Source organism: Ascaphus truei, chromosome 3, assembly GCF_040206685.1.
Source record: "Ascaphus truei isolate aAscTru1 chromosome 3, aAscTru1.hap1, whole genome shotgun sequence".
Lineage (NCBI taxonomy): Eukaryota > Metazoa > Chordata > Amphibia > Anura > Ascaphidae > Ascaphus > Ascaphus truei.
Window position 1 is genome coordinate 417384283 of NC_134485.1, and position 144179 is coordinate 417528461.

The 144179-nt window shown below is 43.4% G+C and overlaps 1 protein-coding gene across 1 annotated transcript; it reads left to right on the forward strand.

Annotated features, from left to right (window-relative positions):
- Positions 1 to 33480: 33480 nt before the first annotated feature.
- LOC142490424 (P2Y purinoceptor 2-like) lies at positions 33481 to 98463 on the forward strand. Its single transcript, XM_075592713.1, has 2 exons — positions 33481 to 33760; positions 95852 to 98463. The coding sequence occupies exon 2, from the start codon at positions 95875 to 95877 to the stop codon at positions 96922 to 96924; it is 1050 nt and encodes a 349-aa protein (XP_075448828.1). The 5' UTR covers positions 33481 to 33760; positions 95852 to 95874; the 3' UTR covers positions 96925 to 98463.
- Positions 98464 to 144179: the final 45716 nt, after the last annotated feature.

Here is a 144179-nt window from a genome sequence, read left to right on the forward strand (position 1 = left end):
GCTGTTTGTATGAATAAAGTTCAGCTTTCAGGTTTCATTCACAAAGAGTGAAATTTGCACTTAGACAGGGGAGGTGATTCGACAGAACACACCAGCCAGGCACTGACTCCTCCCCCTCCCTGCCTGCAGCCAGGCACTGACTCCTCCCCCTCCCTGCCTGCAGCCAGGCACTGACTCCTCCCCCTCCCTGCCTGCAGCCAGGCACTGACTCCTCCCCCTCCCTGCCTGCAGCCAGGCACTGACTCCTCCCCCTCCCTGTCTGCAGCCAGGCACTGGCTCCTCCCCCACCCTGTCTGCAGAGAGCTCCACACAGGAGAGTGAGGGAAAGGTTTGTGTGTCTGTTGAGTGTGTTTTGTGGGTGTAAAGGGGACAGCAAATTGTTTTATTAGTGTGTGTCTTCTGTTGGTGTGTGTTTTGTGGGTGTAGAGGGGGCAGCAGAGTCTTGTTGGTGTGTGTCTGCTGTGTGTGTTTTGTTCTTGTAGAGGGGGGCTGCAGTGTGTGTGTCTTCAGTGTATGTTTTGTGGGTGGAGGAGGGGTACAGAGTGTTTTGTTGGTGTGTGTCTGCAGTGTGTGAGTTTACAGGGGGCTGCAGTGGGTGAAGAGGGGGGGGGCTGCTGGTGTGTGTTTTGTGTATGTAGAGGTGGCAGAGTCTGTTTTGTTGATTTGTGTGTCTCTGCAGTGTGTGTTTTGTAGGTGCAGAGGTGTGGCTGCAGTGTGTGTTTTGTGGGTGGAGGAGGGGTGCAGAGTGGTGTGTGTGTGTGTGTGTGTGTGTGTGTGTGTGTGTGTGTGTGTGTGTGTGTGTGTGTGTGTGTGTGTGTGTGTGTGTCTCTGCAGTGCGACCCTTGCCCTTTTTTCCTGCCAAATAAAATTAAACATTCTGTTTTGGATGTTTTTTAATTCAGAGCCTGGGACATGGATCTTCACTGAGATCATTCTTAAAATGTATTATTTTAATGCTAATCTTATTATATATTTGTGAAAGCACTGTATGCCTGTCTGCATCTCCTGTATCCCTAGGGGAAATCTCATTGGTCCCTTGGCCCGCCCGCCCCCGCACCTCTCATTGCCCTGAGGCGGAGTGACCACACACACACACACACACACACACACACATCTCCCGCTCTCTTACCCGCCGGTCCCGGAGGCTCCGCCTCTTCCTCCCCGAACATCAGCCTCCAAGTCATCGTGACCCGCGCGCACCTCCTCCTCTCCCCGTGTCTCCCTGTTTCCCGTGCTTTCAGCCCCCCCCCCCCCGGCGCCGCTACAGTCAGCGGGGGAGCGGAGCAAGCACCCGGGACACCCCCCACGGCTCTCAAGCATGCGCCGCGCGCCCCCGCGCTCTCCCCGGGATGCCATGCGCGCACCTCCTCCTCTCCCCGTGTTTCCCGGTTTCCCGCGCTTTCACCCCCCCCGGCGCCGCTACAGTCAGCGGGGGAGCGGAGCGAGCGCCCGGGACACCCCCCACGGCTCTCAATTGTGTGCACGCGCCGCGCGCCCCCGCGCTCTCCTCCTCCCCGGGATGCCGCTGTGTCCGCTCCCCGCACTCTCCGCACTGTGACCCGCCTCCTGTACTGGCTGCACGGGTTCCCACACCTGCAGCTCTCCCTGCGGCCAGGGGGCAGCGACTTCAACCCCACGGACAGCGGCTACCGGCAGGTCAGTGTCACCCGCGGCCTGTGTGCAGGGGGTAAGTGCCACGGCCTTTGTACAGGACGTGACTGGGTCTGTCCTTAGCCTGGTAGTGGGTGCAGCTCTGTCTGTGGGACAAGGTGCAGCCTGTGGCTGTGAAGTTCCCTGTGTCAGTGGGTGCAGCCTGTGGCTGTGATGCCCCCGTGTCAGTGGGTGCCTGTGATGCCCCCCTGTCAGTGGGTGCCTGTGATACCCCCGTGTCAGTGGGTGCCTGTGATGCCCCCGTGTCAGTGGGTGCCTGTGATGCCCCCCCCTGCCCTTTGCCCCCCCGCCCCTCCCTGCCCTTTGCCCCCCTGCCCCTCCCTGCCCTTTGCCCCCCTGCCCCTCTCTGCCCTTTGCCCCCTGACCTTTGCCCTCCACGCCCCTTGCCCCTCCCCCCGCCCTTCCACGCCCCTTCCCCCCCGCACTTCCACTCCATGCCCCCTGCCCTTCCACGCCCGGACAACGCCGGGTATATCAGCTAGTCATTTATAAACATCTCTTTTTCTATGATAGTGGGGATAACCCCAAGTTTACATAACGTATGACTCATTTTGTGGGATATCCTTTATGTAAGATAGTAATTCCACTTAATTTACTGAACTCCACCTTTTCCTTAATGATTTAATTCATAAATGCCCATTGAGACAGACCACTCGTAATTATATATTTACACACTGAGGTATTACACTGTTTGCATTTTTTTGTTTCTATATGTTATTAATCCACGTGAACTGTGGACAAAGGACCTCATGTGCATAACCATCTGCAACGGTCGGGTTTGACACTATATATATATATATTATATTATATATATATATATATATATATATATATATATATATATATATATATATATATAGTCTTCGCCATAAGGTGCCAATTAAAGTCTTTTTTTGGGACATTGATGTCAACATGTGCAACAGACTGAGGAATGGAATGTGTGTCCATCAGAATAAAGGCAATTTAATAATAATAATAAACTCTTAGACAAGAGTGGGCACCAGCTGATGACTCAGTGAGAATTTACAGGAATGACTCATGGAGTCAGCTTAACTTGCAGGCTAAGTAATAAATAGAACACTGAGCCAAGTTGCAGATAACTCTTTCACACAGTGGCCGAGGTATGACGGCACTTGTTGGTGAAAGACCAATACTTTAATAAAAAACAGAATACTATTTTTTTTTTTTTATTTAATGACTTTAAGTTCCACTTTCTTTCAGTTATTTTATTCCTCCTTTCTGTTCTTATAGCTTACAAAATGAGGGGCTTTTTTTTTTTTGAGGAAACAGAATCAAATGAGGTTCATCCCAATGTTTAATACATTTCATTTATTTGAATCAGACACATGGCTACAAAAAGTGTTTTAAGCAATTTCAACTATTTCTTTCCCAAATCAGATTAAATGAAGTGCATGTATTACCAGGGTGCATTCTTGGGGCTCAGCAGCCGGTGGATATTCTAGATTTTCATAATGAGGAGTAAGCACTACATTAAGTTACCAATGCAAGAGGTTGCTGGGGGTATGTATTGTGCATGTATTCTGTATGCAAACTGGAGCAGTGTTCTGAAAATAACACCCTATTGTGTCATTTTGACTCTGGATCACAAATATATCATGGGGTGCTCCATTTGTGCCAGTGAGTGTTTATGGGGAGAGGTTATGGGAGAAGATAGGGGAGAATATACAAGGCTATAATGCAATTAATCATGTGTGTCTATTGCTGGTTCAGTTTTCCACTCTCTTTGGCCTGGATTTACTATGCTGGGTAATAGCCCTATTAGCCGAATGTGGCCAATCCGGAAGTTGCATGAATAAAGAGAGACAGCAGCACTTCAGTGGGCTTGAAAAAGATTTATAGAGAGTGATATAAACCACGGATAGCCGTTTCAGTCCTAGCATGGACATTTGTCAAGATACAGAATGCATACAAATGTGCAGTATATATACACATAAGCTTCACAACAAACAAATATAGTACATGCCTCCATTAGGGCGGAAGTGACAAAATAATTCTATTTAAGGCAGAGCAACCTGTGTGTGCAACATAGTAACATAGTAACATGCTCTGTACAGGTGAACCCGAATTATTCTAATTGCAAACACCTATGTGAGTTGTAGGTGCTGTGAGTTGTAGGTGCTGTGAGTTGTAGGTGCTGTAAGTAGTAGGTGCTGTGAGTTGTAGGTGCTGTGAGTTGTAGGTGCTGTGAGTTGTAGGTGCTGTGTGTTGTAGGTGCTGTGAGTTGTAAGTGCTGTGAGTTGTAAGTGCTGTGAGTTGTAGGTGCTGTGAGTTGTAGGTGCTGTGAGTTGTAGGTGCTGTGAGTTGTAGGTGCTGTGAGTTGTAGGTGCTGTGAGTTGTAGGTGCTGTGAGTTGTAGGTGCTGTGCTTTGCTAGTGACTGTAATGAGTACAAACAGTAGATACATGAATAAGTGAGTTCTTTATCAAAACGTCTGAGAAATTAACTAGTCAGACATGAATAGGGAAACTATGTGTAGCCTTGTGTATAAAACACTGTGTGAAGTGAAGTGCATACCAGATACAAAGGGGCCTATGCACTAAGCTCCGTGATTATCCGTCAGGCTGAAAAAAAATAACCCGCCCGATAAAAAGTGAAGCCGGAGGCGCGATTCACTAAGCCCTTCAGCCCATTTTAAAGCGGACGGGCTCAAAACAGCCATACAGCACAGACAAAGTTTATTGCAGCAAATGCCGCCGGTTCACCGGGATTTACTCCGGCTGGTGCTGAGGAAAGTCAGCACATCAGCCGCATCCAGCCGCGTCCCCTCCGTTCCCCCCCCCCTCCAATCCGCGCGCAATTTAAACATCTTCCCGACCCTCTAGCTGCGCCTGCTGTGCCCCTCTGCTTCCCCGCTCCCCCGCTTACCTCACTTCAAACCTTCAGGGGAGTCGGGGAAGCCGGGGAAGCCGGGCGCTCGCTTGACTGTGACGTCACCGACGTCACGCGAACGAGCCGCTACTCAACGCTTCTCCACGCTGCCGCCACGCATCCTGCCGAGCGGCATTTGCTCGAATAAACTTTGTCGCTACTGTACCGTGCGTGTTGTATTTTTCCCCCTGCTAGCGCACTGAAACTTCACGTAGATTTGGCATCTCAATGCAAGGCTGTTACAGGCGATCGTACACTAAATAAAATCATTTTAACAATAGTGTACATGAGCAGGGGGTCTCCGGAGCTGAGGAAAAAACAGTAACAGCAGTCACAGCTACTCCAACCAGCCAACGCATTGAAAAAATAAAAAACTTTATTGATTACAAACAGTGAACATCAGCAGCAGTTCACTCTGATGCGTTTCGTCCAATGACGAAACGCGTCAGAGTGAACTGCTGCTGATGTTCACTGTTTGTAATCAATAAAGTTTTTTTATTTTTTCAATGGGTTGGCTGGTTGGAGTAGCTGTGACCGCTGTTACTGTTTTTTCCTCTTCCTATGTCACTTCCGGCTGGAGCACACCACACCACGAGCAGCCGGGACAGAAGCTGCTCACACATCAGCGTTACAGGCAGACTGACACAGAATTCGTGAGTACTGACCCGCTGAATTGCGACATCGTTGGACACAGGGTGGAGGTGAGGTCGACGGACATCGGACACAGTGACTTACCTTGAGGCACCTCCCTGGAGGTGCCTTGTTGTACTTCTACCGGATTATACCTCCTAGCCCACCACCCTGTTTTAGTCTGGATGAGCTTATAAAGCATTTATATTATTATTCCTATTAGAGTGGTGTCTCTCTCCATGACTAACGGACTGGTATAATTCACATCCTGGGTAGTAGCCTCGGTATACCTAGGGGGTCATCCCCCATACTTTCCATGGTCTCCGGTGCTGAACCGCATTGGAGATACAGGCCCCGTTATGGGGTGCCGGGATCCTCTGCACTTTCAAGCTTCCGCGTTACGTGACCGGGATATTTACATTTTGCAAGGGATACCGGCACCCCATAACGGGGCCTGTACCTCCTGAAGTAGGGGGTCCCCGAGGCTGAAACCAATGCAGTTCAGCTCTGGAGACCCCCTACACATCTACACTACTGTCAAAACACACACAACAATAACCAATAATTCCTTACCTTAGCGGCTATCTGCTATGGTAATGAAGCTGCATTAATGTACATTTTAATAATAGTGTGCGGGAGCAGGGGGTCCCTGAGCTGACCCGCATTGATTTCTGCCTCAGAGACCCCCTGCTTCCCGAGTTACAGACCCCGGTATGGGGCATCGGAGGCCAATGTCGCCGCCATCTTTATAGCGTCCAAGACGCGACGTGGGCGCTATAAAGATGGCGGCGACACTGGCACCGATGCCCCAAACCGGGGCCTGTAACTCGGGAAGCAGGGGGTCCCTGAGGCAGAAATCAATGCGGTTCAGCTCAGGAGACCCTCTGCTCCCGCACACTATTAATAAAAATACATTAAAGCAGCTTCATTACCTTAGCGACTATCTGCTAAGGCAATGAAGGGGTTAAGGCACAATAGCATGTTTATTGGGGACAATTGCCCCCTATAAACATAGCAATATACAACACACATCCCCCGCCCCCCCCTAACACATACAATACAGTAATGGGCAAAATTACTATTATCCACATATGGACATATAGGCCTATAACGTCACATTTTCGTCAAATGGTTCCCCTGATTGGGCCGTGAAAACCATGTGATTTTGGGGGGGAGGGAAAAAAATTGATGACGTCATTTAAAGGCAATGACGCTAGCCAATCAGAATGGCTGAGCTTCAATTGCCTTTAAGAGGACGTCATCAAAAGAAAGATGGCCGCCCACAGATGGTACGGTAGCCAATCAGAGCGTGGGAACTACATCCCAACTCTGATTGGCTACCGTACCATGTGAGGGCGGCCATCTTTCTTTTCATGTCGTCATCTTAAAGGCAAATGAAGCACAGCCATTCTGATTGGCTGGCGTCATTGCCTTTAAATGACGTCATCAATTTTTTTAATTTTCGCCCAAATCACATGGTTTTCACGGCCCAATCAGGGCCGTGGGAACCATTTGACGAAAATGTGACATCATAGGCCTATAAAAGACTATGTCGTCTCATTTTGAAGCCAGACGCCGAGGAGGACAGACCTCCTAAAGAAGAAACAAGACCAGGGCGTGGCCGAAGAAGACCCCGGAAGAGAGCGGAAGAAGATAGAAGAATACAGATGAAGACCCCGTGACGAAATGGATTACAAAAAAGAAGAAAGAACACACACGTGGATTGTAAGGGTTTATTATTTTATGGTTACCTTTGGATTTTGATCGAGAGCTTCCGGTTCCCCTGGATTTCGGTGAGTGGGCCATCTAAGGGTAAGTAAACAAAAGAAAAGTATATTATTAAACTTTTACATGTTTTTTGATTTTTTTTAAAGTGTATTTTTTTTACATTTCCATTTAATGCCCCTGAATTGATCTATGTCCCTATGGGTATACATACATTCAGGGACACTGAATGGGTGTATTGTATGTGATTTGTGGATGTAAATGCATTCTTTTTTTATGCTCTTTTATTGCCCCTGTATGTTATGTATATCTAGATGGATAGACATACAGGGATAATAAATGATTGTTTTGCTAATGTTTATGTTCTTTTCATGTATTTCAAATGTATTTAGCCGCTTTATTTATACAGCTTTATTTATACATTGGTGTGTAAATGTACCAGGGCATTTCCACGGATTGTAAGCCATCTGTATGAGGAATTACCGTATATAAACTGCTTACATCCATAGTTACTAGAAGGGTCTGTTCAGGTACAGTACTAGTGTGATGTTCTTGATATTGTTGAGAAATTATCTAGTATCCTTAATGTAACTAGGAATTGTACGTACTACGGGCTGTAGCCAAAAGTCCACGTATTGAGAGAGCAGCTGGCTTAACGAGCCACTGCCCAGTATAATTGGACGCCCATGTTGTACGTCTGATTTTTATGAATTTTGGGCAATGTATATATACTGTAATAGGGCAAATCGGAGAGTGTTGCGTAAGAAACCGAGAGGTGTCAAGGTTAATACACTTTTGCGGAAACCCCAAATTAATGAAAGCGTCAACCCTAGATTTGAACATAAAAGTCGGGTCTCTCGACATAGCTTTATAAGATGTGTCATCATGCAGTTGGCCTACACTTTCCCATCTATAATCAATATAATATTGGATCGCTCCTCCCCCTTACCCTTGTCGGCGGGGCGAAAAATGATCTCTTTATTGTCTCCCAGGCTTTTAATGGCTATTCTTTCTTCAATGTTAATGTTAGGGAATTTCTTTCTATAGGAGATTTTTTAATCATTTGTAATACATCTGATGTAACTAGTCTCATACAGGTATTGATTGATGCATTGTTTGACACTGGGTCAAAAACGCTGATTTTTTTGCATTAACTATGCATTCTATCAGGTGCAGAGATAGCATTACACAAATTAGAAAACAACTCTTTAAGCTTAAGGGTTCTATGGAACCTATATAGATCAACATGGGTCTCAAATGCATCAACCCCTGGAGAGGGAACAAAGGATAACCCTTTTTCCAAAATACTAATTTCATCCAATTTCAGAGGGTAATGCGATAAATTATAGATTAGTTTGTTGGCAAGGTGGCTTTCTGTCATGATCAGTAAGGATGTGGGCGGCGGCTCAGATGGGCTATCATGTTTTAAGGAACGTCAGTCAGTCAGAACTCCTTACTCTTTGACAAAGCACCGCCCTAGGCGCGAAACGCGTCAGAGTGTTTCCACCCTTGTAACTTTTTGCAGGTGCCAATAAAGTACATTTTAGTTACTTTCTGCAGGCCAGCCTGGGATATTTTGGTGCTGTGCACAGCCATTTGTCTTCTTTTCTGCTACTACTCCATGCGGCCAGAGCACGCCCACGGACTCCCTTACTGCAGGATCGCGTGAGTACTTCAGTTTATTACAAGTGACTTTTATTGCTTAAACTGAGCTGAGAGCAAGTACAATATCTGTACAGGGGAAGAGACACTGAATACCAGAGCGGGGCTACCGTAGAGAGAGGGGCGGTGTCACCAGTCCCAATAACTGCTCTCAGCAGCATACTGTACAGTATGGTTTGTGTGTTACATGATACTCCTATCAAGACATTCAAGAAATGTACTCCCTCAATGCGATCACTGCTATTACCTGACTGATGGAAGTCCTATTCTGTACTAGGACATACTCTATATATCACAGCCACGTCAGATCATCCTGAGGGATTGACACTTTCATATGCAGTTTTTGATGCGCTGAAATTCAGTTTTTTTCCACTGTTTGCTGACATACAGAGATACAGACCTCCCTCCGTAGGTGGTGCCACTAGCCGCTTCGTAATGTGCCAATAGGAAGCTGTGACGTAATCCGGTGCGGCTTCCTATTGGCCCATATGACGTAGGATATTTAAGCTTGCAGGAGATACCGGTACCCCCTATGGAGGTCTACATTTCTGGAAACAGGGGGTCCCCAACACTGAAATTAATGGGGTTAATGAGACCTCATGCTTCATACCTATGTTAAAAATAATAATTAAAAGCGCATTAATTTGGTCCTTTAAGAGCTGCTCAGGGAGACACAGCGAGAGACTGGTGGCTGGGTTTATAGGATTAACTCTGAAGCATTCAGAAGCAGCGACCCCCGCATCGCGCTATGAAAACAGTAAGTCTGGCGACATCTGTAAAAGGTTTGGATATGCTTTTTTTGGGGTGATGTGTATCGTACACTATTTTCTCAATACATTTGGTTTTGGGTCTACGAATATTACTTGTTGACTATCTGTGTGCTGGAGAACCACCTCCATAAAATGGATTGTTCTTTCAGGGGCTTTGTGGGGATCCCTTTTTCTCCGTGCACCAATTCGTTACCATTCATTAAGGATTTTACTCCCCCCTTGGAGTGCTGTGTGACCTGTACATTTGCTCAAATGTAGTCAGTTGACAGAAAAGAGCGGAATGGGTGAGAAAGCAAAGGAAACCTCCTAAAGAGAGATTAGTAGCCGGAATAGCAGAGCCTAAAGAATGATATTCATTAGCTCTTGATTTGTAATTAAATACATTTAAAAAAATTGCATGAGTTGATCCAGTGCTGTTATAATTCTTGTACAAAAAATAAACCCATTCCAGTTTATAAGGGCTCTAAAACAAACATCTTATTAAAATGTCTCTTGTTCCTTGAACACAAAATAAAATGCACTCAAAGTCTTTGCAGACAGTGTTTGAGTTAAATGTCATAAACTGCAAACATAAGGAGAATGTGGAGTATTGTATACTTTTCATTATCCCATGAATTATACATTTACAGATGCAATGCAGTGCACTCCGGTGACACAGGTAACCCTCATAAACAAATAAAACAGCTATTTCAAACACTTGTTATTACCTATAAAAATGGAATCAGCTGTTCAACCTTTACCACTTTACCACTTCTTATCGTGAAAAAAAGAGCTACATGTCAACAGCAGCTGTATTTCGGTGCATGCGTGTCTACTGTACACCTCCACCTTCTAAATACATAAAACCACACAAAGAAATACACTGAACATGATTTTGTTACAGAGATAAACAAAACTACTGGTCAAAATAAAATATTATATGATGAAAACAAGCTACTGAACAAGGTCCTTATGTAACAGAAATGTCTGTGTGTACAAGTGGTTGCACTGTTTAGTGATAGATCTTAAAGGGTATAATTAAGCATGCAGACACACCTAGCTGAATAGCTTTAAAGCGGCAATCCAAGCTGGCAATTTTCTTTTTCTATAGGTTTGAATAGCGGGGTCTCCGAAGCTGAACCCCATTAATTTCAGCTACGGGGACCCCTTGCTTCCTGGAGATATCTTACCTCCATACGGGGCACCGGTAGCCGCTCCGCTTGGCTAGCAGGGCTCACGTGATGGTGCAGTTTCCAAGCTTCTTTCCCCCCTGCTATCGCGATTAAAGTTGTATAGCACGATAACTGATATAAATAAAGCAGCCTGTAAGAACTGCATGGAGACGCTGCGTCTCAATGCACGGCTCTTACAGGCGATCGTGCTGTACAAATATTACTTTTTAATAATAGTGTACATGTGCAGGGGGTCTCCTGAGCTGAACCGCATTGGTTTCAGCCTTGAGGACCCTCTACTACATGAGATACAGGCCTCGTTATGGGGTGCCGTTATCCCCTGCAGAATTGAAATGTCCCGGTCACATGATGCGGGAGCTTTACAAGTTCAGGGGATACCGGCACCCCATAACGGGGCCTGTATCTCATGAAGTAGGGGGTCCCCGAGGCTGAAACCAGTGCGGTTCAGTTAAGGAGACCTCCTGCTCATGTACACTAGTATGAAAACACACATATCAATAAAAAATCATTCATTACCGTAGCGGCTAGCCGCTATGGTAATGAAGATGCATTAATGTAATTTTTATTAATAGTGTGCGGGAGCAGGGGGTCTCCCGAGATGAACCGCATTGATTTTAGCCTCGGGGACCTCCTGACTCCCAAGTTACAGGCCCAGATATGGGGTGTCGTTATCTCCTCCAATATTTAAATGTCCCGCGTCATGTGACACGGACGCTTTAAAAATGGCGGCACTGGCATCCGATGCCCCATACCTGGGCCTGTAACTCGGGAAGCAGGAGGTCCCTGAGCCAGAAATCAAAGCGGTTCAGTTCAGGAGACCGCCTGCTCCCGCACACTATTAAAAAAAAATACATTAAATCAGCTTCATTACCTTAGTGGCTAGACGCTATGACCCAATAGCAGCTTTATTGGGGGCAATTGCCCCCAATAAGCCTTGCAATAGGTGCTACCCGCCCCCTGTGCCCCAACAACCCCTTTACCACCCTAACATACATTAAACATATTTTTTAAAGCATAGGAATGTTACTATAGGCCAGCGGGGATCCTCGGGTGGTCTCCGCGGGCGTCCAGGGACCCTCGGGTGGTCACCACAGGTGTCTGGGGTCCCCGCTGGCTTGCAGTACCAATCCTGTGCTTTAAAAAAATATATATAAACGGAAATAAATATACCCCCTCCCCCATAACAGATACAGTACAGTAATGGACAAAATTACTATTATCCAGATATGGATAATAGTGCATTTGCCCATTTTAAATAAAATATTAACAAGCATAAATAAAGTTCAAAAAGAACTTGCATGCACCCCTGCCAGGCTGCCACGATGAAGTCCGTCCTCATCCTCATCATGAGAGAGGACCTCCTCCAATAGGATTACAAGGGTGTGCCGGATGAAGAGGAAGAACATACAGATGAAGAAGAAGATAGAAGACCCCAAAAGAGCCAAAAATGGATTACAGTTGACAGATGAAGAAAAGGACTTTGGATTTCTTTTACCTGTAGCCCGTTGCTGTCTGGGATCGTGGATTGGTACGAGAGCTTGCAGTGACCCCTGGAATCGGAGGATGAAGATATCTAAATGTAAGGAAAAAAATTGACAAACTAATGCCACTAACCCCTTAATTCCCCTTACAGTTAGTAACCGCTATAGTGATTAAGGGGTTAACCCCTTCCCCCGCTACCCACCTGGGAGGCCTAACCATCCTCCCCGGGGGCAACTACCCCCAACCTCTACCCATTAATTGGCACAGTGGTACATCATTTCCATATAATATGCGCATGATTCAATGGGTAACCTAAAAAAATACAGCACCAAAAAGACACAACAATAAAAAAAAAACAAGCACCTAAAAAACACAACAATTAAATAAACCAAGCACCTAAACAACAAACTATACAAATAAAAACAAGCCCTACAAATACATAACAATTAGCTAAAAACAAGAAACAAAAATACAAAACATAACAATTAAAAACAAGCATTTGCCTAAAAATGCATTGCCTATCACTGCATTTATCTATAGCCCGAAATGGGCAGAGATAAACACATTGGCAGTCAATGGGCAACTTAAAAAAAAAAACAGCATAAAAAAAACACAATTAGAAAAAAACAAGCATAAAAATACAGTTTTAGAAAAAAACTATTAAAAAACCACCATTAGAATAAAACAGCATAAAAAAAAAACACAATTTGAAAAAACAACAATCCAAAAAACAGAATAAAAAAAAACAAGAATCCAAAAAATTGAATAAAAAAAAACAAGAATCAAAAAAAGCAATGAATAAAAATACTTTTCTTACTTTTTACGTCTTCACCATCAGATTCCGAGTCCAGCAGCAAAGCAGGAACACTCGATGCAATGATCCTCAACAGGCGATAAATCAATCTTCTTCTTTCTTCTCTCCTAATCTGTACCTTCATCTGTCCTTTATAATCCACTGTTATCCATAGGGTGGATGTTGTCCCGTCGGCTTCTTAAGATAAAATGAGACAGAACAGGCCTTAAGTAAGGCCTTTGACGTCACATATTAGTGTCAGATGGTACAGCTCCAATACGATAGGATGCTGTACCATGTGACAGGATTCCATTTTTATTTAAAGGATGTGACGTCATCTTCAAGGGAGGTATGTTACATCCTTAAAACAAAATGGCTACAACCAGTCCGATTGTGTGATATACCATGTGAGGCATCACATGGTACATCCCCAATCCGATTGGTTGAAGTACCAATTTTTAGTGTTTTGTGGTACAATAAAGTTTAGATGTTCAAACTGTCTTTTAGAGCTCGCTGACGTCACACGCCCGCGTCATCGGGAGGTAGCCCCGGCTTGGAGAGGATTGTTGGCGGCGCACCCGGTACAGTTAAATACACTCCGGAAGGTAAATTTTCTTTTTACCTTGATAATGCGCCTCAGCATGAAACGCACAGGTGGGGGGCTACCTTCATCTGTTTTTTATATTTCATGATCAATTAAATCATTGTTTTATACCTATGGGAATGCATCTCTATTTTATTGTGAAACCTACATACTATGTGTAGTGCTCTGCTATCTTGGATCAACCTTGTTAATTATATGTGTATTATATATATATATATATATATATATATATATATATATAATGTGTGTATATATTCCCCTTTGCACCTTGCGTTCCATTACTGATACCTGACCACTTAGGATTATCCAAGGTGAGGGGTCCGGTCATTCTGTTCTGCACCTAGAAGGCATTAGCCACAACGTTTCACATTCTAGTCCAACAAGTCCGACTAGATGACCTGTTGTAAACTGGCTGCAGGCTCATGGCCAGTTTGCAGCCAGTTCTGACTGCCTTGTTCTCCTTTCTCGTACATGACTTGTTCTGCCGTGTTTGACCATCCTCTATTGTGAAACTGATAGAGAAAGAGAAACAGCGTGCCGCCTAAAGGGCGGTAAAAAGAGAATGACAAATGTCCCCTCAGAGCAGGTGGATTTCCTTGTTTTTATCATCATTAACAACGGTTAGAAACTATCTGTAACTACTTCAATAAGAAATAAAAAGGGTAAAAAAAAAAAAAACACAGTACATAGTAGACCAGGGGTGCGTAAACTCGGGGGTGTGAGATTTTTCTGGGGGGGGGGCGCGGTGGTTACAGAGGCCACACGCTCTTCCCCAAGGCATTTAAATAAAATGCTGGGGGACCGCGCGATCAGCCGGCTTCAGGACGCGTGGCCATGGCAACGTGGCGTCAAATGACACCGCCGAACACTGCGGGAGAGCAGGCAGGGGGGCGCAGCAACAAAAGTTTGCGCACCCCTGTAGTAGTCAATAAACCCTTACAACAATAACACCCCCTTCCCCTGATGCACTGTACAGACTTATCTACTTATCTGTTGTAATGAGTATATTGTATGTAACGGTATTTGTGAACCGGCCTGACCCACCCAATCTCACATTGGCCCCTGTGGTCTAACTGGTCCCCATTACAGTGTGGTAGTGTCTGGTGGTGCACCTGTTGGCAACAGGACTCCTGAGTCTCCCGCATGATGGTGTGTGGGGAGGACCCGTCCAGACAGGCAGCTGAGGTAGTGTGCTGAGTCCTACCTAGTTCCAGTGCAGCGCCTCCACCTCATCAGGGTCCCTTCGGTCACTTGGGGATGGTCCTGATGAGGAACTCCTCGGTGGTGCAGCCCCCTGTGCAATCACTTGACTCTTACACACGAGGGTTTCTGTGATCAGCTTCATTTTTATTGATACGGTGGGCTAGCTGCCCTCCACAATGGGGTATCTCTAGGCCGTCATTGCGCCCGTGCTTCCCTTTAAAAAGGTATGTCACCTTGATCAGGGATTCCCTATCCCAGCCGGGATACCTTTCTTCTGCGCCAGGTCCCTGGACACAGACTCCTACTGCAGGTTGCAGACCGTTGAGCTGTCCGGGTACTTTGTGATTTCAATGGATACCCGTGAAAGAGCTGATCCCTGTGCCAGGCAGCAGTGACAGCGAGACAGGAGATAATCTTCCTGGATACAAGACAACTACGGACCTCCCAGAGACCTTCCACCTTGTAAGGATTACTATACATTCTGCTGATTGAGAAGCAAGCTGCTAATTAGAGAGTCACTACATTGTGGGTGTAATGCTTCTTTACAAGAATACCTTGTGATTGTGTTCCCACCGAACCTGTAATTATAAAGCATATATAAGAACATATCACTATATATATATATATATATATATATATATATCCTCTTTTTTTTTGGCTTCCCATGTTCAACTTGCCCCTCAGGGATTTTATCCTACTATTTGAAGAAGATTTCCAGGAGCCGAGAGCCTTAGGGCAGCAGATTAGCATAGGGTTACGTAAGGTGTTGGTTAATTCAGATTGATGTATTTATTCGTGTGATTAGAATTTTTAGCTTTTACTATATTTATTCACTGTACTGGTATTGGCGTATAAACATTTTTGAGACTTCAGTCTATTAATTTATTCTACATTATATTTGATTTCACAATACTTCAAATGTTATATTTGTTTGACTGATTCTAGGCTATTTTCTTTTAATATGCTGTTCAGGGCCGCCGACAGGGAGGGACAGCCGGGATTGCTGTCCCGGGGCCGCCCAGTCAAGGGGCCCGGCATCCCTGTCGGCAACACTACAGTTTTCATTCTGTGCAGGCAAGCCAGGCCCTCCCCTTTCCTGGCTGCTGCCCCCTCCCTTCTCTCCTGCATGGCTGCCGTGCCTTCCCCTTTCCTGGCTGCCATCCCCTCCCTTCTCTCCTGCAGGCAAACCGGGCCCTTACCTTTCCTAGCTGCCACCCCCTTCCTTCTCTCCTGCAGGACTGCCGGGCCTCCTCCTTTCCTGGCTGCCCTCCACCCCTCCCCCCCTCCCCCCTTCCCTCCCTCCCTCCCTCCCCCCTTCCCTCCCTCCCCCCTTCCCTCCCTCCCTTTTCTCCTGCAGGGCTGCCAGGCCCTCCCCTTTCCTGGCTGCCATCCCCTCCCTTCTCTCCTGCAGGCAAACCGGGCCCTTCCCTTTCCTAGCTGCCACCCCCTTCCTTCTCTCCTGCAGGACTGCCGGGCCACCTCCTTTCCTGGCTGCCCTCCCCCCCTCCCTTTTCTCCTGCAGGACTGACAGTCCATCCCCTTTCCTGGCTGCCGTCCTCCCCTTCCTTCTCGTGTGTGTGTGTGTCTGTGGCTGTGTGTCACTGTGTCACTGTGTCTGGGTTACTGTGTGTGTGTCACTGTCTGTGGCTGTGTGTCACTGTGTCACCTTGTGTGCGTATATTGGGGAGGGAGGTTATTGAGGGAGAGGCATGGGGTGTAAGAAAGAGAGAGGGGGGAAGGAAAGGGTGACGGGGAGTGTAAGAGGGGGGTGAGAGGGAGGAAGTGTGTGAGAAGGGGGGGTGTAAGAGAAAACGGGGTTGGGGGTGTTTAAGAGAAAACATGGGGCGGGTTCTCGCAAAGCCGCCGACACCTGGGTGGGGGCCCCAGTGGAAACATTAATCCCAGGCCCGGAAAAAATGTCTGCGACCCTGATGCTGCTTGTACCTACTTTATTGGGTGTTTCATTTTTGCAAGTGTTTTGTGAACTTGAGGGTATTAAGACAATCATGAATACAATCTGGTGTTTACAGAGAAACAATTCCACCGATGCCATGATATTACTGCTAGTCCTCTTCTCTTGTTGTTGTAGACAATAAACAACCTCCCTCTGTGACCTCCCATTTACATATGAATGGTAGGGGATACATGTGCAATACATCCTAGGACTTAATTGGACCAGAGGCCATCACACCTTGAAAAGGGCAAGTCCTCTTAGGACCAAAGTGTCGTAATGGTAGTGACATGTTGAAGGTGATTTGATGCACCTGTGAGTATTTTTAATTATGCTTCAAGTTTGTTTGTAAAAAGGGTGAGCTGAGACTTGGGAGGGGTTTGATTTCCTCTGCCTACTTTCTTTTGTATATCTGAGTCTTCTGCTCCCCCTCTCTCAGATTGCTTGGTTCTCATAAGGAAGGTCTGGTCGAAAGTTAAAGAAAACAATTGATTGACAAACATGTTCCCATTCACAGGCACTTAAGAAATGTAAAGTAAAATGTAAGTTGCCAAAGTTTTTTTATTTCTTTCTATTATCAAGGTTAGATTTGTTTAGGAAAGCCAATGAGACTGTTAAATTATTTACAAAAAGATTGTTTTCTGTCTGCTACTTGGGATTGAACTTTTAAGGGCTTAAGTCTGTGAGATAGATTGATTTTTTTTTGTACAACTCAAACACCTATAAATATTTAATTGTTTAAGTTATTGTGAAAATGTGTTGAACTGAGACATTTGGAGTGAGGGACGATGACCTGTAGCCATTCATTTGTGTCTGATTGTGACGGTAAAGGGTTAACCAGGCTCTCAATAAAGGTCAAGCCCATGAATGGTTAACCCTGCTGTATATTTGTATCTATGGGTTCAAGAGGGTTAGCTCTTGAGCCCAGCAACACTGTATCTTTGCAATGCATTAAATGTAATAAAGATATTTTTTGTGTTTTTATCTTTCCCCACATGTCAGCGGGCAGGGATTGCTAGGGCATGAGTTTCAAGGGGGATTTTGCGGAGGAGTTGTAGTCAGAATGCGCCTAGGTAGTCGGAGTTCAGAGTTGCTGGTACCCCAAAAATATACCCGGGAATCATGCCAGATTCAACCTCACCCACTCCAGCGTACATCTGCGTTGCCCCAAAGGCGCACAGCCTGATGGCCCCCTCCCCACCCCCAAGAACTGCTCCCCTCTGCACAGAACCAGCGTGCTAAGGGTTAACATGTGCTTGTTCTTTGTTGAATCGGCAACCCCACCCACTGGAATGGTAATGAGCCATGGAGACACAAAGAAAAGATCTTTTTGTTCACAGATGCATCAGATTCAACCTCATCCACTCCAGTGTACATCTGCGTTGCCCCAAAGGCGCACAGCCTTTGGCGCGGCCGAAGGGCTGCCAAAGGGCGTGAGCCGTTTGCTGCCCTTCGCTGATGTTAGTTGATGTTAAAGCTGCTCTATTTCTATCTGAAACTCACAAGCCCTTTATCCCCTGTACCCAATTTTCCTACTTTATCTGTCCATGAAATGTCTGTGAAGTGACTGTATAACCCTGTTCTTTTATTGTAACCATGCATTTTTTATAACTCTGTGCCCAGGACATACGTGAAAACGAGAGGTATCTGTCAATGTATTACTTCCTGGTAAAACATTTTTATAAAAAAAAAAAAAAAAATTCTCGGATACATGTAGACACATTGCCCCAGCAATATCTTCCCTTGAAAACGCTTGCACGACTCAGCACTAGGATTCCCTGCTTCAATTGCAGAAAAAATACAATTCAGCCTTTTTATAAAGAATTGTTGAGAAAAGAAAAGTCCGCCTTTTAATATAGAATTGCTAAGGAATGACCAGTCGGTTTTTGTAATCTGCTTGGTAACGCAACATGTGATGTACAGCAAAACTGTATCAAAACTGAAGAAAGAGAGAGTGCCTTCCTTCAGAATCAGCCTGAAGTCTTGCATGACAAATGGATTCTCCCTGCACGTGTTTGTATTGTATCAATAAACTTACTCTTTCTTTCAAAGAACCTGGACTCTAGTTATGGTAATCAGCCTGAATCTGAGGGTCTATAACAGTACTTTCCCCACAGCATTGTCATCTTATATTTCCCTCGCAGCTTGCATTTTCCCCTGATAAAGGTCCCCAGGAGCTTGCGGCCCCTGGGCTATCTCAACCCCTCTACCCCTTGATAGGGTAAGGTAGAACAGGGGGGCGCAAACTTTTTTCCCTGCGCCCCCCTGCCGGCTGTCCCCTCACTCCCGCGCCCCCCCCAACCCCAACTTACCCTCGCACCGGCGTAATGACGTCACGTTGCCATAACAACGTGACGTCACATGACCTCGCAGCGTAATTTTGACGCCGCGTTGCCATGGCGACGCCGGGAGGAAGCCGCCGGAGCCACGGGTAAGTATGGTTTACAGAGGCCCTGCAGCTCCCCCGGCACTTAATTTAAGTGCCTTCGGGAAGCGCGCGGGGCCTCTGTAAACCCCGCGCCCCCCGTCGGTAGTCTCGCGCCCCCCCTGGGGGTCGCGCCCCACAGATTGCGCACCGCTGAGGTAGAACATTACCCACTCCCTATGGAGCAGGCTAAACTGGAACACCTCCATTTGATAGGGAGCCAGGGGATACCAGGGGAGAGTCCCACTCCTAAGCTCCGGGAACTGGGTAACACTCCTCCAGTGAGCCCACGTGTCCGTCCCCCCCCCCCCCTTGGCGTTTCCAGCCTGCTCCTGGAAACCGCAATAAATTAACTCCTTACTGAGGGAACTCACATGTGAGAGGGACTTAACTCTAACACTGCCTGGTCCTTACCAGGACTTACAGTGCTAGGGCCAGGAAACACATAGCCAGGGGGCACTGGGCTACACAAATAAAAGTTGAGTTTTAACTTAATTTTAACTTTAGATCTATTTAGTAGATCTATTTAGTACTTGGTGGCGTTGGAGTGCAGCAAACGATTTTTTATTGTAGGCATAACTCTCTAAAACCATGTTAGCAACATCATCAAAAGCTTGAGTTACCACAAGCTATTGTCCCCCGTCAGCAGTATATCCAAAAATGTGGAGGTGGTCTAAACTTAAAAGGGATATTGTGATATACTGTATTTTGACAATGGTCATTTATATTCTTCCTTTCCTTATATTTAATTTTGTGAAAGGAAGGTGTGGCAGCAGTACAGAAACAGGAGCTATTAGATACAGTAGTGTAGTGAGATGGTATCTAGTTACAATGGATAGAGAGGATGTGTGATGTGATAGGGGAATGCTGGCAGGAGAGTGTGAAAATTAACAGAAGAGGCATAAGCGTTTGCTATCTATTGCTATGCAATCGTGACCTACATAAACAGAAGGCACAGGAGTAATAGCATGAGTAGCAGACAATATATTTTGGTATATATACACAAATCAATATATGGGAAGGAGGGGAAGGAGAAAGGAAACTCTTGCTTCAGCCCAGATAATGAAACTAATAGTAATGATAATGTGCACTGAAGGAACGATAGATACTTAGAAACAAAGGGAGAGGGTGAGACAGAGACCCTTCTTTGACCACTCAAATCAATAGCGGTGTGGAGAAAGTGACCAAATAAAACTTAACTTTTACTTAGTGTAACATAGAACAGCAAAGTAATATTCACAAATTAAATACATATAGAGATGCTGATATGCACAGGAGAAAGTACTCATATAGAGTGCTTAATACTTGTAGCAAGCGTAGGAAGACAAACACCTAATTAGGTATCCCCACGTAACTATATAAACCCCTTAAATGCAGACTTAGGCTATGGCCCCAGTCTTACCTGCAGCACGCGCGCGCGCCTGGCAGCGCATGCACAGTTGAAAGCCGCGTTGTGCGGTCTGTAGGGGAACGATGGGATACGCTGGGGCGGTGCCATGACGGGGGGGGGGGGAGGCAGCCATTACGGGGCATATCTGCCCTTCCATTGGCTTCCCGCCGTACACATGATCGCGACGCAGCACGGGAAGACAACATTCTTGTCTTCCCTGCCAGCGTACGCGTCACAGCGCTTTGCGCGCCCACACACACATGGCCACTGGGGCCTGCCCCGTAGAAGGCTGTGCGGTGGTGTGTGGCGCACACGCCGCAGCCTACACTGGGGATTCCGCCGAAGTGGAGACCAGAACAGTGTAGTGTCTCAAGATAATGTAGTTGAAAGCAATTCATGTTGATAGCGACATATAACTTGGGTTAGAGACAGGAGTAGTTACATTAAGGTTAAAACACAAAGATTCCAATGTGTCCAATTATCCCGGCAGACACTCAGAAAGTAGATATTCTGACTGCCCTTGAATAAGCAACCTTATTATTACACTGTATGTACGTTAGATGTTGTCAGAATATAGCGTTGCTTAGACTCTTATCAGTTTTACAAAGAGAAATATTAATGACAGCTGCTTTTAATAAACTGTTTTTGTGAAAGTTAAAAGATTCATAGATCCATGAAGACATTCATTCTTATGGCTATTTGTATATACTGGTGCAATAAGTCTTATCTCTATTATTTAGCACACTTACTGTTTGGCAAAAAATAAATAAAAGGGAGGCCCCTTTTTATGAACATAGTGTATATACAGTGCATACACAAACACAATTGTATACAGTATGCATCCGCATGAGTAATTAGAGATGACTGTGGAGAAGCCTTTTACATATAGAACCGCTGAACCTCTGTTTTATGATGGACAAATACATTTTTCTTTTTCATCTCTGGAGTCCCCCTTTTCGTTCTAGCCATGTGCTATTGCTTACTCTCTCTCTCTAATTTTTATAAAACCTCCAATGGTTCAGTTATGATCATTGCAGGTTTAGAATACTGTAACATTGCTTTTCTTTAGTTATGAGCCTGTATTAAAAATATTTTAAGCCCTGGCCACAGGTGGCGCTGTAAGTGATGGCATTTTCTTTCTTTTGGTTGGTTGGGTACAAGGGGGTGCCATTGTCACCTTCTTTGCTGTTTGGCGCTGCACTCTAACATGCAACATTCCAAAACCATTGACCCTTTTAATTAAAGAGCCAGCGATTTTCTTTTGCAAAGTTTTTTATTTTTATTTATGTTGTATTGAAGCAGAGGGTCTCTGGAGCTGAACCCCGCTAATTTCAGCTCCTGGGACCCCCTACTTCCGGAGATACTTACCTCTGTAGTAGGTGCCGGTAGCTGCTCTGCTCAACCAGCAGGGATCACGTAATGGCCTCGTTTAAAATCTCCCGCACACTGCGGGCCAATAGGAAGCTTTGACATCATCGGTGCGGCTTCCTATTGGCCCATGTGATGCGGGAGCTTTAAAGAGCAGAGGGATACCGGTACCCTCTTCAGAGTTAAGTTTTCTTAGGAATCAGGGGGTCCACTGAGCTGAAATGAATGGGGTCGGGCGCCAGAGAGCCCCTTTGTCAATCCTCTGGAAAAAAAACAAAACAAAATCAATGGCTCATTCCAACACTGGACAAAGTAAAATGTGCTGAAGACTTCATCATACAAAATGCACAACACTCATTGTCAATGTTTTGTCACCTCAGCTGCATAAACAACTGTTAGCAGACATTGGGAACAATTTATTTTCCCCTATCGATGACAGTACACTGACATTTCACTTGTTCAGACTCTTTACATAGCTAGTCAGCAGATGTCAACATTTTTCTTACGTACTCCAGCCACTGAAACGGATGCAATGTCTTGAACAGCTGTATTGTCGCAAGCAATTCAGTATACGCAATCCTGCAAAGAAAAGTTATTCTTGCAAAATGCATTTGTTATTCTTTGAGCCGAATTGGTAACAAAGCCACTGAGATCTTACCAAGACATTTAGATTTCTTAGATGGGGAGTTTTATTATTGGTTCTCAAATAGACAACTTATTTACTATAGTCAGTTGCTGGTTAACGCACGCAATGCAGTGTTAACTGCCATTCAAGTCAATGCCGGGGGTTTATTTATTTTTTATTTATAATATGTTTTACCAGGAAGTAATACATTGGGAACAGAGGTACAGTATAATGACAATACATAGTTACATTGAGTGAACAGGGGTATACATCTACACTATAATTCTAAGTTTTCCGTTTGTTTGTATTGTATTGTATGTCTTTATTTATATAGCGCCATAAATGTACATAGCGCTTCACAGTAGTAATACACGTGGTAATCATATAATAACAAATAATATAAATAACAGGTCATGGGAATAAGAGCTTCAGACATAAAAGTAACAGAAGCATCGAAATCTCACAAACGGCACCAAGAAACTTTCACTGTACATTCTGATGCGGATTTGTAGTTCAATGCAACTATTTTGAGCTTCCAATGTCACTCACCTCCCAAATTATGGACATTCTAATGTCCAGCAAATCTCTTAGTGCAGGAACAGAGGGGCGGGGGCGGGGCTACTAAGGGAGGGGGCGTGTCCTTGCCTGCTTTCGTGCTGTGTGTCTGATGTGAGATGTGCGGGGGATATGTGCTGGGGGGGGGGGAGAAAATGGAGTGAGTGGGGGGAGAGAGAAAACGGAGTGAGGAGGGGGGAAGAAAATTGAGTGAGTGAGGGAGGGAGGAAAACGGAGTGAGTGGGGGGAGAAAATGGAGTGGGGGGGAGAAAACGGAGTGAGTCGGGAGGGGAGAAAATGGAGGGAGTGGGGAGGGGAGAAAACGGAGTGAGTGGGGGGAGAAAACGGAATGAGTGGGGGGGAGAAAACGGAGTGAGTGGGGGGAGAAAACAGAGTGAGTGGGGGGGGAGAAAATTGAGTGAGTGGAGGGGGAGAAAACAGAGTGAGTGGGGGGGAGAAAATGGAGTGGGGGGAGAAAATGGAGTGGGAAGGAGAAAATGGATTGAGTGAGGGGGGAAATGGAGTGGGGGGGAGAAAACAGAGTGAGTGGGGAGGGGAGAAAATGGAGTGAGTGGGGAGGGAAAAAACGGAGTGAGTGGGGAAGGGAGAAAACAGAGTGAGGGTGAAATGGAGTGAGTGGTGGGGAGGAAATGGAGTGAGTGAGGGGGGAGAAAACAGAATGGTTGAGAGGGGAGAAAATTGAGTGAGTGGGGGGCAGAAAACTGAGTGAGGGGAGAAAACTGAGTGAGTGGGGGGGAGAAAACAGAGTGTGTGGGGGGCAGAAATGGAGTGGGGGCAGAAAATGGATTTGGGGCAGAAAACGGAGTGGGGGCAGAAAACGGAGTGAGGGGGGGGAGAAAATTGAGTGAGTGAGGGGGAGAAAACAGTGAGGGGGAGAGAAAATGGAATGAGTGAGGGGACAAAATGGAGTGAGTGGGGTGGGAGAAAACTGAGTGGGGGAGAAAACTGACTGAGTGGGGGGAAATGGAGGGAAGGGGGAGAAAATGGAGTGAGTGGGGGATAAAACGGAGTGGGGTGGAGAAAACAGAGTGGGGGAAGAAAACTGAGTGGGGACAAAACTGAGTGGGGGGACAAAACTGAGTGGGGGAGAAAATGGAGTGAGTGGGGGAGAAAATGGAGTGAGTGAGGGGGAGAAAATGGAGTGAGTGAGGGGGAGAAAATGGAGTGAGTGGTGGGGGAAGAAAATGGAGTGAGGGGGGAGAAAACAGAGTGAGTTGGGGGCAGAAAACGGAGAGGAGGAGAACACAGAGTGAGGGGGGAAAAACTGAGTGAGTGGGGGGGAGAAAACGGAGTGAGGGAAGGGGGGAGAAAACGGAGTGAGTAGGGGGGGAGAAAACGGAGTGAGGGGGAGAGAAAATGGGGTGAGTGAGGGAGGTGGGGAAAACAGAGTGAGTGAGGGGGAGAAAACAGAGTGAGGGAGGGGGAGAAAACAAAGTGAGTGAGGGAGGGGAGAAAACGAAGTGAGTGAGGGAGGGGGGAGAAAACGGAGTCAGGTAGGGGTGAAAATTGAGTGAGTGAGGGGGGAGAAAACGGAGTGAGGGGGGGAGAAAACAGTGATTGGGGCAAAACTGAGGTGGGGGACAAAACTGAGTGGGGGAGAAAATGGAGTGAGTGAGGGGGAGAAAATGGAGTGAGTGAGGGGGAGAAAATGGAGTGAGTGGGGGGGAGAAAATCGAGTGAGGGGGGAGAAAACAGAGTGAGTGGGGGCAGAAAACGGAGAGGAGAACACAGAGTGAGGGGGAGAAAACTGAGTGAGTGGGGGGGGAGAAAACGGAGTAAGGGGAGAGAAAATGGAGTGAGGGAAGGGGGGAGAAAACATAGTGAGTGGGGGGGGAGAAAACGGAGTGAGGGGGAGAGAAAACAGAGTGAGTGAGGGAGGGGGAGAAAACAGAGTGAGGTAGGGGTGAAAATGGAGTGAGTGAGGGGGGAGAAAACAGAGTGATGGGGAAACGGAGTGAGGGGGGAACTGAGTGAGTGGGGGGGAGAAAACAGAGTGGGGGGACACGGAGTGGGAGGGGGGACACGGAGTGGAAGGGGGACACAGAGTGGGAGGGGGGACATGGAGTGGGAGGGGGGAGAAAGGAGAGAAGGGGAAGGGAGAGAGGGGGAAGGGGGGGGCCAGGAGAAAGGGGGGCGCGGAGAGAGCAATGGGGCGGAGAGAGAGAGAAAGCAACACCGAGACAGACACAGACAGACACAGACAGACACAGACAGACACAGACAGACACAGACAGACACAGACAGACACAGAGACAGCCCTTATCCTGCCAATGACGCCCTCACCCCCCCTGCTCCTGCTCTAAAAATAATTGCAGCACAGCCGATCGCTCATGCTTGGAGAGCTGGTGATGTCACCGCTCTCAAGCATGAGCAAGCTCAGCGGTAGCGTGGCCGCAGCCTAAGGCCTTGCCCCCGCTATCTACTACAGCGTCCGCTGTGGCGGACGCTGTGCGCACGAGAGCCCTCCCCGCAATGGAGCCGGTTCCGCTGCGAGGGGGGGCCGCAGCGCTCGCGCGAGAGCTACTCCTGCTCTCAATAGAATTGAGAGCAGGACTCGCGTCGAGCGGCTAGGCACGCCCCCCGGCGGTTCAGCCAATGAGGGCGAACCTGCCGGGTGACGTCATGGCCACGCCCCCGTCACTCCTCCGCCACGCCCCCCCCTCCCGGTCTCTGCTCCTGCAGTGAGCTGCAGACCGGGGAATCGGCTGAACGCGCCGCCAAAAGCGCGGGCGCGCGTTACAGCGGAGATACCGGGGCCTTAGCCTAAAGTAGCGCGGGGAGATGTTCCAGCAGTGGGGGGGGGGGGAGGTGGGCAGGGGGGCAAGGAGATGTGCTGGCAGCAGGGGGGGCGGGGAGATGTACTGGCAGCAGGGGGATGGGGGGGCAGGGAGATGTGCCAGCAGCGGGGGAAGATGTACCAGCGGGTGGGGTGTGGGGGGTGGCGGGGAAATACATTCCCCGGGTGAAGCCGAGTACAAAAGCTAGTTACTGTATATATAAAGACATTGCATGAACAGTAAAAGATCATATGTTATGTAACAGTTACAGACTAGATTAAAATGTGAGACGGGTAATGTCTTGAAAGAACTTAGACTGGTGGCAGCTTTGAGAGTCTCAGGTAGGTTGTTCCAGTTGTAGGGTGCAAACAAAACCACAGTGGGCTCTGAACCATGAGAAACTATTCAACCAGTGACAACTAGATGGTTTAGTCATGGAGAATGCATTTATACTATTTTGCACCAGTGGGGATACTCTAAAGTTACACTTTCAATTATAAGACTAATAAAAATGTTATGAGTAACTAAAGCTTGTTTGGCTACATCTATTGGATCATGTACAACAGATATTTTGTGTTTTGAAATGTATGTTGGTGTGTATTGTGCATCAAGGATCATGACACACATCCAGCCAGCACCGAGCATTATTAGAAATAGGAAAAAGCAGATACATATTCTTGAAACTGACTTTTTGTAACTACAAGTTATTCCAAGACTTAAAGCAGAAATGTCAGCTGCTTGTTTTTATTATAGATTAAAAAAAGTAATAATAAGATTCGAACAGGGGGGCCCCAAGAACCCGAACTAACTATTTTCCGCTCTGAGAACCCCAGGGTTCCCTCCAGGGGAAACTAAATGGCCGCCAAGTTTTAAAAGTTATGTGGGCCAAGAGGATATCGCATCATCATTTTATGCAGATTTCTATTGGATGGCCATTTAAATTGCCTACTTACACACCAGTAAACTCACTGCTATGTATCTTTGGAGCCAGGGGGCCCCCAGACCCGACAATAACGTGTATAGGCTCCAGGGAGCCCCTCTTTCAATCCTGTATTATTTTTTTTTTTAAATCAATGTAACTTTTGGGTTGGATTGCTACTTCCATTTTGTATTTTAAGTCAGTGCTAAAGCTTATAATCAACTTAAGTCAGCCGGAAAAAAAAAATCCACCACAGTGAATAAGTCACATTTAATGATATTATGCCCACTTTCGTCGTGTCTGGGGTATGAATTTACATGATTTGCTGAAACACTAAAGGACAAAGCTGCTGTTGAAGTAGTGAATGAAAAGTGCGCAAAGAGTATGTTGTTACAGATGGCTGCAGATCCGGCTACCGGAAAACATTGCAATACTTGAGAAAATAGACAAGTTACATCCAAAAGTTGCCATGTCCCATATCCAACAGCCAATCCCCAGTGTTGCATATGAGTTTTAGGTCATTGAACATAAGGACATTCATCATGTTGCCCCGCCTGCCCTACTGTACTGTAGCTATGTTGTCACTTCCTATTTCAAATGCATCAGTTAACGAGAACGTTTATCACTTTCACTAGCCTAAAAGCCAATGGGGCTACATGTCACAGTAGAAGAATGAATGTTTGAATGCACTGCTCCATAGTTTGTGGCATACTGTACTTGAGAACAGTTTTTTTACATCTGATGCAGATTGTTAGACTTAAGCCAGTTCAGATACAGCAATTGTGGGGGGCAAATAGAAGGGGAAAAGAATGTCGCACAGAGATGCAGAACATGATACAGGTACATGTCCTCTCATATGCACCATGAAACTAGGGATGGGCAAACCTGCCAAAATCTGACCCTCACACTGAAATCTGAAGGCGGATTGGGCACTGAAAAATCAAGCCAGAATCATAAGAATTTGCCATCGGATCCATTCCAAATGAATTTCGTGGAATCTGCCATCAGATTTAATCTTAAATCCAATTCTGGGTTCTTACCATTCAGAATCCCTGAGACAGAGAGCTCTTTTTGAGCCCAAGTTTCTCTCCATATATTATTGGAATAAAGGTTTGAGGGGGATATGTATAGAACTTGAGACTGTAATAAAATAGGTCTCTCTCTCTACCTTCCCCCCCACCCCCCCACACCCACTCTCACACCACTCCACCCATAACCATACTTCAGGGATCCAGAATCAGCCGATTTATACGAATCTGGAATCTGGTGGGTGGATTTTCAGTGATAGAAAAAAAAAACGAATCGAAATCTTCAGACTGATCCGCGGCTAAAAGGAACTCGCCAACCCGTGGCAGATTTTAATTTTGGCAAAAATGTCACCCATGTCAACGTATCGTCTCCCCAACTCCTCCTTCTGACACTTCCCAAATCACAAGCTATGGGCAGACGAGGCACAATTGTAGCAACATACTTTGATTCATAGGTGCAGGTTGAAAACCCTATTGCTTTCAGAGGGGATTTAATTAATGTCTGGTTTTTGTATACCATTTACCTACTGTAGATGGGTTAAAATTGTATTGGCCTACTTACTTAATAATAACTTTATTAAAGCGCTTCAAGATAACAGTATAGTGCCCAGCAAAGCAGCATTGTACATAGAATTGTTGCAGACACAGTTTCTGCTCCGTGGAGCTTACAATCTATGTTTTTGATGCCTGTGGCACAGGGAGATAAAGTGACTTGCCCAAGGTCACAGGAGGCGACACCGGGAATTGTACCAGCTTCTCCTGATTCAAACTCAGTGTCCTTGTTTTTAGTCTTGAAAGAGCAAGTCTCCGACACGATTTCCCCCCCGCAAGAATGCCAACATTCAAAATAATTGACAGTATTTTTTTTTACAAGGATCACAAGCAGTGTTCAAAGACATGTACATGTATGTACATCTTCATTTGTATGGCGCCATCCGTGTGCATAGTGCATTGGTGTCTGTCAAGCATGGTCACTCTCCGTGTGGTAAAGACATGGTTTCAAACAAGAAAAGCAAAAAAATAACAAAATAAGAGATGAGATCATTTTTGCAATTACATTAGTAAGCAGCCTAAGGTTATCAACAGGATTAACATTACATTGAAGCACTTTAATTTCAATGTGTGTTATCAGGGAAACATGTCTGTCATAACTAAATATTTTGGAGTGAGCCTCACTCCAAACGGCAGAGTAAACCAAAACACATCTCTCCTCTCTCCTCTCTCTCTCCATCCTCGCTCTCTCCGTCCTCGCTCTCTCCGTCCTCGCTCTCTCCGTCCTCGCTCTCTCTCTCCATCCTCTCTCTCCTCCGAAATGGCCAATTGGGAGTTTTAGAAGAATGGCATCTACTGCTGCTTTGGACAATATAAAATATATCCCTGGATGATTAAGAATGATGTTTAAGGATATCCCAGCTTCAGCACAGGTGGCTCAGTCAAAGACTGAGGACTCCTCGGTTAAGGTGTTTTATATACTTTTGTCTCTCCACCCCAGACTCATAAAAATAACTGGGTACAACAACAACAGTCTCTCTCTTTCCCATAATGAATTGCCGTGTGTGTGTGTGTGTGTGTGTGTGTGTGTGTGTGTGTGTGTGTGTGTGGTGGTGGGCGGGGAGGTATGTTTGAAAGTCATGGAAACTGTATGTTCGCTAACCATACAGCAACATTTCTTTCCATTGTGTAACCAGTCTCCTCTTTCGTACGACTATGTGGATTCTCTGGTATTTTCTCAAATAGGTCCCTGAAGACGACTCTTGGGCTGGCAAAGTGAGAGTTAACAGGCTCCCGCTAAGAAAAACTCCGGGTTTACAAAAATAGAAAACAACAAGTATACTAAGCAACCCCACTACCTATTTCAATAAAGTAATACCATAATTATTCAACCACAGTAATGAGACATTTCCCAATTTATTAATTTATAAAAATGTTTTTACCAGGAAGTAATACATTGAGAGTTACCTCTCGTTTTCAAGTATGTCCTGGGCACAGAGTTACGATGACAGATAATACATGGTTACAAATACATAGTTGCATAAGTGAACAGGGTATACATTATATACAAGGCATTGCATGCACAGTTAGAGATAATATATATTACAGGCGTACTTAACAGTAACAGACCAGATTAAAATGTGAGACAGCTTTGGTTTTGAAAGAACGTAGACTGGTGGCGGATGTGAGAGTCCCCGGTAGATTGTTCTAGTTTTGGGGTGCACTGTAAGAGACGGAGGAGCGGCACAACCCTATCCCCAAATCACCTCTACTGGTATCCGAATAAAATATGAGTCACAAATGAATACAGCTACTCTCTTAACACTTCACTAGTGCAGAGACTTACATGCATAGGGACATCACTATATATGTGTCTCAGAAGTCAACACAGAGTACATTTATGCATCAGTTTTCCTGTGTGCGCTTCCTTTCCTGTTTTTTTTAATATTATGTTTACCCCGGTTTGGAACACTGGGGTATCGCTGGGTTAGAACATCAGGAAGAGAGTCCATAGGATACCCGTATAGTTCTGGTACTGGCGCTACTTTGCAGGTTGTATGGATGTATATCTTTATTTGTATACTGCCATCTATATAGACAGCACTTCACAGCAGGAATACACGCGACCAAATCATTGGAGATACTATAAAGGGAATAAATGCTACAGACATAAAAGGAAAAGGAGTCCCTTTGGTCCTTGAAGGGATTGCCGCTTTAAACCCTGAAAATGTAGATGTGAGCTGTCTTGGTAATTTGGGGTCTGCACTGGCCGATACTCATATCTAGTGTCATCAGAGGACACAAGGTTTATTTTTTCATATTTATGACATATCTTGGTCACATAATATGTAATCCACCCTGGACACGAGACCAGTAAAAAGCTGAACTTGTGCTAATATCGTTGTAGAGGTAAAACTCATTAAGAGCATTTGTGGCAAAAACTTACTAAATGCACTCACTGACTTGGAATGTCAGGATATTTCTATTGAAAAACTCATTAAATACACCAAAACTTCAGAACTTGTCATATCAAAATACTGTACCATACTTTTTAAATACAGAATTTTTCCTGTCAAAAAGAACAGTACTCAAAAAATGTAGTTAATGACTTTTACCTCTACAACGATGATTTTTTTTATAGGTACATATATATTTGCTCACAGGAATCATACTTAACCAAATCTGTTTGGCCTACACCAGACAAAAAACACTTGGCACTGAAGGGGTTAAATCTTTGCTGACGGTCCAAGATGTAAAAAAGGTCTATCCTGTTATTAGCCCCCCCCCCCCCCCCTGCCAGATGGGCAAGGCCGCCAACAGAAATCATGGGCCCGGGACAAATGAAACTTATTTTTATATTTTCAACAAAAGACATGTGACTGCCCTTGAGTGGGTGGGTGGGTGAGTGGGTGGGTGAGTGGGTGGGTGAGTGGGTGGATGACTGGGTGGGTGAATGACGGTGACTGGGTGGGTGAATGACAGTAGATTGACAGTTGCGTGAATGACAGTGGGTGGGTGAATGACAGTGGGTGAGTGAATGACAGTGGGTGGATGGGTGAATGACAGTTGAATGACGGTGGGTGGGTGAATGACAGTGGGTGGGTGAATGACAGTGGGTGGGTGAATGACAGTGGGTGGGTGGGTGAATGACAGTGGGTGGGTGAATGACGGTTTGTGGGTGGGTGAATGACGGTTTGTGGGTGGGTGAATGACAGTGGGTGGATGGGTGAATGACGGTTGGGAGAGAGTGACTGGGTGACTGTGACTGGGTGGGAGACAGTGACTGGGTGTCTGGGTGACAGTGACTGGGTGTCTGGGTAACAGTGACTGGATGGAAAACAGTGACTGGGTGGGAGAGAGTGACTGGGTGACAGTGACTGGGTGGGAGACAGTGACTGGGTGAATGACGGTGGGTAGGTGGGAGAGAGTGACTGGGTGACAGTGACTGGGTGGATGGGTGACAGTGACTGGATGGGAGACAGTGACTGGGTGGTAGAGAGAGTGACTGGGTGGGTGGGAGACAGTGACTGGGTGTCTGGGTGACAGTGACTGGATGGGAGACAGTGACTGGGTGGGTGGGTGACAGTGACTGGGTGGGTGGGTGACAGTGACTGGGTGGGAGACAGTGACTGGGTGGGAGACAGTGACTGGGTGAGTGACTGGGTGGAAGACAGTGACGGGTGGAAGAGAGTGACTGGGTGTCTGGGTGACAGTGACTGGGTGTCTGGGTGAAAGTGACTGGTGGGTGACAGTGACTGGGTGACAGTGACTGGATGGGAGAGAGTGACTGGGTGGGAGAGAGTGATTGGGTGACAGTGACTAGGTGGGTGACACTCAGTGACTGGGTGGGTGACACTCAGTGACTGGGTGGGTGATACTCAGTGACTGGGTGGGTGACAGTGACAGTGGGTGACAGTGGGTGACAGTGAGAGTGGGTGACAGTAGGTGACAATGGGTGGCAGTGACAGTGGGTGGGGTGACTTACCTTGACCGGGTGGGTGCAGCTTGGTGCCGGACGCTTCCCCCTGCTGCCCCCGATATCCCCGCGGCACCTGCCCGGGATGGGAGGTGGGCTTGGGGGAGGGATGCGGGAGGTGGGCTCGGGTGGGGGGGGGGCCCGGGAGGTGGGCTCGGGGTTGGGGATGGGAGGTGGGCCCGGGGGGGAGGCATGGTAGGTGGGCTCGGGGGGCACGCGGGAGGTTGACTCGGGGGGCACGCGGGAAGCTGGCCACAGGGGGGGGAGGAAGCAGGCCGAAGGAGGAGCAGGTATTTCCCCCTCCCTGAGCAGGGGGGGGGGGGGGCGAGCGGCCCTGCTTGCCCTGTGCATGTGCGCTGGGACCGCGGGGGAATCGCCGCCATTTTTTAAAACTTTTTAAAAAATGTATTTAAATAACTGGCGCCCGGCCGCGCAGGGGGCCCGAGCGGCCGGCCCCCCTTACCCACGGGGCCCGGGATACCAGTGCCCCTTGTCCCCCCGTTGGCGGCCCTGCAGATGGGACAGGCGTCCCTGTCTTTTCCCTGCCATAAAGTCGCATCAACCCTCTCTGTCAGGGGAAGGCGGTCAAAAAAAAAATGACTCATTTGTGTCCAGAAACCTGAAATCCAAATCCTAGATGTAACGTACACAGTGTCCCTGGGGGGGAAATGCACAGAAATTTATATTCAGAAAAACACTTTGGGAGGGAGGGGGGAGGAAAGTAAAACATATTACAAAGTGAAAATATAAAAATAATATATACACATACATGAAGGATGGATCCCCTCTCTCCAAATCAATAGCAATGTTAAGTTTTCTTTCTTGAATATGTATTTGGTCGTTACTTCTTTTAAAGTATATTTTGCATTTAACATATTTTTGCCTCTTCTACTAAATTGGAGTCCCCCTCGTGTCTTACTATTGATTTGCATGGGGAGTGCTCGCCCTTTTTATTTATACGTCACCAGACACCTCCAATCCTCATAGTTTGGGTCTTGGCAATGGGTGGGCAACTCCACTCCTCGAGTGCCACCAACAGGTCAGGTTTTCAGGATATCCCTGCTTCAGCACAGGTGGCTCAATCAGTGCCTGTGCTGAAGCAGGGATATACCTGAAAACCTGACTTGTCCCTTCAGGCCCTTCAGGTCTGCAGTTGCCCACCCCTGCTCTTGTCTCCTGTCCCTTGTACAGCTGGGCAGCAGTGAATGCCTTGTGGGGCAGCGCTGGATTGTAGAAGAGTCTCAGATAATGGGCTTGGCCTCTCCCATGTGCTAGCAACAATGTGAGCTGTTTGCTACCCTCTCTTCCTGGTGATGTGAGATCACACAGCCCTCCTTGCCTCACTAACATTGCTCATTGGACTGCAAACTTTGCTACTTCCCACCCCTCCTAACGCCTCTCTGTAGCCTTCAGGTTATTCAGCTCTGTCAGGAGCTGACATGAGTGGTGAGAGGACGAGCCCGGGCTAGCAGTGTGAGCCGCACAGATTCAACTGCAGACTTTGTATCCAGCTCATCATCATCACAGGCAAGATCTGGCTCAGTAATAACTGGGGACATGCCGTCCACATGACGCTGAGAGACAGCCAGAGGGGGAGAGACCTTACCCCTGGGGGTTTCACTTCTCCCGCGCAGTAAGTGCTCTTTATTCTGTGTGTCATTTTATTTATAGAGTGCCAACAGTGTGCGCAGCGCTTTAGGAAACTACAACACATGGGCAATACGTTTATTTATTTATAAAATGTGTTACCAGGGAAGTAATACATTGAGAGTTACCTCTCGTTTTAAAGTATGTCCTGGGCATAGAGTAAAGATGACAAATAATACATGGTTACAAATACAGTCACATAAGTGAGCAGGGTATACATTATATACAAGACATTGCATGCACAGTTAGAGATAATATATATTATAGACAGTGGTTGACAAATCACCAAAAAATCTACTCGCCACACAAAAAAATCTACTCGCCACCTAGTACCAAACGTGTGCTGCTTGGGCCAATATTTACTCGCCCGGGGGTTAAATCCACTCGCCCGGGGCGAGCAAATGTATAGGTTTGTCGAACACTGATTATAGACATAAATGACAAACGGTGGAGATAAGTGCAACAGGTATTCTATATATTGGGGGCTACCATGTCAAATCTGGGGCAAAGGAAACTGTTGCTGCTGTTGTGTGTATCAAAAAGACAATTTACTAAATGCAATGGGATTTGTTTCTTATATACATAGGGGCAGATTTTATTGCCCCATTGCTGCACCCCTTCCTCCCCCCCTCCCCCCAATGCAGATGTCCCGTTGTATTTGTAGTATGCGCTGTCAGATTTACAGGGGAGGGGAATCTATCAACGTTTTGCTTTGGAAGAATCTGCACTTAAGTAATGGGATGTTTTCTGCAGTAAATGTAGTGCACTGGTCAACGTGGCTTTGAAAGCAGTGGTACTGTGTCTGGATTAAAAAAGAAAAGAAAAATAAATAAGAGACATTTGGTCAGTGGTCATAGTGGCTTAGAAAAAGTATTAGTACTGTTCCTGACATTGAAACAAATCTATGTTTGTTTGAGGTTGGGGAAGAGATATGTGGACTCCATTGAAAAACAACTGTGCCCCGCAGAGCATACAATCTAATTTTGGTGCCCGAGGCACAGGAACAGAAAGTGACTTGTGCAAGGTCAGAGGTAGCTGACGCGGATTTGAACTGTGTTCACCCCCTGCAGAGGCACTAACCCCTCCATGGAATATTTGAGGGTTTATGCTTGTAGGCAGAAAGGGAGAGCAGCTTCCAAAAATAAATTCCTGTTCTGCAAATAGAAAGTGGAACGGTAAGTGGGTGAATGAAACATTAGTGGTACTCTGAACAGTGGTAATAGTGCACGGGTGGACAACTCCTGTCCTCACGGGCTACCAACAGGTCAAGTTTCTGGATATCCCTGCTTCAGCACAGGTGGCACAGTCGTTGATTGAGCCACTGATTGAGTCATCTCTGCTGAAGCAGGGATATCCTGAAAACCTGACCTGTTGGTGACCCCCTGAGGACTGGAATTGACCACGTCCCGTTCTAGTAGTACCACCGCACTGCGTATTGCAACACTAGCCCTCTGGTAGGAAGCTTTGTAAAATAAATCCCCCTTGTTCTCTAAAAAAAAAAAGGAAAGAGAGTGGACCTGTGTGGCTTAGCAGTGGCACCGTGGGATTTGTGAATGTAAAAAGCGCCGCATTACTCCGTACTGCTCCGTACCATCACATTTCGCTGACTGCCATAAATGACTCAGCGAGGGTCATGCCTTATTCTGACTATTTCCTTGGGGACATGTCGGCTGCATAAACTATTTCAGGCTCTGGCAGAACAATCCTGTTGCTTTGAATTAGAAATAAAAATTTTTTTGCTTCAAGTGCTCTGTCCTGCACTGAAAATGAACCAAGGAAACACCTATTTTATTAACCCTTTCGCTGCCAGACAGGCGCACGACGCACGGTAAAAGAAGAAACCGTTGGACAGAGAACACTAATTCAATTTTTTTTTTAAAAAAAAGGTCTTTTTCTCACAAATGTGGTGCCGTACATATTTTTTTTTACGGGGGGGGGGGGGGGGGCTCAAAGATGCTGTCAAAGATTTGATAAACCCGTAGCCCACGTGGCAGATTGTGTTATTTGAGTGCGTTTTGTGTATGTTTTTGTATACTTCCCGGCTTGCGCTTCTTCCCTTTCATCCTTCACGTGGCCGCTCTCCGTAGTTCCTGTGTAGTAGGGGTGTGTCGGGTCGTTCCCTCATTTTGGCAATTTACCAAGCTCACGTCTTGTAACTGAAGCTAATTTAAACCCTTGAAGGCCAGATCAGGGAATTCTGTTGCAGCCCCCTCTGGCACCTAGGGGAGTTAAACTTTTTGACTCTGTGCCACATCATAGGGGCTGATTCAGTAAGTCCCGAAACTGTCAAACACGCGGCAATTGGCCAAAGACTCCTGTTGACTTGAAGCTTAGGGGTGTTCCAAATCAGCCTTATAGTGAGGGTGAAAACGAATAACTAATAAGGGCGCTCCTTTTAGACTCTTGGAATTGGAATCTTGCAATTTATACAACCAGTATGGTGCAAATCATAAACGATATTTCTATATCATAAAATAATTATTTATTGTATATGTGAAATATAAATCCAAGTGAAAGTGATGAGTGACTGATGCCCATAGCGAGGGCACCATCATATGCAGATCTTTTCTCCCCTTAATGTGGCTTTGCTGCTTGTTACTAGGTTTGAAGCAGGGGGTCTTCCCAGTCGAACCACATGGATTTCAACCATGGGGACCCCCTGCTTCCAAAGATATATACCTCCAGAAGGTGATGCCGGTAGCAGCCAAAATGTTTGTTTAATGGTCTCCCCATTCCACGGGACAATAGGAAGTCGCGACATCATCCATTGAAGCCTCCTATTGGTCTAGGTCACTCTGGGCCTTTAAACATCACTTTTCAATGTCAGTATCTCAGGGAGCAGGGGAGGGCCCAGTCCCAATCCCAGTCCAACGGAGCTGATAATAACGCGATTCTGCTCTGGAAACCCCCTCCAATATATCCTCTTAAAAAAAAATAATTAATAAAATAAAAGCTAATATTTTTATATAAAAAAAAAATGTGTTGTATCGCCATTCAAAATAAATTGTGGGATATATATAGCAGGGCCAATTGTGAATTGTCTGTAAGGTGTGTAGCAGGCGTTTAATGAATGTATGTCATTGACCCCTTATTCAGTGCGCTGTGAAGCTGCTTCCCACCTCTGGGGAATGGCCAGGGCAGCGGTTTTACAGAATATTACATAAGGTGCTTGTCACACAGTTACTCGCTCTGTCAGTCACCTTTCTTTTCATAGATTGTGAAAACAGTATCAAACAGTATCAAACAGTATCAATCTTCTAAGCGCAAAAAAATATATCTTCTGCGTTCAGGGTGAGACGTTTGTTACCCCGCATTCTTACGTGTAACGCCGGTTGTTAGCAAGAGAAACATACTGTATGCTACCTGATAATTGCTTGAGTTTTGTACGCAATAAAACAGTGAGAGAAATGTCAGACTTTGGCACAATGTTTGATAAACCCTATTGTAATATGTTGTCTATTAACTAATCTGTAACACTTTTGCTCCAGAGGAGTCTGCAACACACTGCAGTATGGGAGCAGAAGGGTCTTCAGCCCTAATTGGATAGCTTCATACATTGATGCAGATACACATTTGAGATGCTTTGTACTACTTACTGTAAGACAGTGTTTTTTTAACAAGGGTTCCAAGGACCCCCTGGGTTCCCCCAGGCATTGCTAAAGGGTTCACTGCAATGTTCACGTCATTTGAAAATTGTACTAAATAAAGAAGAATTTACAATGCATCTAATCTCAGACGCGCTATTAGAGAGGGTTGGAGTTCCTTACAATGCATCTAATCTCAGATGTGCTATTAGAGAGGGTTGGGGTTCCTTACAATGCATCGGTTCTCAGACACGCTATTAGAGAGGGTTGGGGTTCCTTACAATGCATCTGATCTCAGACATGCTATTAGAGAGGGTTGGGGTTCCTTACAATGCATCAGTTCTCAGACATGCTAATAGAGAGGGTTGGGGTTCCTTACAATGCATCGGTTCTGAGACACGCTATTAGAGAGGGTTGGGGTTCCTTACAATGCTTCTGATCTCAAACACGCTATTAGAGAGGGTTGGGCTTCCTTACAATGCATCGGTTTTCAGGCACGCTATTAGAGAGGGTTGGGGTTCCTTACAATGCATCGGTTCTCAGACACGCTATTAGAGAGGGTTGGGGTTCCATACAATGCACCTGATCTCAGACGCGCTATTAGAGAGGGTTGGGGTTCCTTACAATGCATCTGATCTCAGACGCGCTATTTGAGAGGGTCAGGGTTCCTTACAATGCATCGGTTCTCAGACACGCTATTAGAGAGGGTTGGGGTTCCTTACAATGCATCTGATCTCAGACGCGCTTTTAGAGAGGGTTGGGGTTCCTTACAATGCATCTGATCTCAGACGTGCTATAAGAGAGGGTTGGGGTTCCTTGCAATGCCTCTGATCTCAGATGCGCTATTAGAGAGGGTTGGGGTTCGTTACAATGCATCTGATGTCAGACTCACTATTAGAGAGGGCTGGGGTTCGTCAGAATTTAACAACATGATTATAGGTTTCCTTAAAATAGCAAATGTGAAATCTTCTATGGCTTTTTTTTCTATTAAATAAATTATGTGGTATTAGATACTTACTGTATTTTTTTGTATTCAACTCTTAATGCCATTTTTAATTAGTTTTAAAGCATCCTTTTATTTCTATAGCAGGTTTAGCCCACCTCCCCAGCAGTGCAAGATCTTCGCAACACTTTCCTTTTTATGATAATTTGTTGCCAATAACAATAGATAACGTTACCTTATTAATATAAGGATACATTGTAGCTGCTGAGTTACACTGACTAAAGCAGCCATTAGGCACACAATCAGGATTTTTACAGATTTATAACAGGAGCACCAAACGACTGCCAGTTTCGGTAAGGAAGTAGTATTATACATTGCCACATGCTTTACATATACAAATACGCAAACAAGAACAAATAAACAAAGGGGGAATGTATTATTGCTGCTTTAACTGGTAAAGGTTTAAAAAAAAAAAGACTGTACGAAGGTAAAACAGATATTTGATGTTTAGAGGCCTCCTTTTCCTTATGGCAGGGGTGCACAAAGTGGGGGTGCTGGATTTTTTTGGGGGGGCACGGGCAGTTGCAGAAGCCCCTCACTCTTCCCCGAGGCATTTAAATTAAATGCCGGGGGAACGCGCGAGGCCTCTAACTCATTTAACGGGATTCTGCAGAGCTGCCAAGTCGCATTTGGCGGGTGTCATGCGGAGTGACGTCACACATCCATCTCCATGGCATTTGACGCCGCCAAACAAGGTGAGGGGGGAGCGAGGGGGAGCAGGCAGGGGGGCGCAGCTCAAAATGTTTGTGCTCCCCTGCCTTATGGTATTAATGTTTCTAGATCTTTCTCCTGATATTTCTCTCTCCTCTCCAGCTGTCTCTCTCGTTCACTCCTCCTCTTTCTTCCTCCTTTCTCACATTCTTCCTGTGCGTGTCCAGCTTTAAGTATCTCTTCTCCCCTCTACTCTTCCTCTTAACATGTCAACTATGCCGTTACTCTCTCTCTCGCACACTAATAATCTCAGTCTGTTGTTATTCTGCCTTTTCTCTCTGGCTCGTTTCTTTTCCCTCTTTCTTTTCTCCTTTCCTTCTTTCTCGCAATATTTCCCTCGCTTTTTCCTAATCTGTATTTCTCTGTTCTTGGTCCTTTCCAGTCTAAACACTTGGCAGCACCAACCACATGTATAAGAAGGCGCATAGACCAGGGGTTCTCATGTCCAGTCCTCACGACTCTACCCCTCCCACCCCCATTTTGCAGGATATCCCTGCTTTGACTGAGCCACCTGTGCTGAAGCAGGGATATCCAGGAAACCTAACCTGTTGTAGGGTCTTGTTGAGTTGAGAAGCCCTGACATTAACACATAAGGGGCATCAAACACATGCTGGAAGTGAGTTAATAAACATGAATCCACCTCTGACACGCAGCAGTGTAACTCACTTATCTTCCAGGAGGTCGATGCCACTAATGTAATTCACAGATAATGGACTCGGGTCAAAACTCTGAAACACAAAATGTGTGTGTTTGCAATTAGAATAGAAGGAGCAGTCCCCCATGAATTGGGAATGAATGGAGTATTGTACTGTAACTAAGTAAAGAGTGGGTTTTTTCCGGAAAAATGGTGGAGCTTTGGACCACGTGCCCAGTGATGTCTTTAGCAAGAGGACTGAACTGTGCAAATTCCACATTCACCGTTGGGAAATGTAAAAGGATTATCTTTCCCTGTGTTTGTGGGAGAAAGGAGAGTCTGCTCTTACTATAATCACTGCAAGGATTAGCCATTTACACTGTGTCTCTTTTAAACTCTTTTGCTGCCCATATGACTTCAGTTCTCAGTTTCTCCTTTTTTAACTGTACCTATTGAACATTAGAGAAGTGGGATAGCTGCTCTCACCATAATGAATAGGCATCGCTATTTTCCTGTATGCTTTTCTTCATCTATGTCGAATTTCATATTCGGTCCCTCCATATTCCTATCATTTTTGCTGACATCTCACATCGAGCGATGCGTTTTTGTGTCTCCAGAATTCTCTCCTTTTGCCATTTTTCCCCCCGTCCTTCTTGTCCGCTCTTATGTTTGGGGAAATGCATTGGGGAGTTTAGGAGGGGGAAGAGATTTAGAAGCACGGGGGAAGAACAAAAACATTGAAATTTACCAGTTAAATATTTCATTTCGAGATGACAAATTGGGATTTTTCAAAGAGGAACTTGGATTATGAAGTCAGCATGTTTATGTATAGAATTTCTCTTGTAATAATATATCTATTTTTCTTTTATATAACACTGGCAGCTTACATAGAGTTTTGCAGACACAAAGCTCCCGCCCTGTAGAGCTTACAGTCTTATTTTGGTGTGCAAAATAAGGCGCAAACAAATAAAATTGATATCTTGTGAACAAACTCAGATGCTGCTTAAACACCTGCGGTATCCCAAACCCCAAAAAACCACTAAACTAAACAAACTGGTGTTCGTGGCGCAAAGTGAATGTGAACATAACCGTGCAATTTAACCGTGCAATAAACCCAGGGAATACAAATAAACACTGATATCACTTATACTACAAATCCATGGAACATGATCCTCCGAAGTGGTTACTCCTTGAAAAACCTCATGTAGGAAAGAAAGCACAGATGCATGCGATATGGGGCATTAACATTTTACTTTCATTGACAAACAACAAAGGGGGAGAAAGGGACAACTCACACTTTCCCCGTTGGTCAGTGACTTTCGGCGCAGTCCAACCCTACTCCAGACTCAGCTCCTTGGTGTGTGCGTGTCCGTGTGCACGCGTACCCCATTCTGCGTCTCTCACTCGCGTCCCGGGTTGCCTTGCATCAGTCTCACGTCAGCCGCTCTGATTCCTGGGATATGAATTGTGTTCACCCACTTCAAACGCAGTGACCTTACCACTGAGAGGGTTAAATATCGCATTCACCATCTCGGCCTCTTTTCCTTCTCGCATTCTTTCCCCTCTTTGTGCATTTTCTCACTCTAACTCTTCTTGACCTAAATCCCTCGCATGATCTCTGGGACCTACTTCACCTAGGGTACCAGCCCTCATTGACCTCTGAATTCTGATCTCTCTCCTACAGGAACTCTCTCTCCCCCTCCATTCCCTCTACAATCTCTTTCCTTTTCTGCCGTTACATGAACGTCTCCCCCCTGCTCTGTCACAGATGCCCCCTTTTCTCTAACACCATTCATCCTTCCCAGCCAGCCACTTAACTCACAATCCCCAACCCTTCCTGCCCTCGCCTTCTTCCTGACCTCTCCGTCTCCTTCCTGCCACTTCTCTCCTTCCTAGCCCAAGTCTCTTGCCAAACCATTCTCCCCACCCAACCCTCTGCCCTACTTAACTTCTCACCTCTCTTTTCTCCCCGACTGCTTTCTTTCTTCAATGCCCTAAGCAACCCTTCTCTTGTTCCGTCCTATCTGACCTGCTGGCCTACTTCATCTGTTCTTCTACCCATCTTCCCATCTCTCCTCCCATACATAATTAGTATATCCACCTCTCCTCTCTGCCCTGAATCGGAGGGTAGTTGCTGTTGCTGACAGAGGAGAAGGTGAGCTACTAGAAGTGTTTAAGAGATTGTTACCATCTGTAATCAAAGTAAGATGTATTTACAGTACCTGATATCTATGTGGCAGGAGTACATGTGTGTGATGTCTCCATTGTGTCTCTTTTCATAGTGTGTTATGATAGATGAGAGTACATGATGTCTACACCAACATGGAGGTTTCGATAGCTTATATTTGTCTGATTGTATTAATATTATCGTTTATTTCGAATGCACCAACATATTCTGCAGCAATGTACGATGCGGGTACAGAGATTTGATCATGACAAACAGAGTAACATACAAAATACGGACAAGCATGCAGAAACAGAGACAAAGAGGTAATGAGGGCCCGGCTCATGAGAGAGTTTACAATCTGGAGCAAATGAGGGACAATGGGATGGATCATGGCCTAGCCAGACAGCTAATGCCATTAAGGTTTGAGAGGGGGGGGATGTTAGGGGGTGTTACATAGCGTGGAGATTGGTCCAGGTATTACCATACCTACAGATGTAGCCAGGCTTACCGGTCTTGGTGACCACGCGCAGTCCCACTACCATGCCGATTGCGGCGCCAAAAGCAGACAGGATTAGCGATGCAGGGGGGGTCCATGCTTCCGAATAGGGGAGGTATGGGGGTTCCACATATATGATCTGGCAGAGAGGAGGTATGGGGGCTCCACATACCTGACCTCCTCTACTCCGCGCTCTCGCTTCACAATTGCCGGCACTAACTCTCCGTGCTCCAGGACGGTCCAACCCCTTTCAGGATGTAAATGACCGAATATGAGTATCTTCATAATGATCGCTAATAATATAGGACCATATTCAGTCATCTACAGTATGTCAGGGATGCGCAAACTTTTCAGTTCACGTCCCCCTGCCTGCGCTCCCCCCTTCCTGCACCCCCCACCCTTCCTTACCGTGTTTCGCGGCCTCATATGACATCACAAAGTCATGTGACGTGTTGCCATTTGACGCGTCGCCGAAGAGCCGGCTGAGAGCAGGCAAGAGAAGTTGCAGAGACCTCACGCCTCCTCTGGCATTTAATATACCTGCCTGGGGGAAGAGCGCGGGACCTCTGCAACCGCCGCGCCCCCCATAGAACCCCCCCCCCCAGTTTGCGCACCCCTGATCTACATCATCAAGGGGGTCAGACAGTGTTAAATACGCTGCATTAATCTTTTCTGTTTTCGGCACCGCAGTAAGTCTGGCTCCATCTGAATTGCATACAAACCCTATACTGTACATGTAGTAAGTAGGGAATGACATAAATAGTTTATCTTCTGACTTTTAATAGATTTTACGGCACAGTTGTGGGGGGGGGGGTGGCGGTTAGCGGCAGCCCTGTATGGTCAAGACAATATGACGTTGTTTATACAGTGACCTTTCCATGAGAATCCTGGTTATGCGGTGGCCTTGCGTTGGTTGGTTTATCGCATTCCTAGGCTGCTTGTCAGTCAGAGCTGAGTTATTACCAGTAGATCGATTGTTCTCCTCCTGTTGCATATTCAACATCTTCAATGCCAGAGGCGCTTGTAAAGTTTAGAGCTTCACAATAGGTCACAAACACCTTCAGCAGCAGAGGCATCATGGTCCGTGTTTACTAAGCGGTGCTATTCCGAAGCCATAAGATACCTTCTTTTCTGTTCACTTGAATTCACATAAGGAAACATGGAAACCGAAGTGCCCTCTTCATGCTGTTAAAGAGGCAATCCAAGGGGGCATTTCTTTTTCCCAATGGCAAACAACAAGGATAAGGACTCACCATAAGAATGGCTAAAATGCTCAATTAAATACTAGCAAAGGTGCTGCTCGATAAAGACTGCTCCCAGTCCAAGATGAAGAATGTTCAAGAAGGATATCATGGTAATATCAGTTACTATGTATCTACGTAACTATGATATGAGCACAACCTCATAGAATATATACTGTATGGTGAAGAACGTTCACAGTTTAGAACAGGGGTCCTCAACTCCAGTCCGCAAGGCCCACCAACAGGTCAGGTTTTCAGGATATCCCGGCTTCAGCACAGGCACTGATTGAGCCACGTGTGCTGAAGCAGGGAAATCCTGACAACCTGACCTGTTGGAGGGCATTGAGGACTGCAGTTGAGGACCCCTGGTTTAGAACATCTGAAGTTATGGTAAGATACTGTATACACTCACATGAAGTGCCCAAACCACAGACACTGAAAGGTATCTTTCGCAGTCTGGCTTTCTAGTTTAGGATTTCTTCACAGAAGTGTCACATGGGGGAAAAAAAACCAGAGCAGCCTCATGGTGCAAATAGGAAAAAAAAAAAAACATTTCTAAAAGTTTAAAAAGGGATACACTTTAGCAGCTCACGAGTTGCCAGTTCTCTCGTGTGGCCGCCTCAGAAAGCGTCAGACGTCACTTCTGAGATTTACCGTCTGTCCCTGATTCCAGTCCTCCGTCCCCCTACGCGTTTCACAGGGAGTTCCTGCTTCCTCAGGGGATTTTTTTTAACGTAGGATTGAAGCAGGGGGTCTCCGGAGCTAAACCTCATTAATTTCAGCTCCGGAGACCCCGCTGCTTCCTGAGATACTTCTGTAGGGGGTGCCGGTAGCCGCACGGCTAGCAGGGTTCACATAATGTCGGCTTTTCAAAGCTCCCGCGCCCTGCGGATCAATGGGAAGGCGTGATGTCATTCAGTGCGGCTTCCTATTGGCTCACGTGACGCGGGAGCTTTAAAAAGCAGGGAGATACCGGCACCCCCTTTGGAGGTACGTATCTCTGGAAGCGGGGGATCCCATGGCCTGAAATTAATGGGGTTCAGAGACCCCCTGCTTCCATCCCATGTTAAAACATTTTTTTTAGCAAAAACAGAATCGCCCACTTGGGTTCCATCTTTAACGGTAATCCTTTTAAATGGGCAGTTAAACATTAAACGACTTCTCCGTGTAATTGGCTTCCTTAGAAAGATGTAATTAACCTTAAAGTAACTGTCTTACTTATCTGTACCTTGTGAAAAATGAATATGTACAGTATGGCTTTGTGTCAGGAACACTTGTTCCATAGATATCAGCCACTTAAGTGTATCTGATTGAGTAATGGTGGCTCCATAATTACTTTGCAAACCAAAAAGAAAAGGCAGAGCAAAGTGAACACTATAGCTGGGACTTTGAGGACTGGCAAACAGTCTTATCAGCAGAAATTGGTAAGCCCTCTTGCTTACCGTGGAAAAGTTACGTTTTTTAAAACATTTCACGTACTTGTCTGATTTCGGTGTCGGCTCCACTTGACTTATTAAAGAGGCAATCCAATCTGTTTTTTCTTCCTCTTTTAAATGTATTAATACAGAACTGAAGCAGGGGGCCTCAGGAGGTGAACGCCATTCATTTCAGCTCCGGGGACCCCCTGCTTCCGGAGGTACTTACCTACAAAGTGGGAGGCAGTAGCAACTCCAGGCTTCATGTTATGGCCGCATTTCAAAGCTCCCAGGCCTTGCGGGCCAATAGGAAGCCCTGACGTGATCCGATGCGGCTTTCTATTGGTCCATATGACAAGGAAGTTAGAAACTGCAGAGATACCGGCACCCCCTCCGGAGGTAAGTATGGGGTTCAGATCTGGGGACCCCCTGCTTCAAACCTGTATTAAAAATCGAAGGGGGGGGGAACCCAGCATGATTGCTCCATAAACATGCCGCAGTTCTTAGTTTTCATTCATCCTAGAAAGGACTTCCCCTTTTTCCCTTTAATATGTGCATCAATACAATCCACACAATAATAAGTAATTAGCTAAGTTACTGATTAATCCTTTATCCTGTCATCGATTGGTGAAGATTCGGCTCGGGGGTTAACTAAATGGCTATCAGTGCAGCAGAAGAGGACCAAAGATGCAAAGTTCTGTGGAGAAGATCATGTGACCAGACAGTCACTAGATACAATTGGTGCACTGCTAGAGAGAGGGCAGGGCTCAAAAAGAGGTGTGCCAGAGCCTGTTTCAGAAGAGGAAGGGTATGTGCTTTGTTGCTATAGAAACAAAACATGCTTGTTACATTATAATACATTAAACATATAATTAAAAGTTGTTTTTTTTGTTTTGTTTTTTTAAATGCTACAAATATTTTCTCATAGTACAGAACTGGTTTATTTAAAAAAAAAAAACACATGTAGGAAATTGCTTGGTCTGCAGCTTTAAAACAGAGGTACTGTAACAATGAACTATGGGCCAATAAAGGTTCAGAAAGTGTTCCTGAACTTTGCTCTGTTTGTTTAAGTTGTGACATTGAGCGATATTGTGTATCTAGTGGGACTCGCCTGAGACAATTCTGGTCAGTGCAGAGAGACTGACCATTGTGTGCACGTTAACCTTTCTGTGGGGGTTTCCCTTGATTGTGTACTTTGGTGCAACCACACAGCCCACACTCTGGATAAGATGTTTATATAATGACCAACGATATGCGCGTTGAGTGTTATTATGTCATCATTCATGAATATATTTAAAGGTCCAAAATAAATCATTGCTGGTGGCATGTTTAAGGGGTTAAAAATAAATCTGTCTCATGCCCCTTCTCTATAAGAATGTTTTAATTACAGTAGTCTGTAAACATTGGAATCTAAGACTTGGGAGGCGTATAATTGCTATTGCCTGTTGTGTGATGTCTCCCTATGTTTATAGGCAAAACAACCCATACTCGCCTTTCTCTTACCTGGCTTGGCTCACTGGTTGGGATAGCAGAGTATACTGTGCTTGATTGACAAATACCCCCTATTTAGAGCCCCAGTTGAAAAGGAAAATGTACTTACTGTAATTTACACAGAGACAGATGCAGCCACATATTCCCTTTACGCGTGATTGCAGTCGTTTATTGAAGACAGTTTAGACCAGGGGCGGCCAACTCCAGTCCTCAAGGGCCACCAACAGGTCAGGTTTTCAGGCTATCCCAACTTCAGCACCGATGGCTCAAGCAGTCCCAGCATCAGTACAGGTGGATCAGTCACAGTTTCAGTTTTCAGTTGAGCCACCTGTGCTGATGCTGGTTTATCCTGAAAACCTGACCTGTTGGGGGAGGGGGGGCTTGAGGACTGGATTTGCCCCTCCCTAAGTTAGATTGTTCTTTGCAAACATTGTTTTATTTTTTCGAAACTTCAACAGGTTGTAAGGAATATCCGCAATCCACATCGCGGAGCACATGCAGCACGTCTGATTTAAGTAATAATAATAAAAACATGTGTAACTACTGTACTGTAGGATTGGGGCAAATTACTGGAGCATTTACTGCGCAATTCTTAGAAGAGGGAAATACCTTGTTGTTATTGTTCTGGAATAATAATGAGACATTGCTTATTTATAAATGTCTCCTAAAATGATAGCGCCCTTTTTGGTCTGGAAAAAACGAAGTACAAAAACATGTATTTATTACACTGTCTGGCGGAAAGCCTCTTCCGCAGGTGTAACTATGTTCAGTTTGCGCTTCGTCTTGAGAACGGCGAGCCTTTCCAATGTTAATTCGATACCCTGTTTTTTTACATTTTCTTCCCTTGAAGTGTGGTGTTTTTAAAAGCGCCATTTATGTATATATTTGGGGCAGCCGATTTGTTATATCTGTAGGATTTCACGTACAAAACATTTTATCTTGGAATCTCCCTGGTTTCATTCTGTGTGGGTTTTTTTTATAAAGTCAAGTTTCCAGGATTTCACCCTTAATCCTTTGAGTACCATATGCATTACCCATTAGCTTTGGACAGCTGCATTCAACGCAAGGCACATGGAATTACTCAGTAACGTGTGTTAGCTCTTTCAACAACTGGATATTTATTTTGTGGATTCTAAGGCATGTGACTAAAACCAGGAAAGAATAAATGATGACAAGTTGCTATAACCAATACATACATTCATTACAAACATGATGATGTTGTAAAGCAGTTATTTTGTCTCATTGACCCATAACCACGCACTTTCTGTGACTTCCGCACTGTTTTGTTTGTCACTGAATCTCCCAGTGTATATGTCCGTCCTGTCACTCCGCCCTTTTCATGAACCGCTCTAAGGTGACCACTCCCATAAGGCAGGGATGCAATTTTTTTCCCCCTGCACCCCTCCTCTGCTCGTGCCCCCCCCCCTACTTCAAATGACGCCGCAGAATCATGTGACGTTGAATTTAATTTAAATGCTTTGGGGGAGAGTGCGGGGCCGCTGTAACAGCCGCGCCCCCTCCCAGAAATTCAGGGGGCACCCCCCCGGCATTTAATTTAAATGCTTTGGGGGAGAGCGCGGGGCCGCTGTAACCGCCGCGCCCCCTCCCAGAAATTCAGGGGGCGCCCCCTAATTTCCGCACCCCTAAGTTTATATTAGAGCCGCGCTCGCGATGGAGCGCATGGCATAGCGCGTCTGTCGCTCGAGTGATCCCTGCACTGTGATGGGGAGGCGTGGCCGTGACGTCACAAGGCTGGTTCACCCTCATTGGCTGAACTGCTCACGTGACGCGGCCGTCACGCAAAAAAAAAATCCCTTTTTTTTTATCGGCTCAAAATTCTGCCCGCACTATGGCCGGCCAGGTAGAGCAGCTGTATTGTGTTTGCGCGCACTATAATCGCGGCCTAAGTTGTAAAACATTTGCCCCACAGTATTCTGGCAGTAATGAACTGTAACCTATTATGAAGTTATGTTGAACTGTTTGTTTTCCTGAAATCAAGGGGGGGGAAAGTAAATTTTTGTCAAATTGTTTTTTGAATTATTATTATCAACATCTAATGCTTTTGAGGTTTTTTATCATTTAATCTGAGCCAAGCCCAAGCCCTGATTAATACAATTTTATTATTGATTTAAATGACCAAAAACTATTGTACTGTATAATATAATATGGAACATCTAGGTAGTGTAGGATGTATGCCATGATACCATCTATGTTCCGGTGATATCAGGTGACCTCTCTTCTATAAACCATTGCTAACAAAATAGGTCATATTATCCGTGCCACAACATAACATTCTTTGGGTGTTGGTTTTCACATACAGACATTCACTGAAAGCATAAGACGGAAACCACTTTCTACCAACATTGTTAGTACACACCACAATTTCCCCATGTAGATTTCTACCCCCGATCACATATCACTTGTGACCTTGTCGCATTGCAGGTTAGTAAGACAACCTCTGGCATGTTATCTTTGCCTGGTTTTCAATTATTAACATTAGAACTGATAGCTGCAGAATAGCCAGTGGTGAAGATGCAGTGATACAATATCCTACATTTTCACTTTTTTATTCACAGAGCAGTTAATGATTTAAAAAGAAAAGCCCCTCTCAGCCTGTTACTGATAAACAATATAGTATATTCATTAGTGTGTGTGTGTGTGTGTGTGTGTGTGTGTGTGTTTATGTGTGTGTGTGTGTGTTTATGTGTGTTTATGTGTGTGTGACTCTGGTTATTTATATATATATAACAATTTTTTTGTTAAACTCGGAATGTCATTTTTAATGTATTATAATGTAATAAACATTTTTTGTTTCTATAGTAACCATTTACATTCACATCCCCTTCCTCTTCTGAAGCAGACTCTGGCACACCCCTTTTTGTGCCCCGCCCTCTCTCTAGCAGTGCACCAATTGTATGTAGTGACTGCCTGGTCACATGATCTTCCCCACAGAACTTTGCATCTTTGCTCCTCTTCTGCTGCACTGGCAGCCATTTAGTGAACCCCCGAGCCGAATCTTCGCCGATCGGTAACTTAGCTAATTACTTATCGTTGTGTGGATTGTATTGATGCACATATTAAAGGGGAAAAAATAAAATGTAAAAAAAAGGCAGCTCGGACTGCTGCTTTAAAGGTAAATGGTTTTGTTGTTTCTTCGTTGTCTGCAAAGTAATTCTGAAGCCATCCTTAGTTAAACATAAACATGAGTAGCTGAGATGCTTGAATTTGGTGTACCTGGAGAAAATTAAACCATTCACTTTTCACAAGCTAGAAATAACTAGGACGCTTACGTTAAGGGTCTCTGAATCTTTCCAATTACACTGCAAATAAAAATATCACGTGTGAGCACATTCACATGTCTCAGACAGGTCTGCACCCCTGCCTTTCCCCATTATCTCTTAGCATACAATGATTCTACTATAGCTTGGGATTCTGGGAAATTACATGCAAATGAGCCCACTCCTTTTGCTTCAAATCCATTTTTAACATGGACCCCTATAAACTTATGCCTGTCGAATTACACAGCTTTTCAGCACAGCCTTGGTTAAGAAGTGTAGAGCCAGTAAACCTACTCACAGAAAGCGGTTTAAAACTGTTGGGTCTTATCAGCTGATTATACTGGCTTTGCCAATTGAGGCTTGGATAGGTTTCAACCACACATTAAGTAAGTTATGGTGGATATAAAAGTGACAGACTACAACTACACGAAGTTGTAAACATATATCTTGTTTAATTCACCAAGTGGGTCTGCCCCTTTATATCTCTGAGCTGAAGCACACATCACAACCTTTTATTGTTGGTGAGACCGATGAGAACAAACAAAACGCAACCTACACCCAACCTATAACTACAGCGTAGTTCATATTCCAATAGGAAGAGGTGGGACGATGAGGGCTGGGCGTTTTCACAGATAGCTTCTAAAGATTTACATGTGAACTTCCTTCTATCAGACATGGGCCAACGGCAGTGACATTATTGGGGGCTTAAATCTTGGTGACTGCCTTTTTTTTTACATCCAGCAGCTCTGTTTTACCATAAGTGAAAATAGATCAAAACGTTTGGAGACCGGTGGTACAGAGTAAGTGGTGAGGGTATGTAATACATCGGTTCAGCCAAGGTAAAAGCTGATGCTTGTAAGAGTATTTGATGGTCTTGTGCAGAATTGATCTTGTAGTGAGTATATTACTTATATCAATATTCTGCTCAGATATAGGGAGAACCCAATGCAAGTGGGAATCAGTGGATAATACTGTAAGGTCAGAGTCTCCCTGTAAAGCTGGCCTCACCGCTTCTCCTCTCCACTAACAGGTTAATACCCCTGGAGCAATGATAATGGTTCATCTTAGTCCAAGATCATAGTAAAATTACAAAAACCCATTTGGGTTGTACAGTACTACTCACAGGATGAGAAGACTTATTGACTCTGTGGCGTGCTTCCAGCAAGTTGATATACAGAGGCGGCACACTTTATCCTCACTTGGCTAGTGCCGCAAGCCGGGAGGTTTCCCGGCTTGCTCGTTTCTTTCCCTCGGTGTGCCGCGCGTCATCGATGCGCGGTCACGCTTCATCGGGAGCGTGCGCGCATGGCGCGCTTGCCCAGGGCTCCCCGAGAGAGCCCTGTGTCCCGCGATGTGGGGGATTGCGGTGGGGTGCTCCGGGGGACCCGGCGGACCCGGAGAGGGGAGGGGGAAGCCCCGATTGGAGGACCGATCCTCCGAGGCTCCGGCGCGCGCCCGGGACACCTCGGCGCGCGCCCGGTTTCTGTCGCGGCCGAGACCGGGCAAAGGTAAGAATAAACTCGGCCGTGACAGTACAGATAGAAGACCCAATATAGGGAAAAAAGGCACACTGGGTCACCCAGTTCAATAAATTGTTTTAAACCTTTTTTTGATGTGCTGAGCCTTACCATGATTGCTTCTGTCCACCATCTTTTCCCCTATCTTGGGTCTTCTATCTGTTTTACAATAATTCTTCATTGGGATATTGCTCCCATTACTGTTCCTCTTCTTTTTTGAATGACGTCACTGTGTGTTGACCATAAAATGCTCTTATTTTCCACAACAAAGTTTGGAGAGTGTGTAAGATTCACATGACGTTATCAAGAGGGGCAAATGAGAAGCAACATGTAATTAACATGAACAAAAATGGATATACACTAAACAAGCAGCATGCAATTTGTTTTTCCCACTGTAAATCCTCCTAATCCAGCAACTATTTCTGCTGAGACATTGTCTCCCCCGCAAGGCAAAAATAATTATGGCTTATTGTGTTGACAGGAAGCTGCCTGCTGACTATGCTGGAGAAACTATATTGTAGATGTAACGCCGTTTCGACCCCCCCTCTAGGAGATCCACTCTTGTTACCGTGTGGTGCTTGTAACGCCTGTATGCCCGCAGACCTGGCCAGTCCCCAGTACTGAGGTGGGTAAGGGTATAACACGCACCCACAGCAGTGAGGGCGTGCCCGGAGTGTGGTAGTAGCGTTGCCGGGCCTGGTGAGTAAGGGTTAACGTAATACTTGCAGAGTCCGGGGTGCCAGAGGTCGGAGGGTAATGTCCAAAAGTCAGAATTCTGGGGTTGGAGAGAGCAGCGTAGTGATGTCCGAAAGCCAGGGTTCAAGGGCAGGAGAGAGCAACGTAGTCAAGTCCAAAGCAGAGTTCAAGTTCAAGCCAAAGGAATCCAAACAGGACCAGGGACAGGACAAGGGAGCTGGGCATAGACACTGCACACACAGGAGCTACAGGAAAGCTATGCAGAGCAAGGACTGAGAGGACAGAGTGGGGTTATATGGGAAGGAGGACCAATAGGAATGCAGGGAGGATAATAATAATAATAGCATGTTCTTGTATAGCGCTGCTAATTGTACGCAGCGCTTTACAGAGACATTTTGCAGACACAGGTCCCTGCCCTGTAGAGCTTACAATCTATGTTTTTGGTGCCTAAGGCACAGGGAGATAAAGTGACTTGCCCAAGGTCACAAGGAGCCGACACCGGGAATTGAACCAGGCTCCCCTGCAGCAATCTGTGTCAGTCAGTGTCTTTACTCACTGAGCCACTCCTTCTCCCTATGTAACGCCGTTTCGACCCCCCCCCCTCTAGGAGATCCACTCTTACTGAGGTGGGTAAGGGTATAACACGCACCCACAGCAGTGAGGGCATGCCCGGAGTGTGGTAGTAGCGTTGCCAGGCCTGGTGAGTAAGGGTTAATGTAGGTTTGAGTGGGTACTTGCAGGGATAGGTCAGTGAGAGCAGGGGAGGAAACAGGGAGGTAATCAAGAGTTATAGCCTGTAACCGACGGGGGGCGGAGCCAGAGCGAGGGGGCAGCAAGTAACTAAAGCGAGTGCGCGCGCCCTCTGTAACCCTGCTATGCGCACGCACCGCGCATGCACTAGAGTGTGGGGGAAGACCAGCAGAGGAGGTGCATGGGAGAGAAGACAGAGGGGAAGGAGGAATGGAGGAACCAGGTAGGGAACGGATAGGGGTGACAGAAGCACGCCGAGGAGCTCGTGACCCATGATAGGGTACCCGCGATCGTGAACGCGCGCACTTGGTGATGGCACAGCGCGCATGCGCAGAGTGTGAGCCTGGGTGTGCGGATCGAGCCGTGGAGGAACAGCTGAGGGAGGGAGGTAGAGATTGGGGACGTAGGGGATCGGAGGAACTAGACACTGTGGAACCTCGGGTGACGGGGACACGCTGGGAACTGCAAGTCCCCCGACCCGTTACAGTGGTGAGGTATACCTGTAGGTTCAGGAGAGGTGAGCTGATCTGCGATGTAGTGGAGATCAGGACAGGCTTAGATTCTTTGCTCATAGTTATTCTCACTGGTGTGTAGCGCCTCCAGCAGTAGTGGTCTCCAAGGAGTTCGGAGGTCAGCCCCCACTATTGTACTCTTTCTCCACCTGCCCAAAGACTGATATTCGGACAGGGTATATTCTGAACAGGATCTTTATTGGGTGGCACTCACTGCAGATCTTCTCACAGCGATGCAAGGTCTCAGAGGTTCCATACCTCTGGATGGTGCTTTGCCCCTGGTAGTATAGGGCAACACTGGGGCTGAGCCTGATGTTCCCTCAGTCCAAAGACTGAGGGCGAGCACGCTCATCCTGCCATAGGAAAGACTGACAGCTCTCTGCTTTCTCTCTCTTCCAGAGCAGGAACAGGACTCATCTCTCTTTCAGAGCAGAAGCAGGACTAGCTTTAAATTTGGTAGTCCCCAAATTAGAATAGGCGGGCGGGCTCATGGTCTACGCCTATTCCTGATAGGCTTACACAGGCCATGAGTCACCACCTTACTCCTGTCCATCAAAGAGGAGCACGGGTGGGGCACAAACCCATAGAATTAACCTGTTACTGCCTGCAACTAACAGGACTTACATAACAGGACTGGGAAAGAAAGGTAGAATATACATACCATGTGACATAGAAAAAAAGATACATGTAGAAAGCTACATCTTTTCTTCATCAGGGGTCTACTATTTTAGAACACTGAAATGGGATATTTTTGGGAATTTGGTGGTCCTATTGGGTCAGAGGAGAGGATCCCCTGGTTTTAGTTGTATGACCTCAGTGTCCCTACTATGGTCCATATAGTGCAGTGGGTTAGAAGAGCACACACCCCTAAAACGGTGCAGATTAATTTATTTAAACAGTTAAAACTCACAATCTTATATGCTGTCATCCAGCGCACAGACGCAGCATTTATACCACAATTGGACGCCTCTCTCTCTTGCTGCTGCCCGCCGCTGTCTCTGTTCTCCTGGTTGAGTCCCCTCACGCCGGCGCTGAACTGCCGGACCGCGTGCACACGCCGGCTTACTTCCGGGTTCGGCGGGTTGACTCTCCGATGTAATGGAGAAAGTGCGGGGAGCTTCAGCAGATGATCAGGGTCCTTTGCCTGTACTGGTCTGTAGCAGGAGATGCATATACAGTAGGAGAAGTTTAGAACAGTTCCCTGTGTTTGTCCCTCCGTGTGTAAGCTTTATGTCTTGCGTTATGTGAACTTTGGATTGATACGATAAATAAACCTATTCAACACATTGAAAAGAAAACAATACCGTATACAATCAGAACACTAGAGCCCCGAACATAAGAAATATGTGTACTTAGGATACTGTAGCAACCGGTCAGAATTAAATATTGGATATTCTATACCTGTATGACTTTCTGTGCCAAACCATTCTAGAATTAAGCACACAGTAATTTGAACATCCATCAATCACTTGTCTTATTGTATTATTAGTCAACACAATAAATTCAAGAAAGTAAATAATGTGATCCGCCAAAACAAATGTGAAATCTGTTCACTGTGAAGCTGCAATATTGAGACACACCGGCACCTCTCCGATATGCTGAATAGCCGCCTATCCCTTACCCTGGGAGACCGAAACCCTGTTCAGATATAAAACATTGCACGGAAACCTTTAGGGGTGACTGGGGAACCCAAAGCTTCCTTGGAACCCCCGTTGAAAAACACCTCTCTAGAGCTTACAATCTATTTTTTGGTGCTTGAGACATATTATTATTTATTTGTAAAGCGCCAACATACTCCGTAGCGTGGTACAATGGGGGAACATTGTCATGTATGTTACATAAACATATAAACACTTTGAATATATATATACAGTGCAGGAAATAATACAATTTCTACTCTGGGGAATTGATTATTTCCTGCACAGTATATATATATATATATATATATATATATATATATATATATTCACGTTTTTCGTCGTTTCTGTTTATCAATAAAACTTTATTAGTTTCCTTTTTAAAGACACACAGAGAACTATCGTTTTGCTCATTCAGCCCTCTGACAGAGCTATCTAAGGCTGCGCTTATAGTGCCGGCGACAGCGGCGTCGCGTCAAAACAAATGCATTGCCGCCATTGTGTGCGCTTATATTAAGCGCAATGGTGCGACAGAGCGTCGGCTTGGTCGGGATCGCTGGAAGTCATCTCAATTTGATTTTTCCAGTGACCGCAGCCTGACGTCACCGTCGCTGTCACTATAAGCACAGCCTACGGTCTCCAACCTCACACGGGGATATTAGTCTTATCATTTGTTTTATCCCTTCTATTTTGACAATAGAGTGCATTATGTTAGGGACTTTGTGACCTTTTTGTCACTCTCAAAGTGTTTATATGTATGTATTTTCCCTCTGCACCTAGTAATTTTATCCATTGTAGTCTTATGGCTGAGCGCTTTGTCACCACATTGCTTCTATGTTACATAAATAGAGTGAGATACTTAACCAATTAAGGACAAACAAGCGCAAACAGATACAGAAGGTAGTGAGGGCTCTGCCCCTGAGAGCTGACACTCTAGAGGGACTAAATGTCTCATCCAGGGCTGTGCAGGTGGGCACGCTCGTGCTGGCCGCGATGAAACACATTGTTGCAATGTGTGAGGCCAGCGTGAGCGAGCGCCTGTGCATGCTCGGAGCTTAGCTGCTTGCAGTAGCAACCAAATTTGATTCTGCCTCTCGCTGGCGAGTCACGTGAGCGGTTCGCCCAATGAGGGCGAACCAGCTCCGTGACGTCATAGCTGCCCGACACACCTCCCCCGCGCGCATACAGTATCTGGCTGGTCATAAATCGCCCGGCCGAACAGAGCACGTGACGTCACCGTGCACGAGCGCCAGCGCACTCGCTCCCTGCCTGGCCACAGCCTTAGGAGCGATGTTGAAACAAAAGGTAAAGCGGCTGCTCATTGCGGGTTGGAGTGTGCGTCAGGGTGGAGTTTGGCCCAGCCACACAGCTGGTCCCAATAGATTTGGAGGGTGGGGGGTAGATGTTAGGATTGGCTTCCATAAAAAGGGAGACATAGGGAGATTAACCGTTTGGGTGCCACAGCTCTTCTGGGGAGGCTGATTTGGGAAGCTATCACACCCACAGTTAGGCTCCAGCAGAAGTGGGGCTCCCTCTGCTTCCCATCACATTAGTGTTTAGTGAACGCGATCGCCCCCTAGACCAAGGATGCGCAAACTTCTTTGTTTGCACCCCCTGCCTGCTATTCCCTCCCTGCTCACGCCCCTCCTCCTCATACCCCCCATACTTTTACTCCGGCATAAGCAGCGTCATTTGATGTGACGTCGCATTGCCATGGCACCGCGTTGCCATTTGACCCAGCGGCGTCATGGTGATGTGTCACCAGAAGCCGCCAGAGGCAAGGTAAGAGACATACAGAAGCCTTGCGCGCACCCCGGCATTTTATTTAAATGTTGTGGGGAAGAGCATGGGGCCTCTGTAAGTGCTGCGCCCCCCGCCCCCTCTGAAAATGTTGCACCCCCCCATTTGGCGCACCCCTGCCCTAGACAATGAGCAGTAATCAAATAACATCCCCTGAAAGCAATCAGAGCCCATAGAGAGCCCTTAAGGAGAGCATCATAAAGACGCCCTAAGTATTAAGTGACTTCCTCAAGGTTCCAAGGAGCTGACAGGAACCACTTATATTATTAACAATAGCCAGTTTGTTTGACTTCATATTAATGTAGCACTTACTTGTAACAGAGCTGTATTGTAATCAAATGGGAGAACATAATAGAAATGAAAACATAAAGACACTTACATAGAAAATACCAGGCCATCAAAGGACGTTTTGTTCTTTGTTGTTCCTTTTATGAATAATATAAACATTTATTTAGTCTCTCTGTATGAGAGAATGCAATGTTAGAAACGTCAAGGCAAAGTTCCTTCATTTTAGAATCAATATGTGGTAAGCCGAGGGTGCTTATACTAGTTGAGCTTTTCTCTAGGGTTATTCTGAAGTGTGTTTTACAATTATCCTACCCAGAGCGGCCAACACCGGGTATTTACAGTCTTTACCTTCTGGAGAACACCAGTGGGGAGAGGCCAGGCAGATAACCCGTACTGAGGATGAACAAGCACAGCAATAACCACACCATTTTTTTAGCAATAAATACATGGATATATCATTTTTCATACTGGTTTCAGGTACCTAAAAATAATCTAGTAAAAAAACAAAAATAACAATGAATAAATAATAATAAACAAAAACCTTGCTGTGGGTGCTCTTGGCCGTTTAAACGTAATACTACCACACTATAAAAACACTTCCAATCAAGAACTGTACCAGACAATGTTGCCCCCTATCCCTTCTCCTATTTGCTCTCGCAATAGAGCCCCGAACCATAAGCATATGCTACGATGCCAACATCTCTGGCCTAAGAATAGACAATCATCAATATAAGTTTATCTTGTTCGCTGACGACATACTGCTAACAATAACTAAGGCTATGACTTCACTTCCAAACTTATACCACAGTCTACATAAGTTTGAGAAAATCTCCGGCTTCAAAGTTAACAACAGTGAGTGAGAAGTCCTGAATATTAACCTGCCCCAGGAGGTAGCGAAGCCCCTTTTTGTCAAATTGTCGTTCTCTTGGTAGGAGAATCTGAGTGTTCTGGGGGTCAAATTTTTGAGGGCATTCCATTCCCTTTATCGGGCCACCTTTCTCTATATGTATAAGGCCCTGAAAAAAGTCCTGGAAACATGGTCTAGGACCGGTACTCGATCTCCTGCTTGGGAAGAATAGCCACAGTGAAAATGACCCTTCGCAAGATTGTATACCTATATAGAGTCCTCCCAATACCAGTCAAATCAAGAGACATTGACGACCGGCAGAAACACATAACGTGATTCATTTGTAACAAAAAAAAAACCTGAATTAGTCTTAACAAGACCTAAATTGGAGGGAAGGCTAGTGCTTCCAAACATTACTATCTACCATAAAGTGGCTCAGATCGCACAATTAACATTGTGGCATACGCCTCCCAATTTATTCAGATGGGTTGAGGTGGAGAATGCCTTCTCCAAACCACAGCCGACAGCTCTCTGCTCTGGTTTCCTAAGCGACACAGAGAATGAAATGATAGACTTTCCCCTATGACCCGCTCAATCACTTATCCCACTGTGTCATGAAAGAGACTGGAACTACATTAAAAGTTGAGAATGCGATTTGGGGGGACCCTAGGCATGGGAAGATATTTTGAAAGCAGTAGCAGCAGTCTCAATTATCTCAGCTGCTAAAGAAAATTGCTATTAAGTTCTGTACTGCTGGTACTTGACTCATGACAGGCCGAATAAAATGGTCAAACAAACCTCCTTGATTTGTTTTTGGGGTTGTTGTCAAAGGGGGACGATGCTGCACATCTGGTGGAACTGCCCTTTAGTTACCATTCCCTCGTCGGAGATCTTCAATCTCATTAACAGGATCTTGGGAACAACAATTAGAGCAGATCCCTGGTTGGCACTTTTGAATAAACCACCCCAACACATCACATATAATGGCCGCAAACTTCTTTCACCGATTCTGGCAGCCACCAGGTGCTCCTTTGCAGCCTCCTGGAAAAGCCCAACCTTACACCCCACAAGAAGATAATTAATAACATTTGGAAAACCCTGCACTATGAGAAAATAACTGCTTATCTTAACGATTCTAGGAATAAGTTTAGAAACATTTGGAACCTCTGGTTGAACAATATAGGGGGCAAAGGGTTTGACCTAATCTCTCTTTAACTTTGATTACTGCAAGTCGGTCTGAGTTTGGGAATAAACAGTGACCCATTAAGTATCACCTCATGTCTCATTACATTACAAATATGTTTGACCTGAACTTATAAAACATAGGCCACCAGTCAGGATGTTTATATGTCAATTGTAACTAAAGTTATCTATGAATGTTGACGTGATGTACCCTCACCTCCAACACACACATTTTTTGGTTTCTCCTATCTTCCTGTACCCCCCAGGGTAGGGGTGATTAGACAGTGTCACACGCACAACGCATAGAATTCTTGGACGTTTGGATGACAAAACAGAACTGAGTCATTCTGGCTCTCAGCCATCCAAGAAGTGAGGCATCCTTTCTAACCGCACATTTACAGTATGTTAACCTAAACCTTGCCGGAGTACAAAGTGTGTGTTTCTTGGAACCATCTTAGAAATCTTTAAATTACATTTATATACAATTTAGGTCATTGTCATTATTGAATATGGCGAGAAGATGTCAACAATATAGTAATTTCAGTTGAAGTAAATCAGAAGTTAATTAATCAAATCATATACCACCTGCCTAACCGCATTAAAGGAGCTGAGCAATATATCAATGTCATGGTGAATTAGAAGGATGTTCAAGCATATTGTAAGCAAACAATCTGACCCTGGGTCATTGTCATAAATTTAGCTGCATTATAGAAAGGAGGGTTGACCTGATTACTTGGACATTTAGATGGCTGTGGCAAGTGGATGTATAGAACGTGGATGTATAGAAAGTGGATGTATAGGATGTATAGGAAGTGGATGTATGGGAAGTGGATGTATAGGAAGTGGATGTATAGGATGTATAGGAAGTGGATGTATGGGAAGTGGATGTATAGGATGTATAGGAAGTGGATGTATGGGAAGTGGATGTATGGGAAGTGGATGTATGGGAAGTGGATGTATAGGAAGTGGATGTATGGGAAGTGGATGTATGGGAACTGGATGTATAGGAAGTAGATGTATAGGAAGTAGATGTATAGGAAGTGGATGTATAGGAAGTGGATGTATAGGAAGATGTGTGTATTTAAAGCAGCAGTCCAAGCTGCCGGGTTTTTTATTTTTGTAATTTTATTTTTTTTTACCTTAAATATATGCATCAATACAATCCACACAATGATAAGTAATTAGCTAAGTTGCCGATCGATCGGCAAAGATTCGGCTCGGGGGTTCACTAAATGGCTGCAGAAAAGTATTCAGCAGTCGGTGGAAGGCATTTGCATATTGATATAACAAAGTTCTGTGGGGAAGATCATGTGACCAGACAGTCACTAGATACAATTGGTGCACTGCTAGAGAGAGGGCAGGGCTTAAAAGGGGCGTGCTAGAGCCTGTTTCAGAAGAGGAAGGGGTTGTGACTTTGTAAATGGTTGCTATAGAAACAAATAAGGCTTGTTTCATTATTATACATTAAAAATGTCATTCAGAGTTGTTTTTTTTTTTTTTTTTAATGCTACAAGTGTTTTTCGTACAGAACTGATTTATTAAAAATAAATAAATAAATAAAAACCGTGCAGGATATTGCTTGGCCTGCAGCTTTAATGCCTTGATGGGTAGAGTGACCAAATTTGGGACAAAATATAAAATTATTTATTAATCATCTCTCACTCACCCACCCATCCTCCCCCCCTCTTACCCTACTCTCACATTCCTCTCTCACTTCTCCACCTCTCTTACACCCCCTCTTTCTCTCACTCACTCAATCCTCACACACGACTCCCCCCATGAATCACACATACAGACACACACAGACAGATCCCCCCAAGACACACACGCAGCTCCCTCCCCCCAGGAGACACCCACACAAAGCTCCCCCCAAGACCCACACACACACACACACACACACACTCACACTGCTCCCCCTCCTCCTAAGACACACACCTCCCCCACAAGACACGCACAGCTTCCCCCCCATCCCCACTCCCACACAGAGGCAGGGACACTTTACCTTGACTGGGAAGGCCTCGGGTCTGACACTGCTCCCGCGGATGCTCGGCCATATGCGGTCGGTGCTTGTTTTCCAAACTGGTACAAATATGCCGTTTATACGTGGCCTTTCGGGACCTCTAAAAACGGTATTGTCCTGGTCAAACCGGTACGTCTGATCACTTTATTGATGGAAAGCGTTTGGAACACCGATCTCTCTTAAGAATGTTCATTTATGGGAGGCGCGCACGCAGCGTCGAGGAGGATGGCAGCAGCCTAAATCAGCTCTGGGGTCTCCGCAGAAATCGCGGTTTAATTAGCCTCCCAAACCGCTGAAAAGTGAATAAAAACAACTGCCCCCGGTGTCGGAACCTGCAGGGATGCTTCCCCCCAAGAAGGATCGTAAGCTGGCAACCACCTCTGTCTCCTGTTACCTCCAGATGGCGGCAACTCCTGTTCCCGAAATCCAAGATGGCGCCCGTGCTGGCACGTGCATGCTTGTGCATCCACAGTAACAGGAGCTATCACAGCAACAAGGAGGAGACTTTACGGATACTGAACAAGAACAAGATACAGAAGAAAATACTGAAATCACTACAAAAGTTTTACAGGATTTATTTAAAGAGAGGCAAAGTGTGTTTCAACTATCTCTCAATAAGGCTGTTGCTGAATTCAAGGCAGGTTTGAACTCTCTGATCGAACGAACAGTCCAGCTGGAAAATAAACTTGAAGAATCCTTGCAGAGTCAGGGTTCAATGGAGGACGAACACTTTAGACTCAACGACGAGATCAGGAACATGAATGATACCGTCGATGATCTGGAGAACCGGAAAAGGAGGCAAAATCTCAGAGTAAGAAACATTCCCGAAACAGTGGACCCGGGTGAGTTGCAACCTTATCTGGTGAACTTGTTTACTCAAATAGGCCCGACGCTTCAAACAAGTGACCTGCATATGGACAGAGCACACCGAGCTTTAGGTCCAAGATTCGCAAACACCCGGAAATGCAGAGATGTAATAGTCAAACTACACTATTACACCACCAAGGAGAAAATAATACGAGGCTGTAGGAACCAGGAATATGTGGACTTTGAAGACTCTAGGATACAGATCTTCCAGGATCTTTATAGATATACAATCTCAAGGAGAGGTCTCCACCCAGTCTCAGTGGTTCTTAGAGAGAATGAAATTTGCTACAGCTGGGCCTTCCCATTCACTTAGTGGTAAACAAAGATGGGAAGCAATTCTTGCTAAGATTCCCGGAAGAGGCCGAGAATTTTCTACGAGCCCTTGGTGTACAAGGCCAGCAGTCGGCAAAACCACAACGCTCCCTGAGACCCAAGAGACCACCGGAAGCTTCTCTGCGGAGTGAAAGAGAGTACCGCCCAGATGCGCCTGACTTCACTCACCCGACCTGATTGAGATAAGGGATCTTTTATTTTAGCTCATTTGGACTTGTTGGTGGTGGCTCAGATTTTATGACCCGGGGCAAACATTTCCTTCCGGCAGTGTTTGACATTTTGGATGTCCCACCGGGTCCCGTTGGACCTAGGCAGGAATCAAAGGATTTAAGAGAAAGGTGGCCTTCCTTAAGCCCCAATGTTATTCTTGTTAAAATTTCGGAGTGATTACGAACTTTCTCTAAAGTTTTGATGTATGCGCCCAGTTATTACGGTTACAAGTCTATGTTCTATAGGAATACCGGAAATATTTAACGTAAGAGGTGTAGGTAGATATCTGACTCGAAGGTATTATCCTGTTTTTCTTTTGTGGGTTTCTTGAAAAAGGTTCAATTTTGGTTATAAAGAGGTTTGCAGGATAACAGTATGCAGGAGTCCATCAACGGAGTTTGGGATGCTCCAGAATCCTGGTGGCTTGTGTCCCCCTCCCTTTCTTGTGCCTTTTTAGCCCTATATTTTGGTACACACAAGGACAACAGTTAAAAGGTTTTAGGATGGATAATAGATCCACCCCCCCCCATATATTCTTTGTGATTGATATTCTATGTTTTTGTTCCCCTAACCTTTTCTCCCCCTTTCACCACCACCCCCCCCCCCCCAAGGTGTCCCCCTTCTAGTCCCACCACAGAGCTCCGAGGAAAATGGGCCCTTCCTCCTTATAATCGACCGTAGTAAATCTTTCAAGGTCAGGTAAAGACGTCTTCACACCCACACCCCATTTCACACTTCACGCTGATTACAGAGCGAGTCTTAATCAGGTTCCTGTGACTACCCAATTGCCCATAAAAGTAGTTTCTTTAAATGTAAAGGGACTAAATTCTAATAATAAAAGGAGATTAACCCTGAGAGAATTTAAGAAGATGCAGGCAAATATATTTTATTTCTCCAGGAAACTCATTTCAACAACCAAGACCGCCCTAACACTTTCCTGGGGACTTACCCGAAAGCCTTTTTCTCCAAAAAGAAAAGAGGAATAGCGATTTTGTTAAAACACGATATCCCATTTAAAATGGAGGAAATTAAGAGACAACGAAGGTAGATTTATAATGTGAGGGGTCTCCTATCTGGGGTGAGACTAACCTTGGTTAATATATAAGCTCCAAATGACCAACAAATTGATTTTCTGAAATCAGTCCTAGAAGAAATTGAGGTCTCTCTCTCTCGGGTGATATAATATTTGGAGGAGATTTTAATATGACCCTGAACCCCGATTTGGAAAGATCCTTATCACCACGACAAAAAATAATGAATGATGTATTTAACAAAGCAAAACATTTTAAGAAACTTGTAAAAGATTTCACACTTGAAGACGCTTGGCATATGAAGAATAAAAAACAATGAGACTATACATTTTATTCCCCCCCTCATGGTTATATATTTGTCTCCGCGAATCTTTTAGACCGAGACGCCCGACAAATATTGGCCCTTTATCATGATCAGACCATGCTCCAGTCGAAATGGTCCTGAAACCCCCTTTTATTAGACCCAACCTGTTCCAGTGGCGACTAAACGAATCGCTTTTGAATCAGACAGGGATCGCGGAACACATAGGGAACATCTTAGTAGACTAGTTCAAATTAAATAAAGGTTCAGTCGAAAGCCCATCCTCCCTTTGGGAGGCTCATAAAGCTTCCATCAGCGGCCAATATATTTCAATAGCTTCATATAGGAAAAGAGCAAAAAATCTTAATCAGGGTAAACGTACAGCAAAAATAACGGAGCTAGAACAGGAACATAAGTCACGTCCATGCAGGAAGATATACAAGCGGACACAAAGAAAAGATCTTTTTGTTCACTCCAGCGTACATCTGCGTTGCCCCAAAGGCGCACAGCCTTTGGCGCAGCCGAAGGGCAGCCAAAGGGCGTGAGCCGTTTGCTGCCCTTCGCTGATCTTAGTTGATGTTAAAGCTGCTCTATTTCTATCTGAAACTCACAAAGCCCTTTATCCCCTGTACCCAATTTTCCTACTTTATCTGTCCATGAAATGTCTGTGAAGTGACTGTATAACCCTGTTCTTTTATTGTAACCATGTATCTTTTATAACTCTGTGCCCAGGACATACTTGAAAACGAGAGGTATCTGTCAATGTATTACTTCCTGGCAAAACATTTTTTTATAAATAAATAAATAAGCTTCTTTGTCAGGCTAGAGGAGAATTACAAAAACTAAGAATGGAAGATACTGAGAAAGTATTAAATGGACCTGTCAGACCTATTATGATAAGGGTAACAAGGCAGACAAGCTGCTCGCTAGCACGTTAAGAGGTGTTAAAACTAAATCGCAAGTCTCCACGATAAAATGGGGTAATGGGGTAATGGGGAAATTACACATAATCCTTTCCAAATCACTCAGGAATTATATATATAACCTGCACTCATCACACCCCAATTTTAATAAAATTTCCCCGGAACAAATAGATAGCTATCTACAGGCTTGTGAACTACTACAATTGTCGGCAGAAGATTTGGTAGGCCAATTCTACCAATTCTAACGCCAAAATAAACATCACAGAGTTAAAAGAGGTTATTAAGGGACTGAAACCTTCAACAGTTCCAGGCCCAGACGGATATTCAAATCTATACTATAAAAAATACTTGGGAATTTTAGCACCATTTCTTTAGAAATGTTCTATGGCTTCTTGTCAGGGTCCCAGATCCCCTCGCAAATGTAAAAAGCTAATTTAGTGGTAATACCTAAGGAAGGAAAAGATCCAATGAGTTGCGCTAGCTACCGGCCAATTTCAATTCTTAATACAGACCTAAAAATATATAGTTAAATCCTAGCTAATAGACTAAATCCAATTCTGCCCGGACTAATTCATAACGATCAGGTAGGTTTTATAAGCATGTGACAAGCCTCGAACAATAGACGTAAGATTATCAATATGATTGATTATGTTCAGTTCTCTAAACCTAAAGCGATGTTAATGAGTTTAGACGCCGAAAAAGCGTTCAACATAATTAAGTGGCATTTTCTGGATAGAACTATGCAGAGATTTGTTTTTTCAGGGCCATTTTTAAAGGGGGTCCAAGCCCCTACGCACCTACAGCTTTTTTGAAAATGCCAGGGGGGAGCTAAACCAAATTAAGATTTCTAATGGTACCAGGCAGGGTTGCCCATTGTCCCCCCTGCTTTTTGCATTAACAATTGAACCGCTTGCAATTAAAATCAGGAAAAACCCTAATATGCAGGGCATTAAGATCGGCAAGGAAAATCTTTAATTATCTTTGTTTGCCGACGATATTATTTTGACCATCTCTAATCCTCTGACTTCTCTTCCTAATTTACAAGATGAACTTTCTAGGTTCGGTTTTTTTCAGGTTATAAAATTAACTCGGCCAAGTCAGAGGCTTTAAATTTAACCTTATCAGATGTTGAGTTAAAACTAATCAAATTAAACTTCAATTATTACTGGAATAAGGTAAGACTCAAATATTTAGGGATCTTTCTCACAAAAAAACTATCAAGCCCTTTATAAATATAAATACCCAGAGCTTTTCACCAGAATAAAACTGGATCTTTTGCTTTGGAGGGATCATCAAATCTCCTGGCTGGGTCGTATTATTTCAGTCAAGATGAATGTTCTCCCGAAATTGCTTTATTGTTTTCAGACAGTACAGGTCGCCATCCCGATAAAATATATGAGAGATTTACAAAATAAAATTATGCCGTTTATGTGGGGTAATAAAAAAACAAGAGTCCCTAGATCAGTTATGCTTGCACCCAGAGGTAGAGGGGGACTGGCAGTCCCATATATTAGGAAATACTATTTAGCCTCCCACTTGAAACAGATAGCCTGCTGGCATTCCCAAGAAAGTCCATATCAATGGGCAGATTTAGAAAATATTTTTAATAGCTCTGCAGCGCTCCCGGCCCTTCTGTGGAATAATAAGCCTGCAAGATACTCTAGATCAGACCTCTTTGATTCGGCAGTAATAAAATGTTCTCTTAACATTTGGCATAGGGTCAATACCTACTATCAATTATCTTCAGCTCCCTCGAGATGTAGCGCTATATTTGACAACCCAGATTTTGGGCCAGGTTGGTTCACTTTTGATCTATGGAAAGGTAATAACATTAGAGATGTGGGAGATATGCTTCTGAATGATAAATTATTACATTTTAGCGATTTTTGCCAGAAATGTTCTTTTACGAGGGCTGAGATGTTCAGATTTTTACAAGTCTCCCACTATCTTAGGCAGCTGTCCCCGGGCGGGTCTTTCCCAGAGTGTTCTGTATTCGAAGAACTATGCAGAAAAATAAGTTATCAGTGGGGATTTATTTCAATACTCTACCAAGTCATTATTTCTCGGGAATTTAGGGCCCCCTGCACACACGGGCGAGACGTGCAATCGCAGGAGTCTGGAAAAAGCCCCTACCCCCCTCCAAGAGAGACATTATCTAGAGAATAAACAAGGTGCAATCTGTGGAACGATTAACAATTTATGTGAGACACAATTTAAGAAAATTCCAAAAAGTATGGGAGCCCTAGCTATCAAGGGGGAATAGGTGAATTTTTGTGTTACGGTGGTCCCAGGGCTGTATCTTATCCTAAAGAGTTGGTTACCCTCTGTAAGGTAAGGAGTGGTGGTTGTCCAGTGTCGCTATAGTTATGCTTTTTGACTCTGGTGTTAATTTTGTAGTACTTACCCCCCTCCCTTTTTTTCTCCATTCTGTACCCCTTTCCCCTATGTGTATAAAAATGTAAATAAACAAAAGTTACAAAAAAAAAAAAATGTTCGTTTGGCCAGCACCCCATCATGAAGGATTTATTCAGTCTCATTTGTTGCTCGTTGCGTTGGTGCATTTTTCTATAGGGAGAACTGTACAGGGATAGGGAAGTACCATCAGACACTTTTGTGTCTCGTGGGAACGGGCCTGAAGAAGGGTTTTTTTTTACCCTGAAACGTTGCCACCTCCCTCCCCCTGTACTTTTTTTAAACTTTTTCCCACCCCATCCCTTCCCTCCCTTCCTTGTTTTTCTCCGAATTGCTTTTGATGTGTTTTTGATTGTGTTCTGCACTCACATATCGTTTGATTTGTGTTTTTTGCTCATTAAGCCTTTTTGGCATATTCCCTTCTCCCTTTTTTTTACTTTTTGTGTGCTGGGAACTATAGATTTCTTAGTATTACTGTTTGGGAGGAAAGAGGGTCCTCTCTGTTCAACGTTGCACCACTTCGTTCAACTTCATTACACTACATGCTTTTTGTGTGCTGTCTAATTCGATTTTTTGTTACATACTGTAGGGTCTTCTATAATTAATGAACCTCACGATTTTTGATGTCTTGCCTGTCACAAACGAGGTAAAGGAGTCCATCTTATTTGCTCCCAAACTTCCAAGCCTTACATTTATCACATTTAAATAAGCCTTTCATCTTAAAGGGCCAAAGCCAGGGTGTGCAGCGCACATCAATAAGGAGGAGCAGGTCTTGCAGAAAAAATAGTCCTTTATTTAATTCATGGTGTGGGACAACAGCAAACCTTCAACGCGTTTCGTTCAAGGAACTTTATCAAGAAGTGCTGTTTAGGTTAAAAACTACAATTTATATACAGCTGACTGCCCTATTTTCGCGCCAAAACGTGACGTCATGGAGGGTGTCTAAACCACTAAAAATCGCTGTACTCGCGCATGCGCGCGGCGCCAGCTCCTCTATCATAGTCTCTATGGTTTTCTGAGACCTCCGCGCATGCGCGCGGCGCCAGGGTGTCAGGGAGCATAATGCTGGTGTCAGCCATGTGTTTGCAGCATGTATACGCCCCTAGGGGCGGTCCTAAGCGCAATGCATGCCTCTGACCCAGACAGAATACGCCCCCTTCCTCCATGTTGGTGCTCTATGTGTATTATGAAACCTCCGCGCATGCGCGCGGCGCCAAGGTATCAGGGAGCACACTGCTGCTGTCAGCCATGTAATGCAGCATATAACGCCCCTTGGGGCGCTTCTAAGTGCAATGCACGCCTCTGACCCATGCAGGATAACACCCCCTTCCTCCATGTTCCGCGCAAGCGGTGAGGCATCCTATTGTGATGGGTAAAATAATATATCACATCCCTGCCACATTGGGTTATAGGGGATCATTTGGGGGATCAATGAAAGGAGTGAAATTGTATATAGGCAGTAAGCTGTATACATAAAAACCTATAGGCAATATATGTATATAATTACACAGTGACTCAAATACTTATAATAAACAAGTGATATAATATGCATATCTTAAACAGAAAAACATATAAAAAACATATAAAACAAGACAGTTTATTGTTAAAAAATATGTATTTATCCAAAAAAGGATTAGATGATAAATACAAAAAATAAAAACATTCTTTTTAAAAAAAGCAACAAATGTGTCTCGTGCCTTACTTTACAGCAAATTGCATGCCCCGCTGGATGAGAATAATAATCATGTAAATAATAAACATCTATCTAATGTGGAGTTACATGCATAGATACATTCATTTTGGAATACCTTGACCTGAATAATGGAGACTTCCAGTTATAAATGTAATGTATCAAATCAGGATAATTTTAACAATAGGTCGTGACCATAATGAAAGTTAGACCCACTGTTTTAGTTATCTCGTTAATTCAAAAAAAATGCAAAAAATAGAAAAAATGACGTCTACTTGTTTTACGTTTACTAAAGAGTAGAAATAGAGCATTGATATATATTCTCATATAAATACGTATTCATATGCTTTAGTCATACTATATATTATGTAGACATATTCACAATGTATAAAACCTTTTGGTATATTTCTATAAATAGCATATAATATACTGTATACATTATTGTTCCAAAATACATAATACTCATTTGAGAAAATGGTTAATATTCCATTCTATATTTATTCCGTCAGGGAACCTTGTTCTTAATGTAAATATCCAATAGGATTCTCTACAGTCTAATGTTTTCACGGTGTTACCCCCTCTTTCTTTTCTGATTATCTTTTCAATGCCTACAAATGAGAAATTACTGATGCCTCCCTGCCCACATTCCGAAAAATGTTTGGAAACAGGGTGTTCCCTATCATTTTTGCGTATCAACCTGCAGTGTTCCTGCATCCTTACTTTTAATGCCCTTGTGGTCCTACCGACATATCTCTTCCCACAGCCACACGTAATCAAATACACTACAAATGTAGTGTTACAATTGATAAAATTATGTATGGTATAGCGTTTATGTGGACTGTGGGAAAAGACATGCCGAGCTGGTTTCATGAACTGACACATGTTGCACTGATTACATCTAAAAGATCCCTTTGTCACAAAATGTTCTGAGCTCTTTACTGGTGTTGATACTACACTTGGTGATAAAAAGGTAGCCAATGTCTTCGCTCTTCTGTAGACAAATTTTGGACCCTTATCTGTATATTTCTTTAAGATTGGATCCATCCGTAACAATTCCCAGTGCTTATTCACAATCTTATTTATTTGACTGCTGGATTTGCTATATTGTGAAATAAACAGTGGACATGCTACGTCCTCTTTTCTGTCTCTTTTTGTTTCAGTGTATACACCTCCCCTCTTCACTCTGGTCACAGACGGCATTACTGTAGCTCGTTCAATTCCCTTGACCTCCTGTAGTGTAGTCTGGAGGGTCTCCCTGTCGTATCCTCTCTCAATAAATTTATTAGTCAGCTCCTCAGACTGAGTGATGAAACTGTCAAAAGTTGAACAGTTCCGTCTCAGTCTGAGGTACTGACCTTTAGGTATTCCTTTGATCACAGATCTGGGGTGGCAGCTGTCCGCTCTAAGAAATGAATTACGGGAATTTGGTTTCTTGTATATGTCAGATTGTATTTTTTGATTGATGTCAATATAAAATAAAATGTCCAGGTAGCTGATGTGATGAGTATGATAATTAATAGTGAGTTTGATATCAAAAGTGTTGTTATTTAAATATTCTATAAATTCTAATAAAGTGTCAGTGTTCCCGTGCCAAATAAAGATGAGGTCGTCAATAAACCGTTTATAAAAAATAATATTGTGTCTATAAAGATTTGTGCTTCCAAAGATAAATTTATTCTCCCACCACCCCATGAAAAGGTTGGCATAGGAGGGGGCAAAACTTGTCCCCATTGCCGTCCCCCGAAGTTGCAAATAAAACTTGTGATCAAAAAGAAAATTATTGTGCGTGAGTAAAAAAAATTGATTCCATTATAAAAGTGGTAGTAGGTAATGAGCTGCCTGGACATTCTATGAAATGGCGGACAGCCGTCATGCCCAGATCGTGTTGAATGATCGAGTACAGGGAGACCACATCCATGGTAACCCACAGGTAATCTTGATTCCAACTGATATGTTCTAATTTAGTCAGCAGGTCACCTGAGTCCAGAATAAAAGAGGGCAGTTTCCTAACAAAAGGTTGCAAATATGCATTCACATATTGAGACAAACCATCTCCCAAAGATCCAATGCTAGAGACTATTGGCCGACCAGGAGGGTCGACCAAAGTCTTATGGATCTTTGGGAGATGGTGGTAGATGGGAATGATAGGGTGGCGATTGATAATAAAGTCTGGTTCATTTTTAGTCAAAACATGTGTAGCTGTCCCCAGATCTACAAGTTCAAGCAGTTCTCTCAGAAAATAATCCGTGGGGTCCCGTGAAAGCACAGAGTAGGAGGACACATCCTCCAGTTGGCGAAATGCTTCCTTGAAGTAGTCAGTCCTACTCTGCACCACCACAGCACCCCCCTTATCTGCATTTTTAATTACTAACCCAGAATTCTCTTGAAGTGACTTAATAGCAGTTCTCTCCTCCTTGTTGAGGTTATCGTACCTTGAAGGGGAAAAGGAAAAACCCTGAGCCAGCAATCTGAGGTCACGGACCACAAGGTTCTCAAACATATTTAGATAGGGACCTTTGGCAAAAGTGGGGTAAAAAATGGATTTCTCCCTGAGTTTAGATTCCCAATCTCCTAGAATGTGTGTTTGTGTGTCTTCTAAAGTGTTACCTTCTAGAAAAAGTTCTTCCATATCTCTCAGTAAACAATCCTCTCTAAATGAGTCAGAAGTTCCTATGTTAGAGGAAGAGGATAATGGAAGAGAGGAAGGGTTAAGTATATTACACATCTTAAAGGGCAACTGCCCCCCCATCTGCAACTGTTTCCAACTTTTTCAGAACAAAGAGGAGGATCCAGGACACCACGGATTTGTAGAAAATAAATTTATTCTAGACACACACAACGTTTCGAGCTGTACAAAGCTCTTTCTTAAGTGACTGGCCAGTCACTTGAGAAAGAGCTTTGTACAGCTCGAAACGTTGTGTGTGCCTAGAATAAATTTATTTTCTACAAATCCGTGGTGCCCTGGATCCTCCTATTTGTTTATACATCTTGAAATTACACAAGACAGGTTTTTTCCCTGAACCACGGAGCACCGGTACCTCAAATTGCAAGTATATTGCTTTATTATACACTTATAGGTGTGCTAGACATAACCCTCTTGTTTGATCCAACTTTTTCAGGATGCTACTCTAGGTGCCAGACTATGCTTCAGGTTCCTTGCTTTCATAAAGACCAGTGGAGGTCTCTCTGGCAAAAATTCTCTTATAATTACATCTTGTTTGAAGGTGTGCCAATGTTTATATACAATACGTTGTATTTGATAGGATTCCTTGTTGAATCGTGTGATAAAAGGAATAAAGTTAGAAGCAGCCTCTTATTTTTAGTTCCTAATTAGCTGTTTCTATTAAGAGCTAAGACTTTATCTTTAGCTGCCTCCCTTTGGGTCTGATGGATGATTGACGAGGGTGCCTTGAAGACCATATGAGCCAGTCACTCCTAATAACCACACCGCCTGATTTACTCACGATAAATGTGAGAGGGATACTTTTTAGACATACAAGTTTCACCAATAATTTATACTTTATTGCACTATATTTTGCTCTTTTCATTTTCACATAATCCTGGATTTATTTGCGCTCTGGATCCTGGCTTACATTTATGATTAAGTTCAGCTTACATTTTTTAGTTTAAACTTTTTCTCGCAGACCCAGATTTGGTTCATTGTAGGTTGTAAACCCTTTTAATGGGCAAACATGATCATTCGTCATACAAGAGGCTTGTTATGTTAAAGATCGTTCATAACTACATGTACAGATGCAGCTACGAGTATCCGAACACTGCTTTGAAAAATCTGGGGCAATCTCCCAGTAATGCTACAACATTTCTGTGACATTTCTGCAGACAGACTAATGCCCCATTGGATTAACACAGCGGGGGTCCCTGGTCAGTTTGAATGGGACTGCCAGGGACCCCCACTGTGTTCATCAGATGGGCCAGTAGTCTGTCTGCAGAAATGTCACAGAAATGTTGCAGCATTTCTGGGAGATTGCCCCAGATTTTCCAAGGCAAGTGTTCGGATACTCATTGCTGCACCTGTACGAACAAATACCATGTTTTGTCCTAAAAATGCTGGTATTACTACTTTACTTATACAGTATTAACAACACAATGTAAATTTGATGAACCGGCTTTCCCTGTCAGAAGTAAAAGTTATGTTCAACAATTACATATCACTTCTAATTATTCTCCTTGACATTTACAAGCTTTTACGTTTGCATAAGAGACAACAGTCGCAGAACTGACATATTGTGGATTAACAACAGGTTCTGTTTTTGGAGGATATTGTCAGACTGTAATCTAGCTATGTGAGCTAGGTATAAAAGTTAATGTTTATGGGGTTAATGCTTTATTGGGAGCATGTCCTGTCGGTTATCTGTTTTTGTGTGCAAGGCAAATACTGTACTGTCTTTGCACTGTCCTTATACATACAGTAGGCCCATAGTTACTAAACAGTGCTAAGCCTATAACATCTAATGGCCCTGAACAGCTGCTTTGACGTACATAGAATTTATCCCAAGTGGAAGCTAAATGAAGTCTAACCCTTCTCAAGTATCAGCTTAATATATTTACAAACTAACTGAGAAATTGTGGCCAATTTTGCTTTTTAAGGGCATCAGACTTCTTCACTTAAAACATGCCACTAGGATTGTTAATTTCAGTCCAAGTGGGTCTTTAGACAATAGCAGTAATTAGCAGTAATAGCAGTAATTAGCAGTAATAGCAGTAATTTGATTTCCCGGCCTTTACATGAATCTGTATGCATAACTTGATGCACCTGTATATGGAGTCACCTTTGGGACATGCATTAAACTCCAGAAGAGTGAATTTAGAAACATAGCTCAACAATACTGTCCATGCTTTTCTGTTGGCGTGGGGGCCCCAAAAAAGGTTGTTCAATCAGGCTAGACAGAGATTTTTGACTACAATGACACATCTAGATGCACATTTGATGCGAGTGTGTTGGGTAACTCCTCTCTAATCCTCCTACAACCACCCCCTCAATCAAAAAGTGAGAAATAGCTTGATACATTGAAGCCTGCAGTGGGAAAATGTCCTCTATTTATTTTACATCAAAAAGGTACTAGTGTCCCTTGATGTACAAAACCCTCTTTATTTAGCAGCAATCCTCCAAGAACATTTTTTTTGTAGTTTACCCGAACCGCAGAGATCCTCTAACCTGATCTACAGTCCGAACCTCTGACAAACCCCAGTGCCAAGTTTAAATGTTTTAATCATTTGTCTGAGAAAACGTCAAAAAGTTACAAACCCCATGACGTCGCTGCTTTCCAATGGCTGCCAGAGGCAAGCCTGGCTTCCACGACCATTTTGTGTCCCTAGTGGATTGCTGCTTTAAGGTTTCATAGGGTCTGAAGATATAAGAAAAGATGGATACCTTTTTGTGACGGTTGGAGATAGCTGGCCTTCATTAATAAAGGTGAATCCCGGCCGGTTGCCTCTAGAGACCGTGGGTAATGGACCAAGAGGGTTAGCTCTTGGGTCCAGTAAGGTAAAACCAGGTATTTTCTGTAACCATGTTCCCCTATACGGTCCCCTGCAGGGCTGTGGGATAGGAATGCCAAGTAGTGTTGTAATTTCCCCCCAGGAGATAGCTGCAGGAAAGTGACTTTCGGAGCAGGGCAGCAGGGGTGATTATTAGGGAACCCCTATAGTCAGTCCCATGTATATTTGGGCAGCAATCCACTGCCCAAAATGTATTAAAAGTATTTTTGTGTTTTTCCCTTTCCGGGCATGCAATCGAGCAGGGATTTCTGGTGCATGAGTTTTAAGGGGGATTTAGCGGAGAAAGTGGTGTCAGAATATGCATACTGTACCTGGTCGGGGCAAGAGTTACCAGTTCCCCGATAAATGTATCTGACAATCAGGCATAATTTTCGGATACAGGTATGCACATTGTCCTGGCAATATCTCCCCTTAAAAACGTAACCGCAGCTCACCACTAGGGTGCCCTGTTTCAGCACAAGCCAGGAAGGAAAGTGACCCACAGTAAAATGTGTTCTAATATATTTAGAAAAGGGGGTACCCCAGGTACCGGTATGTCTCCCTGCAAACAATGTAGGCTTTGTGGGTACCCGTCCATACATAAGGATGGGGGGGGGGGGGAGAGGGGGAACTACTGTATGGAAGTCCCAGGTAAAGTATAGAAAAAACCTGGGTTTTGAGCCCAGATATCCCCAACTAATTCCCACACATATATAAGGTTCCCCAAGGTTTATACTTTATTAAAGTATGGTTTATAGGGTATTATACTGTATGTATAAAAATCCATGCAGTCAGCCTAAGCATTTGCATAGGAGCCAGGATGTCTGCATAGCCATCTGGGCTCAAAGGAGAACCAAGGTGTCCAGAGGTGTCGGATCATTTGGTTTCAGGGAGGGGCAGATGACCAGGCCCAAAAGCCATCTTTGTTCTCTGAGACACAGTGGAGCCTGCCCAGCAGGTAGCCATGTGTGGACTGGGGAGAGGGTGCAACCTGGCACACCCCTTTCCCTGACATCATCAGCCAGACGAGCCCCGCTCTGATTGGCTGTTGGGAAAAGTTCCCACTCTCTGAGTGGCAGAAGGGCCCTGTCCATGTTAAAACATATGGCACAGTTTGTTTTAGCCCACATATATAGGGGCTAGCATCTGGTGATCTCTGTACCATTATATGCTCTGTTGTTTCATTTATTTCTGTCTCAATTAAAGCATCATATATTGCCCTATTGAGGGTTAGTTGATCTCTTTAGCAATTGAATTGTTACCTTATTCCCCATTTTTTAAGGAGAGGTTTTTTTGGGAAAGGAGGTGTTTCAATAGGGAAGTATCACAGGCTGCTTCAGTCTGTGGGAACGGACTTGAAGAAGGGGTGAATTAGGCCCCGAAACGTTGCCCCCCTAATATTGTTATCACTACATCCATTACGTGTTCTGGTGCATATGTTTTCCCCTTCCCTTTGTTTCCTTGTGTTTCCTCATTCCCTTGTGTCCCCTCCAATCCCTCCCTCTCCCTCCCATCCCTCCCTCTCCCTCCCACTCTTGTACATAGTTCTCTTCCATTAAGATTTCCCTCCAGACCTGCATTTAGACTGGCTCTGTATTTGCATCTACATTTCAATACAAATCATTATTTTTCTAATTGACCACTTGTCTGACTCTGATTGTGTGCTGGGAACCACTGTATATATTTATGTGATTTACCCTGGTGGGGGTTTGAGGTTCCTCCCTGTTCCCTTGCACCATTTTTCTAACTACACTATTTGTGTTACCACATTTACAGTATGTGGAGTGCTAGCACACATACTTGTTATAGGAAACAGTAGTCTATGAAAGGGGCTGCCTCAAATTAGAGCTTTTTCTCTGACTCTCTCAGTCTTTTCCGATTTATAGATAATCTTGGGACTGGTCCAGTGAAGCACCGGTAGGGTTTCCCAGGGGCATTGAGGTGCCAGGGATTCCTAGCCAAGCCGAGGACTGATTCTGAGGAATAAGGTTATCTGTTCCAGGCTTATTCCAGTGACGGAGTGAACAGGGTAACACCTTTTGCTGGCGCAGGCGCCCTGCAACTAGGAAAGGGCTAGATCTCAACCCCCAGACCCCATTAAGTGTGTATATTTCCTGGATTTTGTGTTTCTGGGTGTTTCCGAGGTCTTATCCAAATAAACCTCATTTTATTTCACTGCCTGGTTTTGCCTATTGACTGATCCCTTAAATATAAATGTGTTAAAATACCTGGTCTACCGGGACACTTTCTTTTTTCTTTTTGAGTGGCTAAAGCCAAATTGCACTTTTAAGGTGACGAGACGTCGTAAGAAATGCATATATGGCTTTGCTAAATAAGGGTAATAAAGGAGGGAGTACTTTGTGATCAATGGTGATTTTATCACATCTGGCAAACAGAAATCGTCTAGCATTGTAGTTATTGGTCAAATAAACAGTTGCTTAAGTGTTTGTGTGATTGGGAACATATGCACATCTACGTACAGCATGCAAGATTACACACGTCTTCTGTGGATGGGGAATTAAATGATGAATCACAGGAGGAAAAGGCTATTTATTACATCAGTGAAGTCACTCCGCAACATATCCACTTAATGCGTCCAAACACTGTTTTTTAAACAACTTATAGCAATCGATTTTATTAGAAAGACATAATCACCCTTAAAGTAACCGTTTTAATGTATTTATGAAAAACGTACATTTTGTTTTTCTCCTGATCTACTAAAAACAAACATAGCAGCTATTTATGTTTATCTGTACAAGTAATGATAGCATCATTATTACTTCAATTTAACGCAGAGAAGTAACTTTATGTAATGTAACTCCGAGCGAAACCTGGCGTTGGTCCCATCCAGACTCAGAAATAGGGTTTTTGCGGTGTCAGGATGGGTGTAACGCCAGACTTAACTGTGATGTCATCAACATAGCGTTATTTCCCCCTCTCACCACTGAATAGAATGAATGCCAAGACTTACATAATTAACGTAAATTAGAGTCGATAACATGGCATTAAGTCTGTGCAAATGAGCTCTAGGATGGCTGTTATTTCATCATGTAATTGGCTTTGTGAATATCATGTAAATTCCCGGAACAGAGGCCTAGATTTACTAAACTTCGATATTGCTGTGTTAAAAATGTGCATTATAAAGAATCAAGATTGAAGTGGTATATTGAAGTGAAATTTCTTTGGTAGCGCCTACAGGGTTTTCATGGGAAAAAATGCATTGCCTTGTAACCAAAAAACGTAACAAGTGACGTCAAGCTACTAATGGGCGCGCGCTCGTCGGGTATGCGCATAACAGCCCACATGGAGGTTGTAACCAGCGCATGCGCAGAAGAGGAGCTTGCAGGCCACACCACGCATGCGCATTACCGCCCTTGTCCACCTCCAAGTACTCATGCGCACTAACGGCCACAGGCCTCTGCGCATGCGCACCACGGGCCTCTGTACATGCGCACCACAGGCCGCAGGCCTCTGCGCATGCACACCACCAAAGAGAGGACTGACCGAGGGGGAGGAGATGAGCTGGGAACACCGGGCAGGGAGAGAGTGAGAGAGCCGCGTCCCGTTAGATCCTGGTTCTGCAACAGGTACAAAGTCACACACAGAATCACACAGCCAGCCACACACACAGTCACACACACGCAGAGTCACACACACACGCAGAGTCACACACACACGCAGTCACACACACACGTAGAGTCACACACAGGCAGAGTCACACACACATACGCAGAGACAAACACAAATGCAGAGTCACACACGCACGCACGCACGCACGCAGTCAAACATGTAGAGTCACACACACGCGGAGGCACCACACATATGCAGAGACACAAACACATGCAGAGACACACACATGCAGAGTCACACACGCACACAGAGTCAGACGCACGCAGAGTCACACACGCACGCAGAGTCACACACACGCAGAGTCACACACACGCAGAGTCACACACACGCAGAGTCACACACACGCAGAGTCACACACAGGCAGAGTCACACACAGGCAGAGTCACACACACATACGCAGAGACACACACAAATGCAGAGTCACACACGCACGCAGTCACACACACATGTAGAGTCACACACACGCGGAGTCACACACACATATGCAGAGACACACACACATGCAGAGTCACACACGCACGCAGAGTCACACACGCAGTCACACACACGCAGAGTCACACGCACACAGTCAAACACACGCAGAGTCACACGCACACGCAGAGTCACACACACGCAGAGTCACATGCAGAGTCACACGCAAAGGCTCACACAGATACTCACACACACGAGGAATTCACAGTTAGTATAAATATATTAGTGCCGTGCATGTGCATTCTAAGTCACACTTCTTTGTGTTTTGTCACTAAAATTGTGTATTTGATAATTAATTAAAAACATCACCTTCACAAATACAATTTGTGTGACAAAAGACAAAGAAGTTTCACTTAAAATGCGCGTGCTCGGCACACACACCCTTTTCCCACCCATCGTATTTACGAAGAATGATGTACGTAAAAGGGATGTGTTATATTCCAACTGCTTTGCATACACCAAAAAGCTTTGTAATGCTTAAATAGTGATATAAACAAGTGTGAAGTCATAGAAATCTCTGCTAATCAGCACAGTGTGCATGGAGTGGGAGTGGGAGTGGGGAGTGTGGAGTAGGGGGGTGTCACATTTTTCTACCATATGATAATATAACAGGATTTCTTACAAAACCGAATGCCAGAAAACGAATTAAGCACTTTTATGCCGGAGGCTACCAATGCATTGTCTTCAGGCACCAACGGGGTTAACATACTCATACAACATAAGCAGAGCACACATACAACACATAAAGCACTATATATATATACATATATATATGTGCAAATGTTAAGCCTTTATTAGCCCACGTGGCCAACCAATCATGGGATGACCGTGATGGCCACTTGGGTTGTGAAGGGGTTAATATATGAATAGGTGCAATGTTGTAAATATGTATTTTTATCATTTATTGTAGATGAGCAAGTCTTATCTAGCCTATGTACATAGTAGCCATGATATACAACATCGGCCTAATGCCAGTCTGGGATAGGTGATAAAAATAAGCGATTTTTCTTGGGGGGAGGGAGGTAGCTTGAATTCGCTTCAAAATGTAGATAGAAAGTTGATGTATTGTGTCAAGAAGACACAATGTACACAAAGAATCCCTTAAATATGGCACACTGCAGACCAGAAAATTATAGTATAATAAAGGTCTTAGCACGACTGTGGACAAACAGTTAAAACCAAATGTATTAGATTCCTATGGCACTCTGAATATATCACTATGCCAGATATACAATGCACCCTCGGATAGATGCAAATGATAAGGTTCACGGTGTGCATACACCTATTGTAGACATATAGCTCAAATACTAATGTCAGAATTGCTGAGGGTGAAGGACTAGGGTATGGGTACCTCCATTGTATTAGTAATGGACCAAAACCAAATGCTGTCAATGACAGTTGCACAAGTAGTTTGCCAGGTATTCACAATTCAGGTATGATGTGTAGTGCACTTTGTTCTCAAAATATACACATGTATCTATCCTCTTGTGAGCAGACGTCTCTGCTTTTGTTAGTAGGGTGTGGAATACATCCCTGAAATGGGGATCAGTGTGTCTACCTGGATGGATCAATGCCTATCCTATTGTTAAGGGACAACACCAGCGGGGTATCTATGGTCTAGATAGGTAAAATCATATTCTATAGAGTGATAATAACCTGGAGTTATGGTGCAAATACGCTGTAATCAAAAGGTGGTACTGTAACTACCCTGTGGATGGAAAGGCTCTGCCTCTAGAAATCTGTTCTGGTTAAACAGGTATGTTTCGTATGGCACGTGTGTTGCTCCACATAGCAAGGTCAATAAACGGGTTGATACTGAGAATATCTCTATTGTAATGCCAGCTAGTCAGTGTAGTAGTGTCAATGATGTCAAACAACTCTGAAGCCGGTACATCGGCTCCTCTTCTCATAATATACTCACGTGTGGAAGCAAATCATCTCCATTCAAAGTCCCGATAAGGGACGGTGTCACTGTGGAAATTGACTAGCTACACTGACTAGCTGGCATTACAATAGAGATATTCTCAGTATCAACCCGTTTATTGACCTTGCTATGTGGAGCAACACACGTGCCATACGAAACATACCTGTTTAACCAGAACAGATTTCTAGAGGCAGAGCCTTTCCATCCACAGGGTAGTTACAGTACCACCTTTTGATTACAGCGTATTTGCACCATAACTCCAGGTTATTATCACTCTACAGAATATGATTTTACCTATCTAGACCATAGATACCCCGCTGCTGTTGTCCCTTAACAATAGGATAGGCATTGATCCATCCAGGTAGAAACACTGATCCCCATTTCAGGGATGTATTCCACACCCTACTAACAAAAGCAGAGACGTCTGCTCACAAGAGGATAGATACATGTGTATATTTTGAGAACAAAGTGCACTACACATCATACCTGAATTGTGAATACCTGGCAAACTACTTGTGCAACTGTCATTGACAGCATCTGGTTTTGGTCCATTACTAATACAATGGAGGTACCCATACCCTAGTCCTTCACCCTCAGCAATTCTGACATTAGCATTTGAGCTATATGTCTACAATAGGTGTATGCACACCCTGAACCTTATCATTTGGATCTATCCGAGGGTGCATTGTATATCTGGCATAGTGATATATTCAGAGTGCCATAGGAATCTAATACATCAATGTCCATTACTTCTGATTTTAGACACACACACCTTTTTAATCACTAAAATATAATTGTTAATACATTTGGTTTTAACTGTTTGTCTACGGTCGTGCTAAGACCTTTATTACACTATAATTTTCTGGTCTGCAGTGTGCCATATTTAAGGGATTCTTTGTGTGCATTGTGTCTTCTTGACACAATACATCAACTTTCTATCTGCTCTGCTCACTCCCTGGCAGCACACACTACCACATATCTTGAGTTTGAGCAAGGTTTTCGCTACAATCTCGCTTCAAAATGTTCCCTGATTTAACAGAGTTTAGTGAATCCCTGTCTTAAAAAAAAAAAAAACCCTCTTCTTATGATGACTTTTTTTCAGACCTCAAAACTTGAGGTGCAATGTTCCAGGTGGCGGGAGGCTTATTTCTGCCTGACACCTGCCTTGCTTTAGACACAGGTCACACTATATTGCTAAGCTATTTTTGTGTTACCCACACATTATTATCCTTTGGTTAGGGTCATCATTCGCATGGCCAGGCTATTTGTTTGAGTGGTTCAGAGGGATGGTTTTAAAATGTGTTTTTTTGTGATGTTGTCATAATAAATTGATATCATTTTTTGTACACACCGGAGTGCTCTTTTGTGGGATACTTTTCTTTTGTGCCAATATATATATATGCCTATTGTGCCTATATGATAGATAGATAGATAGATAGATAGATAGATAGATAGATAGATAGATAGATAGATAGATAGATAGATAGATAGATAGATAGATAGATAGATAGATATTAGTTGCCACCAGTACTGTATAATGTTTTATTTAGTGGTCTGTTTTATTTTTTTTGTTTCATTATCTGATTATAGTTTTAACTGAAATTGTTTAGTGGGGTGTGTGTGTGTATATATATATATGTAGCCCTGCTTCCTATCACTAGCAAGCTGTTACTATGTGCTGTATTACCTGCTGGCTCACAGGGCCTAAGTCTCTGTCACGGAGAGCCTGGGGTGCGCGCAATATTTATAACGGGTGCAGCGCCTCCACCTGCGACAGTTCCCGCCAAAGGGGCAGTGGGTCTTCGCAGGACGTATATGCAAGAATCACACTTACACAGCCAAGCTCTAAAACCAATCTCTTTTACTTGCAGACCAAACTCACAGTACATTACATGCCATAACATTCCTATATACGGATATACAGTATATACCACGCCACGGCGGACGTCCACATTCCCTAGCGCCACGGCGGACGCCCCACAACCTGTGCCACAGCGGACGCCAACAATAATCCCCCACACCCGCCACCGGGTGAGCCCACCCCGTGTCCGATCCTTACGGATTAGTCCTCCGCTCACAGCAGGCCCTAGGTGTGTGTATGGGTGACTGCGCAGCCACTATGTCTCGGGTGAATGAATGATACAGTTGGTGTACTTGATGAAATACCTGCTGAGCACTCCGGTGCTCGGGACTGCCACGGTCTTCAAAAAGAGTCTCTGTACGTTGACACCGCTCTATCTCTCTCTCTCTCTCTAGGGTCCGGGGCGCTCCCACCCGGACTCCGGCAACTCCAGGGGGGGTCTGAGCCCAGACCTCCCTCTCGACAGTATAGTCCCGGTCAAAACTTACAGTACTAGGGGAACAGGAACCTTACTAAGGCGCTCCCTAGCTCAGCTTGTCTCTAAGGTGACTCAGGGCCTGGGGCACATAGCCTGCGCCAGGGCAGTTCAACCTCCCCTCACAGACTCTCCGTCTCCTCTCCTCTCTAATCAGCTCTCTTCCACGTGCGCGCAACCACTGCCTATTTCTCTGGCACCTCCTCTGCCCATTGGCTAGCCTCTCTCACCTGACCCTCCCCGCAGGGCTGCTGGGTCAAGGGACTGCTTTCTCCCGCCAAATGCACTCTCCTCCTTCGCTGGCTTTTCAAACTACTATTTGCAAGCGCTACCTCCCGCTAAATGGGGTGAATCCGGGGTCACGGCTACATATATATATATATATATATAATCAAAAAATAAATAGATGATACCGTTCTGTGGCTAACGAAATACATGTGTATATATATATATATATATATATATATATATATAGATATAGATATAGATATATATATATAATATAGGCACAATAGGCATATATATATAGGCACAAAAGAAAAGTGTATATATATATATATATTTATATATATAGCTCTCTGTGTATGATACTCCTGCATGCAACCGGTCGGTTTATTATGTGAGTCTATATTTACCTTTTTATCTGTAATAAAGTGTATATTGTTTTAACTTTGCCGCCGATATCATCCTTGTTGGGACGGTACACGGAACAAGGGGCAGCATATGTGACTGATGACAACATTCTGTGTGCGGAAGATTGTGTAAAGATACCATTTACTGAGAAGGGGCTCACACACGGCCGTGTGAGTATAGCTACTGTATATCGATTTCTATACCCTTTCCACTTCCTGATCCCTCAGTGAGGTAGGATTGTCACACTCTGCACTGTGTTTCTCATATTGATACTATTGTATGATTGACATTTTTTATATATATTTATCCCGTATGTGCGCTCACCACCCTCCCCATTCTACCATCATCTGAGGATCAAGGGATGATCCCCTCCAGGTTGAGCTGCAATATCCACAAAGGGCCAGTATTACTATTTCTGTCTGTTTTTACTGTTTACATCTTCTGATCCTGTTATTCTATAATCAGGTTAGGACATTATATCTGTCCTCGGATTTTGTGAGGAAGCGCTGTAGTGATCTCTATTTTACAATCACCACATTGCCCCTTGCTCTGAGATGTTCCGAAATTAATACACGGTTAGATAGTCAAAATATATAATACCAATCTTGTAGATAGATAGTAAATAACTGATTAATTCTGGAAAGAGTATCCATTTATTCCCGCTGTGTCATTCACAAGGTCTCTAAATTAAATGAATATTACAGAAGTGTGAATGTTACTCCATATAAGTAAACTTTAGTTTATTAACCAGATGTTCTTCTCTGTTTTCATTTGACAACAGTACCACAAGCTGTTTGATGTTTGTCTGCTCCAGATAGCACAAGTATTAGTGTATAGGTGTTCTAGTATATTTGTTATATTAATTGGTGTGTAACAGTGGTTAGAGCTTATATTTTATATGTTGTGGCTACAAGGAAATCTCTGGGGACTATCATTTTCCAATGATGGGAGTGGATACAAAACCCAGAATGGGGTTCCATGTTTTTAAAGTGTGTATCCATTTTGCCTCTTTTTTCAAGATTTCCCTATTCTAGTTGCCCTTTCTCACACGTGGGGGAATGTGTTCAATCCCAGTGAATTTCAGGACACCGACATCTCTTCGGTGCATGTTAATGACATGCCGTGCCAGACGTGTATCTGTGTTGTTTCAGACGTGTACTGTATGTGTTCCAGCACCCTATGCCTGAATTCATGACATGTCTTCCCTCCCAACGTCGATTTTACCACATAAACAAATTGCTAGCTAGACAATACCCATCATTTTGCAATTTACGAACTGGCGTATTTGGAAGGATCTTGAATGGCCACCATTATAAAAGGCTTTGCTTGGCAGTATGAACTGACATGCTTTACAGTTCAAGCACATGTATGACCCATTGGTCTTGTGTTTGTTGAGCCATGTATTGTTTTTGGGAAGGTGAAAGTGGCTCTGTACCAGATGATCTTTCAGGATTTTAGCCTTTCTACTTAGAAATCTTGGTCTATCACTGCAGACTTCTCAGAGGTTTTGATCATGGAGTAGGATATACCAGTGTTTCTTTAGTATACTATTGATTTTGGACCATTGATTTATTAAAAGTTCCCACAAATCTTATAGTCTTCTGAGTACTTTGGGTGCGTAACCTTTCTTCCAAGAGATAGGATCTTGGTGTACATGTAACTCTCTTCTAGGCTTGTTTGATTATTTTATTGCTGTAACCACATTGGGAAAACCTGTCATTCATTTCGACAGCTTGTCTCTCAAATTCCTGTGTAGATGAGCAGTTACGACGTATACGTTGAAATTGACCATTGGGAACCCCTTTAATCAATGATCTTGGGTAGTGGCTGTCTGCCCTCAGGAAACTGTTTGTTGCCGTCGCCTTCCTAAAGACAGTGGTGGATACACTTCCATCTTCATCCCTCATGATTTTCAGATCCAGAAAGTGTAGTGTAAGGCATTTTTCTCCATAGTGAGCCTTAACTTAAAGATGTTATTCAGTTAATTTATGAATTCCAACAGGAGTTCTTGTGTGGCACTCCACAAAATAATGATATCATCTATGTATCTGGCCCATAGGACCTCATACATAGTGTATTTATCGATCTCATCTGTAATGACAACGGTCTCCTCCCACCTCCTCCCACCCAGGATCGGGGAGACAGGCGGACAGTTGCACGGCCACCAACCTCCCCGATGGGAAACGTGGCAAGCCGCGCGTGCGCCCAGGCTGCAGCCAGGAGGGGGGTCAGGCAGCCATGCTGGGGAGGTCAGGCAGCCAGACAGGAGGTCGGAATTAGTTGCGGGGGGATCGGGACCCAGCGGGGGAATTGGGGGCCAGCAGGGAACAGCCGCACGGCCACACCAACCTCCCCGATGGGAAACGTGGCCGGGAATTTTGCCAGAACCCCCCCGCGTACGCGCACGCGCACCCCCCTCCCTCTACCTCCCGTCCAGGCTGCTTCCCTTCTTCCCCGCTCCTATTACCCTGCCCGCGCGGGTGCCAAAGGAGCGTGGGACGGAGGGGAAGCGCCTACCTTGTCCTCCAGCCCTAGGCAGCAGCCGCGGGGACCCTCCCTCCCAGCCTACATCCCGCCCCGGGCAGCAAGCGGGAATCGGGTGCAGGGGGGGGGGCTGATCCAGAGCTTCCTCGCGTCAGGCCAATCAGGGAGGGGGATTACTTATTTATTTAAAAAAAAAAAAAATTTGGCGAGCAGCGAAATTCATAGAGCCGCAGCAGCGGCCTAAATCTACTCACCAGCGGCCTAAATCCACTCGCCACTGGCGTGTGGTTATCATTATATGTCGAACACTGTATATATATAAATACTTTATTGTAAAATGCATACAATTGTACATTATTTCTAATGCGATCTGATTCTTTGTGATTCTTTGGACCCCAAGCATAGCGTTATAAGGGGGTTGAGGTGTGTGTATATATATATATATATATATATATATATATATATATACACACACACCTCAACCCCCTTATAACGCTATGCTTGGGGTCCAAAGAATCACAAAGAATCACAAAGAATCAGATCGCATTAGAAATAATGTACAATTGTATGCATTGTACAATAAAGTATTTACGATATCAATAATCGTATTGTAAAGTATTCATAAATCCGAAAATTGGGAGCCACGCTTGCATCGCGTTATAAGCGGATTCGCGTTGTAACGGATCGCGTTATAACCGGGTTGAGCTGTATATATTTACACACACACACACTTACTTGTAGGTTTTGTTACATAGCTATTCTGTCTTGACCAACTATTTTCTTTTCTTTTTTTACATTGATAACGTTAGAAGCTTGATGGATTGCAAGTTCCATTTTTTGCTATTATTGTCTATATTAGAAATGTAATTGAATAAAGCATGTATACACCCCCCCAGTTAGTATTGCAGCCTCACTCCTAATAGTTGTATCATCTCTATATGGAGTTCTTGTTGATCCCCAAAACAGGGACAGAGGATGAGACACGCACTCAATATCAATGGTAATAGAGGTGGGGTACTTAGCTGCCGGTGCGCTGGTCCTGGGGAGCTCCTCTAGTCCCAAATGTTCCAGTACAAAGAAGAAGAAGCAGGCACACGGTCTTAATCAAAAGGAGGTTTAATATGCCATAAAGTCCAACGTTTCGGCAGTCAAATACTGCCTTTCACCTTGACTGCCGAAACTTTGGACTTTATGGCATATTAAACCTCCTTTTGAGTAAGACTGTGTGCCTGCTTCTTCTTCTTTCCCCAAAAGAGGGACCAGACCTATAAAGAAGGATGCCCCCTACTTCCCCATGAATATGAGCCTGTTTTGTTTTTTCAATTTAAATAGAGCATTTTGACTACTGAATGTGAAAATGGGAGTATAAAGATCTGTGGAGGTTTGAGCGTATCACCACTTTTATAAATGGATCACCAATATATTGCAATAGTGCAGAATTGTACAATGATATCAACCAAATCAGTCCAGTGGAAAACCAAATGAGTTTCTGCAAACGCAGTTTGAACATGAATTTGAGGTGTGACCTGCAAGGTCTTGAAAACTCATGTATGAAAAAAATCGATATTGCACACAACTAACCAACTGTATTCACAAAAGAGATTAAGATTGTTTACCTTGTTTGTTAGTATTTCTCTTCAGAGAGAGCTAGCTTTAAACGTTGGGGATGTTTACAGCTTCAACATCAAGTAGCATTTCATTTTTTTAAAACAAAGTATCTTTAGTTGCATTGCTACAGTTATTTAAAATGCGTACAGACATTACTCCAGGGCTGTAAAAGCAGCAACGCTGCATGTACGAAAATCTTGTGTTGTCTTCAAAGTCTGTTGAAGCCGGAAAATAAATATAGATAATGGGGCCTGTATGGAAATACATGTTCAGATTGTGCATAAGAACTGAAAGTTTTAAAGTAAAAATGTCTCTGTCCTGGGTTAATTTTGCCATATTCCTGGCACAGGAATAATCCAGAACAGGCAACATCTATATATTACCTACAAAGTGTGCCATTTATAAATAAGGTATAGTTAGTTACACTTTTTTTGTAATAGTTTACCTACGAATGGCCATGTTTTTGTACAAGTTGTTAAAAAAAAAAACCAAACAAACATAGATGAAGTGCTATTATTGTTAATCCACTACATTTGATCAAAACCTGCAAAATAATCCAATTTACTTGACACTCTATGACTCGGAGGAGTTGTCAGATCTGCCAATGCTTGGTCTCCCCTGTGTATTCAGGCAGGTGTAGCGACAAAGCAAAGCTCGTGTTTTCGTGCTGTTGCGTAACTGGTAATAGTTGCATAGTTCATGTTCCTTATTAGCGTTGTTAAGTTGAACTGAGAAGGTCTCGTTCTGATGCGTTCACGTGACCCTATGAAGTATGGAAGGACGTGTATTTATAGGGATAGTAAAAGCAACTCCGTGATACCAGCAAAAATAACATTGCTTTTATCGATGAAGACTTTTGGACAGAGTTTCCATATTGGAACGGTGCCATAAATTGTCAGGATACTCAGTTAGAACCAGACTAACTGAAAGGTGCAAAATTGGTGCATTTTATATGACTGCACGCTATTCACAAATAAGCAAGACAGAATTAGGTGAGCTCAGACTGACCACCATAACAAAATGTATCAGTAACACTCTGGGGCTTATTCTGGTAGCTCCGAAGTTGTTGTTGTTGTAAATCCGCACGTACAGTATGTACAGAAGGAGCAGAATTACATTTGCAAAAGAAAAACGGTATTCTCTATTGCAGACCGCGTCTCAAACACATGACAAACCGCCCGGTGTAACAGCCACTCTGCCTGGATTGTATGTGCTTTAGAAGTGGAATGACCCGAGGTGCTAACTCCATTCCCAGTCTGACTTATGGGGTTTTACTCTCTCAGCCAAACCCATATTTCAGGCTCTGGTTGTAACTTGTATAAAACAAACAATAAAACAGCACATTAGTAAGGGCTACATTGGGAGTTATCAGTGATACATTGTTATCACTGATAACAATGTATCAGTGATAACTCCCAATGTAGCACCTGCTTATGTGCTGTTTTATTGTTTGTTTTATATATGCTTTTATACAATTACTAAAGATTTCTTATGTGAATTTTGCGCTGGCATAATTCCTTAGCATAATCCTCCCACTGATGCCCTGAGCCATCCCTTTTTACTAGCTGCACTTTTTTCACTTAGAGCCCAATGCTCCCAATAATTAGGTGAATTATTTAACCCATATACAGTTAGGTCCGGAAATAATTGGACACTGACACAATTTTCATAATTTTGGCTCTGTACGCAACCACAATGGATTTGAAATGAAACAACCGAGATGCAACAGAAGTGCAGACTTTCAGCTTTAATTCAAGGGGTTGAACAAAAATATCGCATGAAACGTTTAGGAATTGCAACCATTTTCTAACACAGTCCCCATATTTCAGGGGCTCAAATGTAATTGGACAAATTAACACAATCATAAATAAAATGTTCATTTTTAATACTTTAGCGAGAATCCTTTGCAGGCAATGACTGGAACACATGGACATCACCAAACGCTGGGTTTCCTCCTTTGTGATGCTTTGCCAGGCCTTTACTGCAGCTGTCTTCAGTTGTTGTTTGTTCGTGGATCTTTCTGCCTTAAGTTTTGTCTTCAGCAAGTGAAATGCATGCTCAATCGGGTTGAGATCGGGTGATTGACTCAGCCATTGCAGAATATTCCACTTCTTTGCCTTAAAAAAAACTCCTGGGTTGCTTTCGCAGTATGTTTTGGGTCATTGTCCAATCAACTTCACTGAATTTGGCTGAATCTGAGCAGACAATATATCCCTATACACTTTAGAATTCATCCGGCTGCTTCTGTCTTCTGTCATATCATCAATAAACACTAGTGATCCAGTTCCATTCGAAGCCATGCATGCCCATGCCATCACCCTGCCTCCACTGTGTTTTACAGATGATGTGGTATGCTTCGGATCATGAGCCGTTCCAAGCCTTCTCCATACTTTTTTCTTCCCATCATTCTGGTACAGGTTGATCTTAGTTTCATCTATCCAAAGAATGCTGTTCCAGAACTGGGCTGGCTTTTTTTAGATATTGTTTGGCAAAGTCTAATCTGGCCTTTCTATTCTTGAGGCTTATGAATGGTTTGCACCTTGTGGTGAACTTTCTGTATTTGCTCTTGTAAAGTCTTCTCTTCATGGTAGACTTGGATAATGATATGCCTACCTCCTGGAGAGTGTCCTTCACTTGGCTGGATGTTGTGAAGGGGTTTTTCTTTACCACATGATCATCCACCACTGTTGTCTTCCGTGGACGTCCACGCCTTTTTGTGTTGCAGAGCTCACCAGTGCGTTCTTTTTTTCTCAGAATGTACCAAACTGTTGATTTGGCCACTCCTAATGCTCCTGCTATCTCTCTGATGGATTTTCTTTTTTGTTGCAGTCTAAGGATGCCCTGTTTCACTTGCATTGAGAGCTCCTTTGACCGAATGTTGTGGGTTCACAGCAACAGCTTCCAAATGCGAATGCCACACCTGGAATCAACTCCAGACCTTTTACCTGCTTAATTAATGATGAAATAACGAAGGAATAGCCCACACCTGTCCATGAAACAGCTTTTGAGTCAATTGTCCAATTACTTTTGGTCCCTTGAAAAAAAGGGGTCTACATATTAAAGAGATGTAATTCCTAAACCCTTTCTCCAATTTGGATGTGAATACCCTCAAATTAAAGCGGATAGACTGCACTTTAAGCCCATATTCATTATTTAACTGTAACTTGAATTTATTTTGGTAAACAGCCGAAATAACAAAACTTGTATCAGTGTCCAATTTCCAGACCTAACTGTATATATATATATATAAAAAAAATTGTCACGTATCACAATTCAGTTTTGAGCGCACTCATACACCCTCTGTTTTTCACTCTGGATGTAACTCGCAATACCAATCTCGCCAGCCTTTAGGTGGTGTTAAAAAAAAGTGAGGTTTTAGAAGCAGTTTGTGTAACGGAGTTACTAGAAGAGCAGTTGGAGGCTTTATTTATTTTTTACAAACCCACTGGATGGTCGGAGCCAGAGTGCAACCGCTTCTTATAAAGCCATTCTACGCGGTTTGGACATGCGAAAAGAGTTTACAGAATAGCAACGTATGGCAATCTGCTCGTAAAGTGCACTTTAGTAGCAGTTTATCACTCCACAGCTACAAGAACTGGCCCCTAAAACTTTCAATACCTTTATAGGGTATGTTTAAAGGAAAAAAAATGGTGTGTGTGCCGAGAACGCACATTTTAAGTGAAACGTCTTTGTATTTTTGTCACTGTTTTGTCACAGAAATTGTATTTGTGATGGTGATGTTTTTAATTAAAAATCAAAACACAATTTCAGTGCCAAAATGCAAAGAAGTTTGACTTAGAACGCGTGACATAAGCTATTTGCACTTCTATATTTATAATAACTGTGAATTCCTTGTGTGTGTATGTGTGTCTGTGTGTGTGTCAGTGTGTGTCTGTGTGCAAGTGTCAGTGTGTGTGTGTGTATGTGTGTCAGTCAGTGTGTGTGTGTGTATGTGTGTCAGTCAGTGTGTGTGTGTGTGTATGTGTGTCAGTCAGTGTGTATGTGTGTGTGGTCTCCGTGTCCAGGTGCCCGAGCGTAGGAGGCCTCTGCGCATGCACGCCAATCACAGGAGGCCTCTGCCTGTCCATGCTGAAGGCCGAGACCAGACAGTGTTTTTGTGCGTGATGGCAATGCGAGTGTGACGGCCACCGGTGACTGCGCGTGCCTATTACTACCGTGACATCACTTGCGTTACGGTTTTTCGTTACAACGCAAGATTTTTTTTCCCATGAAAACCCTGAAGGCGCCAGGAAAGAAGTTTCACTTAAAAAATCCTGCGTTCCTCCCAAATTGGTTCACAATTTATTAGTGAAATTCTACATTATGATCCTATGCCTTATAACAAAAGAGTAATTCAGTTGCATTTTTTTTTTTAATTTAAAAAAAAAAAATTGATTGAAGCATGCTACCCCATTAGGGTAAACGCCATTAAATCAGGTACCTACACTAAACGCATTATATATATATATATATATATATATATATATATATATATATATATATATATATATATATATATATATATATATATACCATAATACTGAGTTAAGTTATGGTGAGTAAAAAAAGTGACAAAAACCCTCCACAGGAAAGCAAATATGCAAATATAGCTGTGTGCTCATCTGCATGTCTTAGGCAGGTCTGCAACCCCGCCTTTCCCCATTATCACCCAGCATACAGCACTTCCACTGCAGCAAGGGATTCTGGGAAATGACATGCAAATGAGCACACAGTGTCACTTTTTGCCTCAATAACCATTTTTAACATGGTTCCCTATATATATATATATATTTTTTTTTTTTTTTTGTCTTGTGGACTTAGCATTGTGAAATATGTGAAAGTGCCTAAAGGGTTAAATGACCACAGCATTTATGCTCACTCTGATTATGTGCAATTAAAACTGGCAAAAAACAGCACGCACACGTTACCTGTCACAGACACCCTTTACCGTCTCCTGTAGCAGCAATATACAGGTATACAGAGGCACACCAACTGCCAAAGAATAGATCAGAGTTTAAATCCTGATGCAGGCTGGCCTATCGGAGCCCCAATGTTCCAAATTTATTTATAAAATATTTTACCAGGAAGTAATACATTGAGAGTTACCTCTCGTTTTCAAGTATGTCCTGGGCACAGAGTTAAGACAAATAATACATGGTTACAAATACAGTTACATAAATGAACAGGGTATACATTATATACAAGACATTGCATGCACAGTTAACGATAATTTATATTATGGGCGTATGAAACAGTTACAGACCAGATTAAAATGTGAGACAGCCTTAGATTTGAAAGAACTTAAACTGGTGGTGGATGTGAGAGTCTCTGGTAGGTTGTTCCAGTTTAGGGGTGCACGGTAAGAGAAGGAGGAACGGCCGGATACTTTGTTGAGCCATGGGACCATGAACAGTCTAGGCAGAGATATAGTGCAGGGGTCTCAAACTCAGTCCTCATGGGCCACCACCAGGCCAGCTTTTATTGATATCCCTGCTTCAGCACAGGTGGCTCAGTCAGTGGCTCAGTCAAAGACTGATTGAGCCACTTGTGCTGAAGCAGGGATATCAATAAAACTTGGCCTGTTACATTGTTACATAGTAGATGAGGTTGAAAAAAGACATTCATCTATCAAGTTCAATCTATGCTAAGTTTAGATAACAGATACTTTATCCTATACAGTATCTATAATTTCTTATTGATGCAGAGGAAGGCAAACAAAAAACCCCATATCATACAATGATATCTCATAAGGGGAAAATAAATTCCTTCCTGACTCCAAGAATTGGCAATCGGATTACTCCCTGGATCAACACCCTTCCCATGTTTACTTATTTGGTATATCCCTGTATACCTTTCCTTTCTAAAAAGATATCCAACCTTTTTTTGAACAAATCTATTGTATCTGCCATCACAGTCTCCATGGGTAATGAATTCCACATTTTAACTACCCTTACTGTTTACCCTTTCCTTTGTTGCTGGTGAAATCTCCTTTCCTTGAACCTTAATGGATGCCCCTGAGTCCTTTGTACTGCCCTTGGGATGAATAGTTCTTTTGAAAGCTCCTTGTACTGTCCCCGAATATATTTTTATATAGTTATCTTATCCCCTCCTAGGCGCCTCTTTTCTAATGTAAATACATCTAATTTAGCTAGCCTCTCCTCATAAGATAGATTGTCTATCCCCTTTATTAATTTGGTAGCTCTTCTCTGCACTCTCCATAATGTCTTTTCTTAGGAGTGGTGCCCAAAATTGTACTCCATATTCAAGCTGTGGTCTTACTAATGCTTTGTATAGGGGCACAATAATGTTTACTTCCCTTCCACCCATTGCCCGTTTTATACAAGATAAGATCTTGTTTTCCTTTGCAGCTACTGCATGTCTTTGGGCACTATTGCTAAGCCTGTTGTCTACAAACACTCCTAAATCCTTCTCCATCAAGGATTCCCCAATTTATCCCCATTTCATTTGTAAGTCGCCTGTTTATTCTTGCTTCCCAAATGAATAACCTTACATTTATCTATATTAAACCTCATCTGCCATTTACCTGCCCACATTTCCAGTCTCTCCAAGTCCTTCTGGAGAGAAATTACATTCTGCTCTGATTCTACTACCTTTCAAAATGTAATATTATCGGCAAATATGGAGACTTTGCTCTCGATGCCAACCTCAAGGTAATTAATAAACAAGTTAAAAAGCAGGGGTCCCAGTACCAATCCCTGAGGTACTCACGACTTTAGCCCAACATGAAAAAGTTCCATTTATGACAATACTCTGCTGACAGCACTTTTATGTCTGATTCACACTTTTCCTGTATGCATCATATTTTCTCTATTACTGCTGTGAATACATTTTAGCTACTGCAAGTTTTGCAATTTCCTATATGATTGTGTTTGGGCTCTTGTGCACCAAACTCATTAATGGCTAAACTGACACAGCATCTCCTTATAAACATCAGGTATCAGTGTGCAACTGCTGTAGTTTCGGAAGTCAATTAGAGACTCTCCTACCTAACTGTGAGACATGTATACACAGATTATATATTTTTTACCTTGTATGGTGAAGAGTTTAGGTCCAGGGTGGCCAACTCCAGGCCTCAAGGGCCACCAGCAGGTCAGGTTTTCAGGAGATCCCTGCTTCAGCACAGGTGGCTCAGACTGAGCGACCTGTGCTGAAGCAGGGATATCGTGAAAAACCTGACCTTTTGGTTGTCCTTGAGGACTGAAGTTGGCCATCCCTGGTTCAGGTGAACATAAAGTAGGGAAAACTTACCTGTACAGCAACTGCAATCAGACCTACCTAGTGCTAAAGATATCACTGGGGTTACACTATACTCCACTTTGCAACATCTTATTACAACTTTTCCTGGAGTCATCGAACACGTACATGAAAACTATTTTTCTCGAGGAAAAGTATGACATCCGTAGAAATGTGTTCTGGTGTAAGTTTGTCCCATGTTGTAAACTGGAATTGGTACAATTTCATGGCATGTGTTTTTGTCAGGTTTCCTTATCTGCAGTGATAAGATAGTATCGGGTGCGAGTACTGCACCTTACACCGAATCCTACCCTTTTTATTACCATTTCTTTAGCCCAGTGCTACAGAACCAAAAAATACCCACGGGCCCTTAAATCTCCCACTTCACACGAGAAGCCCCCTTCCCAAGACAGAATGCAATCTGTGACAACAAGCACAGTGTAACTATGTCACAATGAGGCATACAATTTAACGGTAGATAAGAGCCACTTCGCCCAGCTTGCCTGACCATTTTCCCCATGTGCTATAAATTTCCGCCCTCTTTTTGATCCTTGACTTTCTTTCATACTTAGAATAGCCGTAGCATGTTTGAATTCCCATACTCTATTAGCACCGACCACCACTGTTGGGAGGCTGGTACACGTATCCTCTACCCTTTCTGTAAAGAAGTACAGGCATAGCAAGCCTTATTGTGTTCAGCACTAGGGCAAGCGGCAGGACATGACTGTCCCAGTGCTAGAGGGTTATCATGGGGGCAGGGAGGGAGGCCGATACAGAAGCATGGAGCCACACAGCTGCAGCACTATCTCCGGATCTGGGCCATAATGTGTCCTATTTTTGTTTGTTTACACGCCAATCATTGGGAGTTACAGTATCTATTTGAGGCTTCAAGTTGTGAACTGTGATCAAAACTGTAGCAAAAATGGTAAAGAAAAATATCCAATTGAAAGCAATATGTTTTTAATCACGATCAAATCAAGTGGTTTCCCCCCTGCCCCCCCGCCCCCCGTGCCCCCCAAGTTTTGCAGCTGGAAGCCTTTAATATAAACCCGGCCAAATTTTGCTTCTATTTCTACTGTAATATCAATTCCGCAACATGCAATGATCTAATATGTTTCGGATATTCTCATTTCTTTGTCTTTCAGAAGGCTGCATACAGTTGATGGTGAATTGAATATTGTTCTCTGTTTGTCTTGTCTTAGGTCAGCTTTGGAGTGAAGGAACCATGAATTTTACAGATGACGCAGAAAACTCCACCTACAAGTGCAAATTTAATGAGGATTTTAAGTACGTTCTGCTCCCGGTTTCCTACGGCATTGTATTCTGCGTGGGATTGATCCTCAATGTTCTAGCACTGTACATCTTCATATTCCGGATTAAGCCTTGGAATGCCTCCACCACGTATATGTTTAACCTGGCTATATCGGACATGATGTATGTCGTCTCCCTGCCTCTCCTGGTGTACTATTACTCTCAGGGTGACAACTGGCCGTTCAGTGTGGCCTTGTGCAAAATAGTCAGGTTTCTGTTCTACACCAACATGTATTGCAGCATCTTCTTCCTTCTCTGCATCAGCATCCACCGCTTCCTGGGAATCTGTTATCCAATGCAGTCGCTTCGCTGGGGCCAAATCCGCTCGGCCCGAATCATTTCTGTCATCGTCTGGATTATTGTAGCTGGGTGCCAGTCTCCAATATTGTACTTTGTCACCACCAGCGTCAACGGAGACAACATAATATGCCATGACACCTCCAGCAAAGAACAGTTTGACAATTTTGTCATCTACAGCTCGGTCAACCTGGCCTTGCTGTTCTGCGTTCCTTTCGTCATCATCATCATTTGCTATTGTTTAATGGCTCGTGCCCTTATGCAGACAACTGCAGCCACCCCTCAGACATCGAAGTCCAAGAAGAAGTCCATCAAAATTATCCTCGTCGTGCTGGTCGTCTTTATAGTTTGCTTCTTACCTTTTCATGTGAACCGCACCCTATATTATTACTTTCGGAAGATGGACCTGGACTGCAATACTTTAAATGCCATCAACTTGGCCTATAAAGTGACAAGACCTTTGGCCAGTGCCAACAGTTGCCTTGACCCTATTTTGTACTTTCTGGCTGGGCAAACCCTTCGAAGAAATCTTACGGCCAGGAATAACATCACGAAAATGAAAAGCAGGTTTTCCACTTACGTGCGAGATTCTAGCTGGAGCACCGTTAGGAATGGAAACGCCAACTCTGCGCCCAGCCCAAGTCCAACTGTAATTACCAGGATGTGAAAAATCCAACCTACACCGCGCATACGTGGTTGCTGCTATCTCTGGCGAGGGTCATTTATCAAGAACCAAGGCAAATTAGAGACTGTAAAGGTTGTTAACCTTTAATAGCTGCAAAACTAGTACCGGATTTATGTGATTTAAAACAAAATGATTGTTTTGTTTGGTAAATTTGGGGTTGTGTGTTGAAGAAGTTACAATGATATATTCAGCAAAAGGTTCATCGGGTGTTTCTTTGTTTTTTAACAGAATTCCCTAGACAAATGTTTGCAACCTATGTTTGTAACTTGACACGGAATTTTGCCCCCTTAATTTATAAAACCATATTTACTAAGCAGACGTCTGCCACTGGAAGACCCCTTAAAGCCCGCTGATTTGAATGGGTGTCTTCCGGTGCTGGATGGTACCTTCTGACAGAAGAAGACTGCTTAGTACAGTAAATAGTGTCTATAATCCTGCTGTTTACAAAAGAATACAATAGGTATGAATAGGATGTTGTGTCATACGGGCCAAAGAGTTAACACTATGGTTGCAATTTTTGGCATTGCAGCTATCTTTTGGGAACCACATTAGCTTCAATGCTGTGGATTGACAAAACAATTGGGTTCCATTATAAAAAATGTTCCAATTTACAAGGGAAATAAATTGTCAAAATAGAGAACAGGCATGGGGTTCTGAACTCCAGTCCTCAAGACTCCCCAACAGGTCAGGTTTTAAGGATACCCGTGCATCAGCTAGGTGGCTCAATCAGTTGCTCAGTCTTTGACGCCCAGTAGCACTCCTTTTAACACTTATATACATATGTATATATTGTAATAATTTGGGGGGTTTTCTGAGAGCTTGCTGGGTATCTCTGTGTTTGTTTACTTTGTCCATCTTTTCTCAGCTGTTTTGGTGGTTAGTGGCTAATTGGGTTAATCTTTGACTGAGCCACCTGTGCTGAAGCAGGGATAGCCTTTCAATCTGACCTATTGGAGTGGTCTAGAATCTAGAGGACTAGAGTTGAGAACCCCTGACCTACAGTATGAGACTGTAAACAATTCTTCAGGGTCTAACATTTAAAACCCATTCAATGACCCTAAATACAAAGATCACAGTTTGTGCAGTTGTAGCATTTGATGGACTCTTGGTATTTGATAAATGACTCTTTACCCCAAGTAAGAATGTGCCTTTTTTATTTTATTTTTTTTACATTTCTGGGCTTTGCATACAGTGCAATTTTGTATTTTAAATAAGTATTCAACTTTTCGTGATTCCCAAACTGTACAGTAGCAGTAGCCATAACTTCCCAAGTCAGCAGTAATGTACCGTTTACATATACCTGCGCATTGATGTCATTCTGTAAATAACTCTATTACTCCGATTATATTCCCCACATGTAAATATGCTACGGAACTACTTAACGATGGGACGTTGAAAGTCTTCGTAGAATGCTAATTTATACTAAAACATTATGTTAATAGCTAAAAAAAATGTTTTATTTTCTGATGTAAACAACGTTTGTATCTTTTTTTATTAAATTGAAATTGGTTGTTTTACACATACTTTTGTCATTATTTGTATTAATATTTTATTTACAAAATGTTTTACCAGGAAGTAATACATTGAGAGTTACCTCTCGTTTTCAAGTATGTCCTGGGCACTGAGTTATGATAACAATACATGGTTGCATTAAATGAAACGGGTTATACATTATACTGTATATAAAAACATTGCTTGAACAGTTAGAGATAATATATGTTATAGGTGTATGTAACAGTTACAGACCAGATTAAAATGTGAGACAGCCTTAGTTTTGAAAGAACTTAAAAACTGGAGGCGGCTTTGCGAGACCCCGGTAGATTGTTCCAGTTTTGGGGGCACAGTAAGAGAAGGAGGAGCGGCCGGATACTTTGTTGAACCTTGGAACCGTGACAGTCTTTGGAGCCAGATCTCAGATAAGTGCTGCGTGGGGTAGGGGTGAGGAGCTTGTTCAGATAGGCAGGTAACTTGCCCAGAAAGTATTTGAAGCAAGAAAGGAGAGATGAACGTTGCGCCCAGACACAAGTGATGGCCAATCCAGTTCTTGGAGCATTTCGCAGTAATGTGTGTTGTAGTTACATTGGTCGACAAAGCGGACGATATTGAGTTGTAGAGAGTGTATAGTTTGCTAAGTATGTATGTATGTATGTATGTGTATATATATATATATATATATATATACTAGCTGAGAGACCCGGCGTTGCCCGGGATGTAAATGCGTAATAGGTAGTATTATTTATAAATCGTGGAACAATAGTGACTGTTTGTTGTAAAGGTTGGATAATAATGTTGAAAAGAAAGATGGAAGAAAATGTAATACGATGTTGTATAAAAATGGTTTATTGTAAACACACCACAGTACAATATATATTTGGGTGACATAAGTGATGTGAAAATGTGAGGCGTGTGTCCTGCTAGGGTGTGAGCGGGCGGGTGGGTGTTCAGTACGGGTGGCGCGTGGGTAGTGAGTGCTGGCTGTGGGTCGGGGTCCTGCTAGGGTGTGAGGCGGCTGGTGTGTGGCGAGTGCGGGTGACAGCTGGTCAGTGATATTGTTGCGTAGGGGCAGGATGCGGCAGGTGTGTGTCGAGTGTGTGGGGTAGGTGAGAGGCGGCGGGTGTGTGTCGAGTGGCGGGTGTCTGTTGAGTGCGTGCGGCGGCTGTGTGGCACAGGGGTGTGAGCGGTGGGCGGGTGAAAGGCAGAAGTGCGGGTGGGCGAAAGGCAGAGGCAGGAGGGCGGACGAAAGGCATTGAAGGTGAGGTCGGAGGGGTGGTGGGGGGTGGTGAGGGGAGGTGAAGGGGGCGGAGGGGAGGTGAGGATGGGTGGTGAGGGGGGGGATGGTGAGGGGAGGTGAAGGGGGGGCGGAGGGGAGGTGAAGGGGGGGCGGAGGGGAGGTGAAGGGGGGGCGGATGGGAGGTGAAGGGGGGGAGGAGGGGAGGTGAAGGGGGCGCGGAGGGGAGGTGAAGGGGGGGCAGAGGGGAGGTGAAGGGGGGGCGGAGGGGAGGTGAAGGGGGGGCGGAGGGGAGGTGAAGGCGGGGCGGAGGGGAGGTAAAGGGGGGGTGGAGGGGGTAGGTGGGAAGGGTGGAGGTGGGGGGCTGGGGGGGAGGGGGGAGGTGAAGGGGGGGTGGAGGGGAGGTGAAGGGGGGGTGGTAAGGGGGGGAGGTGGTGGGAAGGGGGGGAGGTGGTGGGAAGGGGGGGAGGTGGTGGGAAGGTGGGAAGGGGGGAGGTGGTGGGAAGGGGGGGAGGTGGTGGGAAGGGGGGAGGTGGTGGGAAGGGGGGGGGGGTTGTAAGGGGGGAGTGAAGGTGGGGGTGAAGGGGGGTGGGGTGGAGGTGGGGGTGAAGGGGGAGGTGAATGTGGGGGTGGAGGGGGGGGTGAAGGTGGGGGTGGAGGGGAGGTGAAGGTAGGGGTGGAGGGGAGGTGAAGCGGGGGTGGAGGGGAGGTGAAGTGGGGGTGGAGGGGAGGTGAAGGGGGGGTGGAGGGGAGGTGAAGGGGGGTGGAGGAGGGGAGGTGAAGGGGGGTGGAGGAGGGGAGGTGAAGGGGGGTGGAGGAGGGGAGGTGAAGGGGGGGGTGGAGGGGAGGTGAAGGGGGGGGTGGAGGGGAGGTGAAGGGGGGGTGTAGGGGAGGTGAAGGGGGGGGGTGGAGGGGAGGTGAAGGGGGGGTGTAGGGGAGGTGAAGGGGGGGTGGGTGGAGGGGAGGTGAAGGGGGGGGTGGAGGGGAGGTGAAGGGGGGGGGTGGAGGGGAGGTGAAGGGGAGGGGTGAAGGGGAGGGGTGGAGGGGAGGTGAAGGGGGGGTGGAGGGGAGGTGAAGGGGGGGGTGGAGGGGAGGTGAAGGGGGGGGTGGAGGGGAGGTGAAGGGGGGGGTGGAGGGGAGGTGAAGGGGGGGGTGGAGGGGAGGTGAAGGGGGGGTGGAGGGGAGGTGAAGGGGGGGGTGGAGGGGAGGTGAAGGGGGGGGGTGGAGGGGAGGTGAAGGGGGGGGTGGAGGGGAGGTTAAGGGGGGGGTGGAGGGGAGGTTAAGGGGGGGGTGGAGGGGAGGTTAAGGGGGGGTGGAGGGGAGGTTAAGGGGGGGTGTAGGGGAGGTGAAGTGGAGGGAGGGGAGGTGGAAGGGAGGGGAAGTGGAGTGAGGTTTGGGTGAGGGGAGGTGAAGGCCGCTCACTCACCCGTCCGGCCGTTCCCTCACCCGTCCGGCAGCTCCCACGTGGATCTGAGGCGGGAGGCAGCGTGTTGTGGCCGCTCCCCCGCTGTGTCCCTCCGCTCCCCCGCTGACTGTAGCGGCGCCGGGGGGGGGGGGGGTGGAGGGGAAGTGAGTGAGTGAGGGAGGGTGAAGGGGTGAGGGGAGGTGAAGGCCGCTCACTCACCCGTCCGGCAGCTCCCTCACCCGTCCGGCAGCTCCCTCACCCATCCGGCCGCTCCCTCACCCGTCCGGCAGCTCCCTCACCCGTCCGGCAGCTCCCTCACCCATCCGGCCGCTCCCTCACCCGTCCGGCAGCTCCCTCACCCGTCCGGCAGCTCCCACGTGGAGGGGGGGGTTGAAAGCGCGGGAAACAGGGAGAGGCGGAGGAAGAGGCGGAGCCTCCGGGACCGGTGGGGAAGAGAGCGGGAGATGTGCTGCTAACACTGTGAGCCCCGCTAATGTATGTAACACCGTGTGTGTGGGGGGGTTGTGTGTGTTTAGTGATGTGTGTGTATAGTGATGTGTGTGTGTGTGTGTGTGTATAGTGATGTGTGTGTGTGTGTGTGTATAGTGATGTGTGTGTGTGTGTGTGTGTGTGTGTGTATAGTGATGTGTGTGTGTGTGTGTGTGTATAGTGATGTGTGTGTGTGTATAGTGATGTGTGTGTGTGTGTGTGTGTGTGTGTGTGTGTGTGTGTGTGTGTGTGTGTGTATAGTGATGTGTGTGTATAGTGATATGTGTGTGTGTGTGTGTATAGTGATGTGTGTGTGTGTGTATAGTGATGTGTGTGTATAGTGATGTGTGTATGTGTGTGTGTATAGTGATGTGTGTGTATGTGTGTGTGTGTGTGTGTGTGCCCCCTTCACTCCGCCTCAGGCCAATGAGAGATGTGCGGGGGCGGGCGGCCCAAGGGAGCAATCTCATTGGCCTGGCCCAAGGTCCAATGAGATTGCCGCTAGGGACACGGGGAGGGACACAGGGAGACACATACAGACCCGGACACATAGGACACTTTCAGAAATATATAGTAGATATATATATATACACAGTGGTTGACAAATCACCAAAAAATCTACACGCCACCTATTACCAAACGTGTGCTGTTTAGGCCAATATTTACTCGCCCGGGGGTTAAATCCACTCGCCCCGGGGCGAGCAAATGTATAGGTTTGTCGAACACTGTATATATATATATTTATATATATATATATCTCAAACAAAAAATTAGAGCTGGCTAAGAAATACCAAATTTGAATAAATAAAAGTGAACAATGGAAACTTAATTAAGAGAGTGTGCAGGTGAAAATCCTCATGCACACTCTAAATGTGAACAGTGATTTAGACAAAAAAAGTGAGTGTGACAAATTATAAAAATACAATGAGTAAATACATATAACAATTAATATAATGAAAGTCCATGCGATCAAATTCAATCTAGTGATTAAACAAAGGATATGAGTAAAACGTGCTGTCTCGGATCCGCAGCTCCTGGAAGGATGAACCACAGCCACGATAATCTGTTTATAAAGAAGAAGAAGAGGCACGTGCTACATAGTGTAAATCTGTGTTGACTTTTAATATCATATAAAAGGTATCACAATTAGCACACTCACAAGTGTAGCAAGATCATGCGCGCTTGAGAGATCACATTTCTCATGAAAGTGGTGATCATCTGTGGCAAACTCCTACAGTCCCATATAGATGGCTGCCATCCCGCACGATGATCTGGGGTCTGCCACTCAAATGGCACGTATACGCCGTCCGGGAGAAAGTGATACAAACGTTTGTAATGTATCCAAACAGATAGTTCAGTTACCACTGGTAGTAGCTCTAGTGTCTCGAAACATAGCCGCTCACAGAGGCGTGATGACATGACACGCCAACATCCGGGTCCCAACGCGTTTTGTCACATACGCAGCATTGAACCCCTGACGAAGTCACGCTGCGTATGTGAGGAAACGCGTTGGGACCCAGATGTTGGCATGTCACGTTATCATGCCTCTGCGAGCGGCTGCGGGCAGTATGATCCCTCAATGGCGTGACAATGCAGTAATTGAAGCAGGTGTTTGGAGACCTATGGAAGACAAATGTACGATGGGATGTTTATTACCATAAACTTAATGGGTGTGGTTTACAACCACTACCAGTTAGAGTAACCAGGCTCGCAGTCATTGCATCTGAAACAATGAAACTGCAGTCTGCTCTGATTCTGTGCTTCCATTACACCCGCTGTGCTGAACATGATTTAAAATGAATTACAAATCAGTGACACACTGAGAATTCTTCTCACTTTAACCGCTGCATGAGTGTGGATGTTGAATGAAGCAGGATAGGTGTAACTGTGGAAGACATGCAGATATATTCATGCGTTTCCTATCTGTGTGGTAATATGTATACGCCCTGAGTGAGTTATCTCACTGTGTTCTGCAGAGCGAGCGAGCACCAAATATCCCTCAGCATAGAGAGGAAAGGGTTAAGTTTGCAAAGGAAAGCGACTATTGTAATAAACTGGGAAAGTACAGTGAGTCATTCATTGTTTTAACGGGGCCGTCCCACTTATCCATTTTCACAATTTACCAATCTAATTGCATTCCTTAAATTGAATGATTCATATGGCGAAGTTCACTTTTAGTTTTTTTTTAATCTCTTTGAAAATGATGATGTTTTTTTATTTTTACAGCAGGGAGTCTGGGGAGAGAGAGCCCTGCCCTGCACTCAGCGAGAAGACACAAGCGTGAAGTGCCTGGTGCAGCACAAACCCGCCCAATTCTAAGGATACAATATTCGCTATTAACAATTGAATGAAGGTGTAACATAGTCACAGAATCACCCACAGATAGTACATTTGTGGTGCACACCACATTAACATTATATTTATATTTTTACAGTGATGATATAACGTGAAAAATCATAAGTGGTTGGGTGACAAAAATAAAATAAAAATAAACAACAACAATTTTAAAATCCCACGTGGTGTTGACTGACTGGTCACAATGAGGATAAATCAATATACTTCACAGCTGTGATAATTAGACAGCCCTAATGACATGAAGTTTTAACCACTCAGATGAGACTCATATGATAGCCAGTGTTCGACAAACCTATACATTTGCTCGCCCCGGGCGAGTGGATTTAACATCGTGGCGAGCTCCTATTGGCCCAAGCAGCACACGTTTGGTACTAGGTGGCGAGTAGATTTTTTTGTGTGGCGACTAGATTTTTTGGTGATTTGTCGACCACTGATGATAGCACTATATAGTTAACAAACGAAGGTAAGTAATAGGCTGCAATGCTCCAGATATTGGTCGGAAGTAGATGGGGATCCCTGTTGCTAAACTCGCATATGAATGCTGTTATGTATAACAGCCCAGCTCTAGCATCGCTGGCAAGTTGTACTGGGAAAACCTATTCTCAGTGATGTTAAATCGTAAGTTCGCAACATCACTGAGAATAGGTTTTCCCAGTACAACTTGCCAGCGATGCTAGAGCTGGGCTGTTATACATAACAGCATTCATATGCGAGTTTAGCAACAGGGATCCCCATCTACTTCCGACCAATATCTGGAGCATTGCAGCCTATTACTTACCTTCGTTTGTTAACTATATATTGCTATCATATGGGTCTCATCTGAGTGGTTAAAACTTCATGTCATTAGGGCTGTCTAATTATCACAGCTGTGAAGTATATTGATTTATCCTCATTGTGACCAGTCAGTCAACACTACGTGGGATTTTAAAATTGTTGTTGTTTATTTTAATTTTATTTTTGTCACCCAACCACTTATGATTTTTCACGTTATATCATCACTGTAGAAATATAAATATAATGTTAATATGGTGTGCACCACAAATGTACTATCTGTGGGTGATTCTGTGACTATGTTACACCTTCATTCAATTGTTAATACTATTAACACTAAGTACATAGGTAGCACCCACCTATGGTCTAACTAATTGTTTAAAAACTTTCACAAATATTGATCAAGTGAGCGGTGTGGCTGTTCTATTGTGTTGTGTTGTACAATATTCGCTAGTATACATTGATATTGTACAGTAGTTAAACTTCTTAGAAAGGCATTAATCCCCAATATTTAATCCCTGAAGCATGTTCCTTTCCAATGTTTCCCCTCCCATCCCTTGGTGCCAGGGTGAACTATACCGTTAAAACCATCTGTATCAGCATGGGGTGTAGTCCTTGTTCAAATAGCTTTAGGGGCGCTGTGAGAGAGACGTGCAGAAGTACAACCAGGGAGACATATTTGGGGAAAATAAACCATGGCTTTTATTCAGCCCGTAGCCTTAAGCAATACAGTTTAAGGAAGCACACAAAAAAATAAACATCCTATCCCTTTGTAAGGGCTAACTCACTATCCCAGTCCCTATCTGCAGGGCTGGGAGCATATGCCTCTTACCAACCTATGACACCAAAGTCCAAAGAGGTACTTGTAAGCAGGCGGCCCTTTATATCAGTCTCTGGGTTATGTCCGTTGGGGGCCCCCCTCTGGCGGGTTCCAGGACCCCCTGTGCCCTGGATGGAGCGGGTCTGGTTTCAGGGTGTCTTGCCAGCAGCACAGTCCTTCTGTGTTCAAGACAACTGTTTCTGTGAGTCACTTGCTGGCAACACAGTCCTTCTGTGCTCAAGAGATCTCCTGCAGTTCAAGCAGGAGGGTTTTCTACCTGTCTGATGAGCAGCTGCAGACTAGTCAATTTTCTGTAGCTGCAATGAAAGCCCGATTGAAGCCCTGTTAGACATGGGTTCTGTCCCATCACAGACACACACATATCCTGTTGTACGTTCCTGTTTCAAGTCTAAATGTGAACACCTATTTAGTGCGACTGCAATACATGAATTTAATTGTACATTGTTTGTTGAATCTTTTAAATGCTACAGTGCGTCAATGTGGAACTCCAGCCTGTCCTGCAATTCTACAAACAGCAGCCAGCACCCATAGTTACTGCTCAGTAACTGGAAGCACTATTTAGTAAAGGGGTTACTAAGAATCTGGGAGTGAAAGTTGTATGAATCCCTACCAGAACGTGCCGCTCTATTAACTTGCAGGACCGTCGAAGCAATTCTGCTTTATTCATCCCGAACAGCAATGCGTTTGTGCTGAAGGTCACAAAGGCAAACAGAGACACTCAGCATTCCGGAATTTGAGGTATGAAGCCCGTACGTTAGCAACACAGCTTTGTTACGCACGTCCACATGAAGTTCACAAAATAAAAAGCATGGGATCCATTGTAAAACACTGTTCACTTACATAACCTGCATGCTTTGGGGGTTTACAATTCATCAAGACTATTTTGGAGCAATTCTTCTAAAAAAAAAATTAAGTGATGTTAAAACAGAACATTTTGCTAGTTTCTTATTTTTAAGATAAATCATGCAAGTGAACAAATACACCGCGTCCATAACCATTGTATAGAAACGAGAGAGAGAGAGAGAAAATACTCAGTTTGCCTGATGACCTTGATCCTCATTTGCGTGAAAACTCTCTCTCCAGGTATTTTTCCTCTGTGCTTCTTGGGATCTTGTGTCTTCAGCCATTGGGTGCCATTTTCTCTTCAATGGAGCAGTCCTTCCAAGGGCCAAAGTGAACCAATGGTGCTGCCATATTCAACAGATTAAACACTGATGCCATTTTATAACGAAATAGACAAGTTCAAGTATTTTATAAAAGCCTTTTTGATGCCTTTAATGTTTTCACAATCAGCAAATGCTTGTAAGTGTTTTTATGATTTTGCTTAATCTCTGCTGGTAAAACTGTTTGTAAAGTGTTGTGTTTACAGGGAGATTGTTAATACAGAGTCTCTGCTTTTTCATGTTTTGTTTGGCTAATTATGGCAGTATAATTAATTTAGGAGATAATGGGAAAGAACAATAATTTAAAAAAAAAATGAGAACAAATTGTTGATGGGGAAAAAATGAGTGCATTTAAACGTTCAATATCATCTCGCAATAGGAATAATGGTTAACGTGCGAAACGCGTTGAGGTATCCTGGCTTGTTTGTAGCGTATCTCACGTCACACGCTTTACGCCTTACATCCCGCTCGTGCATCACGGGTCGTGACGCAGATTTGCCCTCGCTTCCTCCGATCTGCGAGTTGCGGTTCCGGTGACCCGGTGCACCAGGCGCTGCCTGTATTCTATCTACGGACATATGCCTAATCGGATGGTTACGCTGGGTCCATTTTATCAATCTTAATTGTAAGTTGTGGATACACGTTGTATGTGTGTGTTTTAAATACATGTACTTGATACTCAACTGTGGTGTCTGATTGGTTGTCTTCTATTTATCCTTGAAGATCCGTCCAAACTCACCTGTGATTTAAAACGTGCTGTGACGGATCCGCAGCTTCTGGAAGGATGAACCACAGCCACGATAATCTGTTTAGAAAGAAGAAAAAGAGGCGCCAAATAGCATAAATCTGTGTTGACAATTAATATCATATAAAAGGTATCACAATTAGCACACTCACAAGTGTAGCAAGATCATGTGCGCTTGAGAGATCACATTTCTCATGAAAGTGGTGATCATCTGTGGCAAACTTCTATAGTCCCATATAGATGGCTGGCATCCCGCTCGATGATCTGGGGTCTGCCACTCAAATGGCAGGTATACGCCATACGGGAGAAAGTGATACAAAAGTTTGTAATGTATCCAAACAGATAGTTCATTTACCACTGGTAGTAGCTCTAGTGTCTTGAAACATAGCCGCTCACAGAGGCGTGATGACATGACACGCCAACATCCGGGTCCCAACGCGTTTCGTCACATATGCAGCGTGACACCCCTGACGAAGTCACGCTGCGTATGTGACGAAACGCGTTGGGACCCAGATGTTGGTGTGTCACGTCATCACGTCTCTGTGATCGGCTGTGTGCAGTATGATCCCTCAATGGCGCGACAATGCAGTAATTGAAGCAGGTGTTTGGAGACCTATGGAAGACAAATGTTTGATGGAATGTTTATTACCATAAACTTAATGTCTCTGGTTTACAACCACTACCAGTTACAGTAACCAGGCTCGCAGTCATTGCATCTGAAACAATGAAACTGCAGTCTGCTCTGATTCTGCTCTGATTCTGCGCTTCCGTTACACTCGCTGTGCTGTACACGGTGTGCAATACTGTACTGTATGTGGAAGGTATAGTGAAACAACCATCTTTAAAATGTCAGTGACACACTGAGAATTCTTCTCACTTTAACCACTGCATGAGAGGGGTTGTTGAGGACATATCTCGCATCATCTAAAGACGGAGTCAGTTGTTCTCTAAATGTGCTTTTAACGCTGCTTAAATGTGATGGTGATTTGCATATTTGATACATGTTAGGCTTTTATTAAAGCTAGATCCTCTATCCCTTACATGTCCCTGATGCTGAGCTCGAGTGTCTTCAGCAACAACTACATTAAGAAACAGAGGATCCCTTCTTGATAAGTTCTTCCAATTTCATTACCCAGTTTGTTGTGTTGTTTGCAAACATTTTGGTAGAAGACATTTTTTCTTCTTTAGCACTTTATTGGAATTTTGGATTTGCGCTGACGGTATTTTTTCTATGACTGGTTTTCTATCTCTCTGGGTAAGAGAAAATACCTTCGGCTGCCGGGAAATTTTTCTATAAATAGAATATACTTTTCAACTATTGCATTGTGCGCTGATTTAGGTGAGGTTGCGCTGTTCTTTTTTCTTTATCATCGAGCAGATACTTGAAGGACACAGGGATATAGCAAGACTGACTGCTCCCAGAATTGGGGCAAGGTGCGAGATTCAACATGCAGGAAGACTGTTTACCACGGGCTAGCTGCCGGAAGCCTACACAATGGCATCCAGCGGTTAGGTGTGGGTTTTTTTGTTGTACTTTCTATATCTGTCGACCAGATTTCACTGTGAATATCTTTGTCGATGACCGTATTGAGGCTGTTAAGCGGCATTAGTACTTTACACTACAAATATTATTATAATATTAATATGGTTTACACAAATATATATGTAATGATCTGTGACTGCGGCTGTTCTGCAAACCCTACAGAACAGTGAAATTGGCAACAATAAATATATACAAGTGGTATACGTGAAACGGGTTTGTTTGTATTGCATATCCGTGCTATACATAAAGTTCTAACTTACAATAATCATACAGTGCAGTTTTCTTTGTAGGTAACTACCGGAAAAAACTGGCATGATTGGGTATTGACAGAAGATTGTAAGGAATTTTTATGCAGTATTGCCAAATACTGGTTCATATAAAACTTAACTATTTCACTTCCAGAGTGCCCTGTAACACATTGCATGCTCCTACGCAGAATAGGAATCACCGGGTTTTGTCACGTTGAAGTGCATGCGTGTTTGTAAAATCACGGTGCACAAAAGCACCCCAATCACAAAATAGCAGAAGCAGCCCTGTAAGTATGAGAAACCCCATTTGAAAATACATACTGCCAAGGATACAACAGCATGGTGTCAAAATGTAAGGCTGTTATGTTAGCAGAAGCTCTGTGATCTGAATATTGTAATCTGTCTAAACTAAATGTGTGTATGTTTGTGTGTGTGTATGTATATATATATATAAACCATAATACTGAGTTAAGTTATGGTGAGTAAAAAAAGTGACAAAAACCCTCCACAGGAAAGCAAATATTCAAATATAGCTGTATGCTCATCTGCATGTCTTAGGCAGGTCTGCAACCCCGCCTTTCCCCATTGTCACCCAGCATACAGCACTTCCACTGCAGCAAGGGATTCTGGGAAATGACATGCAAATGAGCACACAGTGTCACTTTTTGCCTCAATAACCATTTTTAACATGGTTCCCTATAGGCTTAAGCTTGCTGCATGGTCACAGCTTTGAGCACAGCCAGGGTTAAGGTGCATCCCCAGAAAACCACCCACAGACAGCTGTTTCGACCTTGATGGGTCTCATCAGTGTGGGGTTGATATTTGCTTTCCTGTGGAGGGTTTTTGTCACTTTTTTTACTCACCATAACTTAACTCAGTATTATGGTTTAGCCTATCCCATAGCCTCTCTTGCATTCCCAGTAAAATCAACCCCACACTGATGAGACCCATCAAGGTCGAAACAGCTGTCTGTGGGTGGTTTTCTGGGGATGCACCTTAACCCTGGCTGTGCTCAAAGCTGTGACCATGCAGCAAGCTTAAGCCTATAGGGAACCATGTTAAAAATGGTTATTGAGGCAAAAAGTGACACTGTGTGCTCATTTGCATGTCATTTCCCAGAATCCCTTGCTGCAGTGGAAGTGCTGTATGCTGGGTGATAATGGGGAAGGGCGGGGTTGCAGACCTGCCTAAGACATGCAGATGAGCATACAGCTATATTTGCATATTTGCTTTCCTGTGGAGGGTTTTTGTCACTTTTTTTACTCACCATAACTTAACTCAGTATTATGGTTTAGCCTATCCCATAGCCTCTCTTGCATTCCCAGTAAAATCAACCCCACACTGATGAGACCCATCATGGTCGAAACAGCTGTCTGTGGGTGGTTTTCTGGGGATGCACCTTAACCCTGGCTGTGCTCAAAGCTGTGACCATGCAGCAAGCTTAAGCCTATAGGGAACCATGTTAAAAATGGTTATTGAGGCAAAAAGTGACACTGTGTGCTCATTTGCATGTCATTTCCCAGAATCCCTTGCTGCAGTGGAAGTGCTGTATGCTGGGTGATAATGGGGAAGGGCGGGGTTGCAGACCTGCCTAAGACATGCAGATGAGCATACAGCTATATTTGCATATATATATATAAATATATATATATATATATATATATATATATATATATATATATATATATATAAATATATATAAAGAAACAAAGCACCAGCACACACTCCATAGCATAAAAGTAGTTTTAATATAGATGGAAAAGGGGTTACAAATGTTCTCCCTAGGATAGCATTATTAAAAGCATTGCAAAATATACAGCATATTCACCAGCCGGCTTGTTCCCAGCACGATAGATAGATTAGTCCTCACAGGTAAAGTAGAAGCCAGTGAATTGAGATAATCCTTGCTAACCGGATAGAGGACCAGAAGGAATCCAAATTCCTGGAGGTTCACTGGATGCAGATTCAAAACTCGCTTTGGGTGGCATGGAAGGATTGGTAGACTTAGAGCATCACCCGCTGGACCGATATTGTAGTTAGGTGCAGTATGGTAATTGTAACAATACAAAAAAGTGAATCAAGCGCTAGCTGGTGTGACAAAAATACATATAATAGTATATGTGATATATAATGCTGTCTAAGTGAAGTGGAGAGTCTCAAAACTCCACGAAAGTGACTACAAAAAAAGGAAGACACTCGGACGCATAAATATTGCTGATGATTGAAGTAGTGTGGTGTACCAAGTTTTCTTCAGAATAAACAAATAAAGCAGTATATTAATATTAAAATAAAAAATATTTATTTAAAATTTACTAAAATAAACACAGAAACATTTATATGTATAGAAGTAAATCAGGAGACCCGTAACTTGATTAAGCTTAATCAACCCAGCCGGAGTGTCTCACACAAGTATCTGTGAACCTGCAGTCTGGTCCAGGCCTCAGGTCACAGCGTGGGCATCCCTCCACCGGCGTAGCAGTACTACTATACGCTAAGAGGAATGGCCCCTATCTGGGACCTTCCCTACAATACTCTGCTAAGTATGACTGGGACTATCTGGGGCCTAGGGGGCAGTACTTAGGCCTAGCCCAGGAAGCCACTTGCTCCCTGGACACTACCTACTCCTATCCTGGCTCCCACGTGACTGACACACAGGCTCTCATCTCGAAAAGGATATCCTCACACCCTGCGCATGCACGAGTCTCGCGCATGCACGATAGCTTCCAAAATGGCAGCCGCCTGCCCCGGAGCACCAAAGGGCATCGGAGCAGTTCCCCAACTCAGAGGCAGGGTAAGGGGACCCCGCTACATATGAAATAAAGTACTGTATTGCAAACCAATCCTCACACTGCCCCTGAGTGGGAGATGGTGACAGAATGACCCAATGCGCGTTTCATCCAATCTGGACTTCTTCTTAGGTCAGTATTTTCTCAACCACTCGGCATTAGCTCTATACCGAGACTAATAGATGGTATTAACAACCCTATGTCTGAGTGACGTTAGCACTGTTTGGCATGAGTGCCTGCACCTCACCATATCTACTCTCTTGTAGGTATTATATATTCTCACCTGTTTCTTTTACACTTTTTTCCACTCACAGATGTTTCTTTCTATTTGCTCATCTATTCACCACTGTCAGTCTATAGTTCATATCCACAGGGACTTTATCTTCCACAGTATAGCTCTTTAGGTTTTGTATTAAGTTAGTCACACAGTATCATGAGAACAGACGTCGTCTCCATTTGAGAAATTAATATATTTCTCTTTGAACCTATTAAGGTTGACTTCATGGTCTCAAAAGATCTAAAGGATCTGCATGTTCCAATCTTAGCCTCGCATCAAAAATTCCTCTGATTCTGCATTCTCGGGTCTAATCTTTAGTATTTGTCTCTGGCCTTTCAGATTGGCAACAGCTCCAATGACTTTCACAAAAGTTCTATTAGGTATTTATAGCATAATTAAGAAGAGGTATAGCAATTTGTCCATATCTATATGATATTCTAGTGAAAGCTGGCTCTCCTTAATAGGTCGTTGAATGTGTGGATATAATAATGTGCTGACTCAAACATGGAACGTTCATCAATTTGGAAAAATGCCAGCTTGTTCCCTCTCAGAGGATGAGGCTTCTAGGAGTAATTAATCGACTCCTTACTGGCAAAGCCTTTCTACCATCAGAGAAAAATAATAAAAGTATCGGCAGCAGCCAAACAACTCAGAGAAAACCCAAGGGCCTCAGCCTACGATTGTATGAGGATGATATGCCTCTTCACCGAAATGGCCCTCATGAACTCGTATATATGTAAGGTCTCTGCAATTATATTTCCAGCCCTTATGGTGCATGGATTCAAGAAATTAGTCACAGATGGGGAAGTTAGACAAGATCTCGTCAATCTCTAGCCTGCTGGGAGAATACAAGGAATCTTGAAAAAGGTTACCGTTAGACGATCCTCAGTGACGACAGATGCAAGGATGGGGGCCGCATCTGGCAGAAAAGTTTTGCCAAGGAAGATGGAGTCCACAAGAACAGAACAGGTCCTCCAATGTCCTTAGAGTTAAAAGCAGTCAGAATTGCCTTTTAGGCTTTTGTGGGGAGCTTTTCTCAGAAAATCAATTAGGATTCTCTCAGACAACCAAGTAACAGTATCCTAAATAAATCATCAAGGCGGTACAAAAAGCCTGCAAGTGATGGAAGAAAATTTCTACCAATTCAAGTGGGCAGAGAAAGAGGTGACTCAAATATCAGTATCAGTCCTCGGCATTACAGACAATCCCAATATATGCACAGATTTTCTCACCTGCAAAGAAGTCCACATGGAAGAAATTGATGCTCTGGTGTTTCCATGGGATTTCCATCTCACCTACAGTATGTTTTCCCACTGATGTCAAACCTCATCGTTTCTTTGGAAGTGCTGTTGGAGGGAAGGTGAAATAAGGATAGTAGCATGTTTAATAGGTTAAATGGAGCTTATTGACAGTATAAATATTGTAACTGTTTAACATTCCCATGGTAAATGATTTGGAAGGTTTTTACAATATGTATATATTGTTGTTTTTTTGATGATAAGACTGTTTATCAATCCTCAAATCTACAGGTGTTTTTTGTTTCTTTCTTTGTTTGTAAAGTAAGTATAAAGCCATCTTCAAATTTCACATCATATATGTTTATTTAGCCATCACAAAACTGACGTTTTGACTGCAACATGCTTGTTCTAACCATGTTGGTTGGCCTGTAATTCTCGTTGCTCCGACATCCTGTGTGTTTAGGTTTGAAAAGACATTCTTTTTTCAAATGATGGATACGGCAATCGGCCGTAACATTGCTCTGTTCTCCTCCCCCCTGCTCACGCCCCCCTTTGCCTGTTCACTGGTGCCTTGTGATGTCGCGTTGCCATCGCGCTGCGTCACCAGAAGCCACCAGAGACCTGGTAAGGGAATGTATAGAGGCTTCGCGCGCGCTCCCTTGGCATTTAATTGAAGTGCTATGGAGAAGAGCGCGGGGCCTTTGTAAGCGCCTCGTCCCCCTCCCCCAGAAAATCTCATGCCACCCAGTTTGCGTACTCCTGCCCTAACCTATACATGAGAACCCTTCTAGAAGAAGGTTCCTGGCTAGGTATCCTAGATGCCAAGGAACATGATTTTCTTTTTCGTCCATATCCAGTTATCCCGATCTTCCACCATCTCCCAAAGATCCATAAGACATTGGTCTCCCCTCCTGGGAGGCCAATAGTCTCTAGTATTGGATCTTTGGGAGATGGTGTGTCAAGATATGTGGATTATTTTTTGCAGAATATTGTTCATTCACTGCCCTCATACATTAAAGACAGTGGGGACCTTCTGGTCCAACTCGGATCAATAAAATGGTAAAACAATTTAATCTGGCTGACGCTGGATGTTACAGTAGAGACTGCGACTATTCTAACACAAACCAGTGGCAATCGCCAAAAAGACCCAGGTACAGCCTGAATAAATGCCTTAAACGTGCCGTAAACTAGCCCCAGCATTTCTGCATTGATTAATGGCCCATCAGATTAACAGCGGGGGTCCCTGGCAGTCCCATTCAAACTGAATTGGACTGCCAGGGACCTCTGCTGTGTTAATCCTATGGGTCGTTAGTCAATGCAGATATGCCTTAAACTTGCCTCAAACTAGCCCAGCACATACCCAGCACATACCCTGAATGTAACCCGGCTAGTTTAAAGCAAGCGTTAGGATAATCGTGGCCTCGTCTGTACATCATTGTATACGGTTATAGCACACGAACATGGGATGGCAGCTGTCAGGTTTTATTTACAACATTCTGATTTTTCACTTGCACAGAGCACTTTTATTTTAGATGCTATACACTTTTTGTTAACGCACAATTATTTTATGTTTGATGGGTTTTTTTTTATCTCCAAGCACGTGGTACCGCTATGGGCACAAGTTTTGCCCCCTCCTATGCCAACCTATTTGTAGGTTGGTGGGAATCCGTCCACGTGTTTGGAGATAATAACCCCTTCAGACAATTTATCACTTTTTATAAAAGATACATTGACGCTCTTATATTCATCTGGAATGGGTACATACACACTCTTTTTTTATTCACTGAATATCTTAATAATAATGATTTAAACTTGCACTTCACTCACCATTTTGATTTTCACCATATAAAATATTTAGATCTTTGTTTATTTATTGATATGACTATGAATATCAGCACAGGCGTCTATCGCAAAATCAACTCACGTAATACTTTTTTGCGTGCTGACAGCTGCCATCCCAAGTCCCTCTTGAAGGGAATACCAAAGGGTCAATTGATTAGACTTAGGAGAATATGTATCTATTATGATGATTTCTTAACCCAATCAGGGGATCTTTTGGACCGTTTTGAAGACAGAGGCTACTCACACCTAGATTTAAATAAAACCTTTGAGGAGGTCAGGGATATGGACAGATTTACGTTATTGCAAAAGAAGAAGGGACAAGACTATCTCACAATCCCCACTGTTTATCACACAATATAACAAACAAGCAAATCAAATACGAAATATTGTGAGAAAACACTGGGGTGTTGGCTGCCGATCCCATTTTGCGGCATGTCTATAAGTGAAGATCCTAAATTTGTGTTCAAAAAGGCTAAAACGATTGCGAATTATGTATCTTCAAGTTTATTTACTACACAAAAAAGATCTGTCAATAACTTACCCAAGGGGTGCTTTAACTGTCTAAAGTGTAAATCTTATAAACATATGCAAATATCATCTGAATTCACTTCCACCAATACAGGGAATAGTTATAAAATAACATCCTGTATAAATTGCAATACAACATTTGTAATTTATTTACTCAAATGTGGATGTGGAAAACAGTACATAGGTCGAACCATCTGAGCCCTAAAAGTTCGGATAATTGAGCACCTACGGTTAATAATTAAAAAGGATGTCAATCACCCCGTTTCCCTACATTTTACAAATTGCAATATGGGTAACATAAATAATTTTTCATACATTGGTATAGAACATATACCCTGTCCTATCAGAGGTGGAAACAGAAATGGTATTTTGGACAAAAGAGAGCTCTTCTGGATTGTTACTCTCCAGACTTGCATCCCATATGGTCTCAACTCTGATTGGGACCTGGGGCCTCTCTTGCTATAAATATACAATATTTCTGACCATTTCCTTTCCACGTTAGATGGGAGGGGTAGTGTATCTATATCCTTTGTCAACCTTAGGAGTTCTGAACTCTTTTTCATATGATTTTAATGGGATATATCATGAAGATAAAAAACTTTATATATTATTTAGTGATATTGTTATTTTTAGTTATTCTTATTTTTCATGGTATCTTCATATGTTCTGAGCCAATTTTCATCAGTTGGTCATGACATATTGTTGTTAGGATTATAATATATTTTCATTCTGTTTAAAACCATTTCTGTATTTTTTTTAAATAAAATAATTGTTATTAACATATGCATTGTTATGGTTTTGAACAGACTGATATATTTGTTTAAATTTGGAATGTATATGTCTTTTGATTTATTAATAACATATTTAATGATTTGTTATTTGTTTTTTGATTTATATATTGGAATATTAGATATTATTCAATACATACACCTTTGGAATGTACTTATACATATGCTATCATTCACAATTCACCAAGGCAGTCTTCACTGCACATGATCTGTGGTATTTTTTTACGGATATAGAACATGCTTCATTCATTGTTGTAGGGTATATTTATGCCCACAACCTAATGAATTTACCATTCAATGTTATATACATGTTTTTTTAACCTTGTTTTTAATGTTTATTGTCTATTCTTTTCATTTTTTCCTTGGGTAGTTCCGGAGTGTTAGATTGTCAGTTTTGAATAAAGTTTTTTCATTGTAACGGCTCCAACGTGCTGCCGTCACACGCCCCGCGTCATTTCTCACACCAGGAAGTGACGGGGGATAGGTTACAGCGGTGCGAGGATCCGGTATTTAAACACACTCCGGTAAGTTTGTTTCATTTACCTTGATAAAGGGCTTATAGCCTGAAACGTGTAGGTGTAGTATCTGTTTGTTTTTGATCCAATAAACTTATTTTTTATTCGTGGGAACGCACCTCTGTATCTTTTTACAAGCTAGCAGTGGATTTAGTGCTCCTTTTTTCTCCTCCTCTTCTACACCTAACCTATAAATGGCTGACTTTGAAGATCATAATACATATGCTTCTAAATACTTTTTGAAGATGTTATATTATTGCCGCTGTGTTGACGATGTGTTCTTTTTGTGGTTAGGTACAGAGACAGAACTCTTTAGCTAACCTGCAAACCCCAGTGCAATTTACTAAAGTCTGGAGTCGGGATCAAATTCCGTTCATGGATGTTAATCAGTTTCACTGATGGTGAGCTACACACTAATCTTTAGAGAAAGCCAACAGACAGAACGGCTAGGCTGCATGCTATGAGCTTCCAACTGGAACTATTCATCAAAGCCCTCCCATTATCACAGAAAGTCAGAGCCACAAGAACTAGAAAGACATCAAGAATGGTTTTCAAGCTGGAGTTCATAATGAGAATGTTCATAAGACATTCTCAAAGCCTTCTCCAAAAACGTACAGGTACAGAAACCTAGGAAAGACAATGACCACAGGGCATTTGGCAGAAAAGTTTAGCTAGTGCATGTGCTAGTGCATTTAAAAATAAAGACTATACATTGGCATCTGCTACAGCATGATTACATTAATGCTAAACATTGCTCAAAACCCCCAATGGTAGAAGAAGCCAACAGGTCCATTAACTCAGTGCTCATAACGTCACGCTATCAAAATCATGAATGGCTGTTCATTTCCCTGAAGTTCACGTACTCTATATCCGAAAGCTAATTATGTTCTAAAACAATGTCCATTAGTTATATAATTAGCACAGGCTTCACACAATGTTCAGTTAGCACAACGTTGCATTAACTTTGAATAATTAAGCATTAAGCGTGAGGGGAACAGCGTGACTTGTGACTTATATAGCTCCCCAAAGACTCCTTTGTCCAACACGGAGAGATACCTGTGAACAAAAACTTAATACAGGTGAGTCACCCAAGAAATGTGCTCATTTGAATATCTTATACTATATTAGTGAAAGCACTGTATGTTTGCCTGCCTGGATGTCCGGTGTCCCTAGGGGAAATCTCATTGGTCCCTTGGGTCGCCCGCCCCCGCACACCTCTCATTGGCCTGAGGCGGAGTGACGGGCCACACACACACACACACACACACACACACACAACACAGCAGCTCTATACACACACACACACACACACACAACACAGCAGCTCTATACACACACACACAACACAGCAGCTCTATACACACACACACACACACACACAACACAGCAGCTCTATACACACACACACACACACACACACAACAGCTCTATACACACACACACACAACACAGCAGCTCTATACACACACACACACACAACACAGCAGCTCTATACACACACACACACCCTCTGTCCGCCCCCCTCCCCCCCCTCACGTGCGCCGTCCTGCACTGGCTCTGGACGGGAAGCGCGGCCCTCCTACCCCAGCCGCTCCCTTACCTCCCCGGCGCTACCACCCGCTCAGGTAAGTCACTGTGCGTCCCGCCTCAGCCTCAGGCCCACTGCGCGTCCCGCCTCAGCCTCAGGCGCGAGTCACAGGGAACGGGGGGGGGGGAGAGTCACGGGGAATGGGGGGGGGGCCACCAGCCGAACCAGCAGGGGGACGGACGCACGGAGGAGGGGGGGGAAATGCCCATACATTAATTATGACAATACATATGCCCACTGCTCTCCACCCCCCCCTCCCCTTTCTCCCCCCCCCCGCTCCCCTTTCTCCCCCCCCCGCTCCCCTTTCCCCCCCCCCGCTCCCCTTTCCCCCCCCCGCTCCCCTTTCCCCCCCCCCGCTCCCCTTTCCCCCCCCCCGCTCCCCTTTCCCCCCCCCGCTCCCCTTTCTCCCCCCCCCCGCTCCCCTTTCTCCCCCCCCCGCTCCCCTTTCTCCCCCCCCCGAAACCTTTACAACAAATACTCACCTATTGTTCCACGAGTTATAAATAATACTACCTATTACGCATTTACATCCCGGGCAACGCCGGGTCTCTCAGCTAGTACTTAATATATCCCAATAAATGTACTCTATAGTTAACATAATGCCCTTTCCAACTGAAAACAAGACCTAACTTTATTGAGCTTTGAAGATGCTTGTCAACTTGTATTGTATTGTATGTCTTTATTTATATAGCGCCATAAATGTACATAGCGCTTCACAGTAGTAATACATATCATATAAATAACAAATAATATAAATAACAGATCATGGGAATAAGTGCTTCAGACATACTGTAAAAGTAACATTAAGGAAGGAGTCCCTGCTCCGAGGAGCTTACAATCTAATTGGTAGGTAGTGAGAAGGTACAGAGACAGTAGGAGGGAATTCTAGTAAGTGCGTCTGCAGGGGGCCAAGCTTTATGTATCATGTGTCCATGATACTTTTTTTTCCTCCCTGTTCCTGATTTTTTACCTTAGTATTGCAGCACGCCGGTATCTACTACACGGAGCAGCTGTTTACACCAAGAGGATTTCCTCTCCTAGCTGCAGAGATCCGGGGTTTTTGCCAGTGTGCAGCCGGTCACCATTCCCTTCACCTGCTCCGGGAATCAACATCGCGGACGGACATCCTACGTATGAGTGGAGTGTCCTGTCCGGTCTTCACTGCCAGCAGCCAGCACTAACCCCACCGACAGCCACGACCCGGTAACTCGGAGAACATCGATCCGGTACCCGGGGGAGACGGCGGGAGACCCTGTACACAGAGCTCCATTTCCAGCAGCCAGTCCCCATTTACCGGGTTACCGTATTCTCGGCTGAGGAGGTTACTTAACCCCATTCAACAGCAATCGGTGGGGATGAGTGTTATCCATCGGCGTGGCGAGACTTTTCCTACGGCAGCATACAGGTGAGGTGGGGGTTTCCAGGCACGCACACACCATCGGCTCACCCACTGGACTCTATAATCCACGTATTATTTATTTTGCATTATACCGTTTTATGGACATATATTTTTCTTCCTATATGGACTTCCTTGTTTGGTGAGAGCATCACCGGGGGGTAGTTACCCCTATTTTCTATCTATGGACTGTTCAATTGGTTGGTAGCTCATACTAACAAGGCATTTAGAATGTTATTCATACATTTTTTCTATAGGGCTGGTTAGACATAGTTTTTTTGATATCTCATTTTTTATATTGAGGCTGTAAATCACACACCTTAACCCTTTTTTAGACTTCAATTATATACTTATACTAAGCTTTTGTTCTTGGCTATCATGGAGGATATAGAACAATCTGAAAATGAAGATATTCAAAGCAATCTTTATGTGCAGACTTGCAATGACAATACTAGGAGGATCAAGAGAGCTGAATATGTGTTTGACAATTCGATTGAATTTGTATGTGAAGAAAATTCAGACTTAACAACACATTTCCTCAAATTAGAGAAATTGTTATCAGACAACATCAGGTTATGGTGGGATATCACCACCCTAGAGAACTACACTAAAGCCAAAAGAATCCCAAGGGGACTGAGAATAAAAAAGGCACCCACTTTTGGCTTTAGCAGTAGAGAATTTGAGGAAAAATGGAAAACTACATTAAATGATTGCTCATTCAAACTCATGAGTCTAATTGTCGAACACAAGATGTCTGAGAGGGTTTCATTGGGTACTGAGATAAAGTCTCTACAAAATAAGCTCAAAACATATGAAAAAATGGAACATTTTTCAAACAATGACAAAACTTTGTTGTCTAATATAGAAGCTATTGAAGATACAATCATGGAAAAAAAGCAGTCCAAATTCGACCGGGACCGCTTAGACTATGAGAGAAACCAGGTATACACCTGGGAAAGACCTGGGAACTCTAACACCAATAGAGGTAGATCTAGAACCCCTGCACACGCACAGGCACATAGAGACAAGACATCCAGTACACCAAAGAAATCAATCTTAAAATCTAAATATGCGGATACCTCCAGTTATGAGTCTGATACTTCCGAAAATGAGACAAAATATCCATCAGTATCCTTTGATATTACATCAGACACATGGAGAGGAAACAGTTCCTCGGGTCATATATCACGGGATGCGCCTATGCCTGGCACATCGGGTTACTTCTCCCATCCTAACAAACCACAGGAGTCAAAAAACTATCAAGGACAAGGAGGTCAAAGAGGAAGAGGGGGAACAAGAGGGGCAACAAAGAGGAAAAAGTATTCTTAACATCCGAAAATTGCAATGTCATTAACATCTCACAAAAGACATTATCTACAGGACAATTATCCCTACTTAATCGAGGGTTGAATTTTGCCCCTCAAAGTGACTTCAACCTCTTTGATACTTATATTGACCTACAGCGATTTACCCGTAAATTGACTTTAAAAAAATTCTTTGCCAACAGGTCTGGAAATGTTGTACCGATATATGATGCAGCTGAGATGTCCCTAGCTAATGGGGAAGATGATTCAATAGAACCAGTCTGCTCTGATTTTTCATTTAAAGAATTGTGTGTGATCTCTGATTTAGAAGACTTGCGCTTAGAACAGGAAATGGAGGATACAGTAGAAGAGGTGTCCCTTTCTGATTTTCTTAGTTTCGAACACACTACTTTTAGGAAGAAATCCACCTTTTGTCCCTATGGCTCTAAGAGTGCATTTATTACCACATTTGAGAAATTAGTGGAAAAGGATCTGAGGATCTTGGCAGATAACTGTAAACATGACTCTTTTCGTTGCAGCAATCTCACAGCCCTTGAACTGCAAGAATTACAAACTTTAAAACAAGACAAAACCATAGTGATTAAAAATGCAGACAAGGGTGGTGCGATTGTTGTACAATCTGCGGATAGTTATAGATTGGAGGCTTTAAGACAATTGTCTGATCATCAAGCCTATAGAAAATTACCCTCAGACCCCACCACTAATTTCTCTCATGCGTTGGATGATTTACTGGAACTGGGCAGAGAACTTTACGTGCTTAGTAAAAAGGAATTTGAATTCTTATGCGCCCCTAACCCCATAGTTCCCATCTTTCACCATCTCCCAAAGATCCATAAGTCTCTCACAAATCCTCCGGGACGTCCCATTGTGGCAAGCATTGGATCTTTGGGAGATGGGCTCTCCCGCTTTATAGATGCCTATTTGCAACCCATTGTACAGTCATTGCCATCTTTTCTAAAAGACTCTAATCAATTGATTTTTGATCTCAACAAAGTACAGTGGCGGGAGAGTTACAGATGGGTAACTATGGACGTTACCTCACTCTATAACATCATTAAACATGAACAGGGCATTTTCGCCATACAGCATTTTCTCACACTTTCTCACTTATCACCAGCACTTTGCACGTTTTTATTAGACTCTATCACGTTTTTACTCACGCACAATTATTTTTCTTTTGATTCACAATTTTATTTACAAATTCGAGGCACTGCTATGGGCACTTCTTTCGCACCCTCATATGCGAATCTTTTTATGGGGTTGTGGGAGTCTGATTTTATTTTTAGCGACAAAAATTCTTTTAGACACCAAATAAAATTCAACAAACGATATATAGATGATCTTCTATTTATCTGGGATGGTGACCTCACCTCACTCCAAACCTTTATACACTCACTTAACACTAATGATCAGAATTTACATTTCACTTATCAGGAAAATATTAATCACATTTATTATTTGGACCTAATGCTGTATGTCGACATGCGGGGTGACACCCAAACTGATATCTATAGGAAATCCAATGCACGAAATTCCTACCTCAGAGCGGACAGTAATCATTCCAAGTCTCTCAAAAAGGGCATTCTTAAGGGGCAATTTACAAGATTAAAAAGGTTGTGTTCGACTAAAGAATCTTTTGACATACAATCGAATGATCTCATTACAAGATTTTCATCTAGAGGTTACAAGATGCATGACATCATAGAAGCCCATAATATGGTTAAAGATTTAGACAGAAGAGATCTTCTATTATCTTCCAAAAAGAGATCCAAACAAGATGAGGTGACAGCTCCATTATTTATCACCCAACAGAGCAGGCAGTCAGATCGCATACGTTCCATCATTTATAAACATTGGGACACTTTAAAATTGGATAAAGATCTGACTCCAATTCTTGAGAACAAGCCAAAATTGGTTTTCAGGAAGGCTAAATCATTGGGCACATTCCTCTCCCCTAGTCTGTTTGATTCAAAAACAAAAAACAATAGCATTACGACTATACCAAAAGGTTTTTTCCCATGTGGACATTGCGGGATTTGTAAGTTTGCTAGAAAAATAAAAAAACTCAATTGTATAAATCCCAAGAAAGAGCAAATTATACATACTTTCATTAATTGTAACTCTAGTTACACTGTATATCTCTTGAGATGTGGGTGTGAGAAAGGTTATGTGGGTCGTACTATACGACCCTTAACGAACAGAATCATGGAACATGTCCGTGCAATAAACAAAAAAGATCTAACACACCCAGTCTCAAGACATTTTACAAATTGTCCACAGGGTACTATCAAAAATTTCTAATTTTCTGGAATAGACCACATACATGCCCCTATCAGGGGAGGAGACAGGTTGGGCATATTGAATAGAAAAGAAATGTTCTGGATTTACAGCTTAGACACTATGCAACCCTCAGGCATTAATATTGATTGGGAACTAAAGCATTTTTTATAACATTATATGTATCTAATAGTTCTTGCCTTCTTTGTGATTTATACTTATTATTGACTTACATGTATTTATTTTATGTACATGTTTTCATATATCTGTTTGATAATCTGTTTTCTAGATTTGTTTATTTAATATTTTATTATTATGTATCATTGATAATTATTATATTTGTATAAACTGTTTATATAGCTGTATCATATATCCTTATCATTTACTGCTTTGAATTCATGCTTTAAAATATGTCACCATATTATGATATTAGTTCATGTGTGGCTAAATTGGCGGATTAATATCTCTACCAATATACATACTCCTTATATTATAATTTATTATATATATATTATCATATATATTACTTTATTCTTTCATATATTTATTAGAATTTGTTGTTCATTTTTTTGATATGATTTTCTTATCTATCTGGTGACTATTATATCATACACTATGTGTTAGATTAGGGTTTTTTAATATCTTTTTTGGTTTTAGTTTACACATTTTTGTTATTTACCCTTAAGACTATTGTCCATCAGTTTAAGTTTTTCTTTTTTCTTTTTTATTCTATATTCATTATACACATAAATACTCATTTTATATTATTTATCATTTTTCATTATCACATTTATTATACATACACATACATTGTTCTTTATTTAACACTTAACAGGTTACACTCACATCATTCTCCTTTAATTAAGGGGCTGATGAATTATAATTATCATGTTTAATAAATATACATATTTCTTACACACCAAGACACATTACTGTTTGATATAGTATTCTTTATTTATTTATGATTCCTTTGGACACTGTACTGTTTTTGTTTTTGTATAGACATTAGTCTTTTGCTTGTCTTTTAAAATATATGTTTATATGTCTATTGTGATAGATTGGTTCACCTCAACGGATTGGTATCATGTTCAGAGGTGAGGGCGCTCCTCTAACTTGCATGAGGATACAGCTGATTGCATATTTCATTAACCTTTACCTAATTGTGGGCGTATACTTACCTCTGACCATTATATAATCTGATGTGAGTAGAACAATTAGTACTCTTTGATAAAGCGCCTCCACGGCGGGAAACGCGTCAGAGTTTTAAATGTTAGTGTGTCTGTCCCCTTTTTTGGCTTATATGCCTAATAAATAAACAATTATTTTGCAACTGGCCCTTTTTTTATTTTTATTAGCAGTGCTCTACTTTTTTCCTCCCTGTTCCTGATTTTTTACCTTAGTATTGCAGCACGCCGGTATCTACTACACGGAGCAGCTGTTTACACCAAGAGGATTTCCTCTCCTAGCTGCAGAGATCCGGGGTTTTTGCCAGTGTGCAGCCGGTCACCATTCCCCTCACCTGCTCCGGGAATCAACATCGCGGACGGACATCCTACGTATGAGTGGAGTGTCCTGTCCGGTCTTCACTGCCAGCAGCCAGCACTAACCCCACCGACAGCCACGACCCGGTAACTCGGAGAACATCGATCCGGTACCCGGGGGAGACGGCGGGAGACCCTGTACACAGAGCTCCATTTCCAGCAGCCAGTCCCCATTTACCGGGTTACCGTATTCTCGGCTGAGGAGGTTACTTAACCCCATTCAACAGCAATCGGTGGGGATGAGTGTTATCCATCGGCGTGGCGAGACTTTTCCTACGGCAGCATACAGGTGAGGTGGGGGTTTCCAGGCACGCACACACCATCGGCTCACCCACTGGACTCTATAATCCACGTATTATTTATTTTGCATTATACCGTTTTATGGACATATATTTTTCTTCCTATATGGACTTCCTTGTTTGGTGAGAGCATCACCGGGGGGTAGTTACCCCTATTTTCTATCTATGTCCATGATTATCTAGTGCTATTCATATGCTTCTTTAAGCAGATGGTCTTAAGGTGGGTCTTAAAGGTGGATAGCGAGGGGGCTAGTCGGGTATTGAGGGGAAGGGCATTCCAGAGGTGTGGGGCAGAAAGTGAGAAAGGTTTAAGGCGGGAGAGAGCTTTAGATACAAAGGGTTAATGTTCCGTAAACTCACTTAAACGTGCAATCACACAGTTGAAATTTTTTTTACTAGTTTTTTTTTTTATTGGGTTTACAAGCATTAAACAACATTACAATATAGAAGGGAAAAAAAACAATAGGAAACACAGAAAAAACATACTTTTACACAAAATTATTTTTGGAATTGCTCATCATACTTATCAATTCAAAATTCAACACATTAACACAACTAATAATTAAAAAAAAGTTAATAGCATTTTCAAAGATTAACATCAAAGTTCCACACCACACGGCCTCCTAACAGAATTCGGAATAAGAATTCCCATTCACCATCTCCCCATCAACAATATACTATCACATTTCCTCAAGGGCGACATTATCTGTGACCCATTGCAATCCCGTTGAATTTCTTAAGGGCCTGTAAATGGGGAAGTGTTCGTCAAGCGTTTTCCTTACGCTTATCTCACCCCGTGCTTATCAGAGAATCAATAAAGTACATATTGTGCACGGGATGTTCTAGTGTTTGCTTCTAGCGTTATCTTGCTTACGTAATATTTTGCAACAGTACTAGACAAAAAAAACAAAACATTCAGGACCAATAGTGCATTTATTTGTACTGGTGGCAATATATATATATATATATATATATATATATATATATATATATATATATATATATATATATATATATATATATATATAATCCAATGCACAGCCGGCACACCAAATGCAAGTAAATAAGTTTTGGTGCTTATCCCATAAAGCAATAACAGACCATACGATACCGGTTGCAACACGACATCAAGGGACAGCACGCAGGTAAGTAAATCATACATTTTCTATATTTGATAGAAGACACAAAAACCGACGTTTCGGTCCCCCAGTGGGACCTTTCTCAAGGTGGTGCAATTGAATGCAGTGCAGAATACATATATATACCCCAAACCCCAGTGCAATTCAACAAAACCAATCACAGTTAATTAGCCTCACCTGCCTATGTGACATGCATCCACTGTATCAGCAGGTAAAGAGTGGCCATTTTGAATATATTAACCCTATATTTGTTTACCTGATATGTGTTTGGGCATGCGCAAAAGGCTCAGGAATTGCATAAATTTATGATTTACTTACCTGCGTGCTGTCCCTTGATGTCGTGTTGCAACCGGTATCGTATGGTCTATATATATATATATATATATATATATATATATATATATATAATTATTAAGGTTATGGTGAGTAAAAAAAGTGACAAAAACCCTCCACAGTAAAGCATAAAGCAACTGTAAATATTACTGTATGTTCATTTGCATGTCTTAGACAGGTCTGCAACCCTGTCTTTCCCCATTGTCACCCAGCATACAGCGCTTCCACTGCAGCAAGGGATTCTGGGAAATGACATGCAAATGAGCACTCAGTGCCACCTTTTGTCTCAAGCTCGTATTACACAAGCATAATGAACATACAGTAATATTTACAGTTGCTTTATGCTTTACTGTGGAGGGTTTTTGTCACTTTTTTTTATATATATATATATATATATAGAATCTGTGTCTTCTATCAAATATAGAAAATTTATGATTTACTTACCTGCGTGCTGTCCCTTGATGTCGTGTTGCAACCGGTATCGTATGGTCTATATATATAGATATATATATCTATATATATATATATACACATATTATATATTTATATATATATATATATATATAATCAAAAAAAAATAGATGATACCGTTCTGTGGCTAACAAAATGCTTTTATTTGTGCGAGCTTTCGAGATACACTGATCTCTTCTTCCGGCGATGTTACAATGAATGAAGCAAGGGTATAATTAAAAACAGTTGGAAAAAATATATATATCAATGTGGCGCTCTAAAATTATATTCCTATATAAACAAGTGCATATAAATATGGTGATACTAATACAAACATGTGAATGCCGCTTAACCCAGGGGGGGGTCGTTCTCTCGATCCCGTGGACGTGGAAGAAGTGAAGATCATCGGGAAGCGCAAAGTCATGTAAAACAGAAACACATTTTCTGATGGTGCAGTATTGTGATGTAGATAAATAAAAAATTTAAAGTGCGGTGTGCTCAGTACTCACAAGTGTATGGTGAGTGTTGTTCCCATAAAGGTATCTTTCAGGGACAGCCTGTCTACCCGTGGTAGAGGTGGATCAGTGTATCTAGGTGGATACTGAGGACCTTTAGGTAAAAAATGAGGAAACAGACATAGTGCAGACTGTACGAAATATCTATTAAAATGGTAAGTGGATGTACAATACACTCACAATGTATAAAAGAATAACAAGCGTTTTGATCACATATTGGATCTCTGTGTAAAGCAGCTTTGTTAGTCCCCCCTTCGCCTCGGCGTGCGTTTCACTGATGCGTCTCACCCAAACCGGAAACCGGAAGTGACGTCATCTGCGCTTGGCTCTCTGGGGAACTTCGATCCTTTAGTGGTCTTCTCTCATCAGGGTTCACTCTACGCGTTTCTCCGTATAGCGGTTTCATCAGAAGTGTAATCTGACATGTTCTAAGAGACTATTTATAGGCTGTGCTAGAGTCCCATTGGTTTAACATTAAGTATGGTAATCAAATAGCATAGCAGCAACAGGCTTGTAGTTAACAGCAATTAAGACTCATATCACACATATATGAGTCTTCCAAAATGACATAACAATTAAATTGCATAAAAATTAAGTACATATGTTTTAATAAAAACTAAATGGCAAACATCTAAAAATACATAGATTAAAATATAAAACTTAAATATGAATAGCCTCATTACAGCTAAGATAAGCAATTAACCTCTTAGTGGACTGAGCTAAATGCAAGTATTTGTTAATGATAGTAAAATTTGGCATCTAGTGGGAAAGAAGAGAGACATGTTAGAGTCAAAGAAATGGTTTTATATCGAACTCTAAATTTAAGCCTTGAGGATGAATCGTTTTTAGCTCGAACATCCAAAAGGACTCCCTTTTGATTAAATTTAAGTCTCTCTTGCCCCCCCTCCAGTGGGGCAACACTTGTTCAATAGCTTTAAATGTAAAGCTGGCAGGATTGGAGTTATGTTTTAATAAAAAATGGTTTGACACGCTGTGGGTTGTGATTTTGCGTTTTATGTTACCCAAATGCTCTAATATGCGCGTTCTGAGCGGACGGGTAGTTTTGCCAATATACTGTAAACCGCATTCACATTCTGCGAGGTAAATGACAAAACTTGTTCTACAGTTCAAATGCTGCTTAATAGTATAAGATTTTTGTGTTGTGTTTGATTTGAAACTGTGTGACATTTTAGAACTGTGTTGGCAGGCAGTGCACATTCTGCAATCATAAAATCCTAAAGGTGGATCTAACCACGTTTGTTTTTTTGTAGGTATATTTCTTAAGGCACTAGGTGACAAATAGTTTTTAATATTTGGTGCCTTCTTATACACCATTCTTACTTTGTCAGCCAGATGTTTCCCCAAAACTGGGTCATTTTTGAGTATCGGCCAATGGGTGTTAAGGATTTTATTAATTTTGCTGGCATCCTTATTATATTGCGTGACAAAGGGCACTTTTATGGTGCCGTCATCAATAGATGTTTTGGGGGCAGGTATTAGCATGGATTCTCTAGGGGTATCCTTCGCTCTAGCTAGTGCTCGGTCTACCACATTTTTGTTGTAATTTCTCTCACTAAACCTTCTGGATAAAACTGTGGATTGCTCCTCAAATATATGATTATCAGTGCAGTTGCGCTTAAGTCTACGATACTGCCCGTATGGTATGTTTTCTATCCATTTATTGAGATGGCAGCTGGACTGGAGGATGTAGTTATTTGCATCCACCTCCTTATAATAGTTTAGTTATGTGTGATATGAGTCTTAATTGCTGTTAACTACAAGCCTGTTGCTGCTATGCTATTTGATTACCATACTTAATGTTAAACCAATGGGACTCTAGCACAGCCTATAAATAGTCTCTTAGAACATGTCAGATTACACTCCTGATGAAACCGCTATACGGAGAAACGTGTAGAGTGAACCCTGATGAGAGAAGACCACTAAAGGATCGAAGTTCCCCAGAGAGCCAAGCGCAGATGACGTCACTTCCGGTTTCCGGTTTGGGTGAGACGCATCAGTGAAACGCACGCCGAGGCGAAGGGGGGACTAACACAGCTGCTTTACACAGAGATCCAATATGTGATCAAAACGCTTGTTATTCTTTTATACATTGTGAGTGTATTGTACATCCACTTACCATTTTAATAGATATTTCGTACAGTCTGCACTATGTCTGTTTCCTCATTTTTTACCTAAAGGTCCTCAGTATCCACCTAGATACACTGATCCACCTCTACCACGGGTAGACAGGCTGTCCCTGAAAGATACCTTTATGGGAACAACACTCACCATACACTTGTGAGTACTGAGCACACCGCACTTTAAATTTTTTTTATCTACATCACAATACTGCACCATCAGAAAATGTGTTTCTGTTTTACATGACTTTGCGCTTCCCGATGATCTTCACATAATTAAAAACAGTGTCTGAACCCTTGCTTCATTCATTGTAACATCGCCGGAAGAAGAGATCAGTGTATCTCGAAAGCTCGCACAAATAAAAGCATTTTGTTAGCCACAGAACGGTATCATCTATTTATTTTTTGATTATTGAAGCTCGGCTAACACGGTACTGATACCTCTACATGAATATATATATATATATAAATGAACCAATGCTTTCCCAGGCGAGAAAACAAAGAAGCAGCACTCAAAACAATATGGTAAATAAATTGTATTAAAAACAATACATCAGCACAGATCAAACCAAGGTTTCGGTCCAGAAAGGACCTTCATCAGGGAGGGCTAGAGGACAATGGCACCCAGGAGTGTATTTATACCCATAATGCACCAGGTGTATCCAATTAGAGGGAGCTAATCAGAAAGACAGGGAGATCCATGTCATCAGACAGCATCTCTGTTCTGCGGTGGTCATCTTGTTTGTCGGAAGTAAATGAGTCATACAATTGCACATGTGACCACACGGAGGCGGTCCGCTTATGTGTAAACAAATAAGGGCTTCCTCTGTTGCTGGGGAATGATCCTGTGGCATCTAGTAACCTTGGTAACCGGATATAACAGTCCCTGCATATGCGCACACTTCCGTATGCAGCAATCATGGCCAGCCAGCATAAACAGCAGCGCGAGCGCCCGAAATGACCTGAATACTCCCTGCAAGACATTTCAAGCGAGGGGAGTGTTTAGTGAAAAGGACACATAGGGAGATAAAAACAGTTTTCCTGGATGCGTCGGTGACATAATGAACACATAAGGCAGCACTGCCACACGCCACCAGTAGGTGTCCTGTTGACAAAGGTGCGATGGACAAAGATTTAGCCAAAAATATCATTAAAAGCACCATGTTTATGGCCATAGAAATATTAGTTTATATATATATATATATATATATATATATATATATATATATATATAAAATATATATATAATAATAATAATATATATATAATAATAATAATATATTATATATATATATATATATATATATATATATATATATATATATATATATATATATATATATATATAATAATTTTTTTTTAAATGTATGAAGTGCCTGGCTGTAATTGTGCTAAATTGGTTCAGCATTATAGTTTTCTTGTGATTTGCACTTTTACATTAAAAAAAATTGTCTGAAGCAGTAGCTTAGTAATAACAAATCTCTATTTGCAGCGGCTGGACCTGTTTTTATTTTATTTATTTCTAATATGTTTTACCATGATGTAATACATTGAGAGTTACCTCTCGTTTTCATGTATGTCCTGGGCACAGAGATATGATGACAGATAATACATGGTTACAAATACATAGTTACATTAAGTGAGCAGGGTTATACAGTATATTATATACAAGACATTGCATGCACGGTAAGAATCAGTTGAATCTCAGTTCACTCTCCTTGTGACCGGGGACATGTTTTTGTGCCTCAAGCACCAACGTTAGATTCTAAGTTCTTTGGGACAGAGATACACAGGGACCACATAAAAGGACAAGAGGAAGTAAAACCGCTCCCAAGATTCACTTACATTTTTGACGCTTTTGGCTGTCGGCAACATCAAAGTCCAGCCAAGTTAATGAATAAGAAGAATGATGTGCACCTTAATGATATGTCCTTGGTGACTTCATGTTCAGGCTGGCTTCTAATATACATATCACATGCTAGTAATAAAATACTATTCACTAAGGTGAATTATCCCTGCAAGGGTGTATCTAATAGTCAAATGCCATTGTGAGGATTCAATAGGCGACTACAGACAAAAACACAGTCTATAGCAAGTACAGGAACAATGTATCTCAATTCAACCCCATCACAAGGTAAACAGTTGCTGAGTTAGAAAATTATCTAATAGTATAATCATAACACAGACCCAAGTGTAGGAATATAAACCTCAGTGTGTGGTCTGAAACTCAGCTGCAGCAAAATTAGTAAAACATGGCAGTGTAATACACAGTATTGTAATCAACAAGCGACAGAGAAGCGCAATGCTGCATCCAATATAACAAAAATACACAGTAAAATACTTATATATTCTCTTGAAAAAGGGTCATTTAGTTTAACCCTTTGGCCAAAGCACTGGGAAGGAGGGGCCACTAACCTCCAAACAGCTGAGACAGCTGAAATTAAGTTAAAAAAACACACAGAACCTCACTTCCCTAGTAGAATCCTAATGGAGGTATATTAGTATTGTCTCTGGCAGTGTTAGGACCTGTGAACAGGCTCTGCATTGTCGTGGCTCACAGGTTTGCGGTGCTTTGACCAAAGGGTTAAACTAAATTACCCTTTTCAAGAGAATATATAAGTATTTTACTGTGTATTCTTATCATATTGGATGTAGCATTGGGCTTCTCTGTCGCTTGTTGTATACATTTGCCACGCTCAATATCTCTCCTTTTTGACACTTATATACATATATATTTTGTGGGAGCTCAGGGGTTCCCAAAAAGAGCTTGCTGGGGTTCTGTGTGTTTGTTAACAGTATTGTAATACTTGAAGGGGTGATCCGTGTCTAACGGATAAGAAAGGCATGTAAAGTATATTCAAAAGCTGCACATTGCTAAATTACAGCATGAACCACTATAGCTAAAAGAATAAGCATGTAAAGAAATCAGCCGATATACAACCTCCTACCCTCCTCCTACCCTGAAGAAGCGGTTTTCGATGACGTCCTGCTGGTGACGTAGGAGGTAGGGCGGCTGCACAAGTGTAGTAACACGGAAGAAATGGGTTGTATATCGGCTGATTTCTTTACATGCTTATTCTTTTAGCTATAGTGGAACGTGCAGCTTTTGAATACACTATACCTGCCTTTCCTATCCGGTAGACGCGAATCACCCTTTCAAGTATTACAATACTGTGTATTACACTGCCATGTTTTACTAATTTCGCTGCAGCTGAGTTTCGGACCACACACTGAGGTTTATATTGCTACACTTGGGTCTGTGTTATGATTATACTATTAGATACTTTTCTAACACAGCAACTGTTTACCTTGTGATGGGGTTGAATTGAGATACATTGTTCCTATACTTGCTGTACCCTGTGTTTTTGTCTGTAGTCGCCTATTGAATCCGCACAGTGGCATATTAGATACACCCTTGCAGGGATAATTCACCTTAGTGAATAGTATTTTATTACTTGCATGTGATATGTGTCTTATGTTATACCCGTGTTGATGGGGAATATATTTCTATCAATAATAGGTATATCATATGTCCATTATAACCATCCGTCAGAACATTAATCCATGTGGTGTATAATATTTAGTTGTTTGGCTTAGGTGGAGCTAGACAGTGTATATAGCCATACAGTACCTACCACTAGTGTTTTAACTATATATATTTTATACCATGTATTTACAGTTATTTGATAACAATTGTATTATTTTTCATTCTCTGCATATGAATGGGATATCTGCTTGGATTATATATTGTCCTACCAATCTGTGCCCCCCTTTATCAGGGATTCTTTCCCGGGCGTTACTTTGTAATATCCGGACCTTGTATAAATGGTAAGAAGGAAGAGACTGTACTTATCACGCATTGCACAGATCACAAACATACGGTGGCTTCATTGAAGATTATGGGGATAGAATCAGTAGATATATCAACTCCAGGTTCAGAGAGGGACATAGCATTACTTCAGAGAGAAGCCTTCTGGACGTACACACTTGATACAGTCTCCCCTAGGGGACTTAATGATTATCTGTCCCTTAATTGTTTTCTCAATAGCCGCTAAAATGTTTTTTTGATTTTGCATTTAATGTGAATTTCTCTTCCACAGTATACATTCATTGTTGCTGCTGCTGCTGTTCTTAAACAACCTAAGTCATGAAAGAAATAAACAATCCATATTTAAAATCTTTTATTTAGGGTATAGTGGCACTATATTTATGTATTCACATTGAATAAATTCTCTCCTCTCTTTATTACTCCACCCAGATCTGATGTTTCATCCACAAGCCAGATTAAGCCCTCTTCCCCCTGGTATCACAGCCCAGCAATCCCACTGAAATGCGGACGCATTGCGCATGTGCGAAAAACGGCATAACCAGCTAAGGAGACAGAGATGATCTGAGCCTGTCATTGATGACATCATCGAAACTCCAGAAACATCGCGAGACTACGGGATAACGGAGGAGCAACATCCAGAGGAGGAGCAGAGGGAGCACGTCAGCGTGACCCTATGCCTGTTCAGGCAGCCGGATCACACCACGCAGAGGGACCTGATGATGATGTCAACGCGCAGGAACCATCTGATGATGTCAGCGCGTCCGGACCGGAATGCATACCGCATGGAGGATCAAGATGCTGACCATCATGTGATTACTGGGGGGTAATTGGTGTTTTTAAGTGTTTTCACCTGGGTGTTTTGACTATTTATACTGGACATTTTTGTAGTCTCTGCAAGCCAGTCACTTGATAAAGTCCCCTAGGAGGGATGAAACGTTGTGTTTTTTGTGCTGAATAAATTTTTCTAAAGAAATCCGAAGTTGCCCTGGATCATTCTACTTTCCTTTATTTATATAGCGCCATTAATGTACATAGCGCTTCACAGTAGGAATACACGTGGTTGACAAATAAATAACAGATAATATAAATAACAGGTCATGGGAATAAGTGCTTCAGACATAAAAGTAACATTAAGGAAAGAGTCCCTGCTCCGAGGAGCTTACAGTCTAATTGGTAGTTAAGGAGAACATACAGAGACAGCAGGAGGGAGTTCAGGTAAGTGCATCTGTAGGGGTCCAAGCTTTATGTATCACGTGTCTAGTATTATCCACAGTGCTATTCATATGCTTCTTTAAGCAAGTGTATCTTAAGGTGGGTCTTAAAGGTGGATAGAGAGGGTGCTAGTCGGGTACTGAGGGGAAGGGCATTGCAGAGGTATGGGGCAGTCAGTGAGAAAGGTTTAAGGCGGGAGAGGGCTTTAGATACAAAGGGGGTAGAAAGAAGACATCCTTGAGCAGAACGCAAGAGTCGGGATGGTGCATAACGAGAAATGAGGGCTGAGATGTAAGGAGGGGCAGAAGAGTGTAAAGCTTTAAAAGTGAGGAGGAGAATTGAGTGTGAGATGCAGGATTTGATCGGAAGCCAGGAGAGAATGCAAGCTTTCTTTCTCTTATCCCAAAGCACAATGCTCACTGCAGTATAATTTTACACACATGAAGTATTTGCACAGATAAGATAAGTGCATTACTAACGACTGACTAGTATACAGTAGGTTGTCACAGAAACGCACAATGGTAATTAGAGTCTTTCTATGTGCTTAACGCTATCTTACAAATATTGACTACACAGGATGAGATATGCGATCAAGGGCCTCATGCAGAGAGCAGCGCTAATTAGAATTGGAGAGGGGAAGAAAATTTAGCTTTATTGGAGAGTTTTTTTCTCCATATGCAGAAAGGGCATAAAACTGCCTTTCTGCATATGGAGAGTTTCAACCAGCGCTATGAGCGCTGTTGAAACTAGTGGGAAAGAAATCGATTTTTTTTTTCTCCTCCACCGGCCGCGGAGCGCCAGCTGCTTGGTGGAGAGGAAAAAAGTTGAAAATCGCGCCATTTTTTTGGCGCGAACAGCCACTAGATGGCGTTCGCTGCTCTCTGCATACGGCCGTTTTTAAACAGTGGAGAGATTAGAATCTCTCCTGCCGCGCGGCGAATTTCTGTTAAAAAAAAAAAAATGGCGCTTTTTTTAAAACTTGCCGGTCTCTGCCTTTCTCAAGGCAGAATTCGCCAATTAATGCCGCTTTCACTTTTTGCGCTGCTCTCTGCATGAGGCCCCAAGTCTCCTAATGGCATTTCGGTAAAATACTGTACAGTATGCACCTGATGAAACGGCTGTGTGTATATTGTCCATAGGATGATCTATGGTTAGCTTCTGGCATTATCTTGCTTACCTAATATTTCACAACAGTACCAGATTAAAAAAACATTCAGGACTAATGGTGCATTTATTTTTACTGGTGGAGATGACAGGAAAGCAAATATGCAAATATAACTGTATGCTCATCTGCATGTCTTAGGCAGGTCTGCAACCCCGCCTTTCCCCATTATCACCCAGCATACAGCACTTCCACTGCAGCAAGGGATTCTGGGAAATGACATGCAAATGAGCACACAGTGTCACTTTTTGCCTCAATAACCATTTTTAACATGGTTCCCTATAGGCTTAAGCTTGCTGCATGGTCACAGCTTTGAGCACAGCCAGGGTTAAGGTGCATACACTGTGTGCTCATTTGCATGTCATTTCCCAGAATCCCTTGCTGCAGTGGAAGTGCTGTATGCTGGGTGATAATGGGGAAAGGCGGGGTTGCAGACCTGCCTAAGACATGCAGATGAGCATACAGTTATATTTGCATATATATATATATATATATATATATATATATATATATATATATATATATACAGTGGTTGACAAATCACCAAAAAATCTACTCGCCACACAAAAAAATCTACTCGCCACCTAGTACCAAACGTGTGCTGCTTAGGCCAATATTTACTCGCCCGGGGGTTAAATCCACTCGCCCGGGGCGAGCAAATGTATAGGTTTGTCGAACACTGTATATATATATATATATATATATATATATATATATATATATATATATAAAACTTGGCTATAATTGTGCTAGTTTGATTCGGCATTACAGTTCTTGTGATTTACACTTTTACATAAAAGTGTCTTAAGCAGTAGCTTAGTAATAGCAAATCTGTATTTGCAGTGGGTGAACCTGTTTTGAATCTCAGTAAACTCTCATTGTGACTGTGGGCAAGTTTTTTGCCTCAAACACCAAGATTAGATTGTAAGTTCTTTGGGAAAGAGACAGTGCTTGAGGAATTCTATTACTAATATATTATGCCAGTTTGTTCTTTACAGATGTTACATATAGTTATATAGTTGATGAGGTTGAAAAAATACATTTGTCCATTAGGTTCAAACTATGGTAGATTTAGACGACAGATACTTCTATATTTGTATTTAGAGTATTTTGATCCGGAGGAAGGCAAGCACAAAAAACCCCAGTGAAACATCATCCAATGATGTCTCATAAGGGGGAAAATACATTTCTTCTGACATAAAATGTAATGTAAAGGTACAGAACGTCTCTACGGTGTACTGTATCTGAATAGTCCTACTGTAGCTTCATGTATTGTGGGTAATCAATCAATTACAAAAGAAGTGTTTATCAAGTTTTTAACCCCATGTTTGTATATGAGCAATTGTATCTGTACTAGCCACACCAGTAGCACTTTAAGGAATAGTATACACCTGTTGATTAATCAGATCACCAAGATATAAAAGCATACAATGTGTCACAAGGCTCCACACTCCTGAGGAAGAAAGCAGTCGCTTTCGAAACGCGTAGAGTGGGAGTTTTCATTCAGACCGGAGCATACAGCAGAGGAGTTGCAGGAGGATCCAGCACTCACCGAGCGACGAACCCAGAAGTGACGTCAGACGCCAGTCAGAGCAGTGTAACAGCTGACCGGGGGCTGAGGCGGAGGAGTGGGGAATGTTGCGGGACGGTGAGCCAGCTGGCTAAAATCTTCCTACACTAATGCAGTGTGATATGCCCGTATTTTATTGTTAGAATGTGAGTATAATATTTTATTGTTATAAAGCTATTTTATCTCGAGTGATCTGTGCTGTGCCAGTTTTTCTCTCAACATTGGGGCACGTGATCCTGGGGACCCGATCCACTCTGATGACAACTGCATCATCCACTTACCTGTGACTGTTTGAGTCAACCCTGCCTATTTGACTCTTACATCTTGTAAGTAGTCAATTCATTAGAGCCAAGTCATTTGAAGGCTTTTTTCCACGTTGCCATTTTTTGCTGCACTTAAATTTATTTTTGTTTCCTCCCCATGCTCCCTGTGGGTTTTGTGTGTTTTGCTGGTACTGTGGGGGAAGAGGGAAGACTACCCCTTCCAAGTGGGTTCCAGAGCAGGGGGTGAAACTGTATTTACTTAAATTTTATCACATTATCACCTATTTAAGATTTAGATTAGTCACTTATTATTAGTGTTCACTTTTTATTTGTTTGCACCTTATTTCACTTTACCACTATACAATTGTGGGTAATCAATACTTACTGTAGGCCCATAAGCCCTGATGGGTGTAGTGGATTTGAATTGGCCCTCAATTACACTATACATTAGTAGATAGTAGATACCCAGGCTACCAAAAGTACAAGAGAGGTTCTGAGAGCATTGTGCTGACATACTTATTGCTTATTAGCAGGGTTGGACTGCTGGCAACACATCTTCCTCTCTTTTCCTATTGAAGATCCCTAAAACTGTAGGGTCCTCAGCTGAAAAAAACAGCAATGATATAATTAGTTATTAATTCAGTTGTGTGAGCGGCCTATGGTAAATTAAGTGTAGCCGTGACCCCTGATTCACCCTGAAAGAGCGGGAGGTTGCGCTTGCACAGAGTAGTTGCAAAAGCCTGCGAAGGAGGAGACGCATTTGGTGGGAGGGAGCAGACCCTTGTCCCAGCAGCCCCGCGGGGAGGGTCAGGTGAGAGAGTTGAGCCAATGGGCTGAGGAGGTGCAGGAGATATAGGGAGGTGGTTGCGCGCACGTGGAGATAGAGCTGGTTGGAGAGGAGAGGAAACAGAGTGTCTGTGAGGGGAGGTTGATCTGCCCCGGCGCAGGCTATGTGCCCCAGGCCCAGTTAGCCCTGAGTCACGGTAGAGACAAGCTGAGCTAGGGATCGCCTTAGTGAGGTTCCTGTTCGCGTAGTATCTTTAGACCTTGATCGGGACTATACTTTCGAGCGGGAGGTCTGGGCTCAGACCCCGCTTGTTGTTGCCGGAGTCTGGGTGGGAGCGCCCCGGACCCTCGAGAGAGGGAGAGAACAGTGTCTACGTACTGAGACCCTTTGTGAAGACCGTGGCAGTCCCGAGCACTGGAGTGCTCGGCAGGTATTTCATCAAGTGCACCAACGGTACCATTCATTCACTCGAGACACAGTGGCTGCGCAGTCACCCATACACACATATAGCGGCCTACAGTGAGCGGGAGGACTAATCCATTAAGGATCGGACGCGGGGTGGGATCACCCGGTGGAGGGTGTGGGAAGTATTGTTGGCGTCCGCCGTGGCGCATGTTTGTGGGGCGTCTGCCGTGGCGCAAGATAGTGTTGGCGGCCGCCGTGGCGCGATATATAAAGCATATATATATTGGGATGTTATGGTATGTAATTAAATGTGAGCTTTGTCTGCAAGTAAAGGAGGTTGGTTATAGAACTTGGCTGTGTGAGTGTAATTCTTGCATATACGTCCTGCGAAGACCCACTCCCCTGTTGGCGGGAGCTGTCGCAGGTGGAGGCGCTGCACCCGTTATAAATATTGCGCGCACCCCAGGCTCTCCGTGGCAGAGACTTAGGCCCTGTGAGCCTACAGGTAACACAGCACAGAGTAGCGGCTTGCTAGTGATAGGAAGCAGGGCTACATAAGGAATAAAGCAATTTGGGAGGAATGATGCGACTTGGGGGTGAGAATGGACCTTTTGCCTGGGGTAGAGACCACAATCCCAGGCGATGGTCTTATAATTATCTTAATGATCTCAAAGCAAAAAAATATTTTGAAGACTGATTTTCACTTGAAAATTTTGTAATGCTGGTAAAGAATGAATAAAACAAAATTGTGCTCGGAGATAAAGCAAACATACAAAGCTAATTGTTTGAGAACCACTGATTTAGTGCATTAATGGCACGTCATGGAAAAGATAGGCTGCCTTTTGTAACAGGCAAAGTGTCACTAGGTGGCTGCCGTTGCTAGGTAGAAGTGCTGGAAGAACAGTGGACTGTCAGATAATTTACAGGTACTGTACATGTATGTATTGTATATCTTAATACTTTATATCAAATTTATATTTATGTTACTCTTTAGCAGAGGATTTTGAAATCAACCGAGGTGCTTCCTTTTCAACTCAGTCCCATACCCCCCGATAATGTCCCTTTCAAATTCCAAAAAGAGCTCTGTCACCCATATTCATATTCAAAGCCTGCTGCCTAAACTGGATGAACTAAGGGCATGGTGCCTTTTGCATAAGCCTAAAGCCATCATTCTCACCGGAACATGGCCAACACCTAAAACCCTTAATGCATCTACCGTATTTCCTCGATTCTAAAATGCACCCTTGATTTAATAAAACATTTGGGGGGAAACAAAAAACAGTACATTACATGTGCATTTTTTTTTTTTACTAGCAGACAATAGCATACATTTATCCACACTATACAACACTATACAACACTATACTACACCTTTATGCTCAGTGCTGTATACTTTACATCTCCACTGTGGGTGCTCCAGCTGATCCCCTCCTATCCTCCTGCAGTTCACCAAGAGTTGCTGGGTGGTGGGGGGACCGGAGCTGTGATCGGAGCCGGGTGCCGAGCTGCTGCTGGGCGCTGTATACATCCCCGCTGCGGCTGCTCCAGCAGCGCCCACTTGCAGACTTTTTTTTAAAACATCGATTCTAAAATGCATCCCAATTTCAGACATGAAAATGGGGAAAACGGTACTTCTTAGAATCGAGGAAATACGGTATTTCCATTCAGGGATACCCAATTTCTAGGAAAGATAGGTCAAAGAGAGGAGGAGGGGTGTTATTTTATATTAAAGATTTCCTTACACTCCTAAATTGCTCCCAAGCTCATCCTCTTTTGAAATGCTAATTGGTAAAATTTGCCTCCCCTTCTCTAAGCCCATTCTTATTGCTGGCATCTACCACCCTCCTAAAGCCCCACCACAATCCCTGACTGATATCACTCATTTTCTTGGCACAATTTCCTTTCTGAATGGAAAGAGTGAGCTGTTAATTCTTGGATTTCAACCTCAATTGGCTTGACCCTAAAAACAACAACAACATCAGGATACAATTCACATCAGTAAATTTAATCCAACTAATTTTCCAACCCACACGAACAAACCTACAATTTGGCAACCATTCCTTGCTAGATTGGATTCTATCCTTTTTTCCTAACAGAATCCAATCCTCTGGTATCCTACTGTACCTGACATCTTCAGTGACCATGCAATAGTGTTCTGTGTAAGGAATATCAAACCACTCAAGCCCTAAAGTTCCATTTGCTATAAGATTTATAAACTTTAACCTACAACAATTTCTGGCTGATTTTACCAACTGCCCTTGGTACAAAAACAACCTGATACCCGACAGCATGCTGTGCTTGTTTTTCCCCCCAAACAGAATTCTTAAAACTCTGTGATACACATGCCCCACTACGCAGGATAAGAGTACGGGGGGCTAACCTTTCCGTGGATTACAACTGACCTTATTGTCCTTTACCATTTTAGGGATGCCTTGTGGAGAAGATACAAAGCATAGGGAAATACCAGGGATTTTAATAACTACAGATGCCTGCGGAATATGTGCACAAGGCAAAAAAGACACGCAAAGCTCAATATTACTCTGGCAATATTTGCCAAAATACATCAAATCCAGCAAGCGTCAGGAAGGTCGTCAACAATATATTGCAGCCTTCTAGCCACCAGCAACCATCTAATATCAAAAAGGATGATACTACTCTGAGAAATCCCACTGACACTGCAAATGCCTACACTGAATACTTTGTGGGGTGTGCTACTTCCCTACTATCAAAGCGCAACTCCAACTACAAACATGAAGCTCAACCTGGGAGAATGCTTATGGTCCCACCAACTCCCAACAGTGCTCACATTTTTAATTTGTCCCAGTATCTGAAGAGGAGATTACACAGGGCTCCCAATATAAAAATTAAATAGCCAATGTGAACGTAACCTACTGCAATCAAAGTCCTACAACTCAATGCCCCAGCCATTGCCATACCGTTTGCCTCCCCAATAAACGCTTATTTTGTCTTCAGGCCATGTCACACAGACTTGGAAAACCGCCAGAGTCCCAAAAGTGGGGCCAAAAACATTGTCTCCAACTACAGGCCAATCTCTCTTCTCCCAATACCGTGTGCATTAAACCTGGTTGCTTATCTAAGTTCGTGCCCACTTGTGTGCTCTTCGGTACAGGTGGCACATTGGGACGCAATTAGGGGAGATGTTAACTCATTTGAGGGACCATTGCAAAGGTGAAGAGTGGGGAAGCTTGCAAGTTGTGTATTAACCCTTGTCCTGTGGAGGAGATATTGTCCATTTGAGGTACATCTGCAGAGGTGAAAAGTGGGAGCGCTTGCGAGTGTGAGTATTAACCCTTGTCCCGTATGCAGGTACGGTGCTCTCAGGTGCTCTCAGGTAGGACGTACGTGATAGTAAGGAAGAAAGCAGCAGCCGAAACATTTATAGGAGGCATGCTACCCTATGATGAGAGAAGAGGAGGGGTGAGAGAAGAGGAGTAGGAGGGGGCCTGTTTCCCTGTTAGCCAGGAATACTCTCTTTCTTATAGTCCTCTCCAACTTTGTGGTATTTAGCTTTCTTGAATTGCTTCAAAATTTGTGGTGTACTATAATAATTTGGTGTCAATATGCACCAGAGCTGTAGAATATTTGTCTGGGGTGTTATATTTCACAAATGTAATTCGACAGCAGTGATTTCTCTTTAATTGCCCCAACTGTTCCGTGACCTCTTGGATGACGAGGATTGAGTCTATTGAACACTTATTCAAGATTTCACACAATTTCTGGCAGAAATCTTTATTCTTCCTGACCATTGTTGGCGTTGGTGTGATTTTTCTCTGATATACGCTATATATAGAATAATGATCAATACCTTATTTTTTTCTGGGAAGTTCCTTTGCACAATACAACAACCCTGACACAAAGTGTTATTTGCCATTTTGAGCTTCCTGCTCTAATTCTGTGTAATCACTTCCAAGTTCACATCCAGTAAGCAAACCAGTGTACATACAACGCTATTCAATGGGAAGTGATGACAATCTGGCTGCTTATGACACTGTCTAAACTTAGCTGTTGGTCAGAAGAGATCTGCTCTCTCTTACGTATCAAGCTGTACTATTTGAAGCAGGTTTGGATAGGATAAGGTATATAAAAAGGTACAATCCCCCAACAAAAGTTTTTGATAAATGTATGAAATCAAGGCACCCTTATAAATATAGAAACACTGGTCTATTCACCAAAGTGCACTAATCATTACAGGACTTCAAGTTTCAAGGAGTTATAGACTTAGGCATTGCAATGGTACAATATGTATAACTGTATGTACACATTCTGTCCATCAAGGTTCCATTGCCATTCCATCGTCAGGACACAAAGGAGCCTATTTACTCAGATCATATTTAAAATTTTTGGTGCATCAAATGGTAGTGCTAAAAAGTATTTCAAAACTTCATCAAATAAGTGCCGTATGCAAGAAGGCTTCATACAGTACGTATGGCGTATAATTCGTGGTTTGGAATTAATTTGGGTGCATTGCGTCATGCTGACTACCTGATTGAAATAACTTCAATGTAAAAAATTATTACGTGTTTTTTTAAATTATTTATAACAAGCCTTAGTAGTGTTTCACCCTTGGGGTATGCTAGAATTATCTCAGTGAGTCCTGGTCCCTACAGGGAGTTAAGGGGTTACATCTTTACAGGCCCTAGTTCATGTAGCTTCTGTTAAGTAGCTAATATGAAGTAACTTATTTCATGTTGCAAGTCACCTAAGCTGGTGATTGGCCAGTGTTTG

Coding starts and splice junctions, on each gene's coding strand:
- LOC142490424 (XM_075592713.1), top strand. CDS start 95,875: ATGAATTTTACAGATGACGCAGAAAACTCCACCTACAAGTGCAAATTT.